The 144,179-nt window shown below is 36.7% G+C and overlaps 2 protein-coding genes across 2 annotated transcripts in view; one reads left to right on the top strand and one right to left on the bottom strand.

Annotated features, from left to right (window-relative positions):
- Nucleotides 1-52,082: 52,082 nt before the first annotated feature.
- kctd16b (potassium channel tetramerization domain containing 16b) lies at nucleotides 52,083-120,052 on the bottom strand. The gene is made up of 2 exons (XM_026195635.1): nucleotides 118,432-120,052; nucleotides 52,083-56,315 (listed from the first exon to the last, which is right to left on the bottom strand). Exons 1-2 carry the CDS (start codon nucleotides 119,246-119,248, stop codon nucleotides 55,855-55,857), a joined length of 1,278 nt encoding a protein of 425 aa, XP_026051420.1. The 5' UTR covers nucleotides 119,249-120,052; the 3' UTR covers nucleotides 52,083-55,854.
- Nucleotides 120,053-139,434: 19,382 nt separating this feature from the next.
- The window catches only part of yipf5 (Yip1 domain family, member 5), a 13,470-nt gene continuing 8,725 nt past the window's right edge, over nucleotides 139,435-144,179 (top strand). Inside the window, exons 1-3 of the mRNA XM_026195643.1 lie at nucleotides 139,435-139,553; nucleotides 141,386-141,505; nucleotides 142,397-142,572. Coding sequence (XP_026051428.1) covers nucleotides 141,396-141,505; nucleotides 142,397-142,572 — 286 coding nt within the window. The 5' untranslated portion in view covers nucleotides 139,435-139,553; nucleotides 141,386-141,395. The remainder of the gene's footprint in view (nucleotides 139,554-141,385; nucleotides 141,506-142,396; nucleotides 142,573-144,179) is intronic.

Genomic DNA, 144,179 nt, shown 5'->3' with positions numbered 1-144,179 from the left:
TTGCCTGTCTCTCGCTTCCTCAGCTAGCACAGAGGAAATCTGCTGGTTATTCCCTTTGGCCTGCTGTCGCCATGCATGAAGATCGGGGTGCCTTTGCCTTTGGCTGGCCGTGTTATGATGTTGGGTCATCATGAGCCTAATTACTGTTGAGTCTAATTGACTCCATTAGTCCTCAATATCAGGTTGAATTTACAGTTGCAAATGCTTAATGGATCAGCACTGAAACTACATTTTGTGATGTATAATTCCTCTTGAGAACAGTTTTGAATGTAGATGTAACATGGAGTCTGAGACAGTCAGATCCATATGTAGTAGTTTATTAAAGAGAATGGCCAGACAGGCAGAATTCAGGTAACAGCGTCAGGTATGTGAAAGGATATCCAGAATCAATAACAAGAACAAGCATAGGTCGGGGCAGGCAGCAGAGAATCACAGTCAGTATATACAATCCAAGATCAGACACGGAAGGAACAAACACAGGGAAAACGCTCTGAAATTCCAGACAGAACTAAACAAGACTTCGCAATGATTGAGAGTCCAAACACAGTTTATTTAGGGGAGTGGTAATGGGGAACACCTGGTGGTGATTAGCCCTAAGCACGGGATTATGGGAAATGGAGTTGGAAATGGTTCCTGAGTGAGTCCTGAGTGGAGTGTCCTCTACTGAAGTTCATGGGCACTCCAGCTGACGATCGTGACAGTAGATTGGTGTGATTTAATTGAACAAATTAATTAGTTACAGATACAATAAGAGACAATAAAGATCAGTTTTGTAGTTGAGACAAGAATGAAACTCCAATATCACTATCAAGTCAAGAAATTTGATAGTGATATTGGAGCTTGAAATGCTAAAGTGTTACTGATATTTTGATTACAATTTAGTTTAGATCAATGTTCTCTTTTAACTAGTTGCTTATCATGCATGTTGCTATCTTATTGGCTGTTTACTAGCACTTACAAAGCACATATAAATGCCTTATTCTGACCATAGTCTACATCCTTCATCCAACCCATACCTAAACTACTACCTTACTAACTACTATTAAGTAGTAATTTACACCATTATAAGAGTGACAATGTGATATGGATGTCAAATGCACATGGAGAATAGTTCCAAAGCTTTATATATATATATATATATATATATATATATATATATATATATATATATATATGTATATATATATATATATATTCAGTCCTGTGGGTGAAAATGCCTTGTTGATGCTAGAGGTCAGAGGAGAATGGTGCAGACTGATTCAAGCTGATAGAAGAGCAACTTTGACTGAAATAACCACTCGTTACAACCGAGGTATGCAGCAAAGCATTTGTGAAGCCACAACACACACAATCTTGAGGCGGATGGGCTACAACAGCAGAAGACCCCACCGGGTACCACTTATCTCCACTACAAATAGGAAAAAGAGGCTACAATTTTCACGAGCTCACCAAAATTAAACAGTTGAAGACTGGAAAAATGTTGCCTGGTCTGATGAGTCTCGATTTCTGTTGAGACATTCAGATGGTAGAGTCAGAATTTGGTGTAAACAGAATGAGAACATGGATCCATCACGCCGTGTTACCACTGTGCAGGCTCGTGGTGATGGTGTAATGGTGTGGGGGATGTTTCCTTGGTACACTTTAGGCCCCTTAGTGCCAATTGGGCATTGTTTAAATGCCATGGCCTACCTGAGCATTGTTTCTGACCATGTCCATCCCTTTATGACCACCATGTACCCATCCTCTGCTGGCTACTTCCAGCAGGATAATGCACCATGTCACAAAGCTTGAATCATTTCAAATTGGTTTCTTGACCATGACAATGAGTTCACTGTACTAAAATGGCCCCCACAGTCACCAGATCTCAAACAAATAGAGCATCTTTGGGATGTGGTGGAACGGGAGCTTCGTGCCCTGGATGTGCATCCCACAAATCTCCATCAACTGCAAGATGGTATCCTATCAATATGGGCCAACATTTCTAAAGAATGCTTTCAGCCCCTTCTTCAATCAATGCCACGTAGAATTAAGGCAGTTCTGAAGGGGGTCAAACACAGTATTAGTATGGTGTTCCTAATAATCTTTTAGGTGTGTGTATATACTGTAATTCCTCAAATAAAAGCCAGGGCCTTTATGTACCTGAACTGCTGAAGGTAACAGGCTTTTATTTGAAGCAGGCTTTTATTAGAGGCAGGCCTTTATTACTAATTCCATCTGTTTGATAAGGCAAGGCAAGGCAAGCGTTCCAGTGGACAGAGATCATAACATTGGCACAGAATCAGTTCAGAAACAATCACCAAAAGAACCATTTAGGTTAGGTCAGTCTGCTGAATCACGCATGTGCAGTATCATCAGCTCCTCGGTTCTCGAATCGGATGTGTCCAACAAAAACGGTTCTTGGTTCAGTGTACTGGTGATCTGAAAACCAATGCAACCGGTTCTTGACTCGAGAAGGAGAAATGCTCCAGCAGTGGGCGTGTACGTTCGTTATCTGGCTCTGGTGCACAAATTTTCCCCCGGCCTTTATTTAAGACCGGCCTTTATTTGTCCGTGTTGACCATGCCCCAGTATCAGATATATATATATATCACAGTGTCACTCTTAATGATATATGGCTACTGCAATCTAGACCCTGCTCACCCATGCACGAGAATAATAAAGCAAGCACACTTTCTGTTTCTATCTAAGCAGGCACAGCATCTTTTGTGTGTGCGGTAGTGCATTGTGCTGGAGATGATGACAGCATGGTTACTGTGAAACTAATTATATGATCTATTATTGAACTCAAATGAGTATGCCTTATGACAAAGGCATTTATTACAGTTCCACTTTATAATGTCTCATCCAAAGAGTTTCTCCATTGCCACTGTGTGACACGGAATTGTTAGCGGAGGCGTCTAAAATGATTGATTAATGAAGTGATTAAATGTGCACTTCTGTAATGCCATAGTGCTTGAACAGGAAGAGAGCGTTGTCACTCTCTTTGTTGAAATAAGGGGATATTAATTAAATTCATCTTTCTTAAATTCATGGATCTGAGGAATTTATTACAAACTGGCTGGTTCTAAAGTGTTCAGTATATTTACATTTCACATTTCAGGCTGTAAAGCAATATCAAAAAACTTAAAAGTTAGAACTTTGTATCATAAAATAGATCATATATAATGGTACTCGTAAATACTGCTTTTAAAAATTCAAATGGCAATTGGTTTACTTAGATCAAATGAGTTAATTTTTGGGTTTTACAGGAGAGCTAAACTTGTCCTAACTGTCCGAATTTGGTTGTCATCATAACTTCTTTTACTGACCGTGTATACAGAGATAAATTAGCATATTCATTAAACAGCTGAAATGAATGGATGCCAAATCTATGTTAGCACACAGAGCACAGAGAGTGAAAGCTGCAGTGCAGAGACCTGAAGCAGTGAGCTGTTGCTATATATATCTATAGTGACTATCCTGCTGTTGGACTGCAGTGCTTGTGTGTGTGGTCAAGCATACTGTTTCCAGAGTGGTGAAGCCAGGCCTTATGAATGCTGTCCTCAATTACTCCACAGCCTCCAGTCCAACATTCACCATGCCATAATCTCTCACAAATCATTCATGGGTGTCTTGATGTCTTATATGACTGTAGATGATTGTGTCGCAGTCTTTAAAACTTGACTTTTTAAAATGGAAATTCCAAAGGTTGACATATGCTAATAGTGGAACAGTTGGTCATGATATAGTTTGAGACTGTCAAGCTGCAGGGTTTTTTTTTTTTTTTTTTTTTTTTTTTTTTTTGCAGAATTGTCACCTGAAGTAGACTGTTTTATTCACTTTGGGATCCTAATCATTGAGGTTCTCTCAGATTTATGGAGGGTGATATCAGTAGAGACAGGCTGCATGAGATAGAGTGGATCTTTTCCTCAATTTGGTCGAGAGGAGAAGCAGTGTGTAACAAATTGTTTCATCATCTAAAAACTGCCCTGATCCTCCCTCACACACTTTTCCCCAGTCTTATCCATATTCCCGTTTCCTTGTAGCTCATATATTCCACTTAGTTTGACATCCAAAGGAATACGGAGATTCTCACATCACTGTAGTTTTTGTATACAGTTTATAAAAACTACAGTGATGTGAGAATCTCTGTATATATATATATATATATATATATATATATATATATATATATATATATATATATATATATATATATATATATAAAATCTGTTTATGATTTGTTAAATTATTCACTTTTCATTTGCAGTTTTAGAGACAACAGTTTGGAAAACATTGACAATTTAATGTTTAGTTGACTTTGTGATTTTAATAACAATGAATGGAATATATTTTGATTTTGTTTGTGTTTTTATGTCAATATGGTATCATATTATCCTATTGAAATCAATGCAATAAAAATGTTGGGTCAAAATTAAAAGTGTTCAAACATTAGTCTAAATACATAATTATATATTACCTAAAATGTGTTATGCAATGGATTATGTTAATAACTAAAAATTTTGTCATGTAATTTAGAATCATATAAAGTATGCAATTTGTAACCAATCTAGCACACACACACACACACACACACACACACACACATAGTTGATTTAGTACACTCACATGATTGAATAAATAAATAAATAAATACAAACAAAAATGTACATTATTAATTTCAAAAGGGTGCATATAATTGCCTTAAAGTTCCATATTTGTACCTAAAGTTTACGTATTATTGCCTTTTAAAAAGGTACCATCCTAGTATTTGTAACTTTATTTCTGCAATATATAAACTTTCTTTCACAAATGTATTAAATCAACTTGAGTTTTTTTTTTTTTTCATTTTGAAAATAAAATGATTCTCTGATCTTCAGTAAGATCCCAGTTCCTGATTGATTTGCTGTCAACTTCTAGTTTTAATTAAGTCTGATGACTGACGGAGAAATAAACTGCACCCTCAGGCCAGACATCCACTGCACAACCAACTGTAGTCTAATTTAGGAAATGCTGTACTCAAAAATAATCAACCTTTTAACAATACCATCAACATACAATACTGTGACATCCCGACAGAGCAACTTTAATCACCAATGGACCAATTATCCATGACTTCATTTAAGCACTGCCAGAGTTTAGCAAAGGTTATTGGTTTTGACTCACAAACAGTCTGTCAGGTAATTGAATATTGAGCCATAGCTGCTGATTACAGGAGGTCTAATTTATAGTGAAACTCGTTAAGATCAGTGCTAAATTAGCAGTTACTGAGAACTTTTGGTGTTAGTTAAAGCTGTGGTAGGGAACTTTTGACGCTCTAGCGGTTAATAAACAGAACTGCTTGCGTCTTGCGGAAGAACATCGTAGCCGGAACTACTTCTCTCTGTTTATGTCTATGAAGAATCACAAAGGTACTGGGTTACTCTGCCGCGGTACCCCCAAAGCAATCTAAAATAGTCCGAATATAAACACTTATTATAGGTGCACCCTAGTGATTCAGGACAAGCTAAAAACACGGTTTGGAAAATGGATTCATGGTGTAATCGCTTATTATATACATTTTCCTACATTTTGAACACAAACAAAGTTACGGACCGCAGCTCTGATTGGTTGATTTTTACCGGGAGCGGTCTGTAACTGCAAATGCCAATAGGACACTGGGAGGAGCCAGAAGAGCTTGATTTTTTTTCACAGATTATCTGTCTCATATTCTACTGTCAGGACATAATGACAGGTTTAATAAATATGTAAAAAATATTTTTTTTACAAAAGTTCCCTACAGCACCTTTAACTTCTAATAGATATATATAGTCTATAAAGTCTATTCCCACTGAACTTACAGCAATTTAAATGGACCTTCTTTATAGACTATAAATATAGTAATTTGCATCTGATAAAGCTTAATTTCTGTTGCCATAGCAAAGGTTCCTTTAATATGGGAACATACCCTCTTAAAAGAGTGTCTCATCCTAATAATGCAAATTTGTAAATGTTCCCCGTCAAGTTCCTTAACACATGAAAGTTTTTTTGTTGTTGTTGTTGTTAATTTAGTTTTATGATTCAAACACTGTGATTTTTCTTCTGATTTGACATCCCCAGGCCCTTTAATGCTGCACAGCTTCAAATTTCATCTGTGAGTAATCACTATACGATTAGCATACATTATGTGTGTTTTAATACTCCATACCTTGGATAAATCAAGCGACAGAAGATCAAGTGCTTTGGGGTTTTTGAGTGTGGGGTGAAAACATCCTTACAGGATTAAATGTATTTTCTTAGCACACTTACATTGTGGTTCAAGTTAATGAAATTCAACATGGGCGTGGGATTGAAAAATCACAATCAATCTGTGTAAAACAGGAACAGCAACAATAAAACAAATCATGGCAAACCAAGTATAACATAAAATGCATAGAAAAAATATTCTACTTCAAAGATTTCACCGAAATAAACATTTGCTGCATTTGGGTTAGTCTCCATGCATTTCTGTTGGGATCACTGACCCACCCAAACACCACTAACCTATTGTCCTCAGGGTCATATTAACCACTGGACTCGGCAGGGCTGAATCTATCTTCCCAGTATGTCTGCTTTCACCTCTCTTCACTTCGTTCTGGAGTAATCTGGAAATGGTCTTACAAAGAACAATATTTGATAAGTAAAGTGTCAGCAATTCTGAGAGAGAAGGGCTCCAAAAAGAAAAACTTCAAATACAAACAACAGAAAAAAAAAACATGACTTAGTGAATTCAGTAAATTATTTTACTAAAGCTGATGATGGAGTGGAAGTTGTTAAACGCATTTAGGTAGATTGGGGGCGCATTCCCTTAAAAAAAAAAAAACGTATGTAATCCACTGCATCTTCAGCGGCTCAGATGTTGGGAGTAAATGACGACTTCTTTGTTCATTATTACATCCATCAACAAAACACCTCAATCGCTTAGGAGACATTCTTGTCTACATCTGCTCCGGCATCGAAACAATGGTGGACTGATGACAGCTCAGTCAGGACGGGTCTAAGGTAAGACACTAGTCCAGTCTGTCGAAACTCTAATGTCAATCAAACTATCGAGGGTGGGGCCTGTCTGTGTGACGTCACAAAGACAGGCATCTGAGATAGGCTTGATTTGAGAAAAGTTTTAGTAGATAAAAAAAAAAAAAAACGCTGTGTGGATTTGTATCATTATAGGGCGTTGTGTACACACATTGCCAACACACATTTCAGTTCAAATAACTTGTAAAAGTGCATGTAGCATCTAATGACCCTTTTAAGGGTTGGGAGATAATCCTGTAGACATACTGTATAGCAATAGTTGATTGAAGCATGTCATGATGTATGCTAAGCTAATCGTTTATACGCATTTTAAACTTGTTTTAAAAAAAAAGGATTATACTGTTCATGGACATTAAGCTGCAGGGCAGAATTCATTCTGGTGAATGCATGCGTTAAAACGGTTTCTGCCTGATACACATGGCGCACACCTGCTCATACAGCCACTTCATTAAACTTTCGCTCCTTGTGCTTAAACATTTAAACATACATAGTTATGTGTCAAAATGTGATATGTGATATTTTTGTCTTAAATGATGGTATGGGTAAGTTTAAGGGTGTGTTAAGGTGTAAGGGATGGGTCAACGTGTAATTATACATTTAATTACGAAATTAATTACAGATGTAATTATGTGCAGATATTTTTCAAATATAAGTATAATGTAAAAACATGTATGTACACAATAACTGCATTGTACCAAATTAATAATTGAAATGTAACTACATCCAAGAGTCCAAGAGTCCAAGAGTTCTTTTAATAATCCATGGGAGGAAAAAGGGCACATCCAAACACAAATCCAAATAATCGAACATAACATTAATAGGGGACAAACGGGAACTAAACAGATTTTCACCACTTCACCATTTTACCATTTGAGCTGCATGGGGCTTCCGCTTACCTGGATGATGTCGTCATATACAGTCTGACTTGGGAAAAGCGTCTTCACCTTGAAAAGACACTGAGCAAGATCCAAGAGGCTGGCCTGACCTTAAAAGTGAGTAAATGTGAGTGTGCAAAGTCTGAGACCAACTACCTTGGATTCCACCTAAGGGGAGATGAGACCTCAAGTGGACAAAGTAGAAGCCACTCAATGCAGTCCAAGGGCAAAACGCATTCTTGAGGCTTTCTTGAGGCTAGTGGGATGGTATCAGCACTTCATTCCCAATTTTTCCACTACTGCTGTCCCAACCTTTTGTATGTGCCTCACTATTTGATCAACCTGGTTAATTTCAATGGGGCGAGGCTTGGACTATAAAGAGAGCCCCAGACCAGTATGCTTTTGTCAGTTTACCTGGCGAGTGAGTGTGCAACTATGGTGCTGTGAGCAATTACTTCTAACACAAATTTTGCATTTAAATTTGCATTTATTTGTTTTATTTACAGGGTTCTCTTTGTTACTTTGTATATAGTTCTTTTTTTCTTTTTATAGTGTTTCACCTCTCAAGCACTTTAAATATATCATCACTTTACACTTAACACCTCTGAGGGTATTATCGTTATATTTTTGGGGGGATTTTTGTGTGTGGGAACCAGTTTTCACCTGACATCGGGCCTGCAAAGACCCATTGTCTCACAGTCATAGATGGCTTGAGAGTGAGTAACTTAATTGTTCATTTTTGGATGAACTTTTAATCTTACAATACACAAACAATACACAAAACAATTATAATCGTTCATGTTTTTATTCCGGTTGTACAGTACCAACCAAATCTATTTTACGTTCTGGCAAATTCATGTTGAGGTGGCTAATTTATATGCATTTGTACAATCTCATTCATTCGTTTTGTACAATCTGCTTACAGCCCAATGACGGTTATGTTTAGTGGTAGACCTTCTTGTTTAATTTTTCTATAAATCATACGTATTCATTCACACCGAATCGCCACCTTGTACAACAGTTGTGTTTTCCCATGAGATTGGGGTGATTGTGCAAATAATACCCAATATAAATCAGGTTCCACAAGAACCAGAGGCAGAAGCAGCACATCTAGAAAATGGTGAAGTATGATGTGTTATGGTGCATGTTCATACATAAACTCATATATCTCCTGCCGTATTCCCTTCAGTTTCTTATCCTGGAATGTGGGAACATCAATGAACATTCTTACATTCATTCTTATGCTGGTTTAACCAATAAAGAATCCTGTATTATAATAACATTTCAGAAACAAACATTTACATTTATTAATTTAGCAGACAATGTTTAATCAAAAGGGACTTACAAATGATGAATGCAACAAGCGATTTATCATAAATCAGCATTCAGGTTAGGAGTGGGAAGATAATTTCACCAGCAAAGAACAGTGAATGAAAACGTTCTGGAAAATGATTTTGTTCCTGTCTGTGATGGCGCAGTACAATTAACAGATCTATTTGTCAACAAATTACTCCAAGTCAAGTTAAGTCAAGTCACCTTTATTTATATAGCGCTTTTAACAAAATACATTGCGTCAAAGCAACTGAACAACATTCATTAGGAAAACAGTGTGTCATTAATGCAAAATGACAGTTAAAGGCAGTTCATCATTGAATTCAGTTATGTCATCTTTGTTCAGTTTAAATAGTGTCTGTGCATTTATTTGCAATCAAGTCAATGATATCGCTGTAGATGAAGTGACCCCAACTAAGCAAGCCAGAGGCGACAGCGGCAAGGAACCGAAACTCCATCGGGACAGAATGGAGAAAAAACCTTGGGAGAAACCAGGCTCAGTTGAGGGGCCAGTTCTCCTCTGACCAGACGAAACCAGTAGTTCAATTCCAGGCTGCAGCAAAGTCAGATTGTGCAGAAGAATCATCCGTTTCCTGTGGTCTTGTCCTGGTGGTCCTCTGAGACAAGGTCTTTACAGGGGATCTGTATCTGGGGCTCTAGTTGTCCTGGTCTCCGCTGTCTTTCAGGGCAGTAGAGGTCCTTTCTAGGTGCTGATCCACCATCTGGTCTGGACACGTGCAGGATCCGGGTGACTGCAGTGACCCTCTGATCTGGATACAGACTGGATCTGGTGGCTACGGTGACCTCGGAATAAGAGAGAAACAGACAAATATTAGCGTAGATGCCATTCCAAGACCAAATAATCTTTAACTTTACAACTACATACTATTCATTTATGTCAGCGGTTGTTTCATTTGTGTCTTTTTATATCTCTTTAAAAACTACAGCACACAATATGACATTTCCCACACTTTTGGCTTTGGAGAGCGATTGTGTACACATGCACACAAACAGTTGGACTGACAATATGCTTCATTAACCTCCAATGCAAATTACATAACATATATATATATATATATATATATATATATATATATATATATATATATATATATACACATAATGAAGTATTTCTTCATTATGTATATATATATATATATATAAAACAAATGTATTTACACTAAAATATTAAACTAAAAACAAATAAATAAATAATTTTAAATGTGGAGTCACCATATTCATAATGGGATCATTTTCCCTGAAAAAAAGTCTCTTTATCTTTATTGATGGAATTGTACTGCTTGATATTGAAATTCTTTTCAAGTGATCTAAATGCTGTTTTAACAGAGACTGCCATAGAAGTTTGTGGCCTACAATATCAAGAAAGCAAATAATCTTTCAATTATGCTTCATGCATATTATGTACTTGAAAACAGACTTATGTGCCTTAAGTTATTCTAAAAACAAACAAACAAACAAAAAGTTCATTACCTAATGCAAATGGACATGAAGGCAGACTACACAAGATGTAATTACTATAATTACTACACAAACTTGTATTAGTATTACTAATGCAATATCTTTGTTTATATGATGTCTTCTACAGATGTCATTGTGTGCTAATAAGCATTTGTTTGTTGTGGCACTCTAATTAACATGAATTAGCCTAATCCATTTCATTAAAACACTCATAAATCTACATGTCTCACCCTCTTAAACATACTAGGTTCACAGTACTAAAGTACAATGTGACATTGCTGCGCACCATAATTTATGTCTAATTACGTGAGGTAATTAGTGGTTTCACACAGACAATGGCACTTCTGGGAAATTTGCAGCTCAAAGAGAAATAGAAAACACCAACAATTAGCTCCACCATGACATAGAAGGGCAAAGGACACATCTGGATTGCATTGCAATCAGCCAGTGGAATAAAACATGTCAGGAGAGCTCTTTAGAGAATAACACTGACTTTACCACTCCACGGGGGCATGTTGCAATTCTTGACTAACTACACACACTCAATTACTACATTCACTTTTTAAATTAACATTAGGATTTATTTTATATTTTTCTGATATGTACTATAATTATGTTTAATACTTCGAAAAAGTTCAGCTAGACTCTATAATTAACAAATGTTGAAACAGTGGACATATGTGGTTCACACTGGTATTTCTTGCCTAATTTCCTGCACATTTAGAGTTTACTGCAATAAAACATAAATATTGTGAAGATGCACATTTTTTATGAAAATCAACAGCAAACGGCAGTTAAAAGAAAATGGAATTTACCATATGGCACACTACTTAAATATGTGTTTTTTTTTTTTTTTTTTTTTTTTGCATTGATAACAGGTTGTAGAAGATAAATATAAACTCAGATTTAATTTTTCATCTTCTACTCAATGTGGCTTCAGCAGCAGGAAACATAAAGGCACTTTGATCACACACAGTATTGCCTAATATAGAAGAAGCTTTTCAGACTCTGCTGAGGATACCGTATGCTGAGTTTTGATGCAGATGATGCTCATTAAAGCACATTTTACAGTTGCACAGAAATTATTCAGAAAGGCGATTTTGTAATTGCCTCCAATTCAGTTCATATTTAATAATTGAATATGAGGTTTAACTTCATAGCTGAATAACTTTGATATTTGCAAAGATGGAAAGCATTTACATTTTAGGATAAACATTCATAAAAACAACAATTGCAACTCTATTTACCATCTGACAATTGAAGGATCAAAAATTACATTTCTTGCCATGATAGTATTGCTGTAGATATATAACAATACATAAATACTCTTAAATTCATGGGCATTCAATGAAACATGCCCCCAAAGAATATTTGGATGCTTAATACACTTGAAAATTCCTGGATTTCATAATATTAGATATTTCCTAATTATAGCATTTGTAAGTCAGAAAATAGAAGAATTTGTGCCACATCCAATCTCAGAGTTGTTGTGCCAGTTAAAGGGTTAGTTCACCCCAAAATTTCAATTCTATCATTACTTATTCACCCTAATGTCATTCTAAACACATTAGACCTTTGTTTATCTTTGGAACACAAATTAACAACTAAAATGTTCCCAGGTCCAGAAACATAGTAAGGACATTGGCTCAACTGCAATTTTGTGAATCTACGAGAATACTTTTTGTGTTCAAAAATCACATTAATGACAGAATTTTCATTTTTTGGGGCTGAACTAAACCTTAAATAAAACACGGAAATCTGTGTTATGATGTAACTGTGCTACACATGTTCTGCTGTCCATTTCCCTGCTGAGCCAAGCAATAATGGTACAGCTTTAGTTGCTTAATTAGATTTTTGGTTACTAGCTCATATATTTCAGAAGCAGTGCAAAGTGTCTGCATTCAATTCACTTCTCCAGGGCGGAAATGAGCTGACATGTTGAGCTAGTGAATAGAGTGACAGTACATGACTCAGGGTTCCCTTAAAGCAATGTGTACTGGCTAAATAGGTTTTTGGTCAATTTTAAGAACATGTAATATAATTTGGCTCCACTACCAGGCCTGCATTAGTGTATAGATATTACATTGTTCCTTAGAGGACTGGATGTACTGGAAATGGGCTGAACAGTATGCTAAAGCAGCATGTGATTTTGTTATTTAATCTCTCTCTCTCTCTCTCTCTCTCTATATATATATATGTATATATATATATATATATATATATATATATATATATATATATATATATATATATATATATATATATATAAATATATATATATATATATATATATATATATATATATATATATATATATATATATATATATGTGTGTGTGTGTGTGTGTGTGTGTGTGTGTGTGTGTGTGTGTGTATAGGGATAATTCAACAAAAAACATTAATATTAATACTTTTTAAATGTATATTGTGATAGTAATGTGCAATACTACACATTAACACAAAACACAAATAACTTAATAATGATAGTTACAACATCAAGGTCAATAATCAACAAGGATTTTTTTTTATATATATTTTTTAACAATATCATAGCCCTACCCAGTAATGAGTTTTTTTTAATTCAGTATATAAGAAAATTTGAATATGACTTAAAACCAATACAAAGAAAGGATATTTAGAAAGCTTGGCCAACTGAAAAGTATGAGCATGTACAGCACTCAATACTTAGTTGGGGCTCCTTTTGCCTTAATTACTGCAGCAATCCGGCTTGGCATGGAGTCGATCAGTCTGTGGCACTGCTCAGGTGTTATGAGAGCCCATGTTGCTCTGAGAGTGGCCTTCAGCTCTTCTTCAATCACCCCACTGATTTTCTATGAGGTTAAGGTCAGGCGAGTTTGCTGGCCAATTAAGAACTGGAATACCATGGTCCTTAAACCAGGTACTGGTAGCTTTGGCACTGTGTGCAGGTGCCAAGTCCTGTTGGAAAATGAAATCTGCATCTCCATAAAGCAGGAAGCATGAAGTGCTCTAAAACTTCCTCGTATACGACTGCGTTGACCTTGGACCTCAGAAAACACAATGGACCAACACCAGCAGATGACATGGCACCCCAAACCATCACTGACTGTGGAAACTTTACACTGGACCTCAAGCAACGTGGATTGTGTGTCTCTCCTCTCTTCCTCCAGACTCTGGGACCCTGATTTCCAAAGAAAATGCAAAATTTGCTTCCATCAGAGCACATAACTTTGGATCACTCCACAGCAGTCCAGTCCTTTTTGAAGCAAGATGAAACCCATGTCTTGCATACGTCTTTGTGCAGTGGTTATTGAAGCACTGACTCCAGCTGCAGTCCACTCTTTGTGAATCTCCCCCACATTTTTGAATGGGTTTTGTTTCACAATCCTCTCCAGGGTGTGGTTATCCCTATTGCTTGTGCACTTTTTCTACCCTTCACCTCTCTATTAATGTGACACAGAGCTTTGTGAACAGCCAGCCTCTTTTGCAATGACCTTTTGTGTCTTGCCCTCCTTGTGCAAGGTGTCAATGGTCATCTTTTGGACAACTGTCAAGTCAGCAGTCATCCCCATGATTGTGTAACCTACAGAACTAGACTGAGAGACCATTTAAAAGCCTTTGCAGGTGTTTTGAGTTGATTAGCTGATTAGAGTGTGGCACCAGGTGTCTTCAATATTGAACCTTTTCACAACATTCTAATTTTCTGAGATTTGGGATTTTCCTTAGTTGTCAGTTATAATAAAATAAAAATAAAAATAAACATTTGAAATACATCAGTCTGTGTGTAGTGAATTAATATCATATACAAGTTTTACTTTTTGAATGGAATTAGTGAAATAAATCAACTTTCTGATGATATTCTAATTATATGACCAGATAATTTATAATAAATTTGACATCCTAAATGAGCATCATTAAGGGTTAGCATTATTTCAGTTTTTAGTATAGTGTTTCCAGACAAGGAACTCATTATTAAACTTCTGCATACCTACAGTAGGTATGTAATGTATGTAAATCAGGAAAAAATGATTTTAAGTGCAGTATTTCCACTGAGGAAGGCTTATGAAAATTTACATTTTAGGATGATGTTACAGTGCACAGCTCTTTCTAGAATACTGCTTGCACAGTACAATAATAATAATATTTGGGTTAAGAGTCAAATTATATTCCAGGAAAGAAGTCTAAAGCTCCTAGCTGCAGTTTTCCTTATCCTCAACCATAATCACACTGTCAAGCAGTTGATTGGACAAATATTTTCCCTTGGAATTCTCACTCCCAGTGGAAAACTTCTCCCCGTTATCCTGCCAGGGTAACAGTTTAGCTCCTCCTCATTCTGTAATTAGTGTCATCCTTGTATGTTTGAGCAACTCATGCTCCGTTCACACTGACAGAGACTTACAGAGGCAAAGCAACTAGATATCTGACCACATGAGTGAAATGTAGTGTGGCCATTTCCATTGACTTGCGAAGTTGATAACTTTATGACAAAGTTTAACTTTATGCAAATGAGCAACAAAGTCAGTGGAGTTCATGGAATCAATCTTCTGTGAGATACTGTAGCCGAGGAGATTAAATAATTTACTTTTCTGTATGATTTTTTTCTTGCACCTGATAAACCAATATCAATAATAATAATAATAATAATAATAATAATAATAATAATAATAATAATAATAATAATAATAATAATGGTGTGGGTGTGGGTGTGTGTGTGTGTGTGTGTGCGTGCTCTGAAAACTTATTAAAATTATTGACTCATTGTCTCAAGTGATAATACAATATGGTTTGTTAGTGATATAATATTATGAATTGCTGTTACTTATGTAAATACAATTTATAATTTATATAGCAATTTGCAGAATATTCTGTAGGAAAAACAAAACAGAGCTTTTTTTGTCAAAACAGAAGAAATAATAATAATTAAAGCAAAAAAAAAAAAAAAAAATCTTATGTTCACAGTCAGTCTCATTTCTGAACAGATTTTGAGAGCACAAGCACGAACAGTAACCTTGACTTACATGATAATAAATGTACAAAGGGAAACAAAAATGCTGTATGAAAATAATAAAAAAAAATTTGTGAGGAAACAGATGTCTCAGGTCAGAAAGTTTCTTTACTCATCCTGTAATCTCTCATTCTGGGAAATTTTAAATACTGGTAATTTTTTTTATGTGTATATTGATCTCTTTGACATGTTCATGGCAGAAGTAGAGATTCATGAAACTGTTATTTTGAATGGGTTGGTTGATCCAGTAATAAACAGATATTCATTTCAGAATCAGACTGATCTTTTTAGGCAAAACTCCCTGGCTCAATTAAAAGATTCCCGTTACATAACCTAAACTGAAGTCTGTTTTCCACACAAAATTAAAGAGTGAAACTTGAATTAAAATGTTAAAATATTACTGATTATTATATAAAGCTCAGTTTGTGCTCTTATTTATTAAAGTTACTACAAGGAAGTGCTGCTCTGTTCATAAAATTACTTTCCTCCACAGAGATGTAAAAAGCCTCAGAAGTGTTTAATTCTGACATTTCTCCCAACTGATAAAACATGCAGCTGTCAATACAAATATACAGGACATATTGATCATAAAGTGACAATGATTCCATGTAGGAATAATGCAAGATCATTACTGTCATAGCTTGAAACACAGTAATAATGAAAATGGATATGAGCTGTTGGAAACGGGCATACATGGGAAAAGCCTTGTCAAAATGATGAATATCGAAAGACTTTTCACCACATTATTTATTTATTTATCTATTATTTATGTATTCATTTTCTGGTAGCAATCTGGGAGTAAATTATATGGGGTCCAAACTTTCTCCATGAGTAATTCTTAAAAAAAAAAAAAAAAAAAGTAATGAAACAATTAAGATCATGTTTTGTATTTCCCCCTTTATTAACAAATAATAATTGACTATGTTTGGATTCTGTTAAAAGTATTGTCGTGTGCTTTAAGTAACTTAATTTCCTTTTTTTTTTTACGTGCCGTGACATCACGAAAAGAATATGTCTTGAAACAAATGCATTTGTCTTGTTTTCAGTTACTCTCAGCAGTTTGCTTGTTTATCCCATCCAGAATCATGCATCCACATGCATTTGTTTCCGTACAGGCGTATATCAGTGAAACTACATCACATATTCACAAACATTTCAGTAACCATCAAAAAAAAGTAATCACAAGTTAGTCATGGTGGTAAATAGACATTTGTGAATATAATGTTTACCTGGGCAGGTAACCGTAGCAACAGTTGGCACTTCCGCACTTTTTATTAGAATCATTATCAGACGGAACATTGTCTAAACAAACTGTCATTATTTACTGCTTTACTAATGATTTATATCTCACAAACATGTAAAAAGTCAACTTCATTTAACTGTGCTATAGGCTGCAAAAACAAATTTTTTTTTTGAGTTTTGAAGATTAACCTCACCAGAGTGCACCCTGAAAAGTCACAGTGGGCAATCATTTATGAATACCACATTTTCTACCATGAAGTGATTGTAGTTGTTAATGTGGTTTCGTACATTTCATTTAATTTCTTTTCAAATTCTTAAATTGCTTTGTCCATATCTCGACCCCGGAGGTTGAATAATGTAATGATACATATGAAAAACTACAGAACACACACACACATAGCAGTTCAAATGTTGACTGATATTGTGATGGGTATTGAAGAGAGGGGACTCAAATGCGAGGGCAAAATGACAGTCTTTAATCCAACAAAGGAAAGCCACAGGAAAATCCAACAAAGGAGTACAAAGATGAAAACTAAGGAAGACCCGAAGGCTGGGTTAAACTAACACAGGAAACCTCCGTGGCTGGAACTACCAGAAGGCTGGCGAGGTGGAGGCTTTGTCTGGGCTCAGGGGAGAGCCGGGGATCGGTGCTCGCAGTGCGGGGCGGTAGCGGCGTAGAACAGCAGGTAAGGTTCTGTGGGGTATAAAGGGTGAGCACAGAGAGGTACAGGTAGCGATAGTAGACAACTAACTTCACCCCGACTAGACAGGACAGGACGGGACCATGACAAACTGCTAACAAGGACGCCAAAGGCAACGGCTTCATTCGGAAGTAACAATCTGACAATGAGACACGGGAACGAGAGGGTAGAAGTAGCCCCAATAACAAGGCAAGATGAGAACCAGGTGGAGGGGGAATTATCTTAATGAGAAGTGAAGACAGCTGTGACACATAAGCGCAGAGCGAGGGAGACAGGAGGGGAAAAACCAGCAGGGGGAGACAGAGGGAGAAGAAGAGAGAGATAGAGACAGGATCATGACAAGACCATGACAGTACCCTCTCCTCAAAGAGCGCCTCCAGGCGCTCCAGCGGGGAAATGCTGGCGAGACCGGAGGAAATCATCAATGAGCGAGGGGTCCAGGATATCCTTAGGGGAGACCCAACTCCTCTCCTCAGGACCATACCCCTGCCAATCGACTAAGTATTGGTAACCACGACCCCGACGCCGCCTATCTATGATCCTGCGGACGGTGTAGACCGGGGAGTCTTCGATACGAACGGCAGAGAAGGACGTGGGAGGGGGGGAGCGAGAGGTCGGTTTAATGCAGGAGACGTGAAACACCGGGTGAACACGACGAAGATTATGCGGCAACCGGAGTTTGACGGCGACAGGGTTAACGATCTTGATAATGCGGAACGGCCCGATGAAGCGGGGAGCCAGTTTACGGGAGTCAGACTGGAGGGGTAAATTAGATGTAGAAAGCCAAACCCTCTGACCCGCGGCATAGCGAGGACTCTTGACACGCGATTTATTGGCAGCCACGCACATGCGTCTCTTAGAACGACAAAGTGCGGATCTCACCCTCTTCCAGGTTCGTTTACAGCGACTGATAAAGGTCTGAACGGACGGGCAGTGAGAATCGGTCTCTTGGGACGAAAATAAGGGCGGTTGATAGCCGAGGCAACATTGAAAGGGAGAGACACCAGAGGCCGAGGAGGGGAGGGAATTATGAGCATACTCAGCCCAGGAAAGCTGTTCGACCCAAGATGAGGGATTGCGAAAGGCTAGACTGCGGAGCATGCGGGCAACAATCTGATTGGCTCGCTCGGCCTGGCCGTTAGTCTGTGGGTGAAAACCCGAGGAAAGGCTAGCAGTGGCCCCTATGAGACGGCAAAATTCTTTCCAGAACTGCGAGGCGAATTGCGGACCCCTATCGGACACGACATCGGTGGGCAACCCGTGATACTTAAACACATTATCAATCATAATCTGGGCCGTTTCCTTCGCAGAGGGCAGTTTGATAAGAGGAATGAAGTGCGCCGATTTTGAGAAGCGATCGACTACCGTCAGGATGACAGTCTTGCCGGCTGAGGGCGGAAGACCGGTGATAAAGTCGAGAGCTATATGGGACCACGGGCGAGAGGGAACAGGTAGCGGTCGGAGAAGACCAGCAGGCGGAGAGTTGCCTGCTTTGGTTTGGGCACAGACAGAGCAGGCAGCGATAAAGCGGCGCGCATCACGTTCTAAAGAGGGCCACCAGAAACGCTGGCGGATAAATGCGACAGTGCCTCGAGCACCGGGATGAACCGCTAGTCTAGAAGAATGGGCCCATTGAAGAACCGCTAATCGTGTGGGAATGGGGACAAAAAGGCTGCCCCTAGGGCAGTTACGGGGAGTAGCGACGTGAGAGAGAGCGCGTTTAACCTGTCTCTCGATCCCCCAGACCGTAGCCCCCACCACCCGACCGGAAGGGATAATTTCCTCTCGGGGGGTGCGGCCGATCGAGGGATCGAAGAGTCGAGACAACGCATCTGGTTTACCGTTCTTAGAGCCCGGACGGTATGATATGACAAAATCAAAACGCGTAAAGAAAAGGGCCCAGCGAGCCTGACGCGAGTTCAATCTCTTGGCGGAGCGAATGTATTCTAAATTGCGATGATCCGTTAAAACAATAAAAGGGACAGAGGATCCCTCTAACCACTGCCGCCACTCACCCAACGCCAGGCGGATGGCGAGGAGCTCTCGATTCCCGACATCATAATTACGTTCAGCGGGGGAAAGGCGGTGGGAGAAGTACGCGCAAGGGTGTATCTTATTATCCGACGCTGACCGCTGGGAAAGAACGGCTCCCACCCCCACCTCGGAGGCATCGACCTCAACGATAAACTGTCTTGAGCTATCTGGGGTGCGGAGGATGGGTGCGGACGTAAAAAGGGTCTTTAGCCGGTCAAACGCCTCCTGCGCAGAACCGGACCAACTGAAACGAGACTTAACCGAAGTGAGGGCAGTGAGTGGCGCGGCCACCTGACTGAAGTTGCGTATAAAGCGGCGATAAAAATTAGCAAAACCGAGAAAGCGCTGTAGCGAGACACGAGACTCAGGGACGGGCCAATCGAGCACGGCCTGGACCTTGGTAGGGTCCATTTTGATCCCCTCTGCCGAGATAACGGAGCCTAAAAACGTTATAGACGAAGCATGAAAGGAGCACTTCTCGGCCTTAACAAAGAGTCGATTCTCAAGCAAACGTTGGAGAACGCGGCGAACGTGCTGCACATGAACCTGGAGAGAGGGCGAAAAAATCAAAATATCATCGAGATAGACAAAAACGAATAAATTGAGCATATCCCGAAGGACGTCATTGATCAGAGCCTGAAAGACAGCGGGGGCGTTAACCAATCCGAAGGGGAGGACCCTATACTCGAAGTGGCCGAGGGGCGTGTTAAAGGCGGTCTTCCACTCGTCCCCCTCCCGAATGCGTACGAGATGGTAGGCGTTACGTAGGTCGAGCTTGGTAAAGACTTTTGCCCCCTGCAGGATATCGAAGGCTGAGGACATCAGTGGCAAGGGGTAACGGTTCTTAATCGTGATGTCGTTCAGCCCCCGATAATCAATGCATGGGCGTAAAGAACCGTCTTTCTTCTTAACAAAAAAGAATCCGGCGCCGGCAGGCGACGAGGACGGAACGATTGTGCCGGCGCTGAGAGACTCAGATAAATAATTCTCTAAAGCCTCCCGTTCGGGAGCAGAAAGAGAGTAGAGCCTACCCCGAGGGGGCGTGGTCCCCGGGCGGAGATCAATAGCGCAGTCATACGGACGGTGGGGCGGAAGAGACATGGCTCGAGAACGGCTGAAAACCCCTCGCAAATCGTGATACTCCTCCGGAACCCCAGTCAGATCTCCCGTCTCCTCCTGCAACACAGAAACAGAAGACACGGGGGGAACAGCCGAGGCTAAACACTTAACATGACACGACAACTTCCAAGACAAAACAGACCCCCTAGCCCAGTCAATGTGTGGATTGTGAAGTTCTAACCAAGGGTGCCCCAGTACTAAAGGGGTAAAAGGAGACTGAAAAATTAAGAAGGAAACTGTCTCTTTATGGTTGCCAGAAATGGTTAGAGTTAATGGGATAGTCTGTTTCTGTACCCTAGGTAGGGCGCTGCCATCAAGGGCAAATAAAGAGGTGGAGTCTCTTAGCGGTGTGAGCGGAATACCTTGTTGGAGCGCCCACTTCTCATCCAAAAAGTTTCCCTCGGCCCCAGAGTCGATCAAGGCCGCACAGGAGGCTGACGACCCCGCCCACTGGAGATGCGCTGGAAGTATCGTGCAGGAAGTGGAAGGGATGGACTTAGTGGTAGCGCTCGCCAGTAACCCTCCTCCTACTGGCGAGCGTTGGCTTTTACAGGACACGAAAACACAAAGTGAGAGGCACTAGCACAGTACATGCAGAGGCGGTTAGAGATCCTCCTCTGACGCTCCTTAGGCGAAATACGCAGACCACCCAGCTGCATGGGTTCCGGTTCTGAGTGGGAGGGGCTGACTCGAGGCGGCGAGAAGAGACTCTCCTCTAGGCGATGAGCACGACGGCGCTGATCAAACCGTCTCTCCACCCGGATGGCCAGGTCGATAAGGTCGTCGAGCCGGGCGGGGATTTCACGGACGAGGACCTCGTCCCGCACCTCTGGAGACAAGCCCTCCAGGAAGCGAGCAGTCAGTGCGGGCTGGTTCCACCCACAGGTGGTAGCGAGGGTCCGGAACTCAACGGAGAAATCCGGCACGGATCGTCTTCCCTGCCGGAGTGTGGAAAGTCGACGGGACGCCTCCTCTCCGTAGGCGGAGCGGTCGAAGACCCGGATCATCTCCTCCTTGAAGCGCTCAAAGGTTGAGGTGCACTCTGCCTCCGTCTCCCAGTTGGCCGTTCCCCATTCGCGAGCCCGCCCATGGAGGAGTGAAAGAACGAAAGCCACCTTGGCCCTCTCCTTAGCATATGTAACGGGCTGGAGCGAGAATACCACCTCACACTGGGTAAGGAAAGCGCGGCACTGAGTTGGCTCACCCGAATAGACCGGAGGATTGTTTATCCGAGGCTCCGTCTGACCCGGAGGAGAATAAGAGGCGGAAGGCTGGAGACGCAGGTTGTGGACCTGGCTGGACAGCTCGGACATTTGGGCAGCCAAAGAACCGACGGCGTGTCGGGTAGCGGAGATGTCTTCCTCATGCCTCCCGAGGAGGACGCCCTGGTGCTCAACGGCGGTCTGGAACGGACTGCCACTCGCTGAGTCCATCGTGGTCAGATTGTTCTGTGATGGGTATTGAAGAGAGGGGACTCAAATGCGAGGGCAAAATGACAGTCTTTAATCCAACAAAGGAAAGCCACAGGAAAATCCAACAAAGGAGTACAAAGATGAAAACTAAGGAAGACCCGAAGGCTGGGTTAAACTAACACAGGAAACCTCCGTGGCTGGAACTACCAGAAGGCTGGCGAGGTGGAGGCTTTGTCTGGGCTCAGGGGAGAGCCGGGGATCGGTGCTCGCAGTGCGGGGCGGTAGCGGCGTAGAACAGCAGGTAAGGTTCTGTGGGGTATAAAGGGTGAGCACAGAGAGGTACAGGTAGCGATAGTAGACAACTAACTTCACCCCGACTAGACAGGACAGGACGGGACCATGACAAACTGCTAACAAGGACGCCAAAGGCAACGGCTTCATTCGGAAGTAACAATCTGACAATGAGACACGGGAACGAGAGGGTAGAAGTAGCCCCAATAACAAGGCAAGATGAGAACCAGGTGGAGGGGGAATTATCTTAATGAGAAGTGAAGACAGCTGTGACACATAAGCGCAGAGCGAGGGAGACAGGAGGGGAAAAACCAGCAGGGGGAGACAGAGGGAGAAGAAGAGAGAGATAGAGACAGGATCATGACAAGACCATGACAGATATCTTACAAAAGTAAGATTTTATATAGTTTATTATTGTTTTGACCATGGTGATCATATGTAGACCGGTTAGCAAAAATAAAACTGTGAATAAGTGACAGCTGTCCCAGCTGAACAGTGCTCTGTTTGAGCGGTCCAAGTCCTTCTGATGCAGGCTTTGAGTTAGCAAAAATGTGTTAATATAAATAATAATAATAATAATAATAATAATAATAATAATAATAATAATAATAATAATAATAATAATAATAATCAGAGATGGACTATTAGGAAGTACATTTCTCTAACAAATATGAAGTACTAAATTGTCTTTTTTTTCACAGACAGCAACACTATAAAAATATGTTTTTTTTTTTACAACATGATGCATTGCTGTAAATTAAACTATCCAACAGTATATATAGTACGCAACTTTAAATTGAATAACCTTGAACATATTCAGAAATAAACTGCAACATAAACAGTAGTGCAGCAGTAATATTAATGTAAAACCATCCTGACAAAAATTGTTTTTTTTAGAACAATACTGTATACTTTTACTTTTACTCTCAATACTCTAAGTTTATTAGAGAATACAAGATAATACTTAATTATGGTGAACTATTCCTTTAGCTAAGGTTTTAAAAATGACAAGTAGCTTTTCCCCAATTTGGTATTTGTTGTTACTAAAAGTAGTTTATTAAAGTATCTCAATATTTCTTATACTAATTACTTTGTCATAGCTGTAAAAAAAATTCTCTTTTCCTTCTTTCCTAAATCAGACCAGACCCCTGTTCTGCAGGACAAAGCAGAATGTGCCAGTCCTGGATAGGATTTGAACAGTTTTGGGCAGGGAGGCTCTGACAGTGCTGCTGGATCTTCTGTGAAGTGAATGTCAACAGTGATGGGTGCCACAATCCAGACCCTGGTGTTTCTCTTCTGTCGGCCAGTGGGACATCATACAGAGTGGTCTCCAAACACTGATGTTAAAACCTAGCTATGTTGTAATTAGATGTAAAAAGTACTTTCATTAATGTATTGGACAATTTGTTTTAATGTGTAAAAAAAAAATGGTAATACTTTATTTTAAGGACCAATTCTTTCTATTAATTAGGTGCTTATTAGCATGCATATTACTAGCATATTGCCTATTTATTAGTACTTATAAAGCATTTATTAATAACTTATTCTGCATGACCATATTTTAGATCCCTTAATCTAACCCTGTACCTAAACTTAACAAATACCTTACCAACTATTACTAATCAGCTAATTAGGAGTTATTCCATAATAATAATAATAATAATAATAATAATTACAGGAAAAATATATATATGTATAGAAGAATGATAAGCAAGAATGATAATAAAAAATATAAGCTCCCTTAAAAAAATACAAAATAAAAATAACAATATACATAATTACTTCTACTTTTATTTACACATGAGGATATGCAAAAATAAAATAATAGAAAAAATACAAAATGTCCAGAAAATAAGTAGGCTTATTTACAAATAAATTACACTACAAAAATGAATAATATCTTCATTTCATTTTAACAACTTATTTCATTTCAACTTCCATCACAAAAATAAACTACACAAATTGTTTCATTGACAATGTGACATTTAAAAAAAGACGTTGAAAATTTTACATTTTTGTGATCTTAACATTAGAAAATAAGACATGCATACAAAATACTGAAATGCTTATGTTTGGTTAAAACATTTGTAGACATATCTTGAATGACAGCACTACAAAAACACAAGACTGCAATGAGAACACCTACAGCAGGTGCTGTTGTCTGAAGCAGATGTGAAAGCATGCCAATTCCATTGGCCGATGTGAGGTCATGTGACATAGTGTGCATGACAAATTAGCAAGACTATGAAAGAGCAGCTACGTGACAGAATCCCCAGTTTACATTTATTTATTTATTTTTTTAAGAAAGATTGTGATGCAAACTTGGTGCCCACCAAAGCAAATTAAATAATGATCAGAAAAAGAAAAGTTGACTGGACATAACTTGTGCAGTCTCTTGTGCTCCAATGAATCAAATGGCGCTTAGGGAAAAGGCCCGATACACTCCATGGAGTTTTGGGTGGGCGCCACTCTCCAGCAGCAGCACTGATTTAATAAATGAGCCCCTTTCTGATATATTCCTCATTCATTTCCCCCTAATATTTTAACCACAGATGCTGCAATGCTGTGATCATACCAGTTTATGTGATGGCCGGCAGATGCAAGTCATTTGCTTGGTGGTACATTTGTTTCTTATCACTATATATAAGAAACTTGGGTTCTGTTTGCACGCAGCTGGAGAGGGAGAGAGAAATGGGAATGCCCATCTGTTCTCGTCCCAAACTGTGAGCATAATACATATGCGCCTCTGCAAACACGGGACCAAAGCCGCAAGGTTGTAGCCTAGCTCCCATCCCTCAAGAAGAAAGCCAGCTCATTGTGAAATGCTCACAGAAAATCAGCCTTTTCAAGGGCTGACTGAGCATGATACACATGAAACACCGATCATGAGTGTCATCCCATAATAGAGTGGGAACATGGGATGCACAACTCCTAACCTAGCATTTCTGCTCTCTAAAACAGACAAATGACATGACTGACAATGTCAAATAATTCACACAAATACAAACAGGCAAGTAGCTTCCATAAAACAAAGAAACCTAATATACGCCTAGTTTTCTTTATTCTTTCCTTCTTTCTTACTTTAATGAGTGCATCAGAACACTTATTAGAAGTAGATTTGGGTCTTATGAGTCATGGTTAAGTAGTTACAGTAGCATTCCTCTGCCTGTCGCAAAAGCCTTTAATACAATCTCAATTTTCTGACTTTGTCAAGAGAACCAGCTCCTGTGGGATATACAGAGGCTTTGGACTCAGAATTTGTGACTTTGAATGAAACAAGCAGTCAAATTAGGAATGAATAAAACATTTAGATAATACACAGCTAGACTGTGAGAATAGATCAGAGGTACTGGTAGTGATTAGGTCATCTTCTAAAGAAAAATTCAAGATGTACTGGAGATAAATTGTGCTCATTTTCTTTCACCTGTTCAACCCTCTACTGTTATTCTTTCCCCCGGTGTCACAGATGTACAAACTGGCTCTTGATGGAACAATTAAATTATTTAAATTATTTATTAAGAACCCCTTTGTGAGATCTTAATTTTGAGCACTGAGCCATTTATGCGAAGGCTCATTTTACAGATTTCCAATCTTTTTAACTTTCAACTACAAAAGAGCGCAGCAGTAGGGGAACAGAAGCTAAAATCCCATTCATTTTCTTAATAGAAAAACATATTTTTAGTGTTAATGCATTTACCTTTCAAGACCTGGCCTAACATGAACACCAAAGAGGATAGTTCACCCAAAAATGAAAGTTCTGTCATCTGCTCATTTTCGCATTGTTCATATTTTACATGGTTCTTTTCTTCTGTTCTGAAACACAAAAGGAGATATTTGACGCACATCTGTTTTTGCTCATACAGAAATAGTTTGAATATCTTCTTTTGAGTTCAACATAAGCAAGTAAGTCATCTAGGTCCTTAATGACCTGAACGTTGAGTTAATGATGACAGAATTTTCATTTTTGGGTGAACCAATTCTTTGGTGCACTACTATAAAACTCAAAAACCAAAAGGCTAAACCTAAAGAGAGATCCACCAGCCTGCAAACCCATGAAGACAAGAAACTGCCTTTACCCTTCCCAGTCAGCGTAGGTTTTTATCCCTCATCTCTGATCTTTGTTACCACATAAGCCAACACATTAACACCATGCCAGCAATGGAGTGCTGCTGGTAAGCTTCCATTGCTTTTCAATCTGCAGCACTCACTAGTGAAATAATCATAAGCTACACCGGCTTCTAACACTCCAAGGCTGGCATGAACTGAAGTGCTGCTTGGTGGGATGCTAATTGCCATTTCCTCGTCTCAAGCTTCTTGATTGCACCCCGGCTGTTAAGGATGACGACCTCCTGTACAGGAATGGCATCGACACATCCAGCTGGAGCGCAGAGCTCTCCGCCCCGTACAAATACTGCTGATGTGAAAATCAAGTTCTGTCAGTGGTGAGCTGAGAAGATGCCACATATGTTTTGAATCATTTAGCATAAGGCAATACACAGATAATACAACACAAATATGGCCCATGTTAATGACTCAAAATGGCTCATATTAATTTCAATGTTTTTATTTTCATTTATTTTGTGTATCATATAGTGCCGAAATAAAAAAAATCTGTTGAAAACTTATACAAGCTAATCTATTATTACTCATGCATAAAAATAGTATACGTTGCATAAAAATAGTATACGTTGAATTAATTTTTTGTCTTTTATGGCTATTCTCTGGAATGTTCTAGAAAGCAGTGGAATATTACAGAATGTAATAGAAACTTCGAGAATGTTTCAAATCTTGCAAAAAAAAAAAAAAAAAGTGTACTAAACCAATGTTTCATAATTAATAATAGACGTTCTAAATTTTACCTGAACTAAATATGTACTAAAATATTAATGGTACATGAAGTAAATAGTACAATAATAATTAGCACCACAGAATTACAAAAGAACAATAAAGAAGCATAAGGGACATCTTTGTTGTTGTTACATTGTGTAATTCAGTAAAATGATTTGGCAACACAATAATTATAGTAAAAAGTTTTTGTCTAAAATGTTGTGACAGATTTCACATTTCCTACAAATACATAAAATTGACAACGAATTTAAAGGGGTCATCGGATGGCAATTTCCTGCAAGTTGATATTATCTTTTGGATCTTAATGAAAAGTCTGTAACACAGTTTGGTTATTTTCTCAGCAGTAGTGTAAAGCTGTTTTCTTGCCTGCCGATTTAAATGCAAATGAGCTCTCTGAGGGTAAACTCATCGTTAAACTTGCTAACTAACACATTTTTAGGAAAGGAGATTTGCAAAGGTTCATTAAAAAAATTCATTCATTCATTACACTCAATTATTTCGGAGGTGAAGCTGGTTCACAAATGATTCACATAAAAAATAGACGCATTAGGTAGATCGGGGCGCATTCCCTTCAAAAACAAAGGTAATCCTCTGCGTCTTCAGTGACTCAGATGTCGGGAGTACATGACTACTGCTATGTTCAGTATTATAGCAACAACAAAACACCTCAATTGCTCAGAAGATATTCTTGTATACATCTGCTCCGGTGGTGAAACAATGGCAAACTTGATGACAGTTTACTCAGGACGGGTCTAAGGTAAGACACCAGTCCAGTCTATGCTGAAATGCTACTGTCAAGCAAACTATCGTGGGAGGGACCTTCATCCGTGTGATGTCATACAGACAGGCATCTGAGATCGGCTTGATTTGAGAAATGATTTAACAATAAAAAAAATTTTAATTTAATAATGGGTGGATTTTTATCATTATTGGGTGGTTGTAAACACACGTTTCAGTTCAAACAGCTTGTAAATGTGCATGTGGCATCCGCTGACCCCTTTGAGCAAAATGAATGGAAAACATTGTACTCTGTGACAGATTATGATGCTGGAAGATTAACATGATACCCTGACAGGTTCTTCAGGAATCGGTTAAAAGTTAAGTCATTTCTGCAACAAACCAGTTTTAATCCAATTTGCATGCAAAGCTCTTGTGAAACGTTGACATTGTTAGCAGGAGCTCTGGGATATCTAAATAAACAGGGTTTCGTGCACACATTATTCACTTACAAGCAATGCCGAACTATATCTATTTTTGTCTTACAGTTTGCCTTTTATTAAGCCAAAATCAAATCAAATCTGATGCCATTTTCCACTTTAAGCAGAAAAGTGGTTTTTTTTTTAATATAATGTTTATCACAATGCAAATAGGCTGTTGGGACCAAATAGCTGTCTTTATCAGCACCTTTTCATAATGCAATCAATTCCACTTGATAAAATCATGTTTTACTACATTTTGGTAGTGTGTTATGAGCACAGTTTTTTTGGTTCAGCACTACACTGATTTATAATTCACAATTCCAAAGAGTTTGTGAGCTAGTGGTTTTCAAGATGAGGGTAATGACATCCTTACTGACAACCACCCACAAGACAATATACTTGAAGTGTCAAATTTAGGTGAAATAAAGGTACTGCCACAGCAGTTTTAGGCCCATTTCAGCTCAAATTTAAAGGGGTGTGCTCCTCCTCTGTTGGGTTGTCAATTTTTCCACAGCCTCCACTTGAGAACCGGTGGCAGAAATAGGTCAACATGCCTCAACTTACCCAACACAGCCTGCACAGAAAGCTCACAAATGAACTCTTACTATAGCTTGTTCTCAAATCCAGTCTTAGGAATTATAGAAATGACTGAACTCTAGTCTAAGGACTACAGTATAAAATCTATGCTAGAATCATTTCTCTAATTTCCTGAAATTATTTGAATGATTTTATTTTGACTAATTGAGCAAGTCTGTATTATATACGTTATAACATTCTTTGGCGTCTTGCCCTGTAGACACAAATCAGATCTGTCTGTTCATGGAGTTATATATAAATAACTCCAAAGTCATAACTTCAGTAAATTTTGGATCAAACTTAATCCGTCTGAGAGGCAACCCTGCTGAGTTATCCAATTTCCCAATCTGTAGCCACTTGGAATTGAAACTGAGATGATATTATTGGTGAAGTGTGTCATTTCTGCGCCACTAGGATCACAAAATGGAAATGCAAAATATAATAATTGTTTTGTGTCGGGCTTGTTGGGATGCTTAAATGTTTTCATAGCGCCACAGATCAACAAAATCACATACCTTTAAATAAATATCAAACAAAATATTTCGATTAGTTTGCTGATTAAGACTTAAATGGTTCCTGTTTTGATTCCTTGTAACAATTCATGTTCCTTTTACAAGTTCTTTAGTATTTGTAAAGAATAAATATTTGGAAATGTTTGAGTTTCTTTTTCCACACTGACTATTGTAAACACCCTCTGACTCGGGATGCTACAGTAGCCACGCCCCAAACCCACCGCTATTGGCTGCGCAAAGGTATTGTTATACACTGATTGGCAGGCAAGTAGTTTGTAAAGACCTATATAGCTATTATCTTATTCTTATTAGCCTGTGAAGAGACTGTGTTTCTTGGTCGCAAGTTCCTTTGAACTCAGACAATGGTACTTGTGACCATAGTTACTTTTGGGAAATCAGCATAGAAAAAGAATGCTTACAAAAAACTAAATAAAAAATAAATAAAAATAAAACATTGCCTACCCAAGCTTTAATGACTGCAGATGTTTATAAAGGTGGAAAAAAGGATTTTCATACTAGACAGAGACTGTTTGATTTGCAGTCTTCTCTAATGTCTGTTTTCAGTTTATTCATACCTAGAACAGCAAAGGGGGACTTTGGGGAAGGGCAGTTTGACTAACAAACATAGCCTGTCTGCCTTTGTCTTTTTGTTTTGCTTGCTTTTTGGGGGAAAGCATTTCATCCTTCTTGCTTTTGATCATTTTTTGAACCACTTCAAAAGGTTAGTAAAATGCTCGCCCCTAAACAGATTTATTCTAAGACAGAAAGGTAATCTGAATAAGGCCTTTCAAAATTAATCTTTAAATGTTAATTTTTGTTAGGCTTCTACATGAAACAAAAACACTTCCATCATAATTATCTCTTAATGACAGAGGAGCTCAGAGAAATGACAAAGGATGATGTAGAAATTACCTTTTATGGTTGGCATTTAAGAGCAGAAAGCTAAACCAAAATTGCTTTCAGCCACTTTTTTAAGTATATTCACTGATGGTTCTGAAAAAAAGATGAAGATTTTTCTCCAATAAGGAAGTAGAGCATTGCAGGAATACAATATCGAAAAGTCTAAATCTTTTGAGAAAGGCCGACCGTGAACTCTGAACTCTTAGTCTAAAGTCATTAAAAACATATGAAGAGTTTCGTTCCAAAACACAATAAATCAATTTTGATTAATTTGAGCAAAAATCTGTTGTGGCTAAATGAACCACTGTTTTCTGTGTTTTCATTATTTTCTTTCACACAGCACCTTTAGGTTATAGATAGGTTATAATAACATAAAAAAAATGTAAATCCAGGTTTTGATTTTCAAAGATTTATTATAAAATAAATAAAAAAAAAAATGTTACTGAAATGCATCCAGTCATCGCTTCCGAAATGAATGAAATGGGTCATCTTGTTAATGCTTTAAATTAATTACAAATGGGAAAAAAAGAGAGAAAGCATGACCTGCAAATATCGCATTTTGCGTAAAATTTAAAATTTACTTTTCAATACCGACCAGAAACAATACTGATTCTGGCGGAAACTATTCCTTTTTTTTTTTTTTTTTTTATTTAATGGCGTTTATCACATTTTGGAACCAAACTCTTCATATTTAATTAAAATCTGAAACAGTAATTACTTCCTAACTTTCATCTCATTTCAAACCAGCCATGTTTTTTTTTTCTTTGGTGAAACCAATTGAGATGTTCAAATGTTTTCTATTTTGGATAAAACTGAATGCATTTTAGCACCACTCACTAAACATTACAGTTTTTCAGAATGTATTTAGCATTGATATCATATAATTTTGTCATGATGCACAATTGATGCAGAGTAAAGTAGTCCTACATTCATATGAGATTTTATTTTTTCATTATTATTTCAATCAGTAATGGGTAATATATTCACCCTCATTTATCACACTAAATATGAGGTAAATAATTCTAATTCATAGTGTCAACTGCTTAATTTCACAATTCATTTTCCTGACTTTGAGCCTACTTTCAGTTTTTTTTTCTTACTTTCTTGAATGATAGAACCGGATGAAGGTTAGAGAAAGACTAGCAAATCTTTTGACCTTCCTTGGAGTACCATGAAGTCCCCTGCAACACACTACTAAAATCAGACATCAGGGTTAACTGTCAGGTCAAGACATAAGCTATAATTCTGAAAGAGATGCTGAGCTGTCCAGAGAGCTGGGGGAACTGCTCAGACATCAATCATTTATTCAACACTTGACATTCAGCCTCTTTGGGAGAGTGGCTTAGAAAGAAAACATGAAGAAATTCAAAAGCATTTTTGTTAAAGAGAAAATTATCCCAAAAGATGAAAAATATTAAAATAATAAAATAATAATTAATAATAATATATGTCCTTCTTAAAGGCATAGTTCACCCCAAAAATTACAATTCTGTCATTAAAGTCTATCACTCAAGACATTACTCACCCTCATGTCTTTCCAAACCAATAAAAACTTTGTTCATCTTCAGAACAATAATTAAGATATTGTTGATGAAATCCAAGAGCTTTCTGACCGGTGGTTTAACCATCATCTTAAGAAGCAACAAGAATTATTATTATTTTCTATTTTTATTTTTTTGCAAAGAAAAAAAAAATAACGACTTTATTCAACAATTCTTTTCCTCCCTGTCAGCGTGGTGCCATTGTGGAGAGCACAAAGATGCACAAAGGTCTAAAGTGTTAAGAATGACATGAGAGTGAGTAATTAATGGCATACTTTTCATTTTGAGGTGAACTATGCCTTCAAAAGTGGTATTCTTTAAAAAAAATATGAAATCTGTGTTTTATGGAAAAAGGTGTATAGAATGGCGCAACTTAAGTCTTTTTCATTCTTTTGAGTGAAAAGTCCCTTTAAGACTGAGAAATTAAGGGTTTGGCAGTTTGCAGGAAGCAATCAAAACTTCTAAAGCTCAAACTGAAACTCTTTTTCTGCTATTTGGAAGTCACATGCAGTGAAACTGGAAGACAATCATAAATGCATAAATATTCATGAGACTTTAACTCAGCACACATCCGCCTCTAAACCCAAGTATTAGAAATGATGGGACCTAAAAGCTCATAATGGGGCAGAACACTTTGTAATGACTTTGCGTTTTCCTGCCTCCCCGTCATAGTGCTGACTTGACAAACCTGTTTCTCAGAGGTGGCTCAATCTTTTGAAATTGTTGTCAAATTTAATAGCACACTAAAGGCGGTAATCTTCTCTATACATCCTGTGTTAGTCAGACCAGGAGTTATAAACTTAAATTCCTATGAATATTTATTAACCTGATTTTAAGGTACTGATGGAGAGAATACATTTTTCACAGTGTGTAGGCCACTCATAATGTTATTTCTATGTAATGGTGCTCAAGTGATATTTTTAGTTAAATATAATCAGTGAAATTATGGATTAAAAAAGTCCAGAGTTTTGCGACTTTAGGAAGTGTGATGGATTATTTTATTTTGTAACTGAAATTGTAATCTACAAGATTCTGTGTACTGTTTTTTGGTCCAATAAGTAATATGTCTGTCTTATCCAAATTTAATAGGAGAAAATTATTGGTCATCAAATCTTTTATATTTTTAACACACTCTGTTAGCATAGATAATTTAGAAGTTTAATCTGGTCTTGTTTAGATATATAGCTGAGTATCATCAGCATACAGTGGAAACTTATCCCTTATTTTCTATTAATATTACCAAAGAGCAACATGTATATTGGAAATAGCAGAGGACCTAGGACAGATCCTTGTGGCACTCCATATTTTACTGGGGATAAATGAGATGACTCCCCATTTAAATAAACTAAGTGGTAGCGATCGGACAGGTAGGATATAAGGCATCTTAAAGCCTGCCCTTGAATACCTGTATAGTTTTGTAATCGATCTATGAGTATGTCATGATCTATGGTGTCGAACATAGTACTAAGATCAAGTAAAACAAGCAATGAGATGCATCCTTGGTCTGACATTTGGAATTTTATCAAGTGGCAGTTTTTGTGCTATGGTGGGGCCTAAAATCTGACTGAAATACTTCATAGAGATTGGCAAGAAGGAGCACAATTGAGCAGACACAAATTTTTAGACATAAATCCAGTCCACTAGGGTCTTGGTGTGGTTTCTTAATAAGAGGCTTAATAACCGCCACCTTGAATGGTTTTGGGACGTGACCTAAACATAACAACGAGTTAACAATATTGAGAAGCGATTCTTCTACTACAACTCTTTCAGTAATTTAGTGAGTACAGGATCTAATAAACATGTTGTTGGTTTAGATGCAGTGATAAGTTTATTTAGCGCTTCCTGTCCTATAGTTGTATATCTTTGGGTGCGATAAATGAAGCTGAAACATTAGAAGCTGTAGAATTTACATTTGTTATATTTGTAGCCTGTCTCTAGCTGTATATACTGTTTTTCCATGCAATTCTAAAAACTTCCATGTTAGTTTTTTTTTTTCCATTTTCGCTCAAGACTACGAGTTTCTTTCTTAAGAGAGTGGCTATTACTGTTGTAATTAAAATATTAGACATGAGAAACCAACAGTGACTACAGAAAGTATTTTCTTTATTTGCTTTCTATTTAATCTCCCTGCTGACTAGGAGTAAAATCTAAGATACCCATCTCATGTATTATTTTCAAACATGATCTCATGATAATTTGTATGTATTTTACATTTACTTTACAGACACTTAAACTTAAAATACTGACCTTTTTACAGCACCCAAACGTACAAATATGTAGAAGTATTTTCAGCATTTAAACGTAACTGATGTACACATGTTCCTAATTATTATGCAAGTGACATATCAATAGGATTTCAGTGGAATAAAGAGTCAGATTTTTGTTTGTGCAGTTTTTCACTTCATTTCAGGTAACTGGTATCAATCTCAGAATGGTTTGGTCAATAGTTTGCCAGGTCTTGCCATGTTAGGGAAATGGAAACCCTACTTAAAGAGGTTGTTCCACATTATTAAGCAGGTCACAGTTCTCATGAAATACGGGAAGGAAGGAAGATCTTTCTGAAGATGAAAAGTATGAAACAATGCAATGTCTTGTAAAAGGCATCAAAACAAAAAAATATTTTGTAAAAAGCAAATAGAGATTATTGAAGCGTCAAAATATTTGTGATTGACTGAGCACATACGATCTTGGTCAGATGAAGATTTATTAAGGAAAGTTTCTGTCAAACAAATGAGCTGTATTGTAACGCCAGCTGTATAAAAAATGCCACTGCTGAGCAGCAGACAGGTGTTTGAAGCTACTGGAGTCTAAACATCCTCTCCATGCAGACTGACAGTTGTGTGTAAAGCTGCGTTTCAGTTACTGCTAACCAAACCTCACAAAGACAAACCTGCACAGTGGTTGAAATGAACAATTATGTATACTGAAATCGCAGCATTAATTGTATTATTATTGCTGTTTTTAGTTGTCATATCAATGGCCTTATGTTTTTTTTTTGTTGCATTATTAAATTGTTTACCCGTTTACAGGATTTTCTTTTGATCAGGTGTAGTTAAAGGAGTAAATAAAATTCATCTGCAGGTATTTGATCACGTTACAAACTCAGACCTGTTGTCAACCATTAAAAATTTAAGTTTTCAACTTCAACAAAGTGGTCTATGATATTTGCGTTGACCAATTACACCTCATGCAATTAATTAGTTATGCTTATATTGCATGATTTAATTAGGTTAATAAATGCTACAAAGTACCAGTGCCCAAAACCACCAATTAAGACACATGACATCACAGACCCAGTAAACGAATATAAATAAAGCAATGATGCAAGTAAGTTATCTGTGAGCGCTTTGCCTAAGAGAGGTAAATGACTCACTCCCATCTGTTTGTTGTAGCCAGACATTGCATCCACATTTAGTTTGGTAAGCAGTCCCTAAGGGATGGAACATTGCTAAATAAATTGCTAATAAATAAATAAATAAATAAATAAAACACATTTCGCTATTAGGGTTAGCGCATTAGATTCTGCTGTTAGATGTCATACACAATCTGGTTCTAAAAAGCATGTCCATTGGTGTTTATTCAAAATTAGATGTATAATATGATGAAATAGATTTTTGCATAGGCTAGTTGCGGGTAGATTCTATCTACACTATGTAAGTGCAAATTGTGCAAATGTTTTTTTTTTATTTCATTTTCAGGAGTATACAATAATCTTGCAAGAGAAAATGTTATTATTAAAAGCACACACACACACATAAAACAAACATGAAAAACGTATTATTGTTAATAAGAGTGATTGGTTCTGATCCTGCTCCAGCTTTGTGAGATTATACTGTATATATTATAAGTTTTCTTGAAAAGAACCAATGCTGGTCCACATGGAGCGATCCTTGATCCTGTTTGTTTAGTACAATAACATTCTCATTTGAATTATTCATTCTGCTTCCTGCTGTAAAAAGATTGAACTGTACTTCCCCTGTGCACATTTTTAAATAAGAACACCCTCCCACCGAGAGTGACAAAAGTTATTTGATGTTCTTAAAGATGTGTCTGCTTTAATGGATTCAAAGAGCTTGAGGATAATAACACTGACATGCCTATTTAAGAATCTTGAATGATGTGTGTAGTGATTCGCACTGCTGGATTTTATATGTCTAAACATATTTTTGGCATGACCATCTGCTGGTGCCAGTGTAAAATATCCTTCTTCCATATGTTTTCATTGCCTCTTCAGAAGACAGCCACACCAGCCAAACGTACAGCAAGTTATATTTTAGTGAAAAGGCACAAGTTATGTGCTACAATTTATTCTTGCACTGCAACACAACCATGTACAAATTCATTTGTTGGGATGAAATGGGAGTAATATGCATATTTTTGGGGAGACAGGCTTAAAACTTTTAGACCTGCAGTATATGACGATGTTGACATCTAAAGTTATGTTCATCTCAAAAGAAAAAAAACATTTTTTTGAATGATTAATTTTTTAGAGAGAGGTTTCACGAGCTGTGCAACAAAAACGAATGAATCTATATAAAGATTAAATTAATTAAATGCACACTTTCTGTGTTTTTAATTAATATTTATTTATATATATTTAATATTTATTTATTTATAAATCTGTTGAATGTTTCTTCTTTTAAAAATATCAGTTATACAATATTATGATTATGAATGCAATACAGTTTATCCTAGTTTTTTGTTATTGTACACCATACGCCAAAAACATACATTTAAAAAAAATGAAAAAAGTATTTCAGGGGCAAGTAAATAAATGTACAATTTTACAGAGTAGCCTACAGTTGGGCTAAATGCAGATCTGACATGAATGTATTTTCCTAGATTTAAATATACAATGCTAGATATTATTATTATTATTATTATTATTATATTTTTTAATAAAAATGGCCAGAAACATATTGGTAGAAGAAAATATTTTGAGGCATATTTTGGCCAATATAGATTTTAGACCTCTATTTTTTTTTTTTTTTTTTTTTTTTTTTGAACTCCCTTGAATTTCTAATAAATTATTTTGATTATCTCAGGTTGACTGTGGGTTATTGTATGCTGAGAGCTGTAATAGCTGTGAAGTATTTCACACTACATTTTGAAGAAGCTTAGCGTGAGTCCCACTTTGAGTGGTGTTAGCTTTAAACAGCCAAATTTAAACTGCTCATTCTCAGATTTTCTGTTGATGGCAGTCGCCGCAGTTGGCTCAGCTTCACTGCCCCACAGGGAGTGAGGGGGATGCTTATACGCTCCTTTTGTAGTGCTTCTAAAGTCATCAGACACTGGGACACCCAGAGCCAGATGGTCTGGCGCTATACTTTTGTTGCACTGACATGCTTATTTGAGGGTGAGCAGAAATAGATAACCCTCATACCTAATGCACTTCCTGCCAGCTCTGAAACACAATGCCCTTAAAGCTCAGCTGCGTGCTATTCAAACCCATTATGAAGTTAAGTGGCAAAAGTTTAGTGTTACCCAAGTCTTTGGAAGAAATGTCCTTCCTGTAAACCCTTACTTTTTCTGCTGTTTGTGTTTAACTTAAGCTGATTTGTTTCCTATTACAATTCGGTCCCTTTCGCTAAGACTGTTTCTAACACTGACAGAACTCCATTCAAACTCCACTGTCTGCTAACAATGCTTTTGGTAAACCCCGGGAATGCCTCATTGGCTATGTTTTGCGATTAAGGGATTTCAACAGCCATCATAATTTGGCAGGTCTTATATTTGCTACCATAGTTGATGGAAGAGTGTAGTAATGCTATATACTGTAGGTTGTAGGTTGGCCTGCATATGTATTTTGTTTAAAGCGCTATATAAATAAAGGTGATTGGTCTCGTGATTCTGAAACCAAGTCTTTGTGACGCTGGTTAGCACATATGGCCTTTGGGCTGTCCCACATTGCTGGAGAGCTAAGACCTATGTGCAGAAAGGTCAAAACAGTGGATTCTGTGGTCAGTCCACACAACAGGAGCTTGGCCTTTTTCTCTTTCTTATGGGGCGTTCACACCAGACGCAACTTGCTCAAGTAAATCGCACTATTCGCGCATAGTTGGACGCTTGAACATTTTGAGTTTTCTTGCTTCATTCGCATGTGAAATTCACTTTAGAACATATGCAAATTTGCATCATGGGTGGGGTTTCTGATTGATGAGTTCATGCAGCATTGTGATTGCAACCACCATTTATTCGGATAATTTTCAAAATATTACTGTAATCTTGTTATGAAAAGTAGTTTTAAAAGTATTTCAGGCGAGAATGTAGTTGTTTTAAACTCAAATATGCAGTTTATTTAGAAAAGACAGCACCTATTTAAAAATGTGTTTCGCCAATTTCAGAGACAATCAGCTCCACGCGATCAGGTGTGACATGCACATTTTTTCCAGGCGCTTCCGTGGCGCATTGAGATAAAAACATTTCAACTTTTAAGTGCCGCAAGCGCACCACGGGTCACGTGTCAAGAACCAATCAATCAGATTCGTCCTTTCCCATAACAACATTGACATCTCAGCCATGATGAAGCAATAGCCGATCATAGCTGTACAGGGATAGACATTTTTTAATAAATTTAAAGGCTCAAGCGCCAGAACGCGTTGGAAAAAAGCAGAAAGTCGGGCGTCTAGCATTTTCCACACGATTTTAGGCATGACATGTGAAAAACTCATAAAGGTGGTATTTTTTGTACTAATGTACTAATGCATCATAATACCATAATGTGTTTGCAGATATTTAGGAAACATTCTAAGTTCATGTACTTGTTTCTGAGCCTTCAGGGACAATGCTGTGCCTGGGGACAGATAGCTGGCTAGCGTCTGTTCAACCCGGGGCATCGCCCTGTAACCACGCTCACTCAACCCTGCCACATTTCCATAATAATCGGAAGCAGGGATGAAGAGGCCGGCCAAGAATGGCTTAGCCCACGATCCTGACACCTCAGTGTGGAGGTCGGGGGAAAATGGCAGGCTCCGGCATGGAGGTAGTGGCCTCAACCGCAGAAAGCATTCATCCAACTTGCTTTGCTGTGGCTCGGACTGACTGTCAGCGGGCCAATCGATATTTAACCGGGTTACCGCAAGTGTCACCACGTCCACTAGATCCCCGTACTGGGGCGCAAACGAGACCACATCGATGCTCTCCACGTCAACCTCCTTAGAGAAAGTCATTCAAAGCTCCGAGCCTTCACCCGGGGAGGAAGTAGCCACAGTGTGGGCTTCCGAACCCAGAGATCGTACAGATCAGGTGGGAAAGATCGGAGATAGAGACGCGCCCATTTCCATTACCTCTAGCAGATCTATCTGTGAACCCCACGAAAGCAAAAGACCCCTCCTCAAAAAGAGCCTTCTGGGGGCGAAGGAAATGCAGTGAAAAATGCTCGTAATGCCCCTTGAGAGCTGACTGTGCGTGCTCCACTCCCAAAGAAGCCAAGTAAAGACTGTGTGTATCCCCACCCGTGATGAATTGTGGGCAGCGAGGAACACATGATCTAAAACATGATTCGGTCTCGCCCTTATGTTTCTTTTTAAACTTAGCTTTCCGCATATTGAAGCTTATCCAGAGGTTGTGTAAGACAAACAACGGTAAATAAGTCTCACAACACAGATTGAGACTGAGAACACAGAGCACTTGCTGAAATGACAGAAGGCTGACGCCGGCACTGCCACACGTGCTTTTAAGCTTCCTGGTCAATGACGTCACCCGCCTATGACGTCTCGGCTTTCCATTGGGCTGATAACACATGTGATTCAGAGCACGGTCACACAGAGGGCGTTCCCCATAGCATTTCGACGCAGGTCGAGTTCCTGAAGAGGAACTTTTAGTTTGGATATAATTAATCATGATTAATTGTTTGACACTAGCAGTGTACCTCTTTATGAAATGAAAAGACCTATTTTAAATCTATATGTTTGCCATTATTCTGTTTTAAAAAAAAATCCATGTAGTTGAATGCTTGAATGAAACATTGACATTGAAAACCATGCATTATACAGATCCTACAGAAAGTCATAAATGTGAATTATAATACATAAATATTAGAATTAGATTGCTCTTGTGTTTTGACAAAAATTAACAGTTGTGTTCTAGGTCCAACTCTTGCAGAAAAAAATGATTTGTATTAGTTATACAGTGTCCATGAGATGCAAATCATGTGTCCCAGGGGGCAGGAAATGAGAGATGGAGCACTAACATTTTTTCTTAGCTTTACTGCACTTCATTTTAATGGATGTGAGAAATGAACTTCCCTTCTCCTACATAATGTATGAGACATGACTCAATCTTGACCGAGATCTACACACCGGAGCCTTACACTAAGATGAATATGCAGTCAAACAGTTGAAAATCGTTAAACCACAGCTGCTTTCTCATTCTATGGATAAGAACCTAGCTCTGCTGTTAAACTGCTGTGCAGTGGCATGACAGATCCGTTTTCAGATATGTAGTGATTTGCAAACAGCACAAGAAAAATCTAACTGTATGCTATTTGTTTTAAATTTTACATGGTGCAACTCTCATATGCTGCATATGGAGCTAGAAACTGCTAATTCAATTGCAGGAAATGGGATTTCTGTAATTTCTTGAATATATGGGTGATATTTATAGTGCTTGGAATTCAGTAATGTACTTGAATGCGTTTTAGGGTGCATTAAACATCAGCAATAGCAAAGAGCATTTGCAGTTGCCACATCTGCCCCTTACAACATTAGGAAAATAAACTTTCTTCTCCAGCAATTTTCTCCTACTTTCTATCTCTTTCTCTCTCTGTCACACACACACACACACACACACACACACACACACTTTTGCTCTCCATCTTGATTGCCACCTTTTTCTTCACATATCTCTTATTTAGGTCCATTTATTCTTGCAGTATAGTTCAGTGGAGAATAACATTTCTATCATTATTTCATATTTACCCTGTTCTTTCTCCCATGAAACACAAAAGAGAAATGTATGATGTCCTGGTCATTATTTTCATACAATGTACATTGAATGGGGGGTGGGCAAAGCTTTTAGATGGAAATGTAAATTAGCTGTTATTCAAGATGTAGGACCTTTTTTTTTTTTTTTTTTTTTTGAGCAGAAAAGTAAAGATGATTTTTAGCTGAAACCATGGTCTTTGTTGATTCAGAAAAAAAATGGTTGGTTGCTGCACGTTTTTGAGAGTAAAAAAGCATAGTAAGGAACAAAAAATAAATCCCTGTTATTCCTGAATATTGAGGTCTTATGAAGCAAAACGATCAGTCTGTGCAAGAAACTGACTATAATTACCTGTAATCCACAGCCTCTGGCAAATGGCGAAATCTGATTCATTTCTGCAAACTGGTTCTTTCGGACATTTCGTCTCAAATGGTTCAGTTCACTAGTTCATTAACGTAATTACACAATGACATATCATATGTGGATTTATAATATTAAAGCACCCAAGAATAATGTAAAACATGGTTATTTTACATGTCTAAAACATATAAAGTGAATAATTAATTTCTTACATAATTCATTACATACCTTCATTCAAGTGCTCGGTTCATGCATTCGCATATCAGCAGCTCATTGGTCAACAGTCAGAACATTTCCTCATAGGATCACATACGTTGCAATTTCGGTTTTGTGCTGTGGGCATTGTTTCAGTCCGATTTCTGGAACTGGTTTAGCTAGATGTAAATAATGTTCAGTTTCTTGTATAGACAGATTGTTTCGCTTCATAAGTGATTTCACCCACATCTTGAATGGCCTGAGGGTAAGTTAATAAACTAAATTTTCTTTTTAAAAGTTTCCAAAAGGATCTTAAAAGTACATATGGCTCAAGAGCTACATTCTAAGATTTCCGAATAGAAATTGTTGTTTAAGTTCTTATTCACTCATAATACTCCTCTTGTGACCAGATCTTTGAGTCAATAGCACATTTACACATTCACTTTTTCCTCTTTGATCAGAATAATATAATTCCAGCTGATGAATCCAACCATAAAACTTTTTTTTTTTTTTTTTTTTTTTGGACACGTTTCTGACTGTTTTTGCATACTTACCACCCATCTTTGCTTTGTTTTAAAAAGTAGACTTTTTATTTGGACTATTTATCCATTTTGGTTCCTAATTAGGAGACGACGAGCACACAAGAATTGTGCATTGATGCTTATTTTAATCAAGCAGTTTTTCCACAAAAAAACTTAACCTAGAGCTGTTCTGCAGAAGAAAAAAAAAAGACAGGAATTTCAGCTTAAATACTTTATGGACCTGTGTACAGAATATGTATGACATACAGGCTTTTGGAAAGAAATAAGGGTAAATAATGATAGACCTTTCATTTAACAGTGACCTATTCTTCTAAAATTAATGAATGAACTTTCCCTTTTCCCTTTCACTGAAACATAAATCTACATTTATATATAGGGCTCCTACTTTCTGGCAAAAATAAATGTGTCCTCCTCCTATAAGGTCTTTTGCTAATGATCGATGATTCATGTGCAGCATTTTCATGGACATGAAGGAGGGACTCATACAGGCAGTTATCAGACTCCCCTGCCATGATGCAGGCTTGCTGGACAACAAAGGAGATTTCCTCTGTTACTAAAGATGTGAGATTTTATGCTTTCTATAAAAATGTGATAAATGGGTGGTAGACCATACAAAAAATGAAAGAAATTAAAAGTTACAAAATAACTAGTTATAGAATACTGATAAACCTCTGTTAACAAAGAGTAATACAATGCTGTAAAATTCTGTAAAATGGCATTTTTAATGGTAACGAATGGATTGATTAATGTTAACAAATGAGACCTTATAGTAAAGTGTTAATAATAATAATTATTATTATTTCTTATTGATTTTGCAGTGCATGACCAGGGCATGTTCTTTACATGCTATGTCACTATTCAGTCATATATTTTTCTTAATTAAATAAATACAATATAGTGCCATTTTCATTTATTGGCAAATGTTTTGATTGGTTTTCTTGGCTTTTTTTCATATGGATTGCATGGCTAACCTCTGGTATATAACACAACATAGGACAAGACATTGAATGTAAAAGGCTTTGACCTGTCTTGTTTAGTCTGACCTTCATTCTGCTGCCCACAGAACAAATGTCCTCCCCTTTTTATACCATCCCATGCCCTTACTTACAGAGGCTTTTCTTTGTTTTGCACTGACAAACAGTTATTTTCTCATTGCCTTTCTGTTTTTATTCATCCTCACACATCTCCTTTTTCACACTTTTTCCCTCAGCCCCTCTTTTCTTCTTCTTCTTCTTCTTCTTCTTCTCCAGCAAGCTCTGAAGCGTTAATGATATTCTGAGAAAGATGCCCACTGGGCTTTATTTGTTTTTGTTCTTTGCTCTATTTTCCCTGGAACAAAACTACACTGACTGATGCCAAAAAGATGAACTTCTGTTGTGCATGTAACTCAGCGTGCATCGTTCATCTCTCCACACATCAGTTAAAGTAAAATAAAGGAAATATACACTTCTGGGTATCTTTTCTGTATACATCTATATGGGACCCTATCTCCACTGGCTCCTTGACCTCCTAATTTTTATTTTTTTATTATTCAAATCGATTTTAGACTTTCATATACTATATGAAAAGTTGCAGATTGTGTTTATTGTAGACATGTAAAAGAGTGTTTGTTGCATATACATTTCTTTACACACTTGGCTTTACTCAAAGATATTGCTGTATTTACATGCAAGAGTGCATCTTAAGAGAGCACAAGCAGTATAACTAACAACAAGAACAAAAAAAGGTTGTTGGAGCCCATTTATTGGTTTACATGCAAACCAAAAGCTGGGTTGCAAGTTCTGCAAATAGCAATATCGTATTTTTCCATAAACCCATTTACGAAAAAGAGAAACATTTTAATTTGTTTACATGACCATATGCACTGCTGACTTATAATCAGTTTAATATATCGAGGATATGTTACATGTGAAAAGCCTTTATATAATATTGTAATTTCATTTTTTCAAAAATCATTCTTATCAGCTTGAGTTGATGTGTCCACCCAGAGTTAGTACATAATGCAACTGGATCTTTTAGCAGGTATTCATCTGAGAATGGGTTAAATGTGGCCGTAAAGGGATGCACATGGTGCACAGCATTCAAATGATGCTTGAATGTTATTAAGAGGGCTCATGTGTGCCAAGAACACATTCTCCACACCATTACACCACCATGACCAGCCTGTGCTGGTGACAGAAGGGAGGATGGATCCATGGATTCCGGCTGTGTACACCAAATTCTGACCCTACCATCTGAGTTTCAAAGCAGAAATAGAAGTTCACAAGAAGAGGAAATATTTTTCCAATTTCCAATTCTGCCCAGCAGTCCAGTGGACCACGTTCTTGCTAACATGAGTGTCATAGTCTTCCACTGCTGCAGGCCAATCAGTCCAAGATGTGACTGCTGCGCATTCAAAGATGACCTGTGAAATAAGTTGTAAGGGGGGTTAGTTTCAGTACAAAGCATAACAAGTGGATTCCGGAAGTAAAATGTTCTCAAATTATTAACATTGTTGACAATAGCAAATAAACCTTTTAAAACAGACCTACTATGAATTTCAAGCTGTTAAGTGATGGTGGCTTATTCACATTCCACAATTCACAGTGATTTTAACTTGAGTGTTCTTAAAAATCATGTTTAATAACCAAATTGAATGACTACACTATAATGACCACCCACTAATAATGACCAGAAATTTTAGAAAATCGCATCGTCTGTATACACCTTTAACTTTATACAGTTATACAGTCGTGTTGTAATTCCTAATTGTGTTCATGTTAGCAATAAACATGCTTCTAAGCAAGCAGTTATTAATGAGATTTGGTCCTTAAAAATATAATTTTAATTTTATAATTCCACAATAAAGAACATGCTGATTTTTAATCTCTTTATTTATTTTTTATTCTGAGGAGAAAAATAACTGGAAAGAAATTAAGTCTGCTAAAAACGCCTTGCCAGATCTGGCAACAGTTACCAATGGGCGACTGAGTTTAGTGAAAGGTCAATTATATTATGATGGAAATTAGTTGAACTGATTCCTATGGCACACATGAATTGCAGATGCAAGTGATTTTGACTGAAGAAAGTCTTACCTGTGCAGATACCAGGCTGTCAAATGATCTTTTATTAAATGTGTTAAAAAAAAAAGCATCATCAGGCATGTGCGTTTTCATCTTCTCCCACATTTTCAATTCTCAGGCTTATATATCGTCAACCTCAATCAACATATGCAATGAATAAATAAATATTTTATTGGCTAACACATTTGATTTCAATTACAACCATCACACCAACTCTTAGTAAGCACTGGCACATCATTTAGAATTACAAAGAGATTTTGCACTAAGCCACTGGCCTGGAGGGTTTTAATTAAAACTATAAATACTCCTACATGATACACTAATAATTCAACATAGCTCTATGAATGATTTCCCCATTGTAAACCTTTTAAGATTTCACATGGCTCTTCTCTAGACTAATATGATGTTTCAGGCATGAATCAATTGGTTTTTAATTGGCATACGGTGCAAGGCGCATCTCAAGACTTATTATTTATACATCAAAAAACACATGGATGATTACTGGAATACTTTGGTCTAATGTCTGGTACTAGAACAGACCCAAAAGACTCATGATGAAATAATAAAAAGATTTTATGTTAAGAAGTCGCTTACTGTTACTGTACGTTCACTGTTCAAGGGAAAATTTTACAGCTAGACGTTAAACTTAACAAAGGTAAAAAAATAAATAAAAAAACCTTTGGGTATCTTAATCATTAGTTTAACAAAAAGTGTCCTACTTTACCTAAATCCACCCTGTATGTCACTCATTAAATTCTATATGTTTTGAGTGCAAACAATGAGCAGCATTTTTGAGCATGCATGTGCATGAATACTAGCACATTAACATGATTAAAGAATTAGCTGTTGTTCAGTTGTAATAAAAAAAGCATAGTATACATCGGTTAAGCAGCGAGTTACAGTACATCATTATACGAGAAAATAACCTCTGTTTAGGACAAAAACACGGATAAGCTCGGAAGGAATTTTGTTGCTTGTCGTCGTGCCTGGTTCAGTTATGGTGAACATGGAAATTTGCGTATAGAGCTCATCTTGAAAGCAGCTTGCAAATGAAAGCTCATTTTCAACCCACGAGAGTACTGTTCAGTGTTCATGCCGCAAAACCTAAATCTTACATTAAATCAGTTCAGAGCACCATTGTAGTCAATGATTTACACAGATCACCCACCATAATGTTAAATCTCAAGAAGTGAATTTCCAAATAGTTCACTGTGCTTGACTAAATATCTCATCACAGATGTGCTGCCGTTGTACGACGGCCGGAAAATGGATCTGAAATGAAATGGATCACACTGAAGACTTTTATGACAGAATTTATATTTCTGACTGCACCATAACACTTTGCATTTCCTGTTCTGCGCCTGTCCTGTTCTGAGGTGCTGATGGGAGAGAGAGCATGTGGAAAATGTAACGGCACCATCGGATTCTTTAATCAGGGCTGGGAAGCGAGGAGCTAACTGTCTCTGAGGGGCGTAGACCGTCCATGATGTGAACTTTATACAGTACATACACATGATCAGAGATGGCAGAAACGGACCATAACCAAACCGTTAGTTTCTATAAATGTAATGTTTTTGCTATATCTTAATTGGATACTCTGGATTAGAATCTGAAAATGGAAAAGGGGCTTATTAGCATGCATATTACTAGCATATTGGTTGTTTATTAGTACTAGTACATTAGTATTAATGCATTTTCTGCATGATCATATTTTAGATTATAAAACCTAAACTTACAACTAGCAAATCAGGAGTTTATTGAGGCAAAAGTCATAGTTAATCTCGATAATTGGTCCTTAAACCAAAGTGTGACCTCATATATATGATGTATTGCTATTTTATGAATAATAGCAAGTTCAGGTATTGGGTATGATTAGGGATGTAGAATATGGTCATGCAGAATATGTGCTTTATTATGAGTAATAATAATCAGCCAATATGTCAATAATAGGTATGCTAATAAACAACTATTTATCAGTGAGAACTGGTCCCTGTACTTAAGTGCTACCAAAAAGAAACTTGAGTCTGTTTATGAGTATTTTAAAATGTTATATAATCCAATTATAAGTAACATACTTAGTTTTGTGAGTCCGATTACATAATCCAGAATACATGTACTCGGTTACTTCCCAGTGCTTGTGCTAAGTAATTAAAGACCAGAGTCATTTGATACAACAACCACACTGAATAAAGAGGAAATGTGAAATTTACTTCAAATTAAATATTCGTTTATTATTTACTCACTATCATTTGTTTCAAACTGTCTTTCTTCTGTGGAACACAAAAGGAAACGTTTTGAAGAATGTTCATGCTGTTCCTTTTCCTTAAAAATATATCCAAATAGTCCACATGCTTTCTGTGCATATTAAAAACAGATCATATGAGTTAATAATGACAGAAGTTTCATTTTTAAGTGAAAATTCCATTGAATGTTTTTTTTATACAGAAATAAACTTGCTTATAATCACAAAGCCGGATTGGCTAATGAGTTATTTCAGTCAGTAACAAGGAAGATTTGATGTAGCCTAACACATCTCTGGCTGCATATCCGCTTTGGTTTATGAGCTGTGTTCTACCAATCATCTGATCTCATCTCCAGCTGAAGCACGCTCATCCATTACGTTGAAAAATAGATGAATGTTGCTTCCTTATCTGTGTAATCCTGACAGTAGCACAGCCCCTCCCTGTGAGATGAAGGCAGAGACGACTCACTCTAAAGGGAGATCTATGGCAGATTGCTTTGCTCTCTCCAGTTAAATGCTGTCCTCAGAAATCCTGCCTGCCTGGGAAAACAGTCAACAGCAACATCACAAGAGTCTTGATAAGGCTGTGTGGGGTCTCTTGATTTTGCCATACTTTGGAGATTTATTTCTATTTCTTAGCAATGCTAAGGGTTGAACATGTTGTTAATGTATGAGAGACAATGTGTAGTATTAAAATATATTTATTAAATATTTAAGCTTTTGGTAGCATTAACTATATTAATAAATTAAGAGAATTTGTTGGATTTTCTAGGTATGGAATTGAGTAAGATGTTAAAGGGATACTCCACCCCAAAATTAAATTAATTTACCCCCATGTCGTTCCAAACCCGTAAAAGCTTTGTTCGTCTTCGGAACACAATTTAAGATATTTTGGATGAAAACAGGGAGGCTTGTGACTGTTCCATATACTGCCAAGTAAATTACACTGTCAAGGTCCAAAAAAGATTGAAAAGTATCATCAGAATATTCCATCTGCTATCAGTGGTTCAACTGTAATGTTATGAAGCGACGGCAATACTTTTTGTACGTGAAGAAAACAAAAATAATGACTTTATTCAACAATTTGTCTTCTCTGTATCTCTGCATTACCGTAGTGCCATTTTGGAGAATTTCCACTGAAGCCAAGCAGCTTATATGCTATTCTGTGTCAGCTGCGACAAAAGTATGTTATGATATGTTTTCTAAGTGTATTAATGCTTTGATTTAAATGAAAACAGAGCATCTATGCAGCGCGGCTGAAACAGAAGAGTGTACGCTGCCTGTGTTCAGTGTATTTTCTCCAAAATGGTGCCACGGTGTTAACACATAACTATAAATGTTACATTTAAAAGACATTATATGAATAAAATACTGAGTAATCCAACTAACATTTTGTGGAATTATTTTTATATGTACTTATTTTCCAGAGAAATTTTAACTGTATTATTATATTATATTATATTATATTATATTATATTATATTATATTATATTATATTATATTATATTATACAAACCTGATTCGAAAAAAGTTGGGACACTGTACAAATTGTGAATAAAACAGAATGCAATGATGTGGAAGTTTCAAATTTCAATATTTTATTCAGAATTTAACATAGATGAAATATCAAATGTTTAAACTGAGAAAATTTATAATTTTAAGGCAAAAATAAGTTGATTTTAAATTTCATGGCATCGACACATGTAGATGTGTACCATGTTTAGCACTGTGTGGCATCTCCTCTTCTTTTTATAACAGTCTGCAAACGTCTGGGGACTGAGGAGACAAGTCCAGAATGGGTTTCTATCCTTGAACCTTACACACAGAGATTGTTTCAGATTCTCTGAATCTTTAAATGATATTATGCACTGTAGATGATGATAACTTCAAGCTTTTTGCAATTTTTCTCTGAGAAACCCCTTTCTGATATTGCTCCACTATTTTTCACCACAGCATTGGGAGAATTGGTGATCCTCTGCCCATCTTGACTTCTGAGAGACACTGCCACTCTGAGAGGATCTTTTTATACCCAATCTTGTTGCCAAATTACCTAATAAGTTGCAAATTGGTCCTCCGCTGTTCCTTATATGTACATTTAATTTTTCCGGCCTCTCATTGCTACCTGTCCAAACTTTTTTTGAATGTATAGCTCTCATGAAATCCAAAATGAGGCAGTGTTTGGCATGACATTTCAAAATGTCTCACTTTCAACATTTGATATGTTATCTTAATTCTATTCTGAATAAAATATATGTTTATGAGATTTGTAAATTATTCCATTCCTTTTTTACTCACATTTGTACAGTGTCCCAACTTTTTTGGAATCGGGTTTGTTTTATATTATATAAAAAAAAATACATTATATAAGCTTCTAAACTTGCATCTTAAGGTAATGCGTAACTAATTGATGTTCTAAAATTGATTTATGATTCATGTGAATTTATTTAAAATATTTTATGCTGTCTGTGAGATAGGGTTGATAAAATAATTATTTGTATGAATGTCCCAATATGTTCTATGAAAGTCATTCAGAAACACCCAGAAGCTAGACATACAACATAACTATAAAAAAAAGAAAAAAAGAAAAAAGAAATAAAAAAAAGAAATATTGAAGTATGGATGTTTATTTGTGCAGAAAGTTCCTAAAGCCTTCAAAATATGTCTGGACTCCAAATCTTTCCCTTCAAATGTTTTAATTTTAATAATATGCTGTGACTTTGCAGAAGATATTTAGCACATGCAGTAAATCATTCAGTCGATATCTCAATACCACAGGCAAAACAGTTTGTTTCTATAGAACTTTATTTTATGTACTCGTACATTTTTAAATCCTCTATGCTTGTATCTAAAGACATCGCAGCTGATGCTCTCCTTTATACATAACAATATACAGTACATTTGTGGCAAACATTAGCAGACACAACCCACACTTTGTGCTTTACCTTTTTTCCCTGTATTTTTGGTATGTTTTAACATCACGAACAAACAAACATTTGCAATATTTCATACACTGGCATGCGCACAATCATCTGGACCTTTTTGAAGTCAAAACAACACCAAACAGCAATCCTTTTTTTGTGGTGTGTTCTGCAACTTTTAAAATTAGCATTTTAATGCATTCGTTTATTGGTTTTATTCTCACACATACGGTTTTGTCAGTCTTATGCAATATTTTTTCTTCTTTTTTTTTGTGGGTTAAAAAGAAAACATAAAAAGGGCTCAAACAATAGGGGGTGTAGCTGTTGATACGCCAGGCAACATCTTGCCTGGCGGGAGAGCGGGCCACGAGTATGTGAACATCTGAAAGAAGCAGAAACAGACGCAGTGTCTCACAAAATATGTGCCATTTCTTCTTGCTGGCCTATTTCAAAAAGTTGCTCGGTATCATCAGATTTTCCTTCTTTTCTAACTCAGCAACCTGCTTTCAGCTTAATTTGACTTGTATGTTAACAGTATACTAGTGCAGTTACTGTACATTTCCTGTTCCTGAAGTTTCATGAACAAAGCAAACCAATGAGCTGAAAGCCAACAGAACCTGCGTTTTGATGCACATTGTTGATTGCACATAGTGACATTCATATCTATAACATTCAAAATTCTAAACATCTCGTTCATTCCTCCGTGTGCTTGTGAAAATACAGAGTAAACTTCAAAACACACCATTTTGATTCATTAAATAACTGATTTTACATGCATTGATGAAAATTGTACTATTTTATGAGGTGGCGAATTCGTATGAATTTGTACGATGTTAGACATATGACAAAAAAACAAAAAAAACAAAGAAACAATAAGATCCACCTCTATCCTTACCCGTAAACGTAACCATCACTGGGTTATAAGCAGGTATAGAAGGTAATAGAAGGTATATTATTCTAAAAAAGTAATTAATTACTAGTTACTAATTACATCTTCAACAATTAGATTACTATAAAAATTACGCTCTCCAAAAATTATTTAATTACTTATTACTAATTATTTTCTAAATCCTATATCAACCTTGAACAAGTTACAAGGAAAGACATGAAATGTGACTACATAAATATTCTGGTCACACTTTAGTTTAGGGTCCAATTCTCACTATTAACTAATTATTAACTATGACTTTTGCCTCAATGTACTCCTAATTATAGACTTTAATTATTTAATTATTAGACTTTAAGTTTTGATGTTACAGGTAAATCCACTATTGTATTGTGCAGTTTATGAATGTTCTACAATCTATACACAGTTTTAAGTTCAATTACATAAGTAACTGTAATTAAATGACAGAAAAAAAATAAAGAGTAATCCCTTACTTTACTTTTTCAAGGGAAAAGTAATTCAATTACAGGTGTTACTGAGATTACCCAACACTGGTAAGCAGACTGTACAATAAATGTACAAATGATACTGGACGAATTCATATGAATTAGCCACCAATTCGCCAAAATGTAAAATAGTTATGAATTATGTTGAGATTCTGTTGGGTACAATGATAAATGATCCTTCATCGTGTTTGAATTTAAGAGTATTTACAGTGTAGTTTTAATGGATATTCTCATATTCTTAACTTTTACAATATATGGTATATATATATATATATATATATATATATATATATATATATATATAGATATATATAAATTACAAATAATAAAACCATAAACAATTGTTTTACGTTTCTGCTTGTTGCATTGCCAGTAATACATTTTCTGTGCACTTGGTTTTTAAAGGAACATTTACCTTTATGAAGATACAGTATATGTATATGATACATGTATAAGAAATAGCAACACGTTTTTCATTTATATCTAAGGCCTTTATCAGAATAGTATAAAATAAAAGTGTGGTTATCTGAACTCTTCGGTAGGTTTTCAAACTAAATATGTGCAGCGCTATGAGTTTATAAATAATAAATAAACATGTCAAACACAATAGCATAACACTGATCTCAAGCTGCAGCTTGCTGCGGACTTTAATAAATGGCAAGACATGAGCTTTTCCTTTGAAATAGAAAGGGGAATCAGACTATCCCATCCGATCGGAGAAAGACAGGATAACTTAAGAAAAAGAATATTGAAAAATGTGCCAATGTGAAACTGCTGAGAGCCATACCTTTGAGAGATGTGAGATGAAACCTGTGTTATGGGCACTGAATTTCAAATGAACATTAGCTGCTAACTCGGAGTCCTGTTTCACATCACATGCATTTCCTCTAATAATGGCCATAAATTATATAAAGGTAATCAAGAGTGTGCAACAGAGTGATGCAGATGTGATGTCAGAGCCCAGAAGACTAATTTCGCCACTGGTTTCTTCAAGACTTTCTTATGGGGTTTCATATATTTCTTTCTTTCTTTTCCTTCAATTTATGAGTAAAATAAAGCCTGTGGTAAACATAACTTTACTTATGACATTTTGTTACTTTGACATTTTGTAAACTGCACACTGAATTTTATTTTTTGAAGCAGATATGTTTTTCCTTCCAGGTTCTGATGTCACATCTGCACCACTCCATTAAGAACTTTACAAACCTAATCATCGGGAAATCTGATTTACTTGAGGAGGGAGACCATATTTATATCTCTAAACCCCAAACTGTAATAAATAACAGTATGAATTCAGTCAGATTTACTGAATAGAAGCTACAATTTTTGTGCCTGTTATTATGTGACAGAAAAGAAAGAAGAACAGGCGAGTAGATAATTCCATATTTGATAATTTGGTATATAAAAGTATATATTACAAAAGCTTGTGATGGTAAATATAGTTAAAGAGAATTTATACTTTCTTTTTTGGCCAATGTGTATGATGTTACATTTTAGATTTGTGAGGATTTTGTAGTGCTTTTGCATGGGGTGAGAAAGAGGCCTGGGATCTCATGACAAGTCATTTGTCTGCCTACATTAAAAGTGCAAATGCTACACGCAGCACAATAACAGTCAATCAGAACATACAGTACTGATGTTTAACATAAACCACTGCCAGTGTGAATGCGTCTTTAAATGGAAGTTTGTTAAGATTTTACTGAGTAATTGTGTTATTATCAAAATGCCATTAATTCCATTGCTGAATTTTTATCTAATCAAATGATAATGTATTGATCTCTCTTTCTGGCTACTATAAAAGTGGCTTTTACCACCAAAGCCCTTGCTATATATCCCCAAAATAGTGTACGTATAGATGTAGGTCTAAATAAAATAAAGATGAAAGGGCCATAGAGGTGTGGATGTGTGGTGCCTGCACAGCACAGCTTGAATGCCACCTGAATCTCCAGGTACTTCCTGGTATAAAGCAGCGGTGAGTTTGTGTGACGTACAACAGCTCAACTCTAATTCCACAATTGGGTCTTTTCCCATTGACTTACTGCATCTGGTACATCATTATATAATTCATATATATATATAATTCATATGGACTCCAAACACTTTTATTATGATTTTGTGACGGTCGTGAGTGATCTAAGAGTAATCTCTTATAGATTTCAAGTGCAATTTATATAAAATACGTTTGAATGTTATTTACAAGTGAAATGCAATGTTTTTATTTTACAATATGGAAAGTTTTTTTTTTTTTTTTTTTTTTTTTTGGGCGGAGTAGGAAACCTGTGCAATAATTAATGACTTTACTCTATCCTTTTATGCACACAGATAGTAAATAATCTATTCTATTATAGATGCTATTCTCTCTGCCCTTTCAGTTTTATATCTGTGGTAACTAGGCTTCATGATTGGGGAATGGGAGGCTGGAGGCTACATTTTGATTAGCCCTCAATGAATTTTAATTTATATTCCAATTCAAAGGGCTACTTTGAGAAACGACGGTTGGCAAGACCATGCCCGTCATTTACCCCTCAAACCTTTCTGAATTGAATACATCACAAGTGTGCATCTGGAGTCTTTCACACCTCACATAGTGTAGAAATGTAATGTTTGAATTATTTTGATTATATATATATATTAACAGTAGATGCATCAGTAAACAGAATGAACTACAAATCAAAAGGTCCACATCTTACACATAAAATCTGTGAAGATGTGATGTAATGTATATGTGCCTCTCTTTTGTAATCAGTTGTGTAACATTAAGGTAAAATCAGTTTAAGGCTGTTTATCATAATAAGATAAGGTATAAAATATAGGAAAGTAGTGAAAAGATGATGAAGAGGCAAATTTTTCACTTCCATAGTTAAAAACGTCCATAGTTTTGCAACTTAATAGTTTGAAAATAAATATGTGGCATTATTATTATTATTATTATTTTAGTTTTTATTTAAATATTGTAAGCTATTAATCCATTCTCCTTACACTGAGGTCTGTCAAGCATAGTTTTCAGTTTTCATAAATTCAGTAGCAGCAAATGATGGTGCTTATATTGGATTCGAAAATCCTTGCAAATCATTGCAAAATGTTAAAAGTTAAATAAAAAAAAATATATCTAAGCCTTATTGGTGTGTTTATTAAGGATCATGCTAATTATTAACCATTACGTACACCAATATTTTTCCACTAAATTATAATCAGTTATGCATGGGTCTCGTTCAATTTAATTGTCCTTACAGAACATACAACCAGAAGTCTTCCGTTTCCCTCATTTGCTCACTATTATAAGCGATGGAAAGAACAGTAAAATATGTTCAGCAAAACGATTGCACAACCCTAAACTATGTTCATGTTAATCAATGTGTGATTGCTTCCAGGATATAACCTCAACCCTTTCCTCTTATTGTCCTGATTTTCTGAACTTTCCGTATTTAACCTTTGACCTCAGGAGTAAGTCATCATCCACTCCCGTTTGGAATATCATGTTTAAATCAATGTTTCAGGCAGCAGTTTCAAAGCCTTTATGTGATGCTATTGAGTTTCCACCCACAACCCTTTTTTGCCATGACTATATGCGGAGGGGTTTTTGATTGCAGCTTGGCTGAGGTGTGAAAATGGAACGTGGAGGATCCGAAAAAGGGAAAACAGGGTTGGCTCCATGGTCTTCTGTGCTTCTTAGGGTGTTGAAATGGAAACCCACTCTCACATCCGCCAAAGCAGTGGCTATTCTTAGAAAGGGCACAGTTGGGACCACATGCATTATTTATGAGGTGGATACACATTCATCTTTCAACCTCTGGGCCACCTCAACTCAATAGCTGTGGCACTAACATACCGAAGTCAAAAATTCAGTTGTAACAAACACAATTACACACAAAGTGTAAATCAGCAAGGGAGACCGAAACCAAAGAAACAAGTAGTTGTGCGTCTTTCGAAAACACTTGCGTCTCTCTGGAACTCTACAAAAATTTAGGTGTTTACAAGTAAACAATTAGTGTTCGAGCGGATGGAGTGGTCACTCGGGTTATCAAGCGACACTGACAACAAGTCAGAGGCAGTAGTAGTGTGTTGTGTACTAGCAATAGTAGTTGTAGTATTAGTAGTGAACACGTACGCTATTGTAGCTTGCGCTTTTAGATTACCGCCATCCCTCAAAGACGGTATTTGCGCAGGAGGTCGGCTTGCCACATGTACTTGCGCTCGGGAAAGCGCTCGGGAATCTTGATCTTGCGGAAGTCCTGGATGCACTTTTCCAGCTCCTCTTCCACAGTCAACTTTTCTTTTGCTGGCCGCTTCTTGCAGGTGCTGGTGTCCCGGGAACTTGCGGTAAGCGTCCGGAGAAGGTCACTCTTGCGACGCTGCTCGGACTGCTGTTGCTGCAGGAGATGCTGAACAGGGCCTTTCTTGGGAGGCCTGTCCAACGTTTGCACGTGCGTCTGTCTGCTGACTGGGCCACGGATGACGGTACCTTGTGGGGAGCTGGCCTCGGAGTGGCTCTCTGAGCTGGAGGTGGAGAGTTCATTAAAGGAGGTTCCACTCTCACCTTCGCCTTCACCTTTGTGACCCTTGCAGCAGCAGTCGCAAGGTGGAGATGACCAGCGAGATGGGCCACCTAGAAAAGAGAAGAGAAGAGTTCATTAAAGGCCTGACATGGACTATGTGTATAGAATACTAGTGTACTGCTTATTGTAAAATATGCCATTTATAACACACCGTAGCATTCAGTCCAACATAATTTTCATTGTCTATGATTTTATTTAATAAATATACTGGATGCTGCTTTATTAGCCGCATTTCCACTGTTGGACCAAATTCTAGTGCGTGCCAAGGCCAGTCGTGTTTCCACTATCTCTTACGGGGCTTGATCTGGCCTCCTCAGGATCAATAGCAAGGGGTTTTGGGCTGAGGTGGCTACTGAGAACTTCTCGCTATCCCTAGAGCCTAACCCTGCGTCTACCCCTAAGCACATGGAACCTTCTAATTAGTAAAAGTCCAGGAAAAGAACAATAATTTAGAACGTGATAGCAATATGGGCTGCATGGATAAGAACAAAGCATCCATTTCAATTAGGCCACATTTATATTACATGGTTCAAGTGACCCAATTACAATATATTTCCTCCTATTTGCCAGAGACTGGATCACACAAACATGGAAACAGGAAAAAAGCAAATGGATGCATTATTCTCAGTTTGGTTTCCTGCCTCATTCATATGTGGAAATAAATCTGAAAATGAGTGTATTTGAATCTGCCATGTTAGTGGACAGACTGGATATTCCTGTCAATGTCAGTAGTACTCCTTTAAAAAAGCGATGTTAGTGAATGATGTCAACTCAGTTGGATATCAACTGTGATCACATGGCACAATGGAGGACGAGGACCTCTCATCAAGACCTGTAGTGAACTGTAAATGTGATTTTATAGGCCTATTAAATACCCGGTACTATATTTATTTTCACTCTTCGAACATTTCCTTTATTTTTACTTAAAATAAATGAAAAAAACAATGGTGGGCAGAACTAGTGTTGCTTGGACAACTTTTAATCCCTTTCACACAAAGTATGATTTACGGAGTCAGAGTTCAGATTAATAAAGCCTAATTTCTGCACAGTTACTTGCAGAATATTATGTTGTGAATTCAAAACAATCTTAACAACATGCTGCAAGATTTGAAAACTGATACTTTTGAACGTTAATGTCACATATGTTGCTTTATATATTGACAATGTATTTAACTTGGCAGTTTATGGGACAGTCACAAGCCTACCGGTTTTCATCCAAAATATCTTAAATTGTGTTCCAAAGACGAATGAAGCTTTTACGGGTTCGGGATGACATTTTGGGGTGGAGTATCCCTTTAACCTTTAAGCAGCACTCACCGTGACACTTCACTTTGAAACTGCTGTGAAATGTAAGGTACGTAATAACGGTGTTGCAGAAACGTCACCATGACCACATATTTCCAATGAGCCTGGGTTGCTATATTAATGTCTCACGGCCTCATCACGTGTGCAAGTAAAACCAAGTTATTCTGGAGATAGTGTTACAATGTTCCAGAAAACCTGTGATCATCTTAGCACCAGTATAATAAGGCTTACTCCACAAAAACAAACTGTATGCTTTTATGCCAGCCACAAAGCACCACAATCAGGAGTGTGAGACAGACAACATTCAGCACTATTCACCTAACAGAGTGAAGCCAATTACACAGGCTGTGTTTTCTAAGGCCTGTCACTGATGAACTATGTCTGTTATTCTCCACCACACTGATCCACGCTATTTCACAACACTGATCCATGTCAGATTTTTAATTATGCAACCTCAATCCATTTGCATTTAATTATGCAAATGCAAGTCATAATATCACTATATATACTTAAATATCTTTTATTTGAAATTATACGAAACATATTTGTATAATCAGTTATTAGATGTCATTAACAGTTCAGTAAATATATTGTGCCTTCAAATGTAATTCATCACAGAATCACAAAATGTCAGCTATAAATATATGTTTAACTTTTATTCATAGCCTATTAAGAATTAACAAGGTTCACAGGGTGTATAATCTTGCTGAAACTATTTGGTAGCACTAATTATCCCACACCAGCAATAGAGATCTTGTATTGCCACCACTGCAATAAAACAGTTGCAGTGTAACCTCTAGGGATCCACCTCAAGCATATGTGATGAAGTATAAATATGATTTTAAAATGAAAACACAAGAGTCCTTTATGCAATAACAAACGTGGGAGACAACGTGCCAATAAATATCCATAGTGCTTAAAACATGACCTATCTTTATTGGGACAGTAAGAGAGGCCCGACAAAGATGACAGGAAATTGCGCTTCTCATTATGTGGCAGAGACTGCTCTGGAATTAATTTGTGTCACTCAGTATAAAAAGGGACCTTTGATCGATGAGTCGAAGCTTCATAATTGGTGTTTGAAAAATGGCCCCTGACTTGGCAAAACAGCTAAATCAGCTGGTGGCCAATTTTCTTGTCTAAGCGGAATTAACAGGATGTGCCAAAGCAGTGTTGACAAATGCCACGCTTTTAAAAATGCCTCAGTGAATAATGTAGTCTGACATGGGTAAAAATTAATAAATTCATGAATGTATATAATAGTATTGAAGACGACTTGCTGAGGTTCAAACCGAGCATCAGAATGGGGAAGAAAGGGGATTTAAGTGACTTTGAACGTAGAATGGTCCAGATGGGCTGGTCTGAGTATTTCAAAAACTGCTGATCTACTGGGATTTTCACACAACCATCTCTAGGGTTTACAGGGAATGGCTTGAAAAGGGAAAATATCCAGTGAGCGGCAGTTGTGTGGACGAAAATGCTTTGTTAATGCTAGAGGTCAGAGAAAAAAGGACAGACTGGTTAGAGATGATAGAGAGGCAACATTACATTTACATTTAGTCATTTAGCAGACGCTTTTAATCAAAGCGACTTATGAATGAGGACAATGGAAGCAATCAAAAACAACAAAAGAGCAATGATATACAACAAGTGCTATAACAAGTCTCAGTTAGCTTAAACGCAGTACACGTAGCAAGGGCTTTCAAATAATATAATAAATAAAAAGAAAACAGATAGAATAGAAAAACAATAGAGCAAGCTAGTGTTAGAGGTTTTTTTTTTTTTTTTTTGCTTTTGTTAATTGTATAATAAATGAAAAGAAGACAGATCGAATACAAAAAGTTTAGAAAGCTAGTTAGATTTATTTATTTTTTTTTATAAAAAGTATAGAATTAGAATAGTGAGTGTTAAAGTTAGAGGGTCAAATAAAAATGGGAGAGATGTATTTTAAGCCGATTCTTGAAGATGGCTAAGGACTAAGCTGCTCGGATTGAGTTGGGGAGAACATTTAATTTAAAGGGGGGGGGGGGGGGGTGAAATGCTATTTCATGCATTCATGCATTTCATGAGTTTTTTACACTGTTAAAGAGTTGGATTCCCATGCTAAACATGGACAAAGTTTCAAAAATTAATTTGTACGTTTGAACTTCCGGTTTGTGACAAGTTTCGTAAAGTTTTTTTCGAGTATGGCTCTGTGTGACGTTAGATGGAGCGGAATTTCCTTATTTGGGTCCTGAGGCACTTCTGCCGGAAGAGCGCGCGCTCCCGTATAGCAGAGCAGAGAGAGCACAACAGACTTCACTGATCAGAGCGAGAACGTCGCGAAATGTCACGAAAGGAGTGTGTTTTTGGTTGCCAGGGCAAGACAACCCTGCACAGATTACCAAAAGAGAAACAGCATTAAGGGACCAGTGGATGGAGTTTATTTTTACAGAGCATCACTAGCAAACTTACACTCATTTACATCTTTCTATTCACTCTCTGAGGCAGAAGACTCCAAACTCATCCTTTCTAATCACCCTACTACTTGCCCGCTTGATCCTATTCCATCTCATCTCCTTCAAGCCATTTCTCCTGCAGTTGTACCTGCACTCACTCACATCATCAACACTTCCCTCCACACTGGTGTTTTTCCCTCAGCATTTAGACAGGCACGTATAACTCCACTACTTAAGAAACCCACCCTCATCCCATCTCTGCTGTGTTCTACCAAGTCTCTGCATTTCTCACACAGAACAACCTCCTTGACAGCAACCAATATGGCTTCAGAATCTCAGAACATCATCCTCCACATATAGGCTATATCAACAGTAGGGCACTGGTTGCACTGAACGGAACAGACCTTAAGGCTCTACTACAGACTATTTAAATTGAGCAGTGTAACCTTTTATGCTTCTTTAACTGTATGTTGATTGATAAACAAGCTGTGATGTCAAATTAGCAAAAATTGTTATGTGTGTGTAATGCTGTTACACTGTAATGTATGGTCATACCAACGCTGGTTTGTCATACAGATAGAAGCAAAACATAATTTAAAACTGTAAAGCTTTTGTAAAATAAACAATATTTGACCGAGATACAATTATTTGAAAATCTGGAATCTAAAGGGTGCAAAAAAAAACAAAAAGAAACTATGCATACTATATACTTAATGAAACCAATCCATTTAAATTAACAGTTAGGATTCATTCAGAGAAATGGATCCAACTTACCAACACTAACAGCATTTCAGAAGAGAAGAGACCTTATTATAACTGTCAGTGAGTCTAAATTTGTTTAATTACACTATAGGATAACTAAAATGACGCAAAATATTAATATAATCACCAGCTTTCAAACAAGTCTTAACAAATATATTATATATATATATATATATATATATATATATATATATATATATATATATATATATATATATATATATATATAATGCCAACTCAACTAATAATAATAAACTTTAAATAGTGAATGTTTGGCTACTTTATGAAACACGTGCTATTAGCACAGGTTATATTAAGGCTACAGTGATGAGTGACAAAAGAAATGCTCTAAATTAATCAGATAAATCATGCTTCAATGTAAACCCATGTGTGTCCTCAAGCCATTGACTGCTGAGCTGCTACATTTCTACAACAGCTAACAGGGGCAGCACCACGCACAGCTTCCCAGCCTCCATGTGACGACCGTCAAGCCCCGATCAATCAGCTGCTCCAACACACACCAGCCTGATCTGTCCTCCTAGCCATCCATCTTTACTCGCACTCTGGCCATATCAATACATCAGACAGCTGGTGAAGGTGTGTGAGCCATCGGACCCCAATTGATTCTTGTCATATACCTTGGCAACATGCTGAAGAGGGCAAGGGAAGATAAACGTTGACACAGCCATGCAAGCAAATAATCACTCTCATTGTCATTTATTTAGTTTGCCACTGTCACGTCGCTGATGCACTATTTTTTAACGAGGTAGGACACTGTACCTCACGTCAGAGTTCTTGGCAGGAGTCGCAATCTCTGAATCTCCGGCCAAAGAAGAAACTATTAGTGATACATTTGTTAAGGTGCCAATAGACCCACATAGCCAGACTGGACCACACTGCAGCTTATTCTGGCCAAGAACTGGCTGTTAGACAGAAAGAGACAGCTACAGTAAGTCAATTCCATCCTTTAGCTCAAGCACACAAATAAATTAACCATTACAAAGTAACATTTAATAAAGGAAAAAAACTCAATCAGTGTTGGGGAAAATTAATTTTTAAAAGTAATGTATTACAATATTGCATTACTCCTTAACAAGTAACTAATAGTTACTCTTTAGGGAAAGTAATGTTACATACTTTTACGTTACATATGCATTACATTTGCATTACATTTGTGTTACTTCTAGCCCAGATTCTAAAATCTGGGCTAGGCTTGCATGTTTTTCTTATATTTATAAGAATAATATATAAGGCTGAAGGAAATGTAAATTCACGTCTGTACAGTAGAGATCTCAAACAAACCTTTCAGCTGTGTTGCCATTCTGGATGGCATGAAGAACAGGACACAATTTGATTACATAACTTGCGTACTACTTGTCATGCATTATAACAGTTATTTCACTTAGGTGATCGAATGATCAAGACGGCTTTTCCACATTATTATAACTTGCATTTTATGCACATTAGGTCAGTATCTGCCATCCTCCTGAGTAATTAAATGCTTTATTTAATGAGTATTTCAGATGTTCTGTTTCTGTGTCACAGCATAAAAAGTCTCTATTGTGTGTGTGTGTGTGTGTGTGTGTGTGTGTGTGTTTGTCCACATGCTATTCCCTGTGTCTTTTAGTCCTTGCAAGCATCAATACATTCTCCATGCACAGTTTAAGCAAGACTGCCTCAACTGCTGAGCAATATGTCAGCTGTCAGCCAGGCGTGCTGTGTTCTCTGTAGTGATGGAGTCGTCTTAATTAGGCTCATCTATTTCTGGCCATGAAAACGATGACATATTTCCCATTTAAACTTTGCTTAATAGTTTTATACTTTTGAATTATTGCTCATGACTTGGATGGACAAAACGGTATTGTTCCATATTATTGTGCTCTACAGACGAAAGCAAGTCATACAGGTTTGGAACAACATGAAGGTGACTAAATGAGGACATCACTTGTTCATATTTTCCAGGTCTTATTGTACACGAGCAATCTGTAAAATGTTTGACATATTTTTTTTTTTCTGTCAAAGTGAAACAACTTCACCAAACCTCTTATTTGACACTTTTCATTGAAACACTTGGCTTCATCTTGGTATGGAATGTCCACTTTTCAAGATGGATAAAGTCAGGTATAACCAGTGTTGGGCAGTAGCGTCGCTACAAGCAGCGAAGCTACTAGTTTAACTACATTTAACTACTTCGCTGCTTTCTGAATCAAATAGCTTTTCAGTAGCGAAGCTTTTTTTTTACCAAGTAGTGCGGTAGCTTCCAAGCTACATTTTCACAAACATTTCTGAAGCTCAAACTCAAATCGGTCAAATCGCGATCAAGATCGCTGATCCTGATCGCTGATCCTGATCGCGACGGCGATACTTCATCTTGTTCGTGTTTACGGTGGATAGCAACCAACCATCTTTATGATGCATTACTGCCACCTTCTGCTCCGGATGGTACCACTCCTTGGCCAGTCACGCAATAAATTCTTTGATGAAATGATGGCATAGGATGAGGTCGGAGAACAGTTAATCCCGAGGAGTGAGTCGCCGTGGCCGTACCTCGACAAGTACATGACACTGACCGAGATAACAGAGAGAAAATATGTTTTCAGATGCTGCTTGTAAAAATTATCAGGGCCCCCCTTACGAAAGGATAATATATTTACCAATATATTTCTTAAAATATATTGTGATATATTGTAATATATTATTTTCCCTTTTTATTTCTAATATTTTATATATTTGAATACATTTAATAATATATTGATGACACATATATTGGTAGCACTTTATTTTACAGTCCTGTTCCTCATGTACATACTATGTACTTACTATAGTAATTACAGTAACTATGTAATAACTAGGTACTAACCCTGAACCTAACCCTAAACCAACCCTAACCCATGTAGTTACCTTGTGTTACCAGAACTTTCTTAGATAAATACACTGTAAGTACACTATAAGTACATGTTAGTACACGTTCTGTAAAATAAAGTGCAACCCATATATTATATAATATACTGCAAAATATACAAATGATTGCCGCTTTCAATATATTGCAATATATTGGAAAAAATAAATAGCTTCATTTGTGTAGTGAAGCTTCATTTACTGTAGAGTAACTGGTAGCTTAGCTCACTACATTTTCCAAGTAGCTTGCCCAACACTGGATATAACCCACTTTTGCATTCAATATTCAGTTTCATTAAGACATATGGACATTTCACTTTGACTTAATAAGAATGTCAAAAATAATTCATATTACCACAACCACATCAGGCAATCTTATGTTTCAGAGGAATTACTGGATATAGAAGCATCACAATCAGTGTTTGGATAAGAGTGTAATATTCAAGGATCAGCTCTTATGTTTACATCTACTGGATAACAAATCTAAATCCTGACATTTGCATAGGATTTCATAGAACAAAATGAATTATATTCATAACATAAAAAGCAAAAAAAAAAAAAAAAAAAAAAATCTGATATTGAAATTGTCCTTGGGAACTTATTATGCATTACTTTTGGTTAAAGAAATTTGCAACAAAAAAATGTAGCTATTAAATTCAAGGGAACACAACGGGCAAAAGTTATTCATAATTATTTGTGGTAATTTGGTGTAATTGTTACAATACATTTATCATTCATCATTTATTTTTCAATCAGTTCCACTCTACATCTACTGACTTCCTTTTACTATAGTTAATAAAAGTTGATGAAATGATCCGATCTTCCCATTACTAATTCTATTCCTGTGCATACAAATACGATATAACCCATGCAATTAAAAGTGTACTGCTGAATGTACTACCAAGATGACTGCTATGTGTGTTGTTGAGTGAGGTTGAAACCATGACAAGAACAGACTTTCCTGTAGCTCAGACTGTAAAGAATAAAAAAAAGAAGCTAAATGCCTTGATTGCAATGCAAGCCACTTTGGATAAAAGCATCTGCCAAATGCATTAATGTCAAATATTTAGTTTGGGGACCAATTCTTACTGTTAACTAATGACAAACTCCAACTTTTGCCTCAATATACTAGGTATGGGGTTGTAGTGAGGAATCTAAAATATGATCATGCAGAATAATTAATGAATATGTGCTTCATTAGCACTAAACATCCAATATGCTAGAAATAAGCATGCTAATAAACAACTAGTTAACAGTGAGAATTGGTTCCTAAAGTGTTCCTTCTTCTTCTTCTTCTTCTTCTTCTTCTTCTTTTTCTATAAATACTTCATTAAAACTACTACTGATATTCAACGAACATTCCTTAATAGACTCTAACAGACATCTTTGTCTGTCAGTGTATCAAACCAGATTGCTTTTTCTGCCAAGGTCTCTAGCAGCGTTCACACCTGCCGCAGCGCTTACGAAGAGCAAACATATCGGCAGGTTTATTTATCTAACTGACCGCTGGAAGAAAGTGTTGATGCTGCGTTTACTGCTGCACCTGCAGATCGAGACCGCTGATAAACAATGTGACAGCACTGGATCTCCCTCTCCCTGCGCGATGGGATCACGCTTGTCTGCTTAATAACTGAAGCAGAGTGAGAGGCTGATGGAGGCTGAGGAAGAGGTGATAGCTACTGGATCAATACTGGGCATCCAGAATCAATCTTCTTGTCATGGTTCCAAACTCACCCCACAACCAAACGCAGATGCTTATCTTTAAAGTCCATGAGCTAAAGTGCTGGTGTGCACTGAGCAGTTATATTTAAAGAAGAAAAATGGCTCAGTCTCTTGATGAAGACTGGAAAATATTAAGTTATTTTATACATATTATTCTATTATTTGGCAAATATCTCAAATAAAATAAGTTATTTAGTTTTATTTTATATAATATTATTATTTATTTAGTTTTCTTATAATTTATTTTATTTAAGTGAATATTTATTTTGAGTAACACAAATGGTTTTAATGTTTATTTTATTAGTATTATTATTACTAAAATAAATGCATTATATATATATATATATATATATATATATATATATATATATATATATATATATATATATATATATAATGCATTTATTTTAGTTAAGGTTAATTTCGAGGAAAAAGCAATGATAACCCTGTTTACCTTATTTATATGTATATGAGAAAGCCTGGGTTACAAGCAAGCTCCAGAAATTGGAGACAGCCAAGCTGCAAAGAGAAAAAAAAGTTGAATTTTTTTTAGTTATTTCTAAATAATCCCTATATACTCCAAAGACTTGCTTAGCCATGGGTGTATAACACTAAAGCTCTGTTATAGTCTGACTTGATATAGCTAATAGGGTTGTGCTATATGGTATCTTACCTCTGGCATTATATTTTTCAGTGATTAAAATTGGAATTTTGTGAGAGAACCACAAAGTTTGGAACTTGTATGACATTGCCCTCTCCAATCAACACATACATAAAAGAATGGATGAATGAATGAAGTTATTAACTTAATTAAAATATTTAATTAATATTTAGTTATAATTATAAAACCACTTTTTTTGTAGTATGTGTTGGTCCAGTGGTGTAATTTGTGATTTTGACACAGTTCTGGGTTCAAAACTTTTAATAAACCAAGCTGAATTGTCACTGCACATTAGTGGATCTATGTCAGAGACTGGGCATGTGACTTAATTGGAACAGAGAGGGAGCCATGGAGCAAGGAGGAGCAGAAGAGAAAGAGAAGGGTGCAGCATCCGTGACAAAAGTGCCTGCTTCAGCCCAGCTACATTTCTGCTCAGCCCCCTTTAAAATTTTGTGATAAGCTCTGTAATCTGTGCACGAATTTGTGATCGCCTCGGTCTCCTATAAATCTCCATGAAAATGGGGGTAAGTTGTTCAGTCTGCAGGGGTACAGCACCAGCATTAAGCTGAGGATACGGTGTGCACATGTGAAGGGCTCATGAACTGTCTTTTTTACATTATTTTGTACTGTTCTCTGAAGTCTACTTATAATGATAATAAGATTTTAACATCAAAAAACATCATTTAGAAGTGATAGGTTATTTTCTGTCCTTTCGTCAGAACACTCTGTTTGATTAGTCATGGAGGATTGTAAACGCCCACTGCTATGATTGGCTAATAGTTTTGTAGGTTTGACAGCATATGGTGCCTCATGGATGGACGCTGCCATGATTTAGGTTAAAAATGCATAAATACTCAGTACATATCAAACAATCTGAAAGAAGAGACTGAGAAATACTGACCATATAATGGAAACAGTTAACCACACTTGGGTTGCAACATTACTGTCAGATCCAATATAGTCAGCACAGCATTGTCTTTCAGTTAAAATTTTTCTGAAAATGCTGCGTCGAATTGTGCCTTGTCTGTTAATAAATCCACGGTGAAATGAAGTGAACAAAGGACCAAGAACCTACTGAAGCAGTCTGGAACTGCATTACAAATATGATTTATTCTTTGGTTTCTGCATAGACCTGCATTTATTTAAGTTTGTAAAAAAATAAAAAAAAGAAGAGCAGATACAAAGAGACTAGATTACATAACAGAAACACAAAATATTTACATTTGTCAATCTATGTAAAGGTATTTGTAGTTTTTGATATCACTTTGAATGATAAAAGTGCAAACTGATAGTTTCATGTGCTGTCATTATTTTTTTAATAACAAAAAAGTTGAATATGTGGCAGATTGAATGTGTATATGTTCTTAATTATAGATATATATATATATATATATATATATATATATATATATATATATATTCCTCTTTATTACTAGTTTTAATGCAAAATATCAATATCAACAAATGAACATCTCACCCCTCATGTAATCATTCAATTAGTGTTTCAACCGCAGAAAGACGTCATTAAAACAGCTTGTAAACAAAATGTAACAGAATTTTATTTACCTCAGGCAAGTCATCAGCATCTACAGCTCATCATTTGCTAGAGAAATTAGCATTTTGAGGAATATTAGACTATACACTTCATTATATACTTTATCTGTTTTTGATGTCTGAATTTAATGTAGGCAATGTTTAAAAAAAATTTATGAAACAAATGACACTGCAAATATATTTGAACAACAAATATAAAATTAATAGAACTTCATTTAAAAACAATTTATGTTTGCATACATTGATTTATTTATTTGTATTTATTTATTTATTTATTTTTAATATTATAGTTAAAAATGCATAGTAATTAAATTTAAGTTTGGGCTCTGTTGTTAGCTGCAACCTTATAGTAATGTAAAAGGGTTCCCTGTAGTTTAAAGGAGAAGTTAAATTACATTTTTATTCCTTAGGACATTTTCATTATAATTGAATTTATTTAAAGGAAAATAAATTTGTTCAGTAAACCATTGTTCAATTAAAAAATAAATAAATTTATGCTTATTTTTCCCTTTGCTATACCGAAATCATACAGAACCGTGACGTCAAAACTGAGGTACTTACCGAACTGTCATGTTTATATTATATATTTTTATATTTTTGTTTGTTTACTATTGTTTGTATATAAACAAACTGCCAATATTTTTTTCTTTTCTAATTCGAAGGTGGCGAAAACAGTTCTTTGTTTTGTGGAAGTAAAGTTCTTAAATCACTTTCTGAATACTGAAAAGAGAGGATTGTCTGGCAAATAACGGACAAGGACAGATTTCTATGTGGCGCTGTCAGTCATAGAGCTTCAGTGAAAATGACACCAGGAGTATCTCACTTGAGTTTCTTGACCAAAAAAAAACTGGCCTTGGTTTTCAAAATGAAGTATGAACGATAGGGAAATCAATGGCGTAATTCTCCAGGGACTCATTAGTTGTGGCATGTACAACACAAAAATTCAGAAAATGGCTTAAATGATGCAAGTACAAGTGAAGTCTTAAAATATCCAAGTGGGATATATTAATTTTAACTGAGGAATATGCTGGTCTGCAGCCGTGCAAAGAAACTCTCCTACTGAAGCAAAACTTACCTTAACCTTGAAAATATTTTACTCCAAATGTGTCCATATGTTTGCATCATGTCTGGACATTTAAAATTTTAGAAGGAAGAGAATTTGCACTAATACTGGTTTGGGAAAGTTAACATGCACCATTTACAAAAAAACTATTATGTTTTGACCACTAAAGTACATGAGTTGTTTCTTTTGGACCATATTTTCTCATGCCTGCTAGGTTTATGACTTTGTTTTTGTAGACTAAAGACATTACTCAGTCCCATTTTCAGCCAAATGGCCTTATGGGAGCTTAATTCCAACAGAATAGCAGATTGTTATGTTGTTTCGTGTCTCAAAAGAGTCGGTGCATTTTATCATCGGCTCTATTACATGAGTATTCAATTAAATCTACGATAGGTCCAGTCTCTACATTTTCTTCCCAGTAGTGGTCCAAACCATCATAACTTATATTGTGTGAGTGGCCAATGTGATTTTTAGGGGTAATAAAAAAAAAGTCTGACCCTCATAAAATCAGTTCTAGAAGCTTGACAACATCAATGCAGCTAATTTTGTCCAGTGCAGGATCTGCATAGTTCATATACATATATATATATATATATATATATATATATATATATATATATATATATATATATATATATGTATATATATATATATATATATATATATATATATATATATATATTATAAAGTGTGAAATAAATGCAGGTTTATAGATGAGTAAAATATAATTTTACTGTTGCCAGTTAATGGATAGCAGAGCAAAGTAAAAGCCCCTTTCATGTTGTCCATAGAAAAACCAATTTTTTGTTACCTTTGTTGCTTTGAAAAACTTTAATTTTAAGTACTTTCAATATTATTATATTTTTGACTGCATTTTTGAATGTCACTGACATCATAATGACCCCAAAATGTTGAACAGTAGTGGGTATTGAGATTCATCTCAGAGCTGGTTTGGTTCATGGCTTTTGGCTCTTTACAGAAAGACTCTTATTTTTTGAAACCCCAGCGGAGAAAATGAATACTTCCACAACAACCGCAACACGTGGGCAGACACTGTTATTTTGACCTCAGCTGTACTCGCTGTACTAAAAAACAACATTTGTCCCAACTGACTTCCACTATGGACCACACACTTTTTTCTGTATGGAAAATTTCATCTTTTGTGTTCCACCGCCAGTCATTCCAGTTTGGAATGGCATTAGAGTGAGTAAACTTAAATAATGCTTTATTAAAGGGTCAATTAACCCTTCAAAGACAAAATTATGTTTTGTAGTTCATTATTTGCCAGTCAGTAGGTTACAAAACCAAACCAATCATTGGTACATGAAAGATGAGCAGAATCTGGACACTCTGCGTCAGCAGCTGAGAAAAAACCCTGCTATTTCCACTTTGATAAACATCATCTGCTCTTCCATGTCTCCAGTACCAGTCCCAGTATGCGGTAGGTCATTAGGTACAACATATTTTGGCTCTCCTTGACTTCTCCATTCAGAGATGAACAGGCTCTTGCAGACTTTCTCACAACGTGACAGCTTTTCACACATCTGCTCTTTTGTCAGGCTTCAGGGCTGCTGAGTTCTGCCACACTAGATTGCTCTCACCATCGCTTGGCAGCTGAAATCTTCATGTAGTCACAACATACTCTGTTCTGCTTGGAAGAACTTTGCATTTGGAAAATACTTTTTTAGTTCTTTGTATTTAGAGATATAGCATCGTTTTTGTAAAAACATGAATATATCCTATTTAAAGAGCCAGTAAGATGAAAATTCTAAGCTTCCTATCACTGTTTATAAGTCCTGTACGATAGGTTTAAATCCATCCAAGGTTAAAAAACATTGTCATTTTGTCAAAATATCATTTTAAAATTACCTCAATTCTCAGAGATCCCCAAACGGTTCGCGTGAAGCTGTTCAAAAGATTCAGTTTCCTTAAACCCCACCTTTCGGTAGCATACTGTGTTCTGATTGGTCAACTGACATAGTCAGTTTTGATTGGTTGTTCCACACACAACTTCATGGTAAACAATGCGTTAGCATCTTTTTGGGGTGAATTTATGTCTTATTCCTCTCATCGCGGAGCAAACAGTAAAATAAAAAACTTGAACAGTCTTGCTGCTTTTTCTTCTGTGTGGGTCTATTCAAGCCGCGCGCTTCAGTTTGAATCTGAATAGTGCATTCAGCGCGGGGGTGTGGTCACATATAACGAAAGGAGACATGAAACAGACATCGCGTTGTTTTCACATGGATTACTTTATCACAGAATATCTGTTAGCAGCACTTATTTAGTTTTAAAGAAGACATGTCAAGCTTTCTATAGATATCTCTCTCATGTCTATTCGTTGAGTATTCACGGAGTTACACTTCATTTTAATGACGTGTTTGTAAATGAAGATCAGCGCAGACAAAGGCTGCAGACTGCACACATACTGATAAGACGATCGGGAGAAAACAAACACATAACTTCATAATCATACTTCGCGTTGTGATTCGGAGATGCTCGTTGTTCTAAATAAAGTTGGTAATGAACCCTCTTTTATGGCCAAACGCTTTGAAAATCCCGCTGTACTCACCGAGATTAGAAAAGCAGTCATCAGTGAAATGTTGTGAACACAACAAGGATTTGTTGTACTGCTCTGGTATTGTGGTAAAAATGAATTTTAGCAATTGGTTCTTCTGATCTTCATTCTTTGGCAGTGAAAATAAAACTTGCCTTTACAATTAAAAACAGACTGTCTCCTCGACATGATGCTCTCACACCAACCAGAGCGTCTGTGTGGGGGGGGGTGTATGGAGTTAGAAATGTGTCTTTATTACATGCGAGAAAATAAAAGATCTGAGAGAAAAAAAAAAGTTTGAGAGAAAAAGTTATCACACTGATAGCAAAAAAACATTTCATGAGAGAAAAAAGAATATTTGAGAGAAAAAGTTTTCATGCCAATAGCAAAAAATAATAATATTTGAGACTAAAAAAAGTTTTGAGAGAAAGTATTTTCTCATAGAACATAAAAAAATATACATTTGAAATTTTAAAAATTACTTCTGAGAAAAAAAATCTCTCTCAAAATACTTCGAAAAAAAACTCTATTATATATGTTTTGCTATCAGTGTGAAAATATTTTCTCAAAAAAAAAAAAAGTGTTTCTCTCGAAACGCTTTTCTTTGTTCTTGATGCAATTTCTTGCTCTCGTGTCAGGATTTTGCTTTCACTGTGAGAATTGTGTCATGGGCGGGGCCACGTTCCTATTGGCCAGTCGGGTGAGCATCGTCTTGTCTTGGGAGTCGAACTGAATCATTACACCATTGTTCGGTTCACCTGCATAGAGGCCGCCTCTGCCTTATGGATAGTTAAGTTCAGCACAGACACTCCAATGTTTGGGTAAGATGATGACACACAGCTGGCTGAGCAAGTTCAGTATCACTGAAGATTAAACATTAAAAATAGCACTCATATTCATGAATGAATGTGTATTATATTATTTGCTTGCTAATTGCTAGTAAAGCTAACCAGCCATCATGCTAGGTAAACTTGCAAACTCACCTGGTTTATACTATGTTTAAATCAAATGCCAAATTAATGTTTTGATTTAGATAGTTTCACGCCTTATTTAGTGAGTAGTGAGCAGTGATTGATATACCGTTTGAAAGTGTCCCACCTAGTTTTTTTAAAATAGTCTTTGTATGGTTGTTGCACATGTTTAGCTACACTGCATGTATAGCTCGCAAACTCAGCTACACGGGGCTTATTCTAAATATTTTTTACCATCTAGCTGAGGTCTAGAGCTGACAAGGTAAATTGCAGGTCTAGGACTAACTCTTACATTAGCAACCCACAAATATGTTTGTGCCTGTACTGTCATGGTAATTATTTTTTCTTTTAAATCTTTCAAACGGTATGCCAATCACTGTCTAACGTTAGCTAGTTGTAGGGTTGCCACCTTCCATGCATACTAGCGTTAGTTGAAAGTTGTGCGGGAGGTTGTAAGAACAAGCAGTTACTCTTCAGGTGCTTTGAGGCTAGTAAGTGCAAAGGTAGAAACTAGCTCACTACTCACTAAATAAGGCGTGAAACTATCTAAATCAAAACATTAATTTGGCATTTGATTTAAACATAGTATAAACCAGGTGAGTTTGCAAGTTTACCTAGCATGATGGCTGGTTAGCTTTACTAGCGATTAGCAAGCAAATAATATAATACACGTTCATTCATGAATATGAGTGCTATTTTTTAATCTTTAATCTTCAGTGATACTGAACTTGCTCAGCCAGCTGTGTGTCATCATCTTACCCAAACATTGGAGTGTCCGTGCTCACTGCTCAACTTAACTATCCATAAGGCAGAGGCGGCCGGCATCTATGCAGGTGAACCGAACAATGGTGTAATGATTCAGTTCGACTCCCAAGACAAGACGATGCTCACCCGACTGGCCAATAGGAACGTGGCCTCGCCCATGACACAATTCTCACAGTGAAAGCAAAATCCTGACACGAGAGCAAGAAATTGCATCAAGAGCAAAGAAAAGCGTTTCGAGAGAAACACTTTTTTTTTTTAGAGAAAATATTTTCACACTGATAGCAAAACATATATATTTGAGAGTTTTTTTCAAAGTATTTTGAGAGAGATTTTTTTTCTCAGAAATAATTTTAAAAATTTCAAATGTATATTTTTTTATGTTCTATGACATAATACTTTATCTCAAAACTTTTTTTAGTCTCAAATATTATTATTTTTTGCTATTGGCATGAAAACTTTTTCTCTCAAATATTCTTTTTTCTCTCATGAAATGTTTTTTTGCTATCAGTGTGATAACTTTTTCTCTCAAACTTTTTTTTTTCTCTCAGATCTTTTATTTTCTCGCATGTAATAAAGAACCAAAACTCACTCCATAGGGGTGGGGCAGCTCAGAGTTCCGTTTCTCTCAAGACGGTAGGCGGAGATTATTAAGCAAAGTGTTCCTAGTGACGTACATAGAGATGGGCAAAAGATTTGAAATCTATAACGACTCGTTTCAGCGATTCAGAGTCGACTCCTTACTTTAGAAGCCAATAACTTTATAAATCGTGTACTTTTTGGTTTCATTACTTTGCACATTGTTTACACTGATGGACAGCTACATCATACACTGTAATACAGGTAATTTTTGATTTCCCATCTGTGTGGCTCTTTAACCAATATACTCCTTGGTCATGTTTTCATGTTTTTTTTTTTACAGATGTAGCATTGGCATAATATATGTATTACTGGCTATAGCTCACAGTATAGTGAGTGAAAAAAGTGAAACAAGACACCGTTCAATTCAACAACCATACCATGAACGAGTAAGTAACGTATCTGCTGCTTTTGTTTTGACCGAACAATGACATCAAACGTTTTCAAATACATCAAGCTACTGGGGTTTAGCTCTAATAATTATTCAGATAGATCAAATATAACGAATCACAAAGCAGAATAGCTACCTGAAGTGCCATTTACCTCACTGACCAATAAAAACAAAGGAAACTTGATACCAATCTGAATCAAGCAAACCAGTGCTCTAATGATTGCTAGCCACCCATTGCACTCCTGATGTCTTGCTTGTACAGCAGGAAAAAAGAAAGCCATCTCTGTGCTATTCTTGAATTCCTTCAGATCTCTGAGTTGATGTGGCTTCTCAAAAGCCATGCCAATATTTACTTTTAGAACAAGCTTCTATCGTTTTTTTATTTTCGTTTTGACTGCAGACTCTCTGCAGTCTGAGATTTCTTAGTTTGGACAAGTTTATGTTCTAAGCAACTATCTTAAGAACAAGCTACAAATGCTCTACACACACAGTGCATCTTCTTTCTGTTTATAGATTTGACATAACCACACAAAGCCGAACAACATCAGCTTCCCATGAAATCAAACCCATCACATCAAATTATAAATCATTATTATAAGCTCATCATTGCAAATCAAGGTAAGGTAAGAATGTTTTTGAGCACTGATGTATTATGTACTTGCTCAATACATGATTTGTGTTTAGTTTTAACCAAAAAGTTATATATAGTTTCTTTAGTGATGGATTTGTTTCATATAAACACTCTCACTCCAAATCTGTTCAGATGAGGAAACAAACTTATTTACAGGATAACTTGGATGGCCTGAAGGTGAGTAAATTTCAAGCAAATTTAATTTTTGGGGTGAACTATTCCTCTATCAGTGTATGAAAAATGTTAATATAAAAATAATGTTTTTATTATTTTAATATTATTATTAATTTAAGTCTCTATATTTGGTGGAAACAAAACAAATACAATTTAATTCTAAATTAAGTTTAAATTCAGTTTAAATTAAATTCCATTCAAATTGAAAATTAAATGCTGCCAAAAATTACATTTTAGCATTCATTAAACATCTTAACTTAAGGTTTTTTTTTTTTTTCTTTTTTTTTTTTTTTTTACAATGTTTTTTTTTTTAAAGAATATTGTTTTCAGGTTTTGTCTAAGGAAACAGATAATGACATTACTTTTATTATTATTATTATTATTATTATTATTATTATTATTATTATTATTATTATTATTATTTTCTTAAGTTAGAAAATAGGAAGTTATAATGAAGTTTTTTTGTTGTTGTTGTTGTTGTTGTTTTAATCTAGCCCAAACATGGAGTTCAGAAATGTACAGTTGACAATTGAATCTTGGTGTTTGGCATATTGTAAATCTGCAATTCCAGTTTTCTTCTCATTATACAGCTATCACTGTCTGTCATCTGACAAGGGCATAACTCAATGTGCTCCACTCAGAGGTGCTTAAATGTTCTTTAAATCTTTCACCCTTTCAGCCTTCAATCGACCGTTTTTACTTCCTGTATCCTTAGCAGCACATAGATTCCCATTACATGCTGCACCTTCATCCACAATGCAATGCATTTAAAAGTTCTGCAGTAACACAGTGGTATTAGCTAAATTATGTGTAGCTCAGTTAAGTCAAAGCTCTGGGGTTGAAAGCATTAGATTCAAACTTTTGCTTGTCAAAAATTATATTGTGCAGTGTAAGCAAAGTTTGACTGGGTAAAGATTAGAAAAGGTGCTAGATTTATGGGCATGTAATTGCTTCTACTTATTTTATGCCGTTCTATTGTGCAAGTGAAAATGGCCCAGGAAGACTCATCAACTCCTCCCGAAGATCATCAATAGAGCTAAAAGATGTTTCCACAGAATGTGGTACATAGATAACCTGAGAAGGCAGATGCCACCTTTTAAATTGAGGTTTTAGTCTAAAAGGTTTTATCATAAACCCTCTATCCACTTGCCCACTTTCCACTTTGTTGGACTTTGTGAATTTGTAGCCTACTGATTGATCATCACTTTCCAGTGATATTATTAATTTGTGTGACTGGTGGTTTGGGTGCTCTGGATCAAATGATTAACTCTTGGTGGATTTAATTCTGCAGTATAAAACAGCCTCGTACCAAACAAACAAGGTGTTATAGGGATATATTTATTTACACACAAATATATAGTCATCACGCCCTAAAGTTCTATCTACATGACTCAAGTGCATGTGAAAATGAACAAATGATTTCAGTTCTGTCTGTTTATTGTATAGGGAGCAGTGAACAGTTCGTAGGGACTTGAATTTGAACGCAGCGACTTTATTCATGACTCCCTTGTGGATTTGGACTGTTAAATGGGGCCTAGCAGCTGAAGATCTTTGATCTTGTAATGGGCAAATGGCCATTGCCATTACCTGACTGATGGGACAGAGAATCAATAATGAACCAGTGCTAAATTGTGTGCCGCGCTCTCCATTGTACGTGATGTAACCATTGCTGCATTAATCTTCTGCTGAAGGCAGAGAAAGAAAAAATACAAATTACGTTGTTGCAATCATTTTAAATAATTTGGAACATCTATTAGACTTTCGCTCAACAGCTTTATTTTTCCAGTCTCCATCACTTTGAAAACAGAATAAAACTTCAAGCTAGTGTCGCACGTTTTCTTTTCTTTTTTCTCAAAGAAATTTCTTAATGGTGTACAATGAAAAACATGATAATAATAATAACGTCCAGGTTTGGAACAATGTTAGAAGGAGTAAAGGGCAGAATTGTTAAACCAACTACTCCTTTAAATGGACCTTCACTGCAGACCTTAATGAATGGAGAATCAAACTGAGTAAAGGGCCAGACAGAATCCATTTGGGAAGAAATCTTAAAATAGAAAAAGGAATGTCAGAGCTGTTAAATAATTTAATGACTGCAGACATTGTTATATTGGTTATCTTCTCCACAGTGGAATGATCTTGCCTGTGGCAAGAAAAGAAGAAGAAGAATGACATGGTTCTAGTGCCTTATTTTTGGGAGAGTTGGTTGACAGAGCACTCATGTCTCTGAAATCCCTTCGTTTGCTTGATGTGCTCAGGGACAAAGTGCTATGAGAGAACAAACCACATGTTACTGAGACGTTGTCAGTGTTACATAACTGATTGATCTTGAGATAGTTTGGTATAGAGTTATGGATACAATTATGCTTTCAGCTCATAAAATGTAGAATATAAACATTAGAACTTGACACAAGGGATCTTAAATCTGTCTGGTCACTGAAATATACACATCCACAGGGTAATAACGGCTGCGGTTCGGACCAAGGAAGTCTCTAATTCCTGGAGAAAGCTATCCATTTTGATCCATGATGAATCTGGACACTGGTAAAACATCTATTATGATATGAAATTATGACCTCTGGGCTCTGTTATTTAATAATACTGTCTGTCCATCTCTGTTTCAAGGCCAAATCACACTAAAAGCACATATTTGCTACAGCTTTTGATCAAAATATTGCAGTCCTACTGGTACATGAAACATGTTAATACAATCCTCTACTATTTTTTTAAAGCACTTGTATCCAAAGTTAAAATGTTTAGCAGCACTGAAGTTCAGTATTACCAAACACTGTGTGTAAATGGTGACATATAAAGACAGTAATTGGGCTTTTATTCAGTTTCTTGTAAACTTGTGCCATACTAATTAAAATGCTGAACTCTGAGTCTATTCATCTTCAATTATTTATGACTCCACAGCTAAACTGATGTGTGTAATGGTGTATGAAACTTTGGTACCACATTAACATTCAACAGGTGCAATGAAGTCATATGTCAGTGAGCCAAAATTAAAGTTATTGATATCAAATATATTAAATCCACTTATTTCTTAGTGCTTTAATCTTTTATGCAGTAGCAAAACTACACTGGTACACTGTAAACCCTGATAAGTTCACAGAACTAAAAAAATATTTTGTAACAGATTACACAAAAACATTTAAGTGATGTTTTTAAATGTTTTAAGTTTACATAAACTTAAAAAAATTAATTCCAGTTGCCTTAAATTATCTCAGAGTTATCTTAAATAATTATATTTCTAAACTTGTAATTAGGGAGTAATTCACTCATCATTTTATCTATATTTCAACTCCTATAATGTGGGAAATACACTCAAAATTAGGCTTTTGCTATCCATCCTCAGTCTAACCACAGGTTCTACTCTTCACCACAACGGTAACACTACAAATCCAACATAACATAAACCTTTGTAAAATCTAATATAACACAACATTTATGTATTAACTTATGTCCCTCTATGTTAATCTTGTGTAAAAACACACAAAATAACACTTAATTTCTAAATTTATTTTCCTTGTTTTCTGATGCAAAGCATGCTGGGAACTAGAAAACACAATCATTTTAAGTTCACCTCACTACAACAAATTTTTGAGTTAAAAGAACTTATTTAAATTAAGTCCAATGAACTTTCGTTATTATTTGAGTGCAATTAACTAATTTCATTTGATTAATTTCACTGTTCGGTTTTACAGTGTAACATTTCAGAATAACTTTGATTCTAAATCTTAGAATAATCTGTTTCTTATCGAACAATGTTTTACAGAGCTTTAATGTATAGGCATCTAAAAACGAATATGAAATAATGTTAATTAAACATCCATGACATTTATAGTTAATTAATCAAGCTCTAGTGCTCTAAAATATATAACGGTTAAGTTTTGCATTGTAACAAAGTTTGTTAATGTTATTAATGAAATTGAGTCTGCAAATTAACATTTTTAATCCAGTTGCATGTTAATTATGTTATGTGATGTTTGCCATAACAATCTGCAGTACTTACATTTCATCTGATCAATTCAATTAATAAACCTTAAAAAGAGACCTAATGATGGTGTCATTTAAGAGATTACAGTTTGGCCAAGCAAAGGTATGGTTTACCTGGTCTTTCAGAGAGCCAGATGAGGATACAGTGAAAGGACAGGTAGATATTGTCTGCTAATCGTAGCAGATATACTATCAGCTACTGGAATCTGAGCTGAAGGGCAAACTGAAATAGCGGAGAACAGAATGAACGAGATATAAGCTCGACTGAGATATTTCATTCTAGGCACGATTGACCAACAGTACTAACATTAACATGATAGAAAGCAAAGTCTTTATAATAAACGTACTGAAAAGAAAGTAAAGGTTGAAATCCAGTAATTCCAGGTCGACAGGGATTGAAAAACCTTTATTAAACCTTTACCTGTTTGGAGTCGGTACATTTTTACTTGTTGGTTTGTTTTTAATGTTTTAGGAAGAAGTTTCTTTCTACATATGCATGTATGTATATCGCAAGATCCTTCAAAAATCATAATGCAGTATGCTGTTTTGGTGCTCAAGAACCTTTTCTTATTTTTAATGACCAAAACATTTGTTCTGCATAATATTTTTGTAAATCTATGAATATTTAAATAACGCACATCAAAATAGTATAGGCTTTAGTTTTAGAAGAAACGCCAAAATAAGTTATATATGTGCTTTCTGTACTTGTGAAAAGCATCAGTAATCAGTAATTAAGCCTAACAAAATATTAATATATATATATATATAAAAATTATAATTATATTTATATTTATGGTCTGCAACCAATTTCAAGATATATTTTAATGTATTACCGACTGTTTTAGTGCTAATATTTTTTTAAAGCAGTGGTACTGTTTTTGCATTTCACAACCTCCACTTGTTTTCAGTTTTTGTCTCCTGACCAAACATCACTGCAGTCCCATGATATGTCTGAATATGTTACTTTTAACTGAAGTATTTCTTAAATGTTCAAGTCAAGTGTAGTGTATACAGTATTCCTCATCCTCAACAACTAATTCAAAGCCAACATCTCAACCCACAACAAGCAAGTCTGCACCATCGCTGAAAGAGTCTGCAGTGCTCATTCTCCTTCTACAAGATGAGACTATCAGAGAGTGCATTTTAATATTTTATGATGGCACCATCAAAGCTGCCTTGTACAGTCACTCCAGAGGCCACTCTATGGCACTGTGCTGGCCTGGAGAAACCTGCAGATTCCTGGAGAAGGTAATGAGGCGTAGACCCCACCATCTCAGACTTTCCCTCCTCCAGCTAACATATTCATGGACCTCAGAGGAAGATTACTTATTCACACAGAGCACCATAAATCATGGATTTGAATGTCGGAATGGGTAAAAAATACAGCAGTGGCAAGAACGATGCAAGTGTACAAACTGCTCAAACTAATGTGATGTTGAAGAAGCTATTTTTGATTCATCGGTGCACATTATTCCAAGTCTCTCAACAAAATTGGTGAACTTTCAAAAGACTTCATCACTTGAATTAAGTTGAGAATAAATACATTTTAAAGCGCAGCCACCACAAAATCATACTTTAGGCACCTCCTTTTGCTTTGATATCATTCTGAGGTTAAATACAGATTTTAAATCATGACAAGAAATAGTTTAATAGCTATGATACATTTTAGTTTTTCATAAGTAACTGTAATATAGTAAAAAAAAAAAAAAAATCAGTAACTGTAACTGATGCAATTACATTTACAGTATTTATAATTTAATATTGTAATTCTATTACATATAACTAGTTACTCCCAAACACTGGAATCAAGCTACATTTTAATATTTTTATTGGCAAACTGTAAACATGTAAAATGGCAGTGTGATATACAAGAAAATAATGCATATTCATTCAAATGAAACTGCATTACACAGCTTGACATTTATATTATTCCTTTAATATCTAAAAAAATAGAAACGGCAAGAAGTCTTAAAATATCAGATAATTTGACTTTTACAATAAGGTTAGTTATCATATGTCATTTGGTGCCACTTAACAAAAGGTATGATATTTCTGATTATAATTTATTTATGAACTTAAAAAAAATATTGAATCTTTTCTGAAAATAATGATTACGCTCACATGAAAATATAGTATTACTACTTACTACTTACTTAAAAGAAATAATGGTTCAAATTGGTATTTTTCACAAAAAAAAAAAAAAATAACCTTATGAAAACCAATGCAATCCAACATGAATGCAAGGAGTACATTTCTAGTAACTTGTGTATTTTAAACTAGACTTTATCATGGACAGTATTATATTTCATTGCCTGTATTACCAACTTTTTATGAAGCACTCAATTAACCTAGCTTCTTTTCTTGTTGAGTGCTGTGATCATGTCCAGCATATGTGACCCTGGACCACAAAACCAGTCACAAAACTGTAGCAATAGCCAAAAATAAATTGTATGGGTCAAAATTTAAATTTTTCTTTTATGCCAAAAATTATTAGGATATTAAGTATGTTCCTTGAAGATATTTTGTACATTTGCTACCAGAAATATATAAAAACATTTTTTATTATTATTAGTAATATACATTCCTTATGACTTCAAATTTTCTTCTTCTTCTTGTTTTTTTTTTTTTTTTTGCATTATCAATTTCTAAAAATTTTAGTAACCCCTGTAATGAGCCGCCATACGATTATAATTGGAGATAGATTTTGCATCAACAGCAAAATATGTTGTTGCCATTTCAATGAAAACTAGACAACAAGGAAGCAGGTGAACAATTAAACAGATAAAAGGCATTTCTGGCTGAGATGGCAGGCCGTATCTTAACAGGCGTGCAGCAGTTTTTCAGATGACTCATGTTCTCCACTCCCAGAGATGCTGATGTTAAGAACTTAACAACTTACACACTCAACTTAAGGGCTTAATTAATTATCCAAGGCAATCCTGCTTAATAATTGCAAACCACATGTACTAACGAGCAGTGGCGGCTCGTGGCTTTTAAAATAGAGGAGGCACACTAATTGTATTGGTCTGGGGATCCCTGTCGATTATTATAATTAGTATTATTTTTATTATTTGTTTAACCACTTTAAAATATCTTTTTGGTTGTTTTTAGCCAGAAAACATAAAGAAAATGACACATGCAGCAAGATAATATAATTTCACTTACCTGTACTATCACTTGAAGCAAACCCCTTCTTAAAAGTTTGTTAAAAGAGCTTGCTGCCTCTTGTGCCATTTAATTAAGACCACTGCTGTGGCCTATATCCAGCATGTTCTCCCTTCATTTTAACTTTTTGAGTTTGAATGACAGCTTGGTAAATCTGTTTGCAATTAAATATTCAATATCTCTAATCAATACTTTGTACATTATCATTGCAGCAAGAGACGTTCAAACTAATATCACATAATTTATGTTTCTATGATGATTGGTTGATATACCAGAAGGGAGGCTAGCCTCCCCTGCAAAGTTTAATTTCTCAACACTCATCAGCGCTGAAAGTGAACACTCAATGCTGACTGGCAAACTTATTTATTTTTATTTATTTTTTTACCAACGGAGCCACCCCCACCCCCCAGCGGTTATAATTAAATCAGCAGATTCAGCACATTCGCGATAGAAAAGTGGTGCTTTCCAGCTTCAGTAACATGTTATGGTATTATAGCTGTGAAATAAATAAAAAAAACACACACACACATTCTGAGACATCAACTGAAATTAATTGTGATTTTTACACAATTAATTTTAAATGTCCTCCTCCCTGCATGTTCAACTTTTGCACACTGTAGCTTTAAAACACGAACATCAAACCTCTCCAAATGTGGTGTCCTCTCAGCTGTTGCTCTGGTTGCCCTCACTCAAGGCTGGTTCACAAGGAATGGTCAGGACCAGACTACCTAGCAAAAGTAGGTATTAACCTAGGTTTTTAATTTCATTTTTTATATAAGTGCTGTAAGTGTAGTGCACCATGAGCTTGTGGTGATGTACCTGTTCAAGAAAAAATAAGTGTTGCTCTCAATCAAACGTAATCAGTTTCCTTACTTTAATAAAGTAGTTAGAATAGTTACACCACAAAAAGTAGGTCATCAATGAAATCTCGCTTACTGTTTTTCAAATACTGAACCCGGGCATGCTCTTCTGCTCATATTGTTTTCTCATACAATAGTTGGGAAATGTTTGATTTTGGAACCAGTGTTAGTCATGAAATTTTTTCTCTTTGAGTACTCTTAAGTAGTCTTATATTTAGCTAATAGTATATTATTTATAAGTACTGTTTATTTATAAACTGGGCAACGATTACATTTTTTATTGGGATTTATCATTATTGTCGCATTGTTATGCACTAAACTAATAATGTATTCAAAAGTAGTGTATTGTGCACGTTTTACATTTACCAGTAGACCTACTGCTATATGAACAAAAGTGTAATACAGCGGATCTCAATTCCTGTCCTCGCGCACTACTGCTCTGCACATTTTGTATATTTCTCTTATCATTTCAGATGTTGGTTGTATTCGAAATGCCCTGCGAAGTGGACATCACAGGATATTCCGCCATGATTCCAGTTCGAAGCGAACATATATGTTCCATTCAAAGTACATTGAAGTGTGCGAGACGTGAATTTAAATTGTACTGATTTACAGAGACATATGATGTCACACTTGTCCATGTGTGCAGATGGCAATTGTGCAACGCAAATCTGTGAATGAATGTTCCTAACTGAAGTGAACCTCAACAGATTTCTCCTGCTCAGGGAGTAGAGAGCAGTAAACACTGTGTAGAGACCATGTCAATCGTGACACAGTTCATGCACAGAGCTCACTTCCAACGATCTGCGACGCGGGACAACACTTGATGGGTGGGTAGAGACTCGTGTGTGTGTGTGGGATGCATGAGGTGGGCAAGGACATGGTTTAGTTATATACAGATCAGTGAGTGTGAGCGATAACCAAGCCAGATTGCAGATCTTCTGATATGTGCTGCATGATTGCGTGAATATTTCTAAGTGGCAAAAACGATAGATCTGTAAAGCAATATATTGTGAGAGGAACTTGTGTTACCACATCCCATATGACTCAAAATAATAAACCACAAAGTTAACAAAACAATTCACTCCACTGTGTTGAGCGAGAGTGCTTCTCTGCTGTCTTCAAGTGTCATCAGAAACGTCAAATTTCCAACTTGTGTCATGATTACGAGCTTGTTGCATTCTTTTCTGTTAAAAATAATAGTCGACAGTGGTTTGTGAATGTTGAGGCGTAGCCTAAATAATTTGATTGGGAGCATCCCCTCCTGTGACCCATGAGTTGTCTGTATGTGTATTCAGAACCAGTGAGCAACAAACTTGCATAATAATAATAAAAAAAAATTGTCGGCGTTAGGCTGGTCGTCTTAGGATGTTTTGTGGAAATAAGTGAAATACAAGCACCCAGAGGAAGTAAGTTTGTGCATATCAGTGGCTACAGACTTCAAGAGAAACGAAGCAAAAGCAAAAGAAGTCACTGCCAACAACTCTAACTGCCTCTATTAACATCATTACTCTTGTATTCATAGACACTCTCTTTTCATGTGGTGCTTGTTGAGCAGTCCCGGAATAGCTTTGAATTTGAAATGACATATTTGATAAAGAAAATGGAAATGGGATGCAAGAACAGGGACATGCTCATTGTTTCTGGTCTCATATTTTATCCTGACTGTAAATGTTTCTCCATCTTCTTCCAATAGGACAGAGGACATCCTGACAGCACATTAACTCCAATGAGAACTTGCCATTTCTGTTTTTGTTTACTGGTCCCTGTTTCCTGCCTTTGCAATTACAGCCAAGTGCCTCTCCAAGCACTCTTTTATTACCGATGCAAACTGTTGGAGGCCCTTGCCGTAAGTCAGATCTTTGTTTTATTCCTCTATTCCAACTTTTATGCATAAGGCCGAAAGACCCTGATCTCGAGGCCTTCACAGATGAACCATAACCGTGTACTGAAATGGGACATTTAAGCAGTGCGGATTTGCCTGTGAGAGGAAGGGAAATATCATTACCGCAGAGGATGGGAAAGGCGGTGAAAACATCTGGGCCTCTGAGATCAGAAACCTGTTTATGTTGTCATCTCCCGCTGGTTAAAGAAACAGGTGCGTGTTTAACATCACGTATGGCAAACCTCCTAACAAACAACTAAAAGGCAAATTCATCTGATTAGTAATACGTTATTTGGAATAACAAACTTATGTAGTCTGTCAGAGACATGCACAGAAATGTTGTTCCTACGTACAGGTACATCGCGGAACGGCATAACAATTTTCATCTAAAGTGCAAATGGCTTATTCCTGAAATGGATCATTTATGGATGCAAATGCTGGTGAGATGCAGATTTTCGCCAAATTCCATCATATTTAATGATTGTATAAGATTTATCATCCATGTCAAAAGATACTGAAATAGTGCTAGTTCACTAACAGAGTATGCCCATCACAGACTTACTTTTTTATCAACTCTAAGGCACTGGAAACTCATTGCCAGTGTCCACAAATACCAGTGTTAATCAACTGCTAATCTGCACAAAGCTCTTTAGTATGTCAAAGGAAAATGGCAAGGGGACAAACTATGAGCCATTTTAATTTTCTCTGCACCTAGGAGTCCTTTTGTTTGAAGGAGTCATTAATCTCAAAGGTCTGTTGACTGATCAATGATGTTATTATTGGTCTTTCTAATGCAAGCATCACAGTTGTTCTACTATTGTTCATACATACAGGGATAGTGCAGCCAAAATATGAAAATTCTGTCATAATGGCATGTAAATCTCATTGGTTTTTGTGGGTCAAGCATGTATGGTTTAGCTTCCATGTTTACTATATGTGATGGACTCTATATATGTGAGTTTACACTACCAGTCAAAAGTTTTTGAACAGTGCCCTCGACTAAGGATTTTTCTGGTAGACTAGTAGTTGTTTATTTGAAGTATAAGTTGACTAATCGCACATTTATCAATAAACTATTTAATTCATAATAATGAGCCTTTAATTGCCTACGTAGCCTAATGAGCGTTCAAGCGCACACATAAAGCTTGCAACAGCTTTTTTTAATGAATTCTTAAATGATACTTGATTATTAGAAAGCTTGACTGACTGGTGAGTAAACTAAAATAATTACTAGCCAATGGCGATTCAATTGCCAAGGTGTCCGTAGAGGGTTGTAAGTTGTTATGTAGAAACAACATTGTATCACTAAACATGTTTGACAGCTCTGGCGTGACGAGATGCGCAAAAAAACTATGTATTAAAAATGCTGTGCATTCGTTTGTCGACGGTGTAAAAGTTTGCGAGCCGAGAATTTCTTTCAGTGATACAGTGTTGAACAGGGGACTTTTCCCACATGTTCCCTCAACCACCAAAAAATAAAAAATACAATAAAAAATACACTTACACATTCAAATACTGGTGAATCCTTTCCTTTGGAATTAAATACAACATTATTAATGTGTATGAAAACTGTTTAGAATGTTGTAAAAATGTTTCTGTGCATTAAAAAAGTTGAGTGCAGTGTATCATCCGGTTGGGCTACGGAGTTGAGAGAATGAGCTACTTCAGCAAGAGTCGGCTGTTTCAAAACCTAGTAAGCTGCATAGATAGGCACCATTTTTGAGCATCACTGAAAGAGAAAATGTCAGTATTTCATTGAGACTTGAGATTAAATAAACTGCTTAAGTAGTGTAGATCTTGTAGTATTAATTTTCACATGCAGTTACACATTGTCGGTTAAAAACAAGAAAGTGGCAAGTAAAAACATTGATTGGCTGGTAGATTTTTAAATCCACCAGACACGGTGGCCGGTGGACATAAAAGTTAATTTCCATCCTTGGTATGGTTGTGATTACACACAATACATGGATCTTTTCCCTCACTACCACTGCTTTAGCAAAGTTCCGTGAAAAAGTTCCAGCTTTTATTTTCCATTTATGCCCTGAAGAAGATATAATGGCTTCATTAAGTTCAGTAAAATTAGCTATTCTCAGTCCCTTTTAGTTAGCTTTGATGAAACTTCTCTAAGCCTGCGCGTATTTTCAAAAAAGCAGCCATTTCACCTGACCTGAATACAGTGCACTGATTTGCTATAATGGACTTACGAGCTTCTGTTTTCAAAAGCAAAAAGGGTGTTTTTGAACTTGTGAGAGGGGGAGACAGTTGTGTTTAATTCAAGTAGCATTCAGAAGCATAGTGAAAAAGGCCTGTCTCTTAAAACTGCTTAGAGTGAAATTACGTGTCTGTTTCAGAGGTGGGAGTGGAGGAGTGGAGGTTGTCTAAGTTTAAGTCTGAGTAAACCTGACACCATGATACTGTCAGCCACAGACCTCTTCCTCAGTGCCCTCAAAGCTGCCAAAAACGCCAACTCAGAGACAGTGATCTTCAAAGACTGAAACTAAGAAACTAAGTGTGGAGCCTGAAGGAAGCTTCCTGACCGACACCTGCTAGCTGAGAATCTCAGAGGATTGAGGGAAAAGTGAATGGTGGTGGGGAAAGTGGCCAACTTTTCTGCTTGGCAAAGTCAGAGAATGGGCAGCGAAGGGTTGTGTGTCAAATAGCCACTGGCAAAGAAAATGGGCAGGGAATAATGTGGAGCACCACTTGACCTCTTCATTTCCTGTCTGGGAGGATAATTCCATCAAAAACTAAAGCCAAAAAACTCCTAATGAGCCTCTTTCATTCTTCGGTAGGCTTTAATATGAATATGAATTAACATGTGCAATAGACAGCATAAGTGGAACTATATGTCAATAATTATAATATTATAAAAATGTTATGGGCTTATAAACATAAAATAAAAATCCCTACCTAAACCTTCTATATATATATATATATATATATATATATATATATATATATATATATATAATAGGTGCCTACTATTAATTAATTTTGAGAACAATAACAAAATGTACTGTTTTCAAACAGCTTTCCAAATACAGCTAATGTGGAAAGTTTCACCATCTTTACATTCTTCTAAATAGCTTAAAATAGCTCAGAAAAAAATCCTAATTCTTATGTTTAATAAGTATGAAAATGTGAAATGTGTCTTCTAATCTTCTTATGCCTATTTTCTATTTATTTTATTTCATGGCAGCAATGTGGCACTTTCAATGTAAATAAACAGGGAAATGCACAATAATAAATGTTAAAATTATAGAGCTGCATGATGCATTTTCAAACTTCAAGCTTTTAAAACTACTTCCAAATTTGGCCAGGCTTTCTCAAGACAACTTGACAAACCCCTTTGACTTGTTTACACAATATATGCAAAATCATAAAGAAGTCAGTCCATGTTTCCATGCATATCAATATTCTGATATCAATCTGAATTTGTCAGTTTTACTGTTAGCATTGTGTCATGTAAAATCCACAAGACAATTGCCAGATTAAGTCAATATTCATCCTCTAGAATATGACTATGAATATGAAATTTGTTGTATGTAAACATCTACTGAAAGTAGAACTTTGTGCGTGCACAGTCCATTGCAGCTTTGTCAGGTATTTATGAAAGAGAAGTGTTAGATTTCTAATTAAATTACTGAAAAGAAAAATAAGATAAAACTAATGGTAGCACCTTAAATCTCATGAAATATAAAAGCAAGAAATGAAACATGCAAGTGTAGATTAACCTTCTCACATCATAAACATAAACGTACATGAAGTAATTTCTACCAGTGTTATGAAGGGCCCTTAAAATAATGATAATATTATAAAAATACTACTTATAATAAAACAATAATAGCAGTAGTCTCTCCCTCCCTGTCTTCTCACATGAACAGTTGTCTTTCGGGAAGTTCTTCAAGTCCTGTCAGAATATCTGTATACCCTAGATACAAACATATTTACTGGCTAACTCAACTCTAAAGATTTGTCTGGAGACTAGGCATGTGTATCTGTGCTTGACACAACTGCTGTGGTCATTGTTTATCCAGAAGCTTTTTCCACTCCAGTGTTCCTTAAAGTTTTAGCAGACTGACTGCTCGATGTGAAAAGCAGCATGGTTGCAAGTCACAGCACAGTCATCGGGGCCTTTGGGTAAACTCAACGGACTCTCACCGAGTCAGCACTAATCTTCTTTAGCACAAACTAGAATTGTTGTTACTGCAGGGTGGAAATGAAAATGTGGAGCTTTAATGTTTGTGGAATAATGGAAGCACATTTCAGTAAAGAGTCTGTTTGTGTGAGGGCTGGGTCAGCACAAACAGTTCTCTTTTTAAATGATAGACTGGGTCTCATTCATGAAACATCAGCTGATGGAGTTTTTTGTGTATTGTTCATGATCGTATTGAATGACACTAAATGGAAAACCATTTGTGTAAGAATGATTTTATGAATGATTTAAATGTCAATTGGTTGGCCTGAGTTTAATAAATGAGGCTCATTTACATATTTTCTTTCTTATCTATTTGGCAACTGTGGCTAGGAATTGACCAGTAGTCATTCATTAAAGCCATTAGTCTACTAGTCAGAAACATTTTTATTTTCTCTATGTGCAAAATGTTTGATGTTGCGCTGCCAGAGAAAGCGTAACTAATTTATACAACCTGTTCTCCAACCAATATGCTCGTATAGGTCGTTTGTCCAGATTCCTGAAATACGACCCATCAGAGCGTATACTACAATTGTGCCCCTATCGGCAACAGGACGTGACACATTTCATTTTAATGTTTTGAACTCTTTTATTTGCGCTATAATTTGGGTTTTGTGTAGCTCAGTTGGTAGAGTATTGTGTTATATGACTATATGTAATCATGCGATTGTGGGTTAGATCCCAAAGAACGCACGTGCTTATAAAATGTATATGCTCTATAAATCATAATTTTGCATGATTTCTATGAGGGGTAGGTTTAGGGGTGGGGTTAGGTGTGGTAATTCGAGCGAATAAGCCACCTTGTAAAACATGTATGAATTAATGTGAGATCGGTGTAAAAAGTCCACACATTTAATTTAAATAAACGCGTATTTTGATTGGTAATGACGTTATATGTAATTGCATGATGTCAAACGCAACACGAAACTGTCATTATTTTTAACTCACTTAACTTTAAAACCTAAATATAGTTCATAATAAGATGCTTGCACAAATGACCTATATGGTCATTTTAAGTTGGAGGTCAGGCTCAATTTATAACCCGATGTGCCTTATCAAAGTCGAACAAGGTAAAAAGGTATCTGTCCAACATAATTTGTTTTGCTTTAACACCATACAAGATGCAAATATAACAAGTAAAAGTGAATGAGTTTACATCTAACAATTCTGTTTTTCTTTTTAATTGCATTATATAAATTTGCTATGTGAAATGTAAACATGCAATTCTGACTTTATTCTCACAATTGACTTCTCAGAGTTGTGATATAAACCTACAGAGTTGTTTTTGTGTCTTTTTAATTCAATAAAACATATTGTGTTTTAGAGCAGAACTAATTATATTGTAATTATTGTAATAAAAACTGTTGTTATTATTATATTAAATTTTTAAGTAAATCATATGGTGACAATGTGGCACCTGGAATGGAAATAAAGAGGTACATGTACAGTAATAAGCATTCAAATTAGGGTTGCATAATACATCATATTTGAATCATGATCACAATTTCTGCTTTTTTGATTTAGTAAGCACAGTTAGCTATTTATTTATACCAAAAGCATTTCATTTTAATTTGCCATTTACATTGTCTTAACACATTGTCTCCACAAGCATTTTCATGCCAGTTTGCCTTTCAAACTTAAACATTTTCGATGTTTGGTCAGACGGTGCACCGCACGGCGGGAAAAAATAGAAGGCTAAATCATGTACACAATTTACTATTTCGTTCCCTCTATTTATAAACTGAGCGCATGATTTACTAATTCGAATTAGTAAATTGTCGGCATGATTTAGCAAAATTGAGGGAACGAAATAGTAATTGTGTGCACATTTTAATACATCGAGGGAACCAATTAGTAAATCATGTGAAGGATTTATTTTTTCTTGCATGCCATGTGCAGGGCTTTGTATTCTCAAGCCAACTTGATAAAATATCTAGTTTACAAAATATATCCAAAATTATAAATGTGACAGACTATGTCAAGAATTGTAAGATATAAATTGCAATTCTGGCTCTTTTTTTTTTGCAAGTGTGTGAGTTTATATCCAGTGATTCTGACTGTTTTTTTTTTCTCGCAATTCGCTTTTCTCAGAATTGTGACAGTAACTTATGGAGTTATTTTATTTTTTTGTCTTTTTTATTCCATCAAATATACTGTGTTTTCAGAGGAAAATGAATTGTACTGTAATACTTGTAATTAATACCTTATATTTTAATTATCGCAATGTAATTAAATTGTTGTTGTTCTTCGGGCCACAACTTAACAGCTCGCTCTCTGAACACGACCACACAGTGGGTGTGGCCAAACCATTGTGCCAAGTGCAAGGGTGACCAGTAGAAACCGGTCTTTTTTATTCTAGTGCATTATGCGGTCATGGAGAATATATGCTTTATAAGCACTAATAAACAGCCAATAAAGTTAATAATAATCCGTCCCTACACTAAAATGTAACAAAAATTTGTAGCAATAATTTTATTTGCGATCTTTTATTTTGTAATAATAATTATTTTGCTCTCAAACATGTTTGACTGGATGAAAACACAAAAACAAATCAATATAAACTTGCAATTACACGTTGTAAAGTTCATTCTTAGAAAAAAAGACTATTTTGTATCAATTGTGAGTTTATCCCAGTATTTGTACTTTATAACTCTAACTCAATAAAAAAAAAACAATTTAGGGATGTGCACTCACAACTGTGAGAAAAATGGCAGAATTGTGATATACAAGTCACAATGACCTTTTTTTTATTTTTTTTATTCAGTGGCTTTATTCAGGATTCTTAATTTAGAAATCACTGGCAGAACACGTCCAGGAAAAAGAGGACATATGGTCAGCCTAGTTAAGTGAAATCTGATCCAGGGTCATTCAATTTGTTAAGATTCCAATCCCTTGCAAACAAGAGTCTTTAAACTTAACAAGTCTGGCAGAGTTTTAGTATGGCTAATGCACAAACTGGAGCGGGCACCTCTCTACCTGTATTCAGCCACCATCCCTCTCACATAATTTAGTCAACCTCCAATGGAGAGGCTATTCAAGGCCCTCTAATCACATTGCCATTGAATGTGGCTGAAGCAGGGGACTAAACGCATGCTGTGAGCCAATCAGAGCAGGCAGTTTATTTATTTATTTTTTATTTCAACTTTGTTGTTTAGCACGTTAGATGCATCGATTTAACTGCAGCCAACTTGATTGTTTCATTATTCATGGCCAGCATTTGGAGAAAGTGGGCTGCCAGAACCCATTGGACAAATCACCAAAGCACAAGACAGTGATCAGTGCTAATGGAGTAATCTGGGCGCACATCTTTTTGCCATCAACACATTTTTAGCTTCATGTGCAATGAATGCTTTGTCCAAAAAGCACAGCCTTGGGCTTTCTGGTAAATGGCTCTGATTGCTGTAATGCATTCTGTGCAGTTTCAGTCCGTATGTCTTTGGCATCCCGTTATGGTCTACAATCATATTCACATTTTTTATGTTGTAAGTAGTTGACAATTATGACTCTCAGATTTGAGAGCTACATTGGACGAAAAAACTTCAATCGTGCCCTATTCCTTGGTGGAACTAGTTACTAGTCTGGGTAACTATCTATCATTTTTGTAATTATTTATATATATATATATATATATATATATATATATATATAAATTATTTCATTGAACGCAATTATGTCTGCGCAAACTCGGTGTGCTTCATTCAGTGTAACCAAACTGTGAACACTCTCAGAATTGAAATTGTACCTCTTTGAAGTCCACAGAGCAAAAACACTGGACTATAGACAGATCTCCTCTCTGCTGGAGCAGCGACCCTCCGAAAAGCTAATTTGGTCAGCGGTGCCACTCCTGCTCATGACAGAACATCAGCGTTACATCCACGTGTTCCTCTCTACCTCTGAATCTCTGAAACCTCGCTGAGCTTTGATGTAGCAAAGTGCCGTGGAAAACTTCAGCTGTCTCTCAAGACTTCAAACAAGATTAGGCAAAGAAAGCTGTTTGATGCTGCAATGCAAAATCTCCCTAATGGCATGTGGGTGAAGTCACAGGGAAAAAAGATGGAATTGGGAAGGGAATTCATGGTTTTACTCCAGAAACACTAGCAAGCAGACTAAACCGATCTTGTTAGAAAACATTACTTTTAAGAGGTGCTTCCAAAGTTGTTTGGAGCTTGATTACAGAAATGCTTTGTTCATAATGAGAGGGCTATGAGTTTTAAGCTCTGAAACTTGCAGGATTTTTTTAAGAGGTACAAAGACCTCTTATTTGTCAAAAGCTCAAGGAAAATGTGATTCTCATGTCATGCATCACCAGCTCTGTTCCAAAACCCAATGAGCTGCCGCACTGCTTCTTAAATGAAATAGATATTTTATAAGTTATGATTTTTGTACACTCTACCATGAGCCATAAAAACGTTGCTTTGTCTTAATTAGTACTATGACCTTCTTTTTGTAAAGTAAAAGTACATACCTTTGAGTGTGTAGCAGAATAGTCCACAAGCTTTGGTACACACTATGTCCTCATAATTGTGTCTTTAACAGGTCGATTGATTTTAATGCATGCTGATTTGCCCATCGCTGGTCTTTCATGCCAAGAACTCTCCTAATGTGTTTGCATAATGATGCATTCAAAAGTTAATGACCATCTTTATTAAAGTTCACAATGCTGTTGCAGATGAAAACTAACATGGATAACATTAAATAAATATTTGGTAACACTTTAGTTTAGGAACCAATTTTCACTATTAACTAGTTGCTTATTAGCAGTTCATATTACTAGCAAACTTGCTGTTTATGTTTGTAAATGCATTATTCTGCATGATCATATTTTAGATCCCTTTTGATTAGTAATCCTACAACTACCTTACTGTTAAAGGGATAGTCCACCCAAAAATAAAAATTCTGTAAATAATTACTCAATCTCACGTCGTAAAGAAAATTACGATTAAAACAATTTGTCTCCATCCTATAGCACTATTTTGGAGAGTATCCATTGACTGTAATCTATGGTATCCGTGTATTCACGTGGCGCAGCTGACACAGAACAGCATGCATAGTTAATGTTGGGTGACGCAGAGGAGACAAATTGCTGAATAAAGCTGTTTTGTTTAGTTTTTTTGTTTGCGTAAAATAATTATTTTCATAGATTTGTAAAATTACAGTTGAAGCCCTGATGTCACATGGATTACTTTATTGATGTCCTTGCTACATTTCTGGATCTCAATCGTGGTATTTACATTGCTGTCTATGGAGGGTCAGAAAGCTCTCATAATTCATCAAAAATATCCAAATCTGTGTTCCAAAAATTTACAAAGGTCTTACAGGTTTGGAACGACATGAGGGTCAGTAATTAATGACAGATTTTTCATTTTTTGGTTCAACTATCCCTTTAATAAGCAGCACATTGCAACAATAGTTGGTCCCCAAACTAAAGTGTGACAAAATATTTTCTCATCAAGAGATTGATTATTAATCACTCAAATCAATCCCTTAATTGCTGTTTATCTAAATCTATTTAATTAAACACTGTTTTTGGATATCCTCCATGTTTGTAGTTTTTAACACGCTTTATATATTTTCATTTCCAAGTTATTAATTTCTTTTTCCTCCTACTTAATAGGAAGGTCCAGGAGGACGCAGCAGCTGCTCAGAGGCATTTCTCCTAATATTCTCCTTGTGACTCTGCTCTGAGTGGAGGGTCATCCTTGACACCCTATGTTCCTCATCTCAGTTTAATCTTATAGAGCGGGAAAATTGTGTGAAGAAAATTAAATGAAGATGATGATTTAGAGGATTACTCCAGTTACACAGTTGCGATTACATTCTATCAGTTTTAAAGAGCTAAGATTACCCTTAACAGCTTTAGATATACAATTAAGGACCACAAATGAAGGCTTGTAAGGAAGGGAAAATTACTGATAAATGCGCAATGAACTCCCGAAATAATGTGACCTGTAATAACAACATAACTGCAGCCGGATGTTTCATAATGATCTGATGATTCTGCCATCACATTTGCTCTCTCTCTCTCTCTCTCTCTCTCTCTATCTATCTAGCTATCTGTCCTCCGCTTTGTGACGGGTGGTTCTTTAATGCACAGCTGGCATTATCCCTTTTATATATATATATATATATATATATATATATATATACAGTATATATATATAGATAGATAGATAGAGAGAGAGCGAGAGAGAGAGAGAGAGAGAGAGAGAGCTTCACACTAATGCAATCTTTTCTAGCACCACAGGTGTTGCATAAAAGAAAAAAAAAATACAATATTAACAACCACGATGTCTTAAAAACACATCCGAGCTATTAATCTGTCACACTGTGGTGGAGAGTATTTAGCAGCTTTAATCTAACAGAGAGTGACACAGAAACCCTAACACTAACAGTTTCTCTGATTAACACTGTAACTGCAGTATCAGACACTGTTAAAGCTAAAGCCGATTTAAACTAAGCAGCTGTTACTGATGGGAGAGATTAGAATCCGGCCGGCTTATTGCTGGAGACGTGGAAACTGATGATGTTTTCACTTATTCATGTGTGGTAGGACCTAGTGTGTATGTGATGACTTTAGGTTTGTCAGTAGAAAAATAAAGCTAAAGTGACAGGGCCTACAAAACAAGAAAATTGAATGTCAGTCATCACAGCGCCCAAGCAATGCTCCAACTGGAGGCCGGGGTGATGGGAAAGACATTCTCCTAGAATCTACCAGGATTCAATATTACTGAATCTTTAAATGTAATGGCTCTTAAGTAAAATATATAATGTACTGGAACAAGTATAAAATCTAATAATTACACATTTACCTTATATCTTGAACACATGCAGGTGTGGACATTGACATTATTTTCAATAAATATATAAACAGATAATTACGTACTGGTTAAAAATAAATCCCATTAGTATAATTCCTCATTACCATATTTTTTACTTGTGATATATTTTCTTATGCTTATTACTTTCAATTATGTTTATTTTTATTATGTTTTATTACATTCATTTAATATTACAATAAGCATAAAGGCAGTTTATCCTACAACCATAATAAAAAAAATACTTTTTGCATTACAATTTAATTTAAACTTTTTGATGTCAGCACATGAGAGTCTAAGTAGTGTGATATTGACAAAATATCTCTGTAAAATAATATATATTTTCTGAGAGTTTATTGATAACGATAATTAAACTATATTTTTCTGTGTTATTGTGCTGATATATCTTAAGGACTACCTTGGACAGCTGACTCCTAAGGTTTTGGTCAAGTGGTGGTCAGTTCGCACTGATAGAAATCAATATTTCCCAACAAGTTTAAACTGATTGTAATGCAGAGGTGAAACAGACGCTGCATATGAAGTGGTATTTAGATGCATTTACACACTTTAATGCAGGACAATGGTGGGGAGACACTTGCTTGCAGTCAAGAGGGAGTTTACTGACTCACAAATAAAATTGGCGGCATTAAAGTTGACCCTCCACATGGAGACGCCAACCAGAATTAACTCCTAAGAGGCCAAGAATGGCCTTTTACACCCGAGGGTCAAACCATCCCAAACACAGTAAAAACAGCAAGAAGAAAAATCATATACACACATAAACATCTACATAAGCTCAATTGAAAATGAAGTTACAAATTTCCAAATAAATCCCAGAATTCCATTTGATGGTATAAAATGGAAAACAGGAAGGCCGCACTTCCTCTTAAACCCACATCCATGAACCATGCTGCAGTCATGAGCCCAGAAGGGAAAAAGAAAAAGAAAAAAAATATAGAAACCTATTGGTGTCACTTTTTCTTTACCTAATGTGCACCTTCTACAAGAAAAATAAACCAAATATTGTATTTAAACAAACGATAGAAAACACACATTTGTATTAGTAATGTAAACCAAATAAATATAAATCGAACAAAACACAGGGCATAGCCCTAAGATATACATTTTCTGCCACCATATCTTGCATTTTGTGATCATTCTAAATACATTAGATTGAATCACGCAGTAAAAGAACACAGTCTAAATGTGCACTCACACTAGATTCACATAACAGGTGCATGCTCTCTGTGGCTTTCAATGGTTTTTGCAAAATACAACAATTCCGATGTTATCGGAGACGATATATATATCACACACCCCTAGACTACAGGGATATCTCCTGTTTATTAACTACTTTAGATATCTCATCTTTTTAAGGATGTTGTACCACCTGACATTTTTGGCTTTGGATAAATAAATGAAAACCAAGCTCATTATTGATGGCTTCCAGTCATGTGACCGGCTAGAAGACCTGGAGGGCAAAACATCCATAGAACTGCAGCACAAGCCTGTCAGTTTTCTATCTGTTTCACAGAAGCAAATATTTATATCACCTCTCAAAAGAATAAAACAAAGGTATATGAACAAAATGCAAGTTTTGGCCATTTGGATCCACATTAAGCACCCGCGGCAATATTTCAATCATTAAACAGTGCGACAAACGATGTAAAAGCACTTAATATATTTAAATCGTAATATCAAAAGATTAAATTCTGTAATCACTATATTAATGATGCAGAGATTACATAGACAAGCCGATGAATTTGGAATATGAATGCAATCCACTTAATGGCTTTCTATCATCTATAAGGTATTTACTGAATTTCACCTTCACCTAATATGTGGTTTTTACTACATAACTACTTAATGCAAACTGCGTAAAAGCTGGTGGTCAGTGGAGCAAAGCTTCGTTTTGCCCTCCAAGTGGGCGTTCCTATGAGTGTGTGACATTTTATGTATTTCTGAATATGTTTAAAGTCAATCACAATGTCATTAATCCAAATGCAAATACAATTAAATCACAAACAATCACTCAAACCATTTGTTATTTCTTTTTCTTTAATGTTTCAAGGCTATTATATAGTATAATGTACATCCCTAAAATACACAACTAACCTATGTATACTTCAGCATTTTATTCCTCTTCTTTATAATTTTACAAGAAGCAGTTCCAAGAGAAGCCGTTTCTAATTCTGTTATGCTGGGAGAATTTGTTTTCTTTGCTTGTGAAAGGAAAGGTCCCCACCTCCTCAGACCCAGTGCTGTCATGCACAACAATGGCCAGATGTCGGATGGAACCGCTGAGGTTTATATACCCACTAGCAGTCCGATCAAACATGTCCCTTTAGTGGAAAGAGAAGATGAACTAGAACTGCTTCACAAGCTTAAGAAAACCTTGTGACAACAGTTTAGTGGAAGGCTTTTATCTGTCCCTCGCTGTGTTCTGTGTTTACTGAATATCTCTCATATTGGTTTTTGTGTATCAGAGATCCCGCCGGGCTGGCTGAGGCAATTGGCCAGGCAGACTCCTGCACTGTCAAGGCACCAGCCTCCAGATGAATTTAACTGGAAAGACTGCAAGAAAGGCAGTCAATCAAGAAGAAACAAGGTTTGATAATTGTTTGTTTAGGAATCACGGCACTTCATTATACAAGTTCAAGCAGAGTGGTGTGGCTTAAGCAGAACATTTCTGAATAATAATAAAAATAAAAATAAAAAACACTCAAATGAATGGTTCATGAATTTCAAACAGCTCATATCTTGTCTATTGAAATGGATTATATGTGGCCTGCCAAGCATAATCATTCAGTTTCACAATTAGGTGTTTTTAAAGTTTGATTTGTTAACATTGTTGAACAGGTTGGATGACAGTTTTCTCAAACTCATTTACATCTTGGATGGCCAGAGGGTGTTTCTTCATTGGAACGGATTAGGATAAATTTAGCATTCCATCCTTTCCTCACCAATGAATCCTCTGCATTAAACGTATGCCATCAGAATAAGAGAAGCTTATAAAAACATCACAATAATCCACAAGAAATCCACATGACTTTAATCCATCAATTACCATCTTGTGAACTGAAAAGCCCAAAAGCATAGATATTTTTGAATATGTTAATATGTAAAAACAGTCCAAACTAGTTCTAACAAATACTGTATGTTGGTGGATTTTGGTGTTAATTGATGGACTGCAGTGGTGTGGAATACTTGTAGATTATTGAGATGTTTTTAATCAGTTGTTTATACTCTAATTCTAATGGCACCCATTCACTGCAGAGGAAGGTCACGTTTGTTTTGATTGTTCATCTATTTTTATTTTGGTGTACACTATTTCTTTAAACATTCATTGTGCAGTCATATCACCTACAGAACAAGTATAAATAGTATAAAGGTCATTGGACTATACTGTAATAGCACAGTAATTCTACACCAAATGAGTTCAGTGCTTCGTGAAGGACAAATCAGTTTATTTGAAAAAAGCTATACAACTTACATTTACATTAAAGGGGTCATATGATGCTTTTTAATAGATCATTATTTTGTTTATTTGGTTTAACAGAAAATGTTGACATGCTTTAATGTTCAAAAAACAGTATTTATCAAATAATGTACATTCTTGTAGGTGTTCTATGCTCCGCCTTTCTCAAACTAATCGTTTTCTACAAGTCCCTCCTGCTGACAAGTGCAGTCTTCTCTGATTGGCCAGCTGACCCAGTGCATTGTGATTGGCCGAACACTGTAAGCACTCATCGGAAACAATCGCAAGCTTCCTTTTTCAAAATAAATGTAAAGACAATTTTTTTTATTCCTAAACACTTATTAATTCATAGCCTTATGCCATAATTACATATGCAAATTATCAAAACTTTGTAATTATTAAACATTACATATTTAAATTTTCATGTAACAGCCAGTTTTTGTATCTATATTTGTATTTTTTTATTTGTATTTTTTGTATCTGCATTTGTATACTACGCCGTACGGTTACTTGATAAGACCTTTATGCCTTATATCTTTTTTTTCAAAGTTATCACTGAACAAGTATGTCATGTTAAACTAAAATAATTATTCATTTCTAAAATAATATTTATCATGCAAGCAGAGAGATGTCATGACAAATGTTTAGTGATCATTTGAACACGACTGAATTAATTCAATGCTCACATTTTCAATATGCAGAACTCTTTAAAGCTGCAGTAGGTAACTTTTGTAAATATATATTTTTTACATATTTGTTAAACCTGTCATTATGTCCTGACAGTAGAATATGAGACAGATAATCTGTGTAAAAATCAAGCTCCTCTGGCTCCTCCCAGTGCTCCTATTGCCATTTGCAGTTACAAACCGCAACCGGTAAGAAACAACCAATCAGAGCTGCGGCCCGTAACTTTGTTTGTGTTCAAAATGTAGAAAAATGTATATAATAAGCGAGTACACCATGAATCCATTTTCCAAACCATGTTTTTAGCTTGTCCTGAATCACTACGGTGCACCTATAATAAGTGTTTATATTCAGACTATTTTAGATTGCTTCGGGGGTACCGCGGCGGAGTAACCCAGTACCTTTGTGATTCTTCATAGACATAAACAGAGAGAAGTAGTTCCGGCTACGATGTTCTTCCGCAAGACGCAAACAGTTCTGTTTATTAACCGCTAGAGCGTCAAAAGTTACCTACCGCAGCTTTAAGCGAGTCTTAATGTTTGGTGAACTTCACTAAACAAATGTGTTTGTGCCACACAGACCAGCAAAAGATAAAGATGCAAAGATGTAGGACAAGTAGATGTATCTGTACCTAAGCCGATTTTTAGCCTGCTCTCGAGAGAGAACTGGTTTGGTTTTTGAGAGACTGAGACGCTCAACATGGCTGTTTGATTGGTGAGCGCACTGTGCTTATTCCATTCATTCGAAACATATTGTAGCCTAAGGTTTAAATCATTGACTTTTAAATATATATAAATAATAGAATGTGTATGATGTATTATTATAGGGGATATTACTCTTGCAAAGCTCTGATTTCTGAGAGATGCACTGGAGGCAACAGCAATACGGTGTTTGATTTGCGTTCTTTTCACTCATAAAGTTTACATTCATTCACTTCACACTCTGTTGCATGACTTTAGAGGTCTGTGTATTATATTGTGCTGATCCCCTGGCTCACCTGTTATCTAGCAAACACCGGACTGTGCCAGCTTCAGCCGAGTATTCAGGCAGAATTATTACTTGTCTGTTATTGGTTTTTGAAGCCATTATTTGTGCCATTCCGAATAAGGTATTTGGCTTCAGGCACAACCCTAATTATTACATTACATATTTAAATTTTACATGCAACATAGATAAGGTCATAGAAAGTAAAAGCTCCATGCAATATTGTAATCTTAAAATTCACGTCGTACTTGCAAACTCTTTGTATGCATTATGGTTAATGCATGCTCGAGTAGTCAAAACATATCCAATCAGAATTCTTCACAGAATGCTGTATTTTACATCACAGAGGAGGCATTCAAACAATGTAAACAGCATTATAAACAGCAGTTATGAGGAGAAGAGATAACACCAGTACCATGCACAACTATATTTTAGTGCTTGTCAAAAATATCAGTACTTTGCTACCAAGTTGATAGATACATTTTAAGATGATATATATACACTTTCAAGCACCCTGGAGAAAAATCAACAGGAGTACAGAGTATGAAAAGACAATGCAGAAAAGCTGATTTGATGTGGCAGAAGACAAAACTTGAAATTCACTATAGAAATCTATAAGGAAAGCCTTCGGCTTTCAATGTGGAACTAACCACAACTAGACAGACCTTCTTTAAAAAAAAAACCTATAAACAGTAACTTAAACAACATTCGCACTCTTTTTGGTACTGTTTAGAGAAAAATCACTCCCCCAAGTCAGATTCCCAGTGAAATGCTCCCCAACAGCAAATGCAATGAGTTTGCTTCCTTCTTTTCGAAGAAGATCAATAATGCCAGAAAGGCGATTAACACATCTTCAAGTACTGCAGAGGTCAGACAGATTCAACTGCATTTTCAAAAAGAAGATACTATGTCTGTTTTTGAAGCAGCTGATAGCACACTTTTAGAGAGCAAAATCCGCTCTCTTGACACTCTTTCCATATCTTTTTTTTTTTTTCAAAAGTGTGCTTAACTGTTTAGAAGCAGATCTCTTAGAAGTACTGAACACCTCACTTCTTTCTGGGAATTTTCCAAGCTCCCTGAAAACTGCAGTTATTAAGCCCCATCTGAAAAAGAGCAATCTTGATGACAGCATATTGAGCAACTATGGATCAAAATCAAATCTTCCTTTTAGAGGCAAGATTATTGAAAAGGTAGTTTTAAATCAGCTGAATGAATACTTAAATTCAAATAAATTCCTGGATCATTTTTAATCCGGTTTCTGACCGCATCACAGCACAGAGACAGCACTCATTAAGATAATACATGACATTTGCTTAAATTCTGATTCTGGCAAAATATCAGTTTTAGATCTCAGTGCTGCATTTGGCACTGTCAATCATAAAATACTTCTAGAGAGACTGGAAAAATGCATTGGGCTTTATGGAATGGTTCTCAATTTGTTCAGGTCATACTTAGAAGGGAGAGGTTGTTATGTGAGACCATAAGTCTAAGTGGATGTCCATGACTTGCAGAGTCCCACAAGGCTCAATTCTTTTTTAGCCTGTATATGCAAGAAGAAAACTGAAGTCATTGCATTTGTAAACAAAGATGCAGTTCTCACGGTGAATGCATACCTTGAATCCAGGGGCCAAGCAACAAAAAATCAAGTCAAGAATCTTGGTCAGTGGCCTAGGACCTAAGTATATAGTAGCTATGTTCACTGAATATAAACCTAACAGACCATTCAGATCATTAGGATTGAGTCAGTTAGAAAAACCAAGGGTTCAAAAAAAACAAGGGGAGTCTGCAATTAGTTATTATGCCGCCAGCAGTTGGAATTAGCTTCCAGAAGAGATCAGATGTGTTAAAACATAAGCCACATTTAAATCTAGACTCAAAACTCACCTGTTTAACTGTGCATTTATTGAATGTGCACTGTGCAACAACCAAACTGATTGCACTGTTTTCTACGTATAATAATTTATTATTATTTATGTATTTATTTATCTTATCTTACAATGACATTCATTTATTAATTTATGCCAGGAGTCATGTAAAAGAAAAACGAAGTCGAGATCAATGTGAAACTTGAGTCGTAGACCTCTTTAATGATGTAAGTTATAATTTATGAAGTGAATTGCATCATTTTACATTCGGGCCAATGACGTCACTTCCAGGGAGGCATGTGGTACACGCCCCCGTCCCTTGACCCCACCCCCCACGTCAAAACAGTGCAACAAAGAGAGACATGCAGAAAAGTGAAGCGCAAAGGGAAAACAGCATCACAAGCTCAAACTTGACTAACACATGAAATAAAAGCTAAATAAAATGTTACAAATAAATTAATAGATATAGCCATGGAAAATATGTATTGCAAAATCATTGCTTTCGCGCGGTTTCATTTTGTTTTGCGATTCTTTATTTTGGATGGCAAAACTAAAAAAATTTCTCCCAAAAATTTATTTTCTTTTGCAATTTTTTATTTTTGTTTGCAAAAAGCACATTTATTTTCCTCAATACTTTAATTTTTGTTTGGTCAATTTTAGTTGGTCAATATATATATATATATATATATATATATATATGTATATATATATATAATATATATATATATATGTATATATATATATATATATATATATATATATATATATATATATATATATATATATATATATATATATATATATATATATATATATAGAGGGGTGTAACGGTTCACAAAATTCACGGTTCGGTTCACACTGGACACTGGATAGTTAATTCACGGCACAATGTTTCTTCCTGGTTTCACGCGCTGTTTGATCCGTTAATAACGGTGAAATGTGAATGTTTCTCTCTAGATCTCGCAGCGATGTTATTACTTCTGTGGCAAATTCAAATGCTCTCTGGATCTCGTATTAGCACTGTATAGTAACAGCGTCGCATGATCACGATCGGCTCGTGCTGCACTGGTCCAAACTGATAAACGGTCCGTCAACCACACAATAAAGAGCAGATTCGTTCCCCTTGCATTATGTTTGCCATTTGATGTTGGGCACTGTTGTGGTCGCGTCGGCGTCTCTTACATTATGAGCGCGCTTGCCACGCGCAACGCGCCTACATTTGAAATAATGAAATTGTAATTGAAATTGGCATTGTTAGCATATGATTTTTTAAAAACTTTGAAACAATATTTTTATATAAAATTATTAGTAGAACATTTTATGCATCTTTATTCACCTCAAAGCATATCCGCTCCCGTGCCCCCCCAGGTTGGGAACCAATGACCTAGTGAACCAAACTTTTTGAATGCTCAGGAAACTTTTGCAGGTGTTTTGAGTTGATTAGCTGATTGGCATATCACCATATTCTAATTTGTTGAGATTTTGTTGAATATGAGCCAAAACTGTAAATTAAAAGAAACAAAGACTTAAACTACTTCAGTCTTTGTGCATATAATTTATTTAATACATGAGTTTAACAATTTGAGATGAATTACTGAAATAAACTTTTCCATGACACTCTAATTTATTGAGATGCACCTGTATACACACACACACACACACACACACTGCCATTCAAAAGTTTGGGATCAGCAAGTTTTTTTACAGCTGTTGAAAAAACAATTTGTGAAAATGCATTGCAATTTAAAATAACAGTTTTCTATTTTAATATATTTTAAAATATTATTATTCCTGTGATCAAAGCTGAATTTCCAGCATCATTACTTCAGTCTTCAGTGCCACATGATCCTTCAGAAATCATTCTAATATGCTGATTTATTATCAGTGCTGGAAACTGTTTCATATTTTGGGATCTGAACAGTAAACATATCAGTTATTTTGACACTGACGAGCGTAAAGGCAGAGTAGACTGAAAATAGTACTTTGAAATTTTTTTGTCATCCTAAAAAGAGCACTGCGTAATGCATTGCAGAAGATCACTGCATTTCAAATATTAGGGGGGAGAGTTTGGTCACTTTTAATTATTGGTGGTGACTTGTTCCACCCAATGTCTATGGTAGTTACGGCCCTGGTACAGTCTACTGAAATTCAGTACCATGACATTATATTACACACATTTCTAACTGAACATTATCAGCATAAATGAAAAATATGAATTTATTTTTTTTCCTAGTCGTAACAGTACCATAATAAATCTTAAGAGGAAATCTATTAGACTTCATTTTAAAATAAAACCGTGACTTTTACAAGCTGCCAAATACTCCTCTTCTAGTGTGCAATGTAACCCAAAAGCTATTTTTAAAAACAGGGATGAGCCACTCGATATTTGTTTGATATCCAATATTGTTTCAGTGGAAATTACATCAATACACTGAATTATGCTGTGCATTTCTAGGCACTTCAGTAGGACTTTAAATAAGCAGTTATGCTGCTTTGCAAGAGCAATCTGAAAAGCTTAGTTTGCCCATTAATCATCCTCATGTCACTTCAAAGGTATAAGACCCTTTCATCTGTGAAAAACAATGATGAAGGATGAGAGATGAGGTGTACCAACATCATCATGAAATTCGAGAGCTAGGAAATTCTGAGACCCACACTTTGAGAAACAGTGCTACAAACCTACTGAATTTAACTATCCTGCTTAAATAAGTCCGTTGTGAGTGCAGATGACATGAAAGAAGAACAGTGTCTGCTATAATGCTGAGAATGCATTTCGTGAATGATGGACATTCTAATTCTGCGGAAATCTGCTGAGCTGTCTGTGGCAGATTCTGTGTGGCTCTGCCCATTAAAGACAAAGACAATTTGGATTAGCCTCTAACCACAGACAAAAGCTCATTAATTTGGGTGTTAACTGTGCTTAAACAGTAGCACTGCCAAATGACACTGGAAGGAAGGGAAAGAGCGGTACGAGGTCACTCTCCATCTGTCATTGCCTGTCCCTGTCTTCTCCTCTTTCTTCACATCAGCAGCACCAACTGAAAATGCAGTGGCAGGTGCAGGAATCGACTGTCACAAAGAGGAGAGTATTTTAGCTTGTATTAAGTGGCCAATAGCTTTTGCCACCCACCAGTTATCCTTTTTTCCTCATTGACGGTGTGAAGATGAAGAGAGATAAGGCAGGTGGCAACCAAGACAGCATCCCTCTGGGGTTTCTTGTATCTTCCAGCCACTCAGCAATTCAGCTGCAGGGCGATATCGAGGCCAGTCACCACAGTGGTGTGTCTGCAACCTTTTCTGACCTGCCAATCAGGGTGGACTGTATCCTGGAGGCTGGGACTCTACAAAAAGCTCTTGAGGAGTGGCACTCAAACCGAGAATAATGGTGTATAGGCCACGGAAATCAAAGAACAATCAACACCACCATTATTTGGCTGTCAACCTCTGGCCTTGATTGAAATAGACCCTTCTGGGCAAATTGTGCAATCCTGAAGTTCTCTAATTTTGTTACAGTGAACACTTAAAAAATCTACTTTGTTCTCCACACAAAAATATAAAACCGTATGATTTGGAACATCAACAAGGTGAGTGAACGATGACAGAATTTTCATTAACACTTTATTTTAAGAGCCAATTCTTACTATTAACTAGAGCTGCATATCACTAGTATATTGGCTGTTTATTAGTACTTACAAAGCACATATTGATACCTTATTCAGCATGAGCATATTTTAGATCCCTTAATCTTACCCCACACCTAAATTTAACAACTACCTCACTAACGATTTATAAGCAGCAAATTAGAAGTTTACTGAGACAAACTTCATAGTTGATAGTTAGATAAAGTGAGAATTGCATATTTAAATAAAGTGTGAAGTTTTCATCTTTTATACACAAAATACTGTAGTAAATGGCACTGTGGAAGATGCAAACCACAGAATGTGACCTTAAACACACAATGAGCTGTCTTTTTGGTACAGGGATGTTTACCAGCACACCTGATCCTTCAGTAACCTTCATTTATTGATCTAGAAGGTGCAAAGTACTTTCTGATTCCAAATACAAAGCTGTTTTCTGACTTACACAAGGTGAAACTCTGATGGCTACTGCCATCTGAATCTTAAGCTAATGTGAGCAACTTTTCTTGAACCATGTGTGCAAACAACAGACATGAATAATAGTGCCACATTTAATTCAGAAAAACTAAATGCATTGAATTCAGCTTATGGCTGGCATCTTGATTTTTGGTCACTATTTTTATTCACACCGTGCAACCAAATTAAGCAAAAAAGCCTTGTCTGAGCAGCAAACACAGCTCCTGCAGTGCCAGGAGCACTTCCACTGAATTCACAAGCTTAAGAAAACAGTTGGCTCTCTGAAGCAGTTCAATAAGAAGCAGACACATGCCTGGATGGATATGGGGGAGGAAATCAAGAAACAGCAGAGCTCAGAAAACTAGGGCTCAGAAAAACAAGAGCAGCATAAAACAGTCCCACACAGTCTATCTGTCAATTTTAAGGACATGCGATCCTTGAACTATAAATGGTTAGTGCAGAAGCACCTGGTATCAATGCTAATAAAATTGACATAACCATCCAAAAATAGCACGGAATAGATAGTGGTGCTGCAGTAACATCTGTTTCCTTTCAGTCGGTCACTACAAGTCACGTTGGTGAACGACTAATTGGGATCTCACTCTCACAGCGTAAACTAAACAAGCCAATGCACCTTGGTATGTGATGATTGCATCCAGCTGCCGCTGATCGCAGTGCGAGTATAATTAGGCAACAGGTGCAACGAATACTCAGCTTTTCGCTTCAGAGCCAAGCAGCCATATAATTTTGCTCATTACTTTTTCTGCTTGAGGAACCCAGAGATGCTGGATTCAGATCTGGAGATGATGGCTATGCTTGCCCAGGCCACCGAGAGGGTTGGGCTCAAGCGGAAGCCTCCACTACATCCCGAACCCTCAAAGATAAACTGCAGGTTTCTCGGGGGGGTCACATGCTGGTTCTCAGGCTCAACACTGGTGCCTTTCTTTCCGTAGGTGCATGATGAGCTCATTGGATCGTGTATGACACCTTTCACTGCCAGAAACCATTCTGGTTGCTCATTCTCCCTTACCAACCTTGATGGTTGGGCAGTGCGGGGGTATATGGAGTTCCCTCTGGTGGAACACTGCTACCTGGCAGAGCAAGCCATCGCTCCACTCCCAGGCCTGTAGGCAATCATTGGTCCTGATCGGCAGTGCATATGCGGCTTGTGGAGAAGCTGCTTCTGCCTTACACTCCATAGCGTTGTTGTAGGTTTATCAGGCCAAGGCACTGAAGGACCCGCACGAGCATGGTCATGACCCTGAAGTTCTCGGAGCACCACTACTGACCTCACGCTACATGCAACCAAGGTCACTAAGCAGTCTCTGGGCCATGCAATGTCCAATGTTTTGGTCCAGGAGCACCGTCTCTGGCTGTGTCTGGCCGACATGAGTAAGAACTGCCCGCATCCGGAAGCTGGTGACAGTGCCTCAGTATGCTCGTTGCCGAGGGTGGCTCCCCACTCCCGTGCAGCAAACGCAGCAGCCTCCAACAAAGCAGCATTTTAGAGTCGGACGCAGGGCAGCAAGAGGCCCTGAATAGGACAATCCAGACATGGAGAAGTCTTCTCTTTGGTAGATGGTCAATGCACCACTCCCTCCCCCGGAGGAGGGCCGGGAGAAAAATATTTTTCGTTTTTTCCCACCACTGACTTCACGATCAGTGGTAACCAAAACAGCAGCAGTGGGCAGTTCTAGAGTGCTGTAAAATGTACTACCTACGCACCCTCTGCACAAACTCAGGTAGGTGTTGCATGCACTCAAACCTGCTTCCTACCGGCTACAAGATGCCTGGCCCAGTTCCCTGCATTCCTCCTCACTGCCCCACTGCGGGAACATCTGTGATTCTGATGGTGCCACTTGTCCCTGCGTTCCTCTTCACTGCCTCACTGCGGGAACATTGGTGATTCTAATTGTGCAAGTTGTTTGGTATCTGGGAGCCTGGCTAGAGCTCCCAAGTCTGTCTTGTTTGCTCCTGCAGTCAACCATACTCTATGCGATTCTGTTCTCCTGGTGACCTCCCAAGTTTAGGGACGTCGTCCTCACTTCTGTGAGGGTTGCAGATGCCCTTGTCTTGAATGCAGAAATCGCAATCCTACTGGTGAAAGGACATGATAGATCTGCGTGCCTTGAACCATGCCCTTCACAAATTACCCTTTAAGATGCTCACACAGAAGCGCACTGTTGCCCAGTGTCTTCATGAAAGTTGCAGAGGCAGCACTTGCTCCCCTGAAAGAGCAGGGCATTCACGTTCTTAACTACCTTTACAACTGGCTCATACTAGCTCAGTCTCCTGATCGGTTGTGTGAACACAGGGACCTGTTGCTCTTGTACCTCAGCCGGTTCGGCTTTCAGGTAAACTGGGAAAAGAGCAAACTCCCCGATGCAGAGGATCTCTTTTCTCAGTGTGGAGTTGGATTCAGTCCAACAGACAGCATGGCTCACACAGGTATGTGCTCAGTCAGTGTTGAACTGCCCAAATATGTTGTTTAGTTTACACTCTAAGTGTATTGTTCTTTCTAAGCGAGCTCCCACTTCGTACGTCACTGATATGACAATCTCCATTCCCTCCTTCAGGGAACGAGGGTGACATACGTACCCGAGGGGTTTTTGGAAGCATTTAAAGTTTATATTCCCAGACAAACACTTTAAATAGTAACATGCAAATGATACTTATCTGACCTAACTCATTAAAAAATTACTTTAGTTTACTGTATCTATGAGTTGTGACCATGTGCTGACTCTAAATCTGTCTTTCACAGACTGACAAAGGCTTGTCAACTGTTTGTGAAATGGAGCTTTGTGCTTGTGTATCGTACCTCTCTCATTTGGCACAAATCCAAATATTCCATAATACAGTATTTCCATATTTAGGATGTAATGTATCTGAATGCTAAACTATTATTCATTATGTAAATTATAGGCTTAGTACTTCAGTTCCAATGGTGACACAGGGGTTGGCACGCTGATGTTTGGTTCACTCTATTTTATTTTAATAAAGTACCAACTATGCTGTCAAGCTGGAACTGATGTGTTTTGTGTGTATGTGCATCACATCAACTGTTTTGCTGTCTTTACAGGCTGAGACGATCAAAGGTCAAATAGTATTTACATATTTAGTAATACAAATCACAGTGAGAGCTTTCCAATATGTGTGCCACTGAGTGGCGTCTGTACTTCCTGCTCAGAGAGCACCTGTCCATCAAAAGCTCACTATCCAATTAGAGTAGATCACTGTTAAGCCCATCCCCACGAGAAGTTTGTGTCAAAAACACCAAATGGAAAACTGCAAAGCATAAGCGAAATCTTTGGCAAAACTATTATCAAAAAATGAAGCATATTTAAAGAGCCTTTTGTGAAATTTGAGAGACATTTGTGCGACTGAGTTTTTTTTTTTCTTTTGTAATGGCATATTTTTGATAGTTTCTGAAAAAGTTACGTTCAGTTTTATAAAGTTTCCTTCATTATTATTGAACCAAATGTAATTCCATACAAAACCCCTTTCATCTGACTATTGTTTGTCTATTTTTGTTTCTCAATATTTGACTGTAGTTTGAAGATTCCATTCAAAAATAGCGATTTAATTCACTTCTTAAACTAAAAGACATAAAATTAAATTTGTATTTGTATGCAAGAAAATATACACTTACCTAAAGGATTATTAGGAACACCATACTAATACTGTGTTTGACCCCCTTCAGAACTGCCTTAATTCTACGTGGCATTGATTGAACAAGGTGCTGAAAGCATTCTTTAGAAATGTTGGCCCATATTGATAGGATAGCATCTTGCAGTTGATGGAAGTTTGTGGGATGCACATCCAGGGCACGAAGCTCCCGTTCCACCACATCCCAAAGATGCTCTATTTGTTTGAGATCTGGTGACTGTGGGGGGCATTTTACTACAGTGAACTCACCGTCATGTTCAAGAAACCAATTTGAAATGATTCGAGCTTTGTGACATGGTGCATTATCCTACTGGAAGTAGCCATGAGAGGATGGGTACATGGTGGTCATAAAGGGATGGATATGGTCAGAAACAATGCTCAGGTAGGCCGTGGCATTTAAACTATGCCAAATTGGCACTAAGGGGCCCTTAAGTGTGCCAAGAAAACATCCCCCACACCATTACACCACCATCAGCAGCCTGCACAGTGGTAACAAGGCATGATGGATCCATGTTCTCATTCTGTTTACACCAAATTTTGACTGTACCATCTGAATGTCGAAACCGAGAACTCATCAGACCAGGCAACATTTTTCCAGTCTTCAACTGTCCACATTTGGTGAGCTCATGCAAATTGTAGCCTCTTTTTCCTATTTGTAGTGGAGATGAGTGGTACCCGGTGGGGTCTTCTGCTGTTGTAGCCCATCCGCCTCAAGGTTGTGCGTATTGTGGCTTCACAAATGCTTTGCTGCATACCTCAGTTGTAACAAGTGGTTATTTCAGTCAAAGTTGCTCTTCTATCAGCTTGAATCAGTCGGCCCATTCTCTGACCTCTAGCATCAACAAGGCATTTTTTGCTCACAGGACTGACACATACTGGATGTTTTTCCCTTTTCACACCATTCTTTGTAAACCCTAGAAATGGTTGTGCATGAAAATTCCAGTAACTGAGCAGATTGTGAAATACTCAGACCGGCCCGTCTGGCACCAACAACCATGCCACGCTCAAAATAGCTTAAATCACCTTTCTTTCCCATTCTAACATTCATTTTGGAGTTCAGGAGATTGTCTTGACCAGGACCACACCCCTAAATGCATTGAAGCAATTGCCATGTGATTTGTTGATTAGATAATTACATTAATGAGAAATTGAACAGGTGTTCCTAATAATCCTTTAGGTGAGTGTATAGATTGCACTACATATTTGCTTGCTTAATGCTCTAATACAAAATTTATTTTAATCAACTAACAAGAAACTAAAACGTGTGGCCATTATGAGCTAGCAATATTTTGGGGAAATGCATCCCTGTATGTTCCCTGACCAATTATGCACAGGTCAGTGAGAGATATACATTCTAAACATGCAATCATCATTTCAGTAAATTAATATATAACTGTTACAATTTTTTCACAATAAGACATTTTACAGCCTGAACTATCCTTTACTTGTCATAAGTTTTATTAACCTTGGGTTTTAAACTGCATGTTTTTTTGCACACTGATTGCACCACAATGCATAATATGAGTTCTCTGTCATTATTCAACTTTTTGAAACTAACAGCTCTTCAGCTTCTGCATTCTCATGGGACTAACCTGTCCTCCAACCAATACGCCCATATAGGTTGTTTGTCCAAATCCCTGAAATACAACCCATCAGAGCGTCTACTAGCTTAGTTGGTAGAGTATTACGTTATACGACGATATGTAATCATGCGATCATTGGTTTGATCCCAGGAAGTGCATGTGCTCATAAAATGTATATGCTCTATAAATCATAATTTTGCATGATTTGTGTGAGGGGTAGGTTTAGGGGTGGGGTCAGGTGTGGTCATTCGAACGAATAAGCCACCTAATAAAATATGTATGAATTACTGTGAGATCAGTGTAAAAAGTCTACATATTTCATTTAAATAAAAACGCATTTTGATTGGTAATGACGTTATACATCATTTCATGACGACAGATGCAACAGGATACTGTCATTACTTTTATGCCTGCTAGAGGGCGCTTAACTTTAAAATGTAAATATAGGTCGTAATTAGTTGCTTGCACAAATGACTTATATGGTCGTTTTATGTTGGAGGCAGGCTCCATGGGACAGCAAATTGGCCGCTGGTTCCACATTCTAAAAACTCAGCAGATGCAATGTGTCATTTGGGTATAATTTGCCTACTGTAATCTTTTTAATTTGACAGACTGCTTTTTGCATAGCAGGAGTGTAGCAGGTTTGGATGCTTGTCAGACACGTTGTGGTGCTTTTGTGGGCCGAGAATGTTCTGTACTCATGTCATTTCCTAATCTTATTCCCCTGTCTTCTACTCTTCAAGAAAACTTGTATGTGAGCAAGAAATTTGAAATATTTTAACAAAGAATTGGGAAATAAAGCTTAGTTTGGTTTAGACAGCATAGCAAGGCTTGTGTTTTCCATCATTCTCCATATTCATGAGTTTGGATCAGTTGTCCTATAAGTGCTGTCGTTCTAGACACATAAAAAGAATAGCCAAATGATTAAGCAGCAGCTTGGCCCAGACATATGAGGCTGGAACTTCACCTAATTGGATGAAATGAGATTCAGGGATGATGGATTTTGATAATTGTTGGCACTTGTTAGCCACCTCACATGGGCCCTAGCATGCTGTCATGCATATTAAGCCACAGGCCTCCACTTAATGGGTGACGGAGACAGACTTTACAATTACCTCACTAACTCTAAAGCAGGTTAATCGATGCTGAAGTTTATCAAATTAAGAAATGTTTCAAGAGGCCTAATAAGAGATATGAAAGACCAGACTTTTATGACCAGGGATCTGAGGACTCCAAGGCCTCACAGCAGCTAAGGGACCTGTGGTCACTCCTGTCAAGAACTTTCTGAGTTTGACCTTCATGTTAGCAAAAATGTAGCATTATTATACAAATCTGAATGCAGCTTGGAAGGATGACATTCCTGCAACCTCAGTTCGGCACATATGTCTGCAAATCAAAGAGTTCAAAAAGTTCAAAAGAGTCTGACAAAGCAGTTACAAAAGCGGAAGTGTAAAGGTCAGCTTTCCAATGTGCTTTTCTGAAATATGCCTTACAGCACAATGTAAACCTAGTGCAGTTGTAATGTATGAGAGAATTCCCCAATGAGAATATGCCATATTGTAGTCACTCAGCCTTGGCTATTTCTGTACATACTTTACCAATTTGAAGCCTGATTCATCTCAGATGAATATATTGTTAAAATGAACACACACAATTTGGGTATTATGCTTGGAAAGATGCAGGGCAGTTTGTATTTTAAAAGTGTTACCTTTTGGAATGGACTCTGTTTTGGATGCAGTACCATCATAAACCAAAAAAAAAAAAAAAAAAAAAAAATCAATAACAACAGCAGTAAGTCCTACCTCCAGCTCCTCATCAAACAGAGATTTGTTGATCAGAGCTTTTCCTCAACATGCTTCATTCTGTATAATTCACCCAACATTGGTCTAATTGCATGTGACAAGGTATGAATATATGAAATCATTAACACTGCAAGACAATCGTTTACTGATTGTTCGTTTAAAATTCATGTTCCAAGCTCTTAAAATTTTATTTACTTATGTTTGTTTGAAGTATTTATCATGAAACGATATTTCATAAATATCATTACGTTTTGGGGGAGTTAAACCACAATCTAAACTGATCTTTCCTTTGTATAAGAAGGTCAAATTATTTGCACCTTGTTTCAACTTCTGCATTTGGTTCGATTATCACTAGGGTTGCAAACGTGGATACTTTTTGGTAAATTTCCAGAAACATTCCAGAATTTATGGAAACTTTTTATTATTTATTTATTTGAAAGTAACTGGAAATGTTCTGCCTATTTGCAATCCTGATCACAACATATATTTTTAATTGGCTGTTAAAATATTACAAACAAAGAAATAAACAAACAAGCAAATGAATAATGGTTTCTTTTTTTTAGCAATTTTAGTCTTTTAGTGTGGCCTTTTTTTAGTTTGTTTGTTTGGGGAAGTGATTATTTGTACGATGTAATTCATACAGAAACATACAATTTAAAGAAAAACCCATACACCTAAGCATCAGTAGGGTATAAGCAGATCTTTGGAAACCATATCAGTGAGATTGTACAAATTCATACACCTAAAACAGTTATAAATGAGAGCATGTTGTCTATATACACCCGCAATAAATCATCTAATACAAAATGATGGAGAACAAAAAGAGTAGTCCTCAGATGCCATGTTCATTACAGCAGCATCTCAGAGAAATGACATTATAGACATAGCAGCTGACTGAATGAACCGCATGTATCTGGAAGTAAAGATTCCAGCTATTACATACTGCATGTTATCAGGATTAAAAAAGCTTCCTGTAGTTTGTGTGAACTGAGTATAATAATATGGTATTAATTGTAATCTTGAATTTAATTAGCCTTACGTTATTACACCATCGCGTGTGCATGACATCATTAACAGCAGTCCTATATTGTTGAACCAATGTGGTTTACCATGTTACTACGGTTTACAGTCAAGGCTAGCTCGTTGGTTTCTACAATGATGCTTCATACTGTGGTGATTAAGCAGTGAGTTATGTCGTTTTAAAGAAAACACAACCCTGATCACATTTCTTAACATTTTATAGTGAACCATCCCTTTAAATCTAATTCTCTGTCTGTGGAAGTGAATAATGCAGATGCTACATTCAGAGTTGGGTCCCTCTGGACTGAGCAGGGGAGCAGCTGCGCCTAACAAGTGGAGCATCAAAACTGTCATGGCGCATTCTCTAGCAAGATAAATTAGTTTATGCAGGACAACACCTCACCACCCATCCTTTCTTTTTTTAACCAATCTCCTTGTGTTGGTTCATTCACGACCTAATGTGCATGTACTGTTCAGGCAAATTGGTATTTTAGGGGTAAATATATATGTATCACTTATACGGAACAGTACGTTTGTGTTATTTACTCAACAGCCAAATTATTAAAAATTCCTAATTTTATTATTAATGGTATTCAGGGGTTTGTGTGGACATCTTTTTGGTCAAGTGTTGTTTATTACTTTTTTCTTTGTTCTTAACACTTTAGTTCTCCAGTTCTCATCAGTAAGCAGTTGTTTATTAGCATGCATATTTATATTGAATGTTTATTAGTACTTATAAAGCACATATTAATACCTTATTCTGCATCAGCAAATTGTAAATCCCTTAATCTTAACTCATATCTAGACTTAACAAATACCTTATTTAATGTTAATAAGCAGAAAATTAGAAATGTATTGAGGAAGAGAAATAGTTAACAGCTAGTTAATAGTAAGAATTGGTCCCCAAACCTTAAGCGCGACCACTTTTACTACTAAACTTACCTAAGGTTGCAGGTCTTTATCACAACAGTTTACTAGAATGATTTGTGTGTAAATTTTCTCTATTTTGTGTTGATGCTAATGTCAGGTTTAGGTGATCAGACGACTTGTTTTTGGACGTTGAGAAAAGGTGACATTGTCACAGCAAACGCCATTGACGTGATTCACAGCACTGTAGGCAGACTGCAGCAAGTCCTCGGCCTGTCACACTCAAATGATTGATTGTCACTCACTCTAACCGTGCAACAAACTGGTAAATAAATTTGCCTTCAAGGGATTGCTCTCTGGGTAGACTTTGCGTCAGGGCGGTGAAGCCTATAAAAAGCAACTGGTGCGCTCTGCCAGAGGCAAAGCAAATTCAACAGGCTTGCTGGGTTGTGTGGGAGGCTGGATATCAACTCAGAAAACACTCTGAAACTTTCTAAACTCCTTCCTGGTGCATGCCACTTTCTCAAACTTGGGCTGGTGATTGATAAATGGAAGAATGGTATTTATATTCTTGTGGCACGAAACCACACTGAAAGTTTAACAGTAGAAACGCTGCATAAGTTTGATGATTCAGATCAACTAATAACATTTTAACATGTGAGGCTTTGATGAGTACTGCAGATCCTTGTGATGGCCTTGATGAAATACATTTACATTCAGTGATTTAGCATTGAAGTCGCTTTTATCCAAAGTGTCTTACAAATTACATTAAAAAATGAATAAATAACATGTATGCCACATATAAATGCAACATCAAAAATGAAAAATTAGGCTTTTCCCTTTTGCTCCAGAAATGTTAAGATACAAAACTGCAAATGGTGTTAATACGCCAACATTTCTATTCAGTCTTGAATTCTATAGCATGTTTTTTTTTTGATAAAAAAATAGTAGTAATGATGTTGAGTTGGTGAGAGTGTCCACCATGACACGACAAAAACTGATGCCACATTTCCGTGTTAGATAGTAAGGCTGTAAACTGTTAAAAATGTCAATTTAAACGACTGTCTTGTGAGAATCTATAAAGAATATGGCAGCTGCAATCTCTTTAATGGGCTCAGTATAAAGTCCATTATGTGCTTCCTCCATTTTGCCTTGTGGCAGGGCCACTGCTGGCTCGACAGCACATTAGCCACTACCGGCCTGAAGTAGGTGGTGTTTTGTTACATCATAAAATGTTATGAGAGCTATTACAGAAAGCCATCATCCTCTGCCACTCCATTGAGATGCTCGCAGAGATAGACAATCAGGGCGGAGGGAGGGGTGTCTCTTTTCGACAGCATTACTTACCAGGTAAGGGTCTTATATAAAGGCTTTCAGTGCCCGGGTATAGAACAGGTGCACATTCAGGATACTTATATAAACACAGTTGTCTGGTGTGACTTTATCTATTGAGCAACAATTAGATTGATATGTAAAGATCTATGCAAAAACACTACTTACTTTAAAACACTAAATTAATCTAACTAGATATTAGTACTTATTCCAGTAGCAGTCATTCACAATAGTAATTACTGAACTGATACTTGTAATAAATTCAAATTTTTTCTATTAATTCTATAATTCTATTAATTCTATCTGTGATTTGGAGATCAGCTGTTCATTTCCAGCTAGTATTTACTCCAGTTGTTGCTTTTTCCAGTTTTCTAGTAATAGGTACTACTTATTCTTTACTTGTAACTATTCAAATAGCTTCTTCTACCTATTCCACTTTCCCTAGCACTAACAGAATAAAACCGAACAAAACTAGTACCTGTTAATGAGACGCTAGTGAGTATACCAGTTGTTACGATTATCAGCTGAATATTTCTAATAAGAATCTATTAAACAATAAACAGATACTAATAATTAGTGGAATCAAAAAATAAGTACTACTGTCTAATGAATAGGGGACTACAAAATAATATAATGTTTCCATTATCGTATGACCCAATATTAAAAGAAAATCCATGATCGCATTTTTGTGACTTTCCAAAAGGATGAAAAGTACAGAAAATGGATTACGTTTTTAAGATTTGCAGTCATTGTACTAGCAAAACACTCACAGCAACATTAACCAGTTTTATGTCATTTAATGCCAAGGTAATAAAACCTCAAAGCAGCTTTAGTGTTGTAACATTATACACATGCATACTTACATAATAGATTTATAATGTTAATAGCCAGGAAAACAGATTATCAGTCTGTGAAAAGGGTCTATTGTAAATATACAGCCTACTAGTCGGAGGTGATTTGTTCATATCTGAACCACAGATCCCCAGAGAAGCTGGCAAAATGTACTACTGGCTCAAGTAAATAGTAGAAGATAGAAATTGCTAGTGGAATAAGTAGCTTACTAATAAGACTTAAAGAACAAGTACTAGTAAACTAGTATTTTAAAACAGTATTTAAAAATTCTGTATAATGTAATACTGTAATTTTTAAGGAATACAAACTATACTAGGCCACTTGAAATACTATTTGTCCCTATGAGTCCTTTGAGTGGACTGACAGTGTAAACCGAGTGCGCCGTCTAGTGGTAATTCAAGGAAACCCTCATATGTGACACTGATGGTGTGTTCAGCAGAAATGGCAGAGGATGCGAAATGCGAATGTTTGCCAAACTTTAGAGGAGAAACTTACGGTAAAAGACGTACTCGGTGTAACTTGACCATATCTTGTCGTCAGTATGCTGGTTGACGAACGAGGCCGTCACTGACGAGTTACAGGCGACCATCTGGAAGCCGCACTCCGAGAGCATGTCGAAAGAGCGCTCCAGGTGCTTGAACTTGAGGTAAAAGCGGGAGGTGTATCTATCAGGGGTCCTGTCTGGGTCCCTGCTCTCGTTCAGGGTCTCGCCAAAAACTTCTTTGGCCAGCGCAATCCTCCCACAAATCATAATCCGCGGCACCCTCCGGAATTTGGCATCGGTTTGACTCTCCCTGCCCATCGTACAAGACCCGCGATATCCGACTGTGATGAACCCGCTTTTTCTGTCGGCGGGAACGAGCGACGGTGGAGGGCACATCCGCTGGTCGCTTCCTTGAGAGCCGTCCTCGTAATCGCTGTGGATGTATTCATCGGGACTGGGCTTCAGGTCGTCCGGGGTTAAGAGTTTAACCAAGTCTGGCAATTGAAAGTACTCCGCTTCTTTCCTCAGCCGTCCCTTCTCAGGGAAGTGGTCAGGGAGCACAACCTGCTTGTCTCTGAGGTAGTCTAACACATATCTGAACAAAAACCCATCCCGGTCGATGAAGTAACGACCTTTGGGGTCCCTGGCCAGATCATTCGATGCGTTATTTTTAGTAGAGAATATCTTCCCCAAAAGGGAGCCGGGGTTGCCGATTAACGTGGCGTGACGGGTATAATACACTTGCCCCCCGACGTTTAGTTCAATAACGTCTGGAAAACTGCTGTCTTTAGCTCTAGAGTTTCCACTTAACGCCATTGTTTCGGTCATGGGTGGCAAAAAATATCCGTGTTTTTGAAAGTTCGCTCTCTACAGCTTCGGGAAGGGTTTAGAAAATACAGACGATGGACCATGCACATTAAATGGCAATAAAAATAGCATTTCAACCGACTAATTGGAGCAGGTACCTTACAGATACAAAAACCAACCTCTTAACCGCAGATCAAACAAATCAAAAAGAGGGAATGAACGGCGAAGTATCCGAGCTGGAACTACAGGCGCACAGCAGAGAGTCGCTCCGCGCAAAGGAGGATCGGTTGCTCAGCAGCGGATGGACACAGCGATAGAAACGGCTGCTTATTCCTTCGCCTGAAAAAAGATAGTACACTTGTATCCAAACGGAAGATGCTGCTTGAATTCTGCCAAAAATAGAGCTGTTTTTCAGTTAAGCAGGTTCAAAGTACCTTACAAGTTCAGCAGCTGTAATAACCCAACTTTTAAATACCAAACTGAGTAGTTTCAGAAGAATATAATTGAAAACAGTCCAAAACAAATATTTTATAGCTACTAAGGGGGTCGATCGATAATCCCAGCTGTTTAGAAGTAAATCCCCTCTGTGATCCTCTGACATTAATCCAGGGTTTGTGTGTTTAAGGGGGTTTAGAGGCGAAGATGATACAGCATCTCTCGCGCAGGGCTGTGGCGCGGGGAAAATAACCGCCTCAGCTGTTGTTGCCTCGGCGGGCGGGAAAAAGAACACAATGGGTTATCAAAAATTACATCATCTTAAAGCAGTATGCACGCGATGCTTTGGCGTTGCTGGTGTAATATCAGTGTCAGCCAGCTGTGTTAGCAATAGTTCATGCAGTCACCATATTCATTTAACAAAAAAAAAAAAAAAAAAAACACTGCCTGGAATGACATTTTTTGCTCTCATTTGTTAATTCAAGCGTTTGCCAATGACTTACTGTACTTTTAGAGAAAGAGCAAAATAAAAAGGTATTCTCAGCTTGAGGCTGTTAATTGGAGGAAGCCACAGTCCATTTCAGGACCTTGGACAGCGAAAGCAATACCCACTCTTGCATGGCTGCAAGTACCCAAATACAAAATGTATTCATAATGTTTGCAAGAAATATTTAGCATGGTATTATAATGATATCAAATTAAATAATTAGCAAAAAAAAACTTTTGTAATGCCATTGTACTAATAAAGTTACAATATTATCTGGAAAATGTTGACTTTATAGTATATTAGAGATTAAACCAACAAAAATAAACATTTTCAATGCAATTCAAATTTGTTTGTGCTTTGCCAGAGCAGCTTTAGAGAGAATATTGGCTGGCAAACCCTAGTGAGCAAAATAAAGGCGGCGACAAGGATTTGCATGATGCAAAACTTACAGATGAAAAGGAAATACCCCCTCCCCTCCCCCATTTATTTGTTTTCCTTAATGTGATTGTTGTTTTACTATGTTTTTTTAGACTGTGACTGTCAATAGCAATGTAATCTAATATGATGCAGTTTTATTTAGAGTTCTTAAATACCAGTTTTGTTAAAGGTGCTTTAATAATCATAATAATAATAATAATCAGTTATTTTGAATAAATATTAAATAGTATCGGATATGGGAATGAAAATCTTACAACACCTCTCCCACCATAATAATACCCATTGTAGTTTTTAAGAAACATTAGACTATTTTCTTAAAAGCATACTGTTACGTCTGTTAATTTCATGTGATATTCTTTGCGTGATCTTTATTGTAGATAGCTACACTGTATAGACTTTATATCACTGTATATCACTTTAATCTTTATTATAATGTATTTTTTCACTCAGTTGTTCTGTCAATATTCATAAAAATATTTATGGTGCTCTGGTGTACCCTACTATTGTGGAAAGAATGCTACTTACTAGATTAGATAGATAGATAGATAGATAGATAGATAGATAGATAGATAGATAGATAGATAGAAGAGCGACAGTGCATTCATTTGTAAGTAGGCCATGAGTTGTATTCATAAATGCACGCATGCCTTCACCTCTTGTATGCTGCTTCTTTTTCAAAGAGTGTAGCAGTTGACTGGCTTACTTTAAATAGCTCAAATTCGACTCACGGCTGGCAGATTTCCTGTTGTTATTTCATGACTGTACACCACATCCCTGAAAGCATTGGCATTCTTAATTTTTGAAAAGCTTTTCTTTGATTTGAAGAGTCTCTAAGGGCTCTAAGCAGGTAGCAGTACTGTATATATGATACAGGCTGATTCCTCTCGTGACTCTCTCATATGTGTCCTCAGAAGAATTGTCTTTGAAAACACAAAGCCTTATGGTTTCAGGTAAACCAGATAAACCAGGCCAGATAGAAGTCTGGCTTATAAAACTCAGGTAGAAAAGGATGAAGACTTTAATGGCCTCTGATCATCTTCAGCCACAGTGTCTGGAGATCTCTAGTTTAAATGTTTTTTATTCATTTTTAATTTTTATACAATCATTCCAGTTGAATTTTTAAAGCCAGTCCAAACTAAAGCTGTTCTAGTTTTAAAAAGCACAGATAATAGTTGACTTTCTGTGCTATCACAATGGTGCTCATTTAATGAATTAACTGTTGCTTTGTGAAAGAACAAATCACCAAGCTTTCCTATTTTAGGACAGAAGACCTCTTTCATGTTAGAGTTTAGATACCAGGACATTTCTCTCGAGAGGCAATTATCCTGGAAGACTTTAATGTTCCCTGTGTGGTATTCTTTGACTAATGTATTTCCGAAGGTCAGTTAAAGGTCTTCAAGGTAACTGTTTCCTATAACAAACCAGGTCTAGTTGATGTTAGGTTCTTAAAAATAGTGGGATAAGAGTAGCCAGCAGAACTATACTGTAACTACATTTTTCAGTAACTTGTCAGAAGTGACTCTACTTTTAAAATAGTGTAGCGCTTCCACTAGCAAGCTAGTTTTTAAACAAGTAGCAGTATAGCAGTGCAAAGTGGTACAACATCATTTATTCATGTTTTTCACTATTTATTTCTTTTTGGCTGTAAGTTTAATTCGTTAACTTAATTAGTTATGAAAAATAACACGATTAAAATATATTAAAGGTCTCATTTTTCATGCTTTTTTTGAAGCTTTGATTGTGTTTACAGTGTGCAATATAACATGTGTTCATGTTTCGCGTGTTAAATACCGCTGTTTTCACTGTCATTAAAACGGGCTGATGACTTCCTTGTTCTATAAAGTCCCTCCTTCAGAAACACGTAACGAGTTCTGATTGGGCCAGCGGTTCCTGTGTTGTGATTCGACAGCAGCTGAGAGCAGGCTGCCCTCGTGGTAACGTGATTGGGCTAGTTTTGAGAAGCAAGTGGGCAGGAGCACGTACTGGAGATGTATTTATAATCACAGGAGCGTTTTTATTGACGAGATGTGCATGAAAACCGCATTTGTTTTTTTGCACAGCCCTAACATCTAGTTAACAAAGCTAAACAGCATTGCCCTTTGTGTAATAAGTTACAGAAACTGTTAAACGCACCAACTTAAATAATAAAATACACTTACTGGTTGGGGTCCATAAACAACGTCTTCTCCAGACAAAGAGGGAACTGCTCCATCTTTCAAGAATAATCTTTTTGCGAATCCGGAATTAAACTGATTGAGATTGAGGAAGCTGTCCTCAGTAAAATGTGGATTATAATTTTCGGGAACCGAGTTAAACATAAATCATAAATATTAATCTCCAAGTACAGCGTCCCTGGGAAGCCCAAACAAAGATGATTGGACTCCGAGATGAATATAACAGCGTTTTGACGACATGACGACAAACACAAACGCAAATGTTCCTCTTCTCCATCGGAGCTCAACAAGGCCATGCCCCCCTTTTTGTGAATTCATGTGGGCGGAGGTTAGTCAAAAAAGGTTTTAGTGACGTCATCACTGCAGGAACTAGAGGGATGTAGTCCAAACGGGTCGTTTTTTGCAGATGAATTCTGTTAAATAAAATATCTCGCTTGGCATTGAACTTTGAGCTTTAGAATTATACAGATATTATTTATACTCTAACAACAACATTACACACTAACTAAAGTTTAAAACATGGGATCACGAAGAACGGGACCTTTAAAGCAGTTAACGCACTGGCCCCGCCCCCAATCTGTATGTCATCTTACATTTCACACAGTTGATTGTTGACAAATATGATGCAGGGCAACCACTCCATAAATGCAGTTATGCCCTAAAATGCAAGATATTAGGGTAAAAATGGCCCTGTATTAATTTTTGTCTTATATTTATATCATAAGTGATATCACACGAGCAGCGAGTTTAAATATGATTTTCTACAATGGTATAAAACAGAATTGTTTCACGTCTCCGAGCAGCACAGCCGTGTTTAGTTTCTGAATGAATCCTCGTTTTGAAAGAAGAGTGTGAATCAATGATTCAAAGGCCTTGTAACAGACACGCCCGGCTCCAACACCAACCAATCACAGCTCACTCCCACCTGCTCCTCATCCACCGCCAATCATCCTCTCCCACAAAAACCACACACACACGCACCCAGTCACTGTCCAGTCTCGTTTGCAACAAACTGCTTACTCTAAGGACTAACCTATCTCTCTGCTTACCTCTCTCCAGCGATCTCCAGTGTCTCCAAATCTCCATCGTGTGCGTGTGTGTGTGTCCACTACCTCCAGCGTCTTGTGTTCTTCACCTACGGATCCATTCATCTCCACTACCTCCAGCACCATATCCTCACTGTTCACTACCTGCTCCTCTGTTTGTGCCATGATAAACCGTGCTCTCCTGTTATTCCAGCCTCCTGTACCTGATTACAGTAATAGGCCTATTCATAAAGAGAGCCGTTTACTTCATTTCTGAATGAATCAGCCGCTGGAAGATATAGTTTCTTACTTAGAGTATCATTTAATAATAAGAATAGAAATTGTATATAAAAAAGTTGCACTTTATTTTACAGTACCTGTACTAAAATGTACTTATAGTGTACTTACAGTGTATTTATCTAAGAAAGTTCTGGTAACACAAGGTAACTACATGGGTTAGGGTTAGGTTTAGGGGTAGGTTCAGGGTTAGTACCTAGTTATTACATAGTTACTGTAATTACTATAATAAGTACATAGTATGTACATGGGTAACAGGACTGTAAAATAAAGTGCTACCAAAAAAAAAATAATGATAATAATAATTATAACAGCTTTAAATAATCTTTTGTGGCTACAGTCAAATTTATTTAGAAAAACATTGTATAATTAATTAGATTAAAAAAAATTATCATCGACTGGCAGTCCTAATTTATTTATTTGCATATCTGTCAGTTATATCTTTGAAAATTTGTATCTTATTTATTTATTAAAAATGTATTTTAATCGTCTTACCATTTGAAAGTAAAGGTTATATCAGTAAATGAAACACTTTCAAGAGCTTTGTATTTTCCAGATGTCTTTTGTCCACAGAAATGCATTGATCAGTGCTTAATCCAATTTTCTTTTCCCACTTTGCACATACGTGATTAATTGATCATCAAATTTGTACTTGATTGTTTTTAATCATCAGTAATTATTTGTTTTATTGATTAGTTGTTGCAGCCCTATACTTGAAATCACGTGTAGATTGGAAAGCTACAGTAATTACATGCATGAGCCAACATAAAGAAAAGATGTTGAATAAAGTCTGCAATCTAGAGCTGCGTGATATTTTCAGAACATAGCTGAAAATGCTTTCCTCTTTGTTTGTGAGTTGCCCTTTTGATTCACTATAATAAAAGCTATTTGTTTTAATGCTGAAAATCCGAAATGGAAAAGTGTGTTGTTTTAGCAGCACTCAGAATAACAGAAAAAACGACATCATTACAGGATGCTAATTTGTTCCCTTTTTAAATATCAAGCACAAAAAAAAGAAGAAGAAATCTAAAGGAGAGGTGGTCTGTTCTGTGTCTTGAGGGAATTGGTTGTTTGACCTCTCAATCACTCCTTATTCACTGACCTGCACTCAGGAGGGTCAGGGCCACACAAACAGCATCTTTTAAGAAACATGAACAGTGCAGTTTTCTATTGTCATGTCAAACAAGTACAGAGAGACTATGATTTGCATAATGATATCTTTTGTCTCAGTAGTAAAAAAATTTAAAGACTGTGCTGTCTCGTGATAATTATTATCTTCTATTTATTTGTTATATTTGATTTCATATTCATCACAAAGAAATATTGAGGAAAATGTGTGCATTGCTATTTTATTATATTTGTGTGAGATTTAATCAAAACTTGCTCTCTTTAATTTTCTCTGTATGTGCATCAAGAGGATTGTGCGAGTGTGCGACTATGTTATGCAATATTATACATATTTTACGATATCATACTGAAGAAGACAGGACAGAGAAAATGAAATGTAAGCAAAGGGAATCTTCAGTTAAGTGCTGATCAGATACAGTTTAAGTCTTATTAAATCTTATAGCAATTTGCTTTTGTGCTCTAAGGTTTTCTTGGCACTGCCCAACAACTGTTGAAAGCATGTATGCACACCGTCTCACACACACACACACACACACACAGCTAAACTAGGTCTGCCAGATTCTCAAGAGACAGGCTGCTGCCTCACTGAACATTAAGAGCACTAGCTAGTTTGCCCCAGCTCATAAACCACCGGCTAACGGAGGGTAAAACATTTGGCTTCAGTCTCTCTCTCTTTCTCTCAGCATCTATTTTATGGTGCATAAATGTGGTAATTATTTATTTATTTATTCATTCAGTCAGTGGATATACAGCATGTAGTTCATAGAGGATTAGTTATCTCAAAAATTTACATTTGTTTACACATCCTCAGGCTATCCAAGATGTATGGATTGATTTTTTTTTCAACAGAAAAGAGTTGAAAAAAGATAGCATGCCATCACTTGCTCACCAACAGCTGATGAAAACCCACAATAATCTACTGATACTCCATACGACAGTCCATTAATTAACAGCTTCTGAAGTGAAAATCTGAGCGTTTGTGAGAAACAAACCCATCATTGAAGCATTTTAACTTTAAACCTTTGTTTGTCACCAAAATGTAACTCCATAATGCATAATAAATAAATAAATAAAATGTTTAAAAATCCATCCCGTCCTCTCACAACAAAATCCATGTGAGAATCTTTAAAAGAAATGATGAATCCTTCAGAGAAAAATAACAGCATGTAGATTTGGAATGACATGAAGTTTCTGTCTTTATAACCATGCTTTTAATATCAATTTAACAAACATTCCCTCCAAATCAGCACAGGAAATCTTAAAACAACTGAAAGATAAATATGAGTTTATCTGTAATACAAGACTATAGGTTCCTGTGGCATGAAAGCACAAGAGCAGGTGCGAGAGAGAACGTACAATACATCTATTTGTTATTATTATTATCATTATTATTGTTGTTGTAAAGGAATGCTCAGATTATGTGCTTATTTAATGCAATTTCAATAGTATAGCATTTGAGACAACATCAAATGCACAACAGTTCAACAGACACTAAATTTGTATTACATACAGTATAACTTTCTTCAAATCTGAGAAATAACCTTTGGATGTTCATTGTGTTTTGTCCGAATGATGTTAAGCTTAATTTGTAGGTGGTTCCCTTGGATGAAATGTTGCTAAGCAACAGCTTGGCCTGGGAGAGGGGCGGCACCATGTTCCCACTAAGCACCAGAGGGATTTCCAGTAATCAGCATGACTCAAGTTTTTATCTTCCTCCATGTGCTTAGTGTTTTTTTTTTTTCTTCTTCTTCTTCTTCAGCAGTCAAGGTTAAAGTTTTATTTATTTATTTTCTTCAACTCAAAGGAAAGTTTTATTAATTACAGATTCTGTCACCACTTACTTACCCTGATGCCGTTTCAAACCCTCCTCTATAGGAAACTGACATTACATTTAGCAGACGCTTAAGCAACTTTCAGTGCATTCAGAATATATATATCAGTATGTGTGTTCCCTGGGAAATGAACCCACAACATTTTAGGCTGCTAATGCAAGACTCTACCACTGAGCAAAGGTAAGGTAAATCCACTCAATGAAATCAGTGAATGCGCTTCAAAAAATGTTTGCGTTCTGCAGAAGAAAGAAAGTAACAGAGCTTTGGAACAACATGACAGAGAGTAAATGATGACAGAATTCTATGTTAAGGTCTGGTCAAATTGGCAAACGTTTACAGGACAATAAAGATCCATTGTCAATAATCATCACACTGACAGTTACAAATTACATTACATGAATCATGTAAATTATATTATACATCATACCTATTTCAAGCTTTAGAGGTTCTTCCAATGAGCTGATGAGTTGAATTAGTGAGACATAAATCAAGGGTACAGGTAAAGAGTTTTCCATTAAAATAGCAAACAAAAATAAAAACAATGTCATATATTTTGTTCCATGGTCCGTGTAATTGTGTTGCCTGTCAATGGCATCATATCCCCCCCCATCCCTCCATCCACACTAAGTTTCTTGTCTGCATTGAAATGTCAGAAAACACTATTTTACTATTAATAACTGTGGAAACGCGTCATCACAGTCGTTTTATCTCTGTTTAATCCGAAGCAATCTCACAGCAATTTGTAACGATTTTACATTTTGCTTTATTACTTTTTTTTTTTTATAGGTGTTAATGGAAGAAAAGCTTAATTTTGCTAAATAAAAAGCTTTTGTGAGGAAATAGCTTATCATCTAATGTATCAACAGCCTTCAAAATGTTTTACACTAAACAATACTTTTATTGGGAACTATATGTAGATTTTACCTTGAAATTACAATAATTAAGAGAAGGTGGAGTAGGGAATGTTGTGCAGGTAAAGTAGGAGGACCCATTTACAGAATACTACCAACAAATCAGTCACATTACTTTTTAATAATAGATGTAATATTGTTTATTGTCTAAAAATACAGATTTTTTCTTTTGGTTTTAGGTTTCACCTGAAATTAGAATTATGACTATTATGACTGCCACCTTGTGTTAATGTAATGCATTATAATGAATAAAGGACAGGAATGATTTCAAATATTGTTGTAACAGACGAGCGTAACAATGGAGTGGGGATCCAAACACAGGTTTTATTTCTTAGAGCGTGGTCAGAACAGACAGGGTCAAACACCAGCAAACACAACAGTAGAGGCAAAGCAAGACATAATCCAAAAACAGGCAGAAGGTCAGGGCAGGCAGCAAACCATCATACAACATGAGCAAACAGTCCAAGGTCAAAATTCAGGCATGGAAAACAGGGAAGAATGCTCAGAAATGTCTGCAAAAGCTAAACCAGACTTTTGATGAGGTAAAGCAGGCCGCACACTAGATAATTTTAAGGCCAATTTGCAGCTTGACGCAAGTGCTTTTTTGTCCAAAAATATTCTATTGTGTGGTGTTATGTGGAGCGTCGCTGAACTCAAAACTCTGGATTGGGCTGCCTTTGACGTGATACAGATAGCCAATGAGAGCGAGCAAGCGGTCACCTACCGGATGTTGTGGGCTTCTAGCTGAAACAGGCAGCCACAAACATACCATGAATGCAGAGAACATCACCCATAGTCTTTGTTTTCCACTGTGAAACAGAACACACACCAGGAGGGCCAGCTGACAATGTGTGTTGTCCTCTATTTGCTTTTCTTCTCTAGTCATGTTTGATCTCGCGAGTGTCTGTGAGATCACGTGTAACTGTGAAATCATCAAGTGTGTGGTCTCGTGGTCTGTTCAAATCTGGTTGAACTGTTGTCTTGTCTGTGGTCTCCCATTTTTTAAAAATCAGTTCAGATTTGAAAATCGTCTGGTGTGCAGCCAGCTTAAGGAGATACAGGTGCATGCAATCGTTGATAAGTCCAAACAAAAGCAGCATCCGAAAGCCTAGGCAGCTGACTTGCTGCCTCGCTGCCGTATGGGGCAATGACTTTGCAGGGAGTGTTTTTGCACAAAGGTACCTTATGAAAGTGATTTCAGACAGACTTCTGAGGCAGCGTAACGGTTTTATGATCTACAACAAAATAAAATTAATTTTGGTGATAACTAAACGAATATTTCATTACTATTATACTGATTTCTCACTAGAAATAACATGAAAAGTGCAAAGTTAGTTAGAAATATACATTTACACACAAAGTTTAGAGCTGTCGGCCACAGTAAAAGGATTATGGGGAATGTAGTCTGTGAGAGACAACAGTCTGGGGTGGATTGTTGGATGTTGTTTCATGAAATGAAATGGGGTGGTGGTGCAGTGGATAAGACACATGCCTTTGGTGTGAGAGACCTGGGTTTGAATCCACTGTGAGACACCAATGTGTCCCTGAGCAAGACACTTAACCCCTAGTTGCTCCAGAGGCGTGCAACCTTTGACATATATATATATAACAATTGTAAGTTGCTTTTGATAAAAGTCTCAGCTAAATGAATAAATAAATATTTTCTAGGGCTTCCAAGTTTCAATAAATATACTTGAAATGCAATGACTTGTGGCTGCTGCATATGATTATGGGATAACACTTTTTACTATTGTTTTGTTTTGTTTAAATAAACAGAATAAACCCTAAATTGTGCCTTAATGTCACTGCATTGAAGAGTAAGTGACCAGCAATTCAAAGCTTCATGCTAGCGTACTTCTAAACTTAAAACTTTTCATATGAATCACATCATAAGACCACCTCATAAAGAAGTTACATTTTTACATGAGATCAGGTCGGTTTAAGACATCTAAGAGAAAGAGATATCAAAGATCCACAGAAAATAAACTTTGCATGAAATGCATATTGGAAAAGACAATGAAAACTCAATGATAAATGAACTGCTAAACATAGAGTGATGCATTGCAGCTTATTTTTCCCTTAAATAAATGTGTATTGGTTATTTAAACACTGATCGATTCAAATCATTAAAACTGAAATGCCACTTTGCTTGCACCTTTGGCTTATTGTGGTATCATATCCTCAGTATCTCATTAGGCCCAGGCATAGTTTGCCATTCCTGGCTTCTGCTATTTTTGGAGTCTTGGAGGGAATTGCATGATTCACTCTCTGGATCTTAAACTAACTTTTGTCAAGCTGCAGGTCTCCAGCAAGGAGCAGCTGATGATGAATTATTTGTTCGAGGAGGGTTTTAAGGAGGCCTGGTTGCCGCATGGGGTTAGACTATAATTGAGACAGAGCCTCAACCACGGAGGGACTCTGCTGCTGCTAGCTGCGATTCCATTAGACGCTGCCTTGCCCCTTTGCTACCCTGTCCTCGCGTTGCGCTGTTTTTCCCGTCACACTTCTCAACCCTGAAAGGCACAGCTGACGCGCAATTTTCAGCGTAACAACAGATCTTGCTGCATGGCTTTTACTGTCGAACTTGAAGGGGTGTTGATGTGTTATGCCCTCGGCTACTGGATTTTTGGCATCTGGTTTAATGTGGGAGATAATTGCTTAGGGTAGCAAGGGAGCATGCTCAGATGCATGCACTAACAAACACATACCATACGCACACAGTCGAACAGCTTCCGCATGGAGACTAATGACTTATTTATTGCCTTTAACCCACACATCAAAAAGGTTTAAAATATAAATGAAGACGAAGCAAAATATTCAAGTCTTCATTTCCTCTGTTCAATGCTTAAACTTATAAGCATTTCCAAAATACAGACCTTAAAGGAAATGCGTGTTTGCAACAAACATGCTCTATCTCCAAAGGTATCTGATACATTCATTCAGAGCATGGAATTAGAGTGAAGGGTGTGTGTGTGTGTGTGTGTGTGTTTGTGTGTGTGTGTGTGTGTGTGTGTGTGTGTGTGTGTGTGTGTGTGTGTGTGTGTGTGTGTGTGTGTGTGTGTGTGTGTGTGTGTGTGTGTGTGTGTGCATGTCTTTTTACTTGCTGAAAAAAAGCAGGTTGTTGTAATCTGCACGTACAGCCAGGCAATAACGCAGGATTAAAGCACAACACACTCGCAGAAGGTAATTATGCCAGAATGGCGGTTCACTGACCTAGATTTGTGTGCACACTGATGCTTTTCAATTTTCTTTCATTAAACGAGTAGTTCACCCAAAAATAAACATTCTGTCATCATTTCCTCACTCTTGTGTCTTTCCAAACCCATATGAATTTCTTCTGTGCATGGAACAAAAAGGAGATGTTTTGATGAACATTCACACTGCTCTTTTCCATATAGTCAAAGTGGATGAGGACCAATGTCTGTCCAGCTCTAGAAAGCGCCATAAAAGCATTATAAATGTTACCTTTCGTAGTAGCTTTTTCTTCTTCTTCATATTATGGAATTCAAATGGCAAGCAACTGTTTAGCCTGACTACGTCAGACTTCCTACTTCCGCTCAATTTCATTTTGCTTCTGTACTCAGTCTGATACAGCGTCAGAGCTTTCTGTTTGCCACCGGTCTGGAAACAGCCGGGCCAATTAACTAACAGAGGGCGGGCTGAGAGCCGTGACGTAGATGCGTAGATTAAAGGGGGGATGAAATACTCGTTTTCACTCAATATCCTGTTAATCTTGAGTACCTATAGAGTAGTACTGCATCCTTCATAAATCCAAAAAGTCTTTAGTTTTATTATATTCATAAGAGAAAGATAGTCTGTACCGATTTTTCCCGGAAAAACACGACCGGCTGGAGGCGTGACGTGTGGGCGGGGCTAAAGAATCACGAGCGCAAATAGGCTTTTGCGTTGAGAGCATGTGGAAGCTGTGATATTACCGTGAGGGAAAACCCATCATCCAAAATAAACCATGGCTAACAGTCAGATTCAGCCGTTTATTTATGATCCAGAATCACATCCAGAGGCTGAAACTGAACGAGAGCAGCAGCAGCAACGACTCGCTCCGAGCGGGGCTCGAACCCGGGTCTCTGGCATGGGAGGGGACGCACTAACAAGGAGGCAGAGATATTTGAAGCAGTTTTACACACCGCCTGCGTTTCCAACACACAATCGTGACCCTTTTTCGTTGGGATTGCATCATCCTTAAGAAATAAACGATACGCAAATCCGTCGTCAAACTGGGCCTTGTTTGTAAAACAAGCATCTTCGAAATGCAGGGAACAAACACAAACACTTGCACAACTGCGTTGATGCTCTGTAAAAATAAACTCCATCCACTGGTCCCTTAATGCTGTTTTTTGGGGGTTTTTGGTAATCTGTGCAGGGTTGTCTTGCCCTGGCAACCAAAAACACACTTCTTTTGTGACTTTTCACAACGCTCTCGCTCTGATCAGTGAAGTCTGTTGTGCTCTCAGTGCTCTGCTATACGGGAGCGCGCGCTCTTCCGGCAAACGTGCCCTCAGGACCCAAATAAGGAAATTCCGCTCCATCTAACGTCACACAGAGCCATACTCGAAAAAAACTTTCCGAAACTTGTGACAAACTGGAAGGAGTATTTTGGGAACAAAAATACTCCTTCAAACGTACAACTTAATTTTTGAAACTTTGTCCATGTTTAGCATGGGAATCCAACTCTTTAACAGTGTAAAAAACTCAGTATGCATGAAATAGCATTTCACCCCCCCTTTAACTTTGCATAAACTGCAAAAGTCGTTTACAGCCATGTTCACTCTGGTATTTTGCTCGCATCATCATGTGTTTACAACAGGTTTACAGTGGAAGTTCAGTCATAGATTTGAGTTCGATGCATGATGTCTGTGCTTCGATGCGGCTGTACAGGCGCATAACATACGTCATAACTAAACATATCTGATTGGCTACGGGTAACCAATGATTTTAAATTTCAGACAAGCGCCCCCTAGCGAGAGAGAAAACACTTCTCTATTGTGCCATTCCAGACTCTGTCTACGAAGCAAAGTGAAGTAGCAGAGTCTGGTATTACCAGGCTAATAACTGTTACCCATGTTCTTCAAAATAAATGATGACAGAGTTTCCATTTTGGGTGAACTATCCCTTTAATGTCAGAACCATAACATGATAAACTGTTTAATGTTTCATCGTGCATAATATAACTAAAAAGACTCATTCCCGTAACTATGCATATGAATGCTTTTATGAACAAATTATGATCATCTATAATTTGTGAGCTAAAACTTATCCTAAATTCATGAAAACGTAGGAACAACCAAAACACTTGCTAAAAAAAAAAAAAAAAAAAAAAAACATACTAATTGCTAACCTTGCTTGGACCTGTTTTGTTTTGTTTTCCCTCCCCATGTGCTCTGTGAGCCAATTTCTCCCGTGCTTGATTAAGTTCATGTCATCCAGATCTGTCTTGTATTTACCCTCAATACCCCATGTATTTAATTAAGTCCCAGTATGTGCTTTCTGTCTTTGTCTGCTAACGCCATGTTCATGTCTCAGTTATTCCTAGTGTGGATTACCCTTTGTTTTAGGTTTATTAAAGCCTTAAAGTTTTTCTCATCCCCATCACTGTCATTCTCTCCAACACAGTGTGTGACATTTGGGCACAAAGTTGCTCTTTGAGAATACTCCAAATGTATTAAAATTAGAGTTTTTAGTTGACATCTTCTGGTCACCAAGATCATCACTGCAAGAACAATGGCAGGAGATATATCAGCACCTTGTGGTGTGTCAGTGTGCACATTGTTTATTATTGTTCTTGTGGAATTTTTGAACCTCAGAATTACATTTTCTGCAGTGCTGTTAGTGCCTTTGACTTCTCTGCCTCAACTTTCTGAATATTTACTCTACATCCCAGATGCTCCTGGCATCCACGTGCAGAGTGTGATGAAAGAATCAGGAGAATCTGAGAAGGGGCTCACAGAGTCATGTTCAAACAACCCCCTGGCTTTTGTTTATTGAGCTATATCTTGTTACATTTTGATTTCCTGCTGCTAACACAGTGTCCAAAGCAGTTTCCAGCAACTGCAGCCAGTGTCAATTATGCTGTGCAGCAATAGACAATCACTGTGTACCAAAACATGTTCAAAATCTTACAAATTAAAGCAATATCACGCGATAAGTTTGTGTGTCATCATTTGATCGTAGGTATTTAAAGTTGTGCTGCTAAAGCAAACAATACTGTGAAAGACAATAACTGTATGTAAATAGGTAAGAAAAAAAAGGGCGCCAAAGAAACTCTTTTTGTTGAACAACTTTTTACATCGTGGATTCAGTAATTTTAGGTGTTAAGTGACAAGGAAGCTGCATGATTTCATGTTATTACTTTAAAGAAAGAGTTGAAATTTCAAGATGTAGATGATTTTGTAGAAATTTAGCATTTAGCATTACTTCTCTTGCTCACCAATGGATGTTATGCAGTGAATGGGTGCCATCATAATGAGAGTCCAAACAGCTGCTAAAAACATCACAATAATCCACAAGTAATCCACACCCCACCAGTCTACCAATTAATCAGAAAGTCCATCAAAACCATCACTTCTGGCCAAAATAGGATTGCATAATTCATAATAATGCTTCTTCCTGTGGAAAAAGTAAATCTGCTGTTGTCTTCTCACATCTGTTTTTTTTTTCTAGGACTGTTTGCTTGTAAACAGTGCTTGAGCTGCACATTTCTCTCCTGATTTAGACAAGATGAAGCAATATCAATCTATCTATCCTGATCTTTCTGTCTGACAGTATTTGTCTATTCTTCTGATTAACTGTATGGCTTGTAAATCTTTTATTTTATTTTTATTTTACATTTATTTTAAACTCTTAAACGAACCTTTGCCAAGCCAACGTCAAAGTTTTTCTTGACTGAATTTATCTAGCTGTATATTATATTTGTCAGAAATCAGTTGTTTATGAATGCAGGTCTAAATGTAGAAGTGCTGATTTCACTGTTATTTCTCTGTTTTATGCTTTCTTTTCTTTTTAGTACATGCTTTCTCCCCCTGGAGTTACTTAAGAAGTGTTTAGGGGCATAATGTGACTGTGGGTTTCCGTAATGACTCTGACCATAACTATGATAGGACTTTTGTGTTACCAGTCTCGACCACAACATTATCACTTTTTTCCACCTGCACCATTACTCTGCTTTATGTCTGTTATGTGAACTTTCTAGTGGGTCGAGCCTTTCCTAATCTCTCCCTGTATAATAAAACAATCAGTCCTCACATATAACCTCTATTATTCCTGCACAATAATAATAATGATTTCCCAGCGGAGATTTATTTTTAGTTCCTCTTGACACAAAAACATCCGTGTCTGCTTTGTGTAACTGCCATCACATTTTATGCTGGAGCAGATGATTAATGATTCATACATGCAACACGCTTTAGACCAGGAGCACATTCATATTTTGACAGACTAATGAGAAGTCAGGGCAGACTGGAGGTTTTTTATTTATTTTACATATTTACGTTATGTGTGAAGTTTCCCAAATAATTATCACTAAGTTCAAGTAAGTTATTATTAACTTCACATGTGTGTGAAGCTTCATGCATATATTACCTTTTATTTATTTTCTTTAATACATGTATTCATTTATTAAAGGTACATAACAACACTGAAACACAATTTTCAACAAATACCAACAAAATAAGGAAAAAAGTAAAATAATACATTTACTGAGTTAAACATGATTGTTTGTATACATTATTGATAAAACTGAATGGTATATATATATATATATATATATATATATATATATATATATATATATATATATATATAATTTAAATAGTATTTTTTTTCATAACGTTCACTACCAGACAAATGTTAATAAATAAATAAATAGAATAAAATAAAAAAATCATGGACCTGCATTACTTAATATATTAGTGTCAGTACATTGCTAATGTTTTAACTAATGTTTGTTATTATTATTATTATTATTATTATTAAAATTACTACTATTAATAGTAGTGCTATAATATATAAACCCGATTCCAAAAAATTTTGGGACACTGTAAAAATTGTAATAATTTACAAATCTCATAAACTTATATTTTATTCAAAATAGAATATAGATAACATATCATATGTTGAAAGTGAGACATTTTGAAATGTCATGCCAAATATTGGCTCAATTTGGATTTCATGAGAGCTAAACATTACAAAAACGTTGGGACAGGTAGCAATAAGAGGCCGGAAAAGTTAAATGTACATATAATGAACAGCGGAGGACCAACTTGCAACTTATTAGGTCAATTGGCAACAAGATTGTGTATAAAAAGAGCCTCTCAGATTGTCAGTTTCTCTCAGAAGTCAAGATGGGCAGAGGATCACCAATTCCCCCAATGCTGCAGCAAAAAATAGTGGAGCAATATCAGAAAGGAGTTTCTCAGACACAAATTACAAAGAGTTAGAATTTATCAACATCTACTTTGCATAATATCATCCAAAGATTCAGAGGAAATGCATAAACTCAGAGTATGTTCCTGGTTAAGACTTGAGACATTCTCAACAGAGCGACAAATCGACGACTCACTATGGAAACCGACGCTAAGAAAAAGCGTGCCATGCTGTTTCTTTCTTCTTCTTTTATTCTGTGGTCGTTTAATGCTTAGTGCATATCGCCACCTAAATGATGGTTGTGCAATATTTATAATTTTTTTTCTCCGTTTAATCTTCAATCATTGAGAATATGAATTATATTGTTTGTTTGATGCAAATCTTATAGTAAGAGATATCAGATATGTATTTTGATTTTGAATTTAGACATTATAAAAAAAAATGCCGATCCATGTGTGAGATGATAATATAAAATGTAAAAAAATATATATATAATATAATAAATTAAACATTACCTTTTCATAGTGTTTTATAATTTATACAGAACACTGTTATATATTCCAATAAACTAAATAATAACCACATTAGAATAATATATTACCTCATTTATTACTTATATTAGCACTTCATCATTAACATATCATACACATATATTAGGCTATATTACATATTGTAATATTATATAATGATCAATCAATCAATCACCTTTATTTATATAGTGCTTTAAACAAAATACATTGCGTCAAAGCACTGAACAACATTCATTTTGAAAACAGTGTCTCAATAATGCAAAATGATAGTTAAAGGCAGTTCATCATTGAATTCAGTGATGTCATCTCTGTTCAGTTTAAATAGTGTCTGTTTTAATTTGCAATCAAGTCAATGATATCGCTGTAGATGAAGTGACCCCAACTAAACAAGCTAGAGGCGACAGCGGCAAGGAACCGAAACTCCATCGGTGACAGAATGGAGAAAAAAACCTTTGGGAGAAACCAGGCTCAGTTGGGGGGTCAGTTCTCCTCTGACCAGACAAAACCAGTAGTTCAATTCCAGGCTGCAACAAAGTCAGAGTGTGCAGAAGAATCATCTGTTTCCTGTGGTCTTGTCCTGGTGGTCCTCTGAGACAAGGTCTTTACAGGGGATCTGTATCTGGGGCTCTAGTTGTCCTGGTCTCCGCTGTCTTTCAGGGCAGTAGAGGTCCTTTCTAGGTGCTGATCCACCATCTGGTCTGGATACGTACTGGATCCGGGTGACTGCAGTGACCCTCTGATCTGGACACAGACTGGATCTGGTGGCTACAGTGACATCAGAATAAGAGAGAAACAGACAAATATTAGCGTAGATGCCATTCTTCTAATGATGTAGAAAGTACGGTGTTATGTGAAGTGTTTCCGGTTACGGTTTACCCTAATTAATGCAGCCTAAAAATCCTTTAACGGATTTGGATATTAAAAGCATATTAGTATGTTATGTGTATGCCAGGTTAAAGAGATGGGTCTTTAATCTAGATTTAAACTGCAAGAGTGTGTCTGCCTCCCGAACAATGTTAGGTAGGTTATTCCAGAGTTTAGGCGCCAAATAGGAAAAGGATCTGCCGCCCGTAGTTGATTTTGATATTCTAGGTATTATCAAATTGCCTGAGTTTTGAGAACGTAGCGGACGTAGAGGAGTATAATGTAAAAGGAGCTCATTCAAATACTGAGGTGCTAAACCATTCAGGGCTTTATAAGTAATAAGCAATATTTTAAAATCTATACGATGTTTGATAGGGAGTCAGTGCAGTGTTGACAGGACCGGGCTAGTATGGTCATACTTCCTGGTTCTAGTAAGAACTCTTGCTGCTGCATTTTGGACTAGCTGTAGTTTGTTTACCAAGCGTGCAGAACAACCACCCAATAAAGCATTACAATAATCTGACCTTGAAGTCATGAATGCATGGATTAACATTTCTGCATTTGACATTGAGAGCGTAGGCCGTAATTTAGATATATTTTTGAGATGGAAAAATGCAGTTTTACAAATGCTAGAAACGTGGCTTTCTAAGGAAAGCAGAGTTTTTAGGCCCTATGATTAACACCTCTGTTTTTTCTGAATTTAGCAGTAAGAAATTACTCGTCATCCAATTTTTTATATCGACTATGCATTCCATTAGTTTTGCAAATTGGTGTGTTTCACCGGGCTGCGAGGAAATATAGAGTTGCGTATCATCAGCATAACAGTGAAAGCTAACACCATGTTTCCTGATGATATCTCTCAAGGGTAACATATAAAGCGTGAAGAGTGGCGGCCCTTGTACTGAGCCTTGAGGTACTCCATACTGCACTTGTGATCGATATGATACATCTTCATTCACTGCTACGAACTGATGGCGGTCATATAAGTACGATTTAAACCATGCTAATGCACTTCCACTGATGCCAACAAAGTGTGCCAACAAAATGATGTGCACTACTCTATCATGCCCACTGAAGACTCGTCAGCAGATCATATGTGTGCTGCTTACGCTGAAGTGAACTGACAGTGGAACATAACCTGCTCCAGAGCAGAGGTTATCTTCAGAGAGCAAGTTACTATGATTACTTACATACCCTGAAAGTAACCTATTTTAAAACCAAAAACTGAGATTATCCATTTGCTTATCCTCAAACATAACCGGGTATGTCACATAACCTGCTATATTGAACTATATTGGCTTAGGAATTGAGGAATTACTCATTCTAATTATTATATTAGCAATACTGTTAAATTCATTCACGAAAAGCATTTTGAATAGATCTGGCTTTAGAACAAATGAACACGTTATTTCCCCCCACAATTGTTCTCCGTATTGTTTTATAATTATACGATTTGATACTATTATTTTTAATATAGGCCTAGCCTATTAAAACAATCAAACTCTAAAACCAACTTAGAGTAGAATCACAGGAACATAGTTCTTGAAATTTCTGGAATTAGGCTGCACAATAAAACATGCTTAAATATTTTAAGCAGAAATTACAGCAGAAAGACACTAGTTTATATACTGTGGTGTGGTGTTGGACAAAATGGTTGAGAATATAATAAACTGTATGTAGTGAGCGCATCCTCCCGTAGAGGACGCACCTCAGTTTTCTGCAGCCTAAACTAGCGGAGTGACGTCATCCTCCCCATGACCCGGAAGTTCTGCTGCTGTTTCTTGACACGTAGCTAGCGGCGTTGGCGGAGTCCTGGGCGATTAACGGTGTGAGTAAATCTTCAGAATCGATTTCATTAGATGTTCATATTTGAGCTGTGTCGTGTATTTGAAGATGATTGTACGGCAGTGCTTGAATGATGCTGACAGTGACGGAATGCGTCGTTGCAGTGCTTTAGTGGAGCTGTGCAACCTGAACACAAACAAAACAAACATTACTGCTAAAACCACTTCAAACATATGTGATTTCTGCAAATATGGCAAAGACAAAATGAGTGCGGCGTTGCTTTTAGCTAACATACAACTTTATCTTTAATATATAACGCTAGTGTTCCTCTTTCAAAAAAAAAAAACACTGTTGTTAATTTTAGCACTTTATTTTCTTTTTAAAAATGTATCATGCTTTTTTGTACATACACTGTTGTAATATCTTTGTTTTAATATGGCAGTATTATTGTACATTGATGCAGTGCCATAGCAGGTCCCTTTTTGTACATGAAAGCCTCCAGTGTCATGGTAACTTAACAGTTTTCATCAGGGACGCGGGAAGTAATTTTGAACAGGGGGTGCTGTGAAATTTATTTATTTTTTTTTTGACAAAAAACCTATGAGCCTATAGGCCTATTTAAAATACATTTTAAAAATAAATACATTGAGATTTACTACTTTATTGTCATATACACTTCAGTGCACAGCCAGCCAGGGTCTGAAACGTACAGACATCAGTTCTCAGAAATAATAGTTTAATAATCGAAAGAAAACGAAATAATTACTTTCATTACAATTTCAGATAGCATATACATACATGCAACATATTTAGATACAACAAATAATATTACAACAAAATATCATATTAATCAAACTTATAACGCTATAACTTATAACACAATAACGCTAAAACAATGCAATCGATTTGGTCAGCTGGCTTGAGTCACTGCACGTTTATGTCACGTTTGTCACACGCAACTCTATTAACTCCAAAATCTTTTTTACGCACACCACAAGGAAATAATCACTGACTATTTAAACAATTTGTTTATTGAACAGTTCTCCACATCCATTACGCAAAGAACACACGCACAGTATAAAGCTTTCTGTCTCTATCTCCAACATTTTTACACTAACCACAATGAAATAATCTCTGACTATTTAAACGTTATTTAACAGTTCTCCTCAACCATTACGCAAATAACACACTAACGAAATAATACTCTCCATCTCCATCCCCACCACCTTACAAAAATACTATAGTATACTACTTACAATTGCTTGGCTAGTCAAAGCTGATCCCACACTTGTTGCCAAAAAAATAAATGTTACAAGCGCGGCAGCACCATACTCTTACCTGAGTTACATGCAGGCAGGGTGCCCTGTTTACAGGTGTCCAAATGTCGAGGTGCGATGTATTATATAAAGATGAATGTATTCTGCATGGAACGAGCGGGAAACCTCGTTACTCGGCGACCAAACCTGCCTGCCTGACGTTGACAACTTAACTTCCGAACCTGTGTTGATTAGGCCTCAAAATATTAAATTAAAATCCAAAATATACGTAATAGCCTACGTGTTTCAAAATCATTTTCTAAAATATTCATAAGGAATTTATAAATTGTGCAAAATATTTTAATAGGCCTACATTTTTTTATCTCCCTCTCGTCACTAGGGGGTGCTGCAGCACCCCCAGCACCCCCACTTCCCGCGGCCATGGTTATCATGGTCTCTTTACCATGGTACACTTTTGCCTAAATAACATAGCTGCCTTTAATATCTCCAGCAGATTTTCACTCATTGGTCACTTGGCTTTCATACTGTTATACGAGTCAGTTTTAGTAATATTGAATGTCCACTGCTGACTGATTTCTCTGCTGAATGTCTTCCAGGCTGCTTGCAATGTCAGGGTTTGACAACTTCAACACAGACTTTTATCAGTCTAGTTACAGTGTGGATGATCAGAACCAAGGAGGACATGGCTACAGCAACACAGATGACCCGTACAGCAAGTAGGCCTGAGCCTTGCACAAACACCTAATGTTATTAATACATGGCACTAAGACAGTTTTATATGTATAGCATTTTTCACAATGCATGTTGTTTAAGAGCTTCTTTACAGACAAGCCATGATGTTAAAGTTTATAATATCTTATTATCTTCATGCATTCATAAGTATATAAGCTGGAAATACTTGTCCATCTTTATACAGAGCTGTGCAACAATATAGATTCATTTTGTGACTATATAAACAATCACTCAGCCAGTACAGTACATATTGCTTTTTACATGAGTGTACTCTAATGATGTTCTGTATATCCATCTTTAAATATATTTTTGGCTGATAATATATTATACAGCATTCTAGAAGGTAATCAGCAGAGCATATAATGCATGCAAATTTAAATAATGGTGTTCTCATTAGGGCTTTGCAAAAAAATCGAAAACGATTTTCAGGGGCATCTTGTCAGTAAAGGCACTCCTGTGATTAGTAGTACACCTCCAACGCGTGCGTTCAGATCAGGATTGTCAATTACTTCTCAAAACTAATACTACTTGTTTTTCATGTCCGCGGGTTGAATCGACCCCAATACCAATAACTTGATGTTTAGCCACTAAAATGTGAATTTTACCAAAGCAAACCTGCAAAAAAAATTGTATTTTAACCCCGGGACACAATTTTGTTTCGAGGAACCACCTGGAAACCCTGATCTGGAGATGTACCTCTAATTACAGGAGTGCCGTTACTGACGAGAAGCGCATGAAAATCGCATTCGATTTTTAGAACAGCCCTAGTTCTCATTTCACATTTGTAGTAAATTGACAAGACTTATTTGTGTCTTTAGATTTTGTAATCATGTCTGTCATCTAAACATGACTCTATCTATTGTATCATCTGATAGACCGTATGGACAGTACGACTACTCGCAGCCAATGGGCTACTCAGCGGCTCCGGGAATGATACCCCCCCAGCAGCCGTACACAGGGCAGATCTTCCAGCCCACGCCAGCCTTTACGCCAGCCTCCACCCAGTCCATGTACAGTAGCAGCTTTGAGGATGAGCCCCCGTTGCTGGAGGGTAAGTGAGAGACTAGGCTTGAAGGCATCGAGTCACCTTTATTCATATAGTGCTTTATACAGTTATGTGCCTTGTGTGTGCTGATACGGTGACCTGTCTGCCATTCTTTAAAAAAAAAAAAAGTTACAGAACTTGTATCTTTACATTCTTAAATTTAATGCAGGCTTTAGATTGGTTAATATTAGCTGTCAATCACTCAGTCACCGCTTTCAGGTGTCAGGTGACAGGGAGCTAACTACGGGGAATGCAAAGGGCTGAAGAAGAGAGAAAATGAAAAATAGGGATGCACAATCGTGATTTTTCATGGCCGATACCGATTTTTTTTTACAAGCAAACTGGCCGATTCTGATACCGATTTCCGATGTATTATTATTTTTTTTATCTTTAAGCAAAAAGAAAGAAAAATGCGCATAAACAAGATGTTTATTTGGTATTTAATAGGCCAAACTGGCTTTTGGCTATTGAAAACAATAACCATACCAATCTGAAATTAACAGCAGTAACTGCACAATAAGTAGCCTACATTCAGTACAAACATAGATGGTACAGACATCAGCCTTAAGCTTTTGTTTTTGAATTGGGTTGAAACTACAGAGAACTGGCCTTAAATTTAAAGATGAACTGTGACCATGTGAAATTAAAGGCAATAACTGCATAGTTCTACAATCAACACGCATTCAATAAGATGTTTATTAATCAGCATTCAGTATTTTAGTTTTTAAATTTGGTTTTAAATTTAAAAAAAGGTCTTTACCAGTGAGACCAAATAAAAGTATGCTATATAAATATTATTCCAAAATGTTAAAATAAAATAATGTTGGTGCGAATAAAACAATATTCAAAAGGCAATGTATTTCTGTATTAAAATTTTTTTTTCCATTGCCCATATGAGCAAGGTTTGGTGCAAAAGGAAAATGAAATTATAACTTACATTTGCCATTTCTGTAGTCTTAATATGTAAATTGCATACTAATTTTAACGCTTTATAAATTGCAAAATTAAAATGACAATGTATAACCCAAATTGATTTGATATGTGCAACATGCCCAAGCACACATTGTAGCAAAATGATAATTTAAATGCTATTTTTCCTAAATGCATTTAGAGTAAGAATTAGGACATTTTAGATTGGATTTTCATCATGACGCCGTGGGATGTTTGTAGCAAATTTCAGTGTGGCATTGAAAATGCATTCTGAACTGACCACGCCCACCCTCCATCAATCATTGCTTCTAGACGGGGATTGGTGGAAGCGTGTTATGTTTGGAAACATGCCGAATGGAGATCTGGGGCCTGTACCATGAAGCTGGATTAGGTGGCTAGCCAGCTATGTTTCAGATTAGTTTACGCCAACCCTGGGTTTTAGGTACTATGAAAGTAGCTTGGCTTTAATCGGTGTTTGTTGCCATGGTATCTTACGCTGCACGGCTAATCTGCTCCGGGGCAGGTTATGTTCTGGGTTAGAGATCTCAAACTGAAGGTGAACCAATCAGATGTGAGAGAAGTGACACATGTCTGACACAAAGTCACTCCAGTTTATCTTGCTCCAAATTAAAGGTCACTTATGCTTAAAAAAAAAAAAAAAAAAAAAATAGAAGTCTGGCTTT

Source organism: Carassius auratus, chromosome 21, assembly GCF_003368295.1.
Source record: "Carassius auratus strain Wakin chromosome 21, ASM336829v1, whole genome shotgun sequence".
NCBI lineage: Eukaryota > Metazoa > Chordata > Actinopteri > Cypriniformes > Cyprinidae > Carassius > Carassius auratus.
Note: the sequence above shows the minus strand (reverse complement) of the source record. Positions and strands in the feature narration are given on the sequence as shown.

Coding starts and splice junctions, on each gene's coding strand:
- kctd16b (XM_026195635.1), bottom strand. CDS start 119,248: ATGACCGAAACAATGGCGTTAAGTGGAAACTCTAGAGCTAAAGACAGC. Junction 56,316..118,431: donor CACCGAGTACGTCTTTTACC/GTAAGTTTCTCC, acceptor TCTCTTTTCTAG/GTGGCCCATCTCGCTGGTCA.